At 41.3% G+C, this 104,693-nt stretch overlaps 2 protein-coding genes and 1 long non-coding RNA gene across 12 annotated transcripts; 1 reads left to right on the plus strand and 2 right to left on the minus strand.

Annotated features, from left to right (window-relative positions):
- Positions 1-459: 459 nt before the first annotated feature.
- LOC141952010 (uncharacterized) lies at positions 460-19,804 on the minus strand. The gene is made up of 4 exons (XR_012631527.1): positions 19,784-19,804; positions 14,363-14,524; positions 2,606-2,694; positions 460-840 (listed from the first exon to the last, which is right to left on the minus strand). It is a non-coding gene; the product is annotated as an uncharacterized LOC141952010 (long non-coding RNA).
- Positions 19,805-29,669: 9,865 nt separating this feature from the next.
- On the minus strand, positions 29,670-94,741 carry SPAG9 (sperm associated antigen 9). Of its 7 annotated transcripts, XM_074889510.1 has the most exons (31): positions 84,192-84,357; positions 82,951-83,133; positions 80,329-80,408; positions 76,437-76,507; positions 67,649-67,743; positions 62,732-62,885; positions 58,505-58,715; positions 57,997-58,096; positions 56,786-56,907; positions 53,587-53,644; positions 52,871-53,023; positions 52,734-52,785; positions 52,182-52,312; positions 50,881-50,937; positions 49,847-50,020; positions 49,018-49,147; positions 48,667-48,759; positions 48,218-48,385; positions 47,245-47,416; positions 45,900-46,127; positions 44,972-45,167; positions 44,017-44,139; positions 43,404-43,484; positions 42,827-42,894; positions 41,463-41,611; positions 40,098-40,269; positions 39,009-39,122; positions 37,215-37,253; positions 36,172-36,348; positions 35,236-35,373; positions 29,670-33,359 (listed from the first exon to the last, which is right to left on the minus strand). In XM_074889510.1, the coding sequence occupies exons 5-31, from the start codon at positions 67,741-67,743 to the stop codon at positions 33,244-33,246; spliced, it is 3,471 nt and encodes a 1,156-aa protein (XP_074745611.1). In that variant the 5' UTR covers positions 76,437-76,507; positions 80,329-80,408; positions 82,951-83,133; positions 84,192-84,357; the 3' UTR covers positions 29,670-33,243. The 7 variants fall into 7 exon arrangements, with proteins under 7 accessions (XP_074745611.1, XP_074745607.1, XP_074745612.1 ...); XM_074889506.1 differs by lacking the exons at positions 80,329-80,408; positions 82,951-83,133; positions 84,192-84,357 and adding exons at positions 87,806-87,926; positions 94,321-94,741; XM_074889511.1 differs by lacking the exon at positions 82,951-83,133.
- Positions 94,742-94,871: 130 nt separating this feature from the next.
- On the plus strand, positions 94,872-102,969 carry LOC141952192 (nucleoside diphosphate kinase-like). Of its 4 annotated transcripts, none has more exons than XM_074889368.1 (5): positions 94,872-94,918; positions 100,575-100,707; positions 101,245-101,346; positions 102,076-102,188; positions 102,489-102,969. In XM_074889368.1, exons 2-5 carry the CDS (start codon positions 100,579-100,581, stop codon positions 102,604-102,606), a joined length of 462 nt encoding a protein of 153 aa, XP_074745469.1. In that variant the 5' UTR covers positions 94,872-94,918; positions 100,575-100,578; the 3' UTR covers positions 102,607-102,969. The 4 variants fall into 4 exon arrangements, with proteins under 4 accessions (XP_074745469.1, XP_074745470.1, XP_074745467.1 ...); XM_074889369.1 differs by having other exon boundaries at positions 94,884-94,888; XM_074889366.1 differs by lacking the exon at positions 94,872-94,918 and adding an exon at positions 99,761-99,872.
- The last annotated feature ends 1,724 nt before the right edge of the window (positions 102,970-104,693 follow it).

Raw genomic sequence — 104,693 nt, forward strand, 5'->3', positions numbered from 1 at the left:
GTTAGCAGTGCCTTTTTGTTTTCCTGGATGGCATGGCAGGGAGGGAAGATGGAAAGGAAAGCTCCCCTTCTGCAGAAATAGAAGCTGAAGACACTGGTTGCAGGAGACGGGTGAGGCTTTTTCCACTTGTCCAGGTTGGACTCAGAGGTGTTTGCAGCCACAGCATCCATGAGATGAGGCCTTGGGGCTCACTGGCAGGACCATGCATCGACCATCCTGGAGGACCAAGCGTGGCATGAGTCTTGTTCTGAGATGTCAGGCTTGGAAATGAGTTCCCACGGTGCTTATGGAGACTGGAGACAGCCACAGACTGCCGGACTCAGTGTTTTAAACCAATAGTCAGGGGCCATCTCCCACAGGAACCTGTTATCAGATTTCTGAATATACTCATGGTTCCAGCTCCACTATAGAAACTTTAGTGACTTTCCAAAGAATCATCTCTCTTCCCAAAATAGCCATGTGAGATGCAAGTACATGTAATTCAACATGTAATGCTCAAAGCAGGAGAGGGATGGATAATTCACTGCATCAGACATGCGTGTTATGTTGCAGGGACATATTATTGCATTTAATACCTTGAATTTGATGCCAGGCTGTTTCATAATCTACAGTGCAAATTTCAGGTGGATGGCAGTGCCTGGTGAGCTGCTGGGCACACAAACCCTGTTTCTCCTGTGAACAAAGAGGCTCCTTCTTGGGAGAAAGGACTTGCAGGTCAGATACAAAGTGCAAAATTAAGTCAAAACAGGAGCGAGCTGTGTTGGTGTGGAGCACAGGACTGGAAGTCAGGAAGGCCAAACGATGTCCGGACTTGTCACAGATATCCTCTGTTAGTTTGCACTGTAATAGTTTATAGAAGCCCCAAAGTCAACCCCCAGCACTGTACTGCACAGAAAATCCCTGCTCGGAAGATTTTTGACTCTAAACATTTCACGGAGTTTGTTTCTCTGTGCCTCTGTAACTCAGAGAAGGGCTGAGGCTGCATAAATACTGCAGGAGCGCATAGACTCTACACGCAGAGGCCATTTGGGTGTCAAACTAATTACCCTAGCAATGTTTTATATATACTTTTGTTATCTGGCAAAGTCTGAGCCGGCTGCTCACCCCATCGTTCAGCGCAGTGGCTTTGCAAGGCAGAGGTACAGGGGCCCTTTAAAACTTGCATGAATGAGGCTCTCATAAATTCCATATTTGAGAAACTCCGGCTGTATCCTTTGGTCATAAAAAGAAATTAAAACTGCATATAACATTCAGTACCCTGTAATCCTGCTGCACAGCCTTGTGCCTGCATAAATCAGAGCCTCTCATGAATATTGCACTGTACCTGCAGCTGCCTGACCCACATGTTTAAAAAGGATAAATAAAAGGAAAACAAAGTGACAGTCACGTAAAGGCTTCACAAACAGCACCTGCTTTCTGAAAGCCTGAAAGGTCACCAAAAGCAACCTGAGAAGTACACAGATTTCAGGGACCTGATCAAAGCCTTAAAAGGAGGAAAAAGCTTTGGGTTTTTTCTTCTTTTCTTGCAAAGTGAGGAAAGCCCCGTAATACACAGCAAATCCTCTGGCAGGAATTTTGTGGTTATGGAGAGGGACAAGCTGCAGAACACCCCGAGGGTGGTGAGGAGCGAGGAAGAAAAGCTATTTTATAAGCCTGGGGGGGGGGAACAAGACCTGAGCTTCAACACTAAAGTGCTTTTTCACCAGTAATAATTCACAGAAGTTTAGGATTTCAAATTTTGTCTTGGTTAGAGATAAGGATCCACTCAATTTTTTTTTTTTAATCCCAAAATTTTAAAGAATAAAAATCTCGCTTCTTGTCCAGCACCAAAACAGAGCAACCAAAGCAAATAGCTGCTATTTGCAACTTCCCCCGAGACCTAGAAAACACATCGCTGTGCTCAGTGGGTAGTTTTTATTGCAGAATCTTTATTAACGGGCAAAAAAATTCAGCCAAGACATCCCTCCTCCATCCCCTCCACCTTCCCCATTTATTTGCTGCCCAGAAGGTCTCACTCCTTGTGCTGCATGGAAACAGCACAAAGGCAGAAAAGAGACAGTGAAAAGTGTAAATCCACCTTCTCAGATCAGAGCTCACAGACCAAGATTGTCACTCTCTGGCCATTTACTTGCTTTGCAACCTTTGCCACTTTAGTTTGCTTCTGCCTCAGTTTCCCTACTTGTGAGTAGTAAAGCTTTAGCCACTTCAAACTCCTTGGTGTCCACCAAGCATCCTAGAAAATACCTGAGCCTTGACCTGTACAATTTTATGTGGTGGTTTGTACAGACATGCTGCATGCTACCTTCCTACCTAATAGTGGATTTTTTTCTTTAACAACAACCACCCCCTTTCAGCTCCTCACATCACAGCTTCTCCTACATCAACCAGAAACACAACACAGCACTGTGTCCCCCATTTGCTATATTGCAAAATCCTGCACCTTAAAACATTAAGCAAAGGTTTGTATTGTAGCCAATGAATACTGTTAAAAGAGTATCGAATGCTTTTTCCATTGCCATTAATTGAGTGAAGAGAAAACAGACTCCACTGCTGTCATATCACATCAAAATAATTAGCTCAACTATAAATAGCTCAGCTTACTTACTTTTTTCTCTTCCTCCTTCTTTTTTTTTTTAAGGTTAAGGCTGAAGCTGAAAGGAGTAGCAGCACATCCCAGAAGAGCATCCCTCGTTTCTGCTTGGATTCAAACAAAACAGGGAGACAAGGCAGTGCATCTGTAATCAGTGATCCCAAGGCCACACAATTACATCATAATTAGAGAAATAATTAGTCCCATTTAGGTAAGAAGAGGGGGAAAAGAGTGTTAGCAAGCCCACATCTATGCAAATGTACATTAGCTTAATTAATGAGCATTTTCAAACCAATTTTAGCTAAACTGCCCTTGTTTTCGTTGGATGATGCTTCTGTACCAAGTTAGCTTATTCTTTAATCACTTCAAGTAGAGTTTCTACAGGAGTAAAATGAGTAGAACAAGCTGTGACACCAAAGCATTTTCTTCACCTTAATTAAGGGGTTTCAAACCCCAAGTGGGTGGGAGCCCTGCCCTTGCATTTGCTGCAGCTGACCCTTGTCCCCTCTTGTTAGAGGTTATATCCTGAATATCCAGGTACCTCTGGATGGCACCATGTCAAGATACTATAAAGAACAATCAGTATAAACAATTGTAGCAACATTGAGCACAGTGCAGGCTCTTATACTCTGCTCCTGGACATAAAATAGACACTGCTGTAGGAAAGCTGTTTATTGCTTGACCAAACAGCACCCACACGGTGTTCCCACACCTTTCCTGCTGTATTAGCTTTACCATTATTTCAGAATTGTCACCGTGTTGCAGCAATTAATATCATCAGTAGCCAGCAGATCAAATCCACACTAGATGCATGTAATTTATAGTTGCATTAATTAGAAGAGGCCCCTGAAGTTTCTGTAAGGTGCTCTAACAGAGCTGTTTGTGTGAGGCTATTGTTATCCCCTGGGAAGCCCTGATGCTTATGGCTGCACTTAGGTATTAAACTCCTTTTGAGTGATGTTTATTTTGTGCACTACGCAGTCTCAGTTCCAGACCAAGAGTTGCACAACAGCATATTAGGTCCATCTCTAGCCACTGTATGAAACCTGAAATACTCCTTTTCTTCCTTTGAAACTTCCCAACTCTTTGTAACACCATAAATCACAAAGGCTCCCCGTGCTTGCTCAGGACCTTACTGCAGCAGCGTGCAAGGGGGAACTCAAGTTTCTCTCCACTGTTCAAAGCAAAAGAAGATTTTCTGCGATCATTGAGTTTTCACAGGAGCCAGTGGGAGTTAAATATCCAGCTTGAAAAATATATTTGTGCTCAGGCAGGTCTGACAGGTCTTCAAGTGGATCCTGACCTGCTCACAGCTTTTTTTTCCTGCCTAGTCTCACATGCAACCATATTTTCCAGATACACTTATCTACCTGCCATATGCAATGATGTATAACCCCGAAGAAATCAAAGTAGGTGATTACCTTTCCCCAGTCAAGTGCAGTAGAAAGGTCAGATTTAATATGAAGCTGAGGGGCGATGAAACGACAGAAAACGTACAAAAATAGAGCGTAGCCACGCTGAAAGGCAAGCGTGTCTGCTCGTCCGGGTGAAACACCCAGCAGCACAAACACACCATTCATCTCCACAGAGGCTCTTTATTGCTCCCTGGTCTTAGCGTTAGGACATGGCTCCACTTCCACGGGAGATACGTTTGTAGGAAGATCCTGGTAATTAAGCAGGTGAATCATTTCCATCTGCGTGGCCTTCAGCCCCCACCCCCAAGCCCCCTCCTGCCAGCACCCCCCAGCCCTGCCGTCGGCTGCGCCGGACTCCGCGCACAGCCAGTGACATCCAGCGGCCACCCGGCTCCCTCGCCTTTCCCCAAAGGAGGGGACCTGGATTCCACTTGGATCGTGCCAGGCTTTTACGATGGAAAAGGTATTTTTCCTCAGTCCCACCCTTCCAATGGCTGGGGAGCTGCCACACATCATATATGCAGTCCTACAGTTATTTATTTTCATCTTGGTGGTGTCTTTGAGCATTGCTGGCCTCTTACAAAATAGGCAGATTGCTCATAAATGGAAATAAATGCACAATGCAGCAGCTCCCTGCGTTTGGAGGAATACAGTGGCAGTCCCTGTCCATGCCCTAAAAGCAATCGGACGTTTCACAACCTCTATATCTAAATTGGAGTTTGCTATGCACAATTTTTTCTCCAAGTCCCCCCTAAAGCCCGCAGCAGATTTCAAGGAGAAATTCTGACCACTCACTAGGGTTCGAGCCCCAGATCCGAAGCACTTATGTTAAAGATTCAAAATCAGCCACAGAACATAGGAGCGCCTTTTCAAATAATTTCACAGTTGAAAACTAGCTCCTGCTTTTACTCTCCTGCCTCATTTTTGAGCTCAGGATACAAAGTGCCTTTCCAAACTCAGCTCCAGGCAGACCTGCTTGGGTTGATAAATGCCTTGAAGGTTATGGGTAAGACATCAAACTTGGAAGTGGTTATTCTTAAAATTAAGAAAGGAAAGTTTCTGAAGGTATCTATGGTAGGTCGATAAGAAATAATGGAGAAATGTTTCTTTTAAATACAAAGAACAATTCAGTCACAGTATGACTCGTGATAGAGACATTATGAAAGTTATCAGATGAAAGTCCGCATGCTAAATCTTTTTAATACTGAAGGGAAATGTAACAATTTACTGTCCGTGCTAAAGCCTGGGCTTCCTGGAAGCGTACTCTGCCTTGCTTCTGCTGCTCCGTGTTCCCCATATCTGCCTCTGTCTTTTAAATGAGTGCCATGAATCACAGTCTAATAATAATTTTTTAAAGAATTACTTCTTTACTAGGAAGTCAGATCGATCCCAGTTAAAAGTGAACTCTGCAAATGTGCCAAATATTTAGAGAATAAATCTAAAACCCAATAGTGATCTGCTTCCTTTATCTACAGATATTGGGTGTGATCCAGATACCAGCACTCCCATCATCTCCTGTGAGCCCTCAGTGTGCAGTTTATCAGGGGAGTTTTCAAGGAAAAGGAAAAATTACATGCAGAACCAAAAACATATTCCAAAAAACCACTAACAGCTAATTCTGGCCAGCTAGAAAATCAGTATATGATCTAAAGCAGTCATCTAGACCTTCCCCATTGAAAGTGTGCGGGGCCCCTTTGTGCACACTCCCCCTTCATCTGAAATGTAGCACCACTAACCAGAGCTGGTTTCAAACCTCTTTAAGACCCATATGAAGAGTCTATGCCCTGCAGCGAGTTTGGCAGTCAGCACTTTAAAAAATAAACTCAGCTACAGAATGATGATTTGCATAGTGCATGGTGACTAAAATTAGCCTGCCTCGACTCCATCTCGAGAGGAAGTCTGACTTGCCACTGCAGTTTCAGGTTTCTTGGCTTTAAGAGAAATTCGTAGCATCCGAGGAACACAGACGTGTCTCCTGTGCATTCCTGCTCCTCTTGGCTGGCACTATTCTCCAACCCGAGGCAATGCCTACATCTCAAAGCTGTCCTACAGCACCAGCAAAAGCCTCATTCTTCCTAACACGGGAAACCAGAGTACACTGAAACCTGTGAAAGCCCTATTTTCAGTATGAAAATGTTTAGAAGATGATTTATTAAGGAGAGAACATGCTGCAGGTCACAAGATGGTCTGTCCTGAATGCAGGAAGGATAAAACCTCTCTGAGATTTAATCATCACATGAGACAGAGGTTTCTTAAAGCAGAGGCATGCTGAAAGGCACTCTGCAGAAGACATACACAATGTAAAGTTGTTTTAGGATCGGTAGGTTAAGCTTCATTAGCTGTTGGATTAATGTGAGATACCCCAATTTGATTCTCAGTCATTGCCCCACATCATCCCTGCGTAACAGGTCATGTTCCTCTGTCATAATTTAATATTGTGGTTTGGCTGGTCAAACAGCTCACGCGCTCACGCTGTCTCGTTTAATTCTGCAGAGGAATGGATGTTCATAGGAGATCATGCTAGTCCACCATGGATGTCTCTGACGAATTTAAATTATTCAAAAAGTCAGTCATCAGCTAAGTGCTAAGCTGGTTTTTGTGGTTTTTTTTTTTTTTTTTTTTTATTTCAGCTTGAGATGTGGCTATAGCTTCTCTCCCTGAGATGTATAAATAATTCATTTAGTTATGTAGTGGGATAACTCAGGACCTGTGCTGCAAAGTGCCACTCGCACAGATCCCCTTCTCACCTACTGCACAGACTCAGCTCAGCTCAACCATCTTTCATCCATCCTCCACAGCTGATGTTTGGCATCAGGGCCTGGGCCCTTGGATCATATTTCCCAGGGGTTTGGGTCCTCCATCCTCATGAGGTTCCAGATACCTTTGAATCTGAGATCATAGCTACCAGAGGTTCATAGTTTAATGCTTGTATTAAATTTGTGCAAAATAAACTTGCAGTAGGGGCGATGCAGTTAAGTATCAGGTTTTATATTTTATATGAACATAAGCCAGCATCTAATTTAATTTTCTGCTGTGTTGCAGAATTGAAAGGTAATCATTCACTCTTAAAAATACATTTAAAATTATTTAGTTACTGCTTTAACTACAATATATATCTTATGGAAGGAGCTCAGAGTAAAAGCTCACTGATGTGCAGAGTCCTGGCTGGTTGCAATTAGGAACAGAACAGCCCCATGACATGAAATCCGATGATACATTGAACTTCTGACCTATAGGAGAAATCTGATCGTCACAACCTAGCTTCTTCTTCATTTCAGCTCTGTTCAGGAAAACAAAAGTCTTCATTCAACATTCAATTTTCTCCACCCTTCACCACTGGAATTTATATGATCTGAATTAAATAAGCCAGACTTTGAAGGTACAAGTTATAAGTGGCTAAGCGAAATCCATGGTGTCTTTCTGTTTCTTTAGCTATTGTCATTAAGTCTTGTACTGATCTGATGAGGCCCTACAGGAAAATGAGGTACTACTGTGTCCAACTTCACTGTGGTTTAAGCAGAATAAAATACTGACTCTAGTATTACTGGATTTTTTTTTCTGGGCTCGAGGCAATCATTGCTTTTTGCCAACCTTAGCCACATTCTCTGCTTCTAAGTTTAAGAATTAATCCTGAAGTCCTTATTCAGGATTCCTAATATCCGAGGCAAAGTTTGAGCAGGGCACAGACTACCCAAAGTTTAATTACTATGCAGCAATGGTGAGTTGGGGTAGAAGTACCCCATAACCTGCAGTGTGTCACAGCCACAGAGCCGACACCTCTGCAGTGTTGTGTGAAGATAATTAGGTCTTAAAAGACATGCCACCGTGCTGGATGGACTCCAGTTCAGCAGTCCTCCTTATCTGAGTTTCTGCTCAATTTTATGCACATACACTCTTTGCTCATCAACAGCCAACCTCCATGGGAGCCAAGAGTGCGTAAGAGGACGACGGCTTTACCCACCCACACTTCTGATAAGCTAAAAACAGACTGAAGGTCTAAGTCAATTACACTTAGGCATGTGATAAAATTCTTTGCTAAACTGGGGCCTAAGTCAGTGTGATCTTAGGGTGGAACTCAAATAACTGATCTTGGAGGAGGAAGAACGGGCAGAAGAACCGAGTCAAAGGTTCTCCTGGGGTGACGGGCTGGGGTGAGCAGTAAGAGCCTGAGCAAATGGGAAAACAACGTGATCTGAGAGAAGGAAGGATTGTATGACTGGCTCTGTGACTATGGCTTGGGAGGAGGAATTTCCTCGTGGGAACGTTGCCAGGAGGGTGAGGAAATTGCTTGCTTTTCTAAGCAGAAGCAACTAATAAAGGAGGGGTGAGAACAAAGGTTCTTGCCTGTGTTGTAGGCAGTGTCACTAAGACAGTACTAGTGGCGCTTTGAGTTGTGTTGTCTAAAATAGCATGCTTGCTTTAGACTTTTAAAAGCAGGGTAAAGTAATAGAGTTCATCTCTGAAAATCTGTGGTCGCCATTCAGGAGGTCTATGGCAATGGCTTGGGTAGTCGAGAATAAAAATAGCCCAGGTCTAAGATATCAGTCCCAGATTTCTTCTTAAGTTCTGGAGACCAAGTGTTAGCTAAGTCCCTGGAGCTCCTCATCACACCAGACTGCTTCTGCTGGGCTGCCTGCTCCCTGTTCCCGCACTTACTTTGGGGCATTTGGGCCACCTCTCAGTTCCTTGTTCTAAAACATGCTAAAACTTCTTCATGAAATAAGGGGGAGTTTCCGTCCCTCTGAAAGAATTTGTGGGAAAGGTGTGGAAGGACTAGAAAAGATAATCAACACTTACATGTTTGAGGCTTTTGTCCCTTTTGAGAAACAAGTAAATTGCAGTCTGGATAGAGGGGACCTTATGTTCCCTAGAGAACATTTTAATACATCAGGAACTAGATGCTGAAATTGGTAGAGCTGTGTGTGCAAGAACCCAGCTCCACCACACACAAAGATAGAACCAAAAAATCTGTGAAAGACAGAACCAAACAACCTCCCAAATATTACCCACTCCCCCTAAGGGGGCTTTTGGACACAGTGCTGGCCAAAGAGAGGCTTGGAGCTGTGCAGAAAAGCTGTTTCTGGAGATATTCCTACTACATAGAGGGAAAGAACATTTCATGCCTGAAGGATCTCCGTGATTACATCTCCATTTCGTAGGCGCCATCTACAACTGGTTAGAACCTAAAAATGGTAACTACTTCTGCTCAGAAGAGACAGCAGCCTCTTTTCTCCTCTTATACCAGAAAAAATTGTTTTGAACTGACTCTTCTAGATAAATAGCACTTAGAAGTAAGTGTAGCGCTCATGATGAGTCTAGTGTAGGGGTTCACAGTCACTTTTCATGCCAAGGATCACAAATTAATTAAGAAAATCTTGTCGCTTGGAAACTCTTCTATTCACAGTCTCATCAAATCACTGTAGCAGTAACTTACATGGAAAAATAACATTAGGGATATTTTTATTTTTAGCTGTCTTAATGAAATATAGCAGATGGAAATAAAGAGGAGAAGCCCGTCCTATGTGACTAGCCATCTGTCTGGGGATCAGCAACAAGTATTTCATGGATCACAGCTAGAAAATTACTGGGTAATTAATGTCAGTCGTCAAGCTACCTTACAATTCTTCACTCTCATTATTCTGTTCTATGGAGTGGCTTTCAAATGTCACTCATGACTTACCTGGCCATGAGAGACATGCTCATAGCACCACCCTCAGCTTTAGCGTACTAAACCTTGGGTTGAGCACCGTCGGTTCCCTGCAGTCCCTCCCTCCCCACCTCCCTCCTGAACAGATCTGCAAAGCTGTCAGCGATCACGTAGCCATCTACTCACCGTGAACTAAACTGCCAGGATCCTAAGGACTATTCCAATTGATCTAAATTTGCCTTAAAGACATTCATATCCTGCCCTTGGTTCTGTAGCACACCAAGCACCGGGACACTGGGACTGGCACAGGACCATCCCCTGTACTAGGCATGTCATGGAAACCAGCTTACTAACTTGAACACGGAGTAAAGAGCTATTACCTGAAACAAATTGTTTGTGTCGGGTTCCTTACTGACATGTAGTTTTTCCAAGTTCGTTAACTAGCTAGTCTGGAATCTCACTCTTCAAAACCACTCCAATTACTTCTACACACTGTTCACTTGGAGGAAGCCCGTCTTGTTTAATGACATCCTAAACAGTCACACAATCCTGAACGCTGCTAAAGGTCACACAGCCCAAGCTTTTGGAGATGAAATACTTATTCAATGTTGTCATCGTTATACCCTCTCAGTGCTCACACATGCTGCATTACGGCTGCAGTTTGTTCTCTCTTTCCTTTTTGGGAAAATCAATGCCTTGTCACAAGAAAGTTTTTATATTTCACCATTACAGAGTATTGCTTATTCTTCTCCGGTAACAGGATATTGTTATCAGGCTGTTTTAACTTTGTTTATTACCTTCATTCTGCCAGCTCCTACAATTCACTTGATACTGTTTTGGTTATTTTTATGCTTTGATTTAAGAACAGTGTGCTCCAAGACTGCACTTTAAGAAGTGCCCCGAGGAGCAGAGCCATGGGAGTCATCATCTTATTTACTGAACTGTACTGAGCCCTAGATGATGCCTTAGGAAATAACCTCTCTTCCTGGAAATCCAGAGCTAGCTGGTAAAACTCTACTGTATGGCATAAACATAATGAATCTTCACAAAACCCTGGCAAACAATATCTGAACATGATGTAACAGGTGAAAATTGTGTTATTCCTCATACAAGGAAAGTGGCCCCACTGACAGAGCTTAAAGCTAGGGAATTCTATTTGTAGACCTACTAAGGTTTTGGCTACATCTTCTATTACTCTTGTGGCCCTTTTTTTTTTCCTTCTGAATGGGTAAGCAATCTCAGTGTGCTGACAAATACCAAATGTTTGCAAACATGTTTCAGTCTACCCTTTACAAGCTTGCAGGCACAGTTACAAGTCGTGGAAATGTCTCCTTGACTCCACAGCAACAACTCCACCGTCTCATCCCTCTTCCTTTCAGCCCACGTTAGGCCAGTCAAAGGCACCAGTGGTGGCTGTGCCCAGCAGCTGGTCCTTCTCAGCATCGCACCCGCCAAGGGCATTGGGCTGGGGTGGGATTGGGATGTCAGTTAGAGGGAGGCCATCAATCAGCCCCTCCCTTCCAGCTCACCTCTGAAAACGCCTGTAAGAAATTATTAAAATGCATCCCTGCTGATCCCCCCGGCCTCACGTAGCGAGGTGTAAATGAGAGGAGCAGATGTGTGAGTGAGGTGTGCGTCGCTTTCTCAGACGAGCCACCGCGCCTCCTCCTGCACCAGCGCCGCGGCCGCTGGACGGCCAGACTCAGCCTCACGTGCTCTCGGCGGGGGGCACACGTATGCGAGCGAGTGGTGGTTTGCTTTGATGGAATTTATCATCTGCCTGAAAAATGGGGATTGTGTCACTTACCTACTTCATCAAGAAATCGTAAAGATCATCTAATTAACACTCAGAAGGGTTGCTAGAGAAATGCCAAGCGCGAGCTTGTGAGACGTAAAATGCTGTTTGCTTTTTAATGATGAAAGGATGAAGAGATGTCCTCAAAACCAAACATGTATGCAGTGTCATGCGCCTTCTGCATATCCTTTGCCATAGCCCGGTTTCTGTTCCGGTTGCATGTGCACATCTGGGTGTGCACACACCAGCTGGAGGGGAGGGATCGAGCATCTTCTGCTTTTTGCTTCCTGGAGGCTGGACAGACATAAAAGCCGATGTGCAGAGATGCTCGCTGCCCAGAGAAGAGCGATCCCTGCTCTATTCCTTTGCTGCACCGTTGGCTGCACTTTGAGAAGACGTACAGCCAGAAGACTGACTTCCCTGATATTTTATACCCAAATTAAGGCAGTAAGATAGCAGGGTGGCTGCAGATCTCTCCCTCCTTTCCTCTCCTAAAATTTCAAGCAACCAGAAGGTTGCACAGAGAGCAAGATGCGGATAATTTCTACATAAGCTTTACTTAAGCCAAATCCCCCAACAGTTAACTCAAAAGTAGTTTTGGAAGAGCTGTTAGCTCTTCAGTGTGGTTTCTGTTTCAACCCCAGGAACAAGTCTGAGCCTTTTGCAATGCAGGCAGCACCCCGTTGCCCAGAGGGCTCTGACGGTGAGGCTGGTGAGGTCGCAGCAAGGCAGAGCTCAGCACAGGCTGCAAAACCTGACTGAGCACGAGGGGGTGGCTAACCCACCCACCCACACCAGGGCTGCTGGCTGAAATGGCGGGTTTGAAGCTCGTTTGGGGTTTTGGGCACACACTTGGGTCCCTGCAGTGTGCACATCCCCAGTTTGCCTCCCAAGGACCACAAGGATCCTTTGCCAGGTCTTACATTACCTTCTTTTTTCCACCCATCTCAGCCTGTACTCATAGCAGCAGTCAGACAGCACGGAGCTCTTTTCAAAATCCACCTCTGCTTTCGTGGCCAAATTAACCTGCCAGCTATCCAGGAACTGGTAACAAAACCTCATGGCTTCATGGGCTCGATGGTCTGTTAATGACGCACAACATAACTATCCTCCCTCTCTACGCTGCCATCCCACACAAAGAAATCCAAGCCTTTTTATGGTGTATTTAACCTGGAGCTCTACCTCCCTATAGGGATAGGGCTGGGATTTTTCAAATGAGACCACTGGGAATTTGTTGCTCAATTTCAATTGTGTTTCAGGGGATTTGGCAAATAACTCGCAGCCTCTTTTAAAAACTCACAGAATAGCAATGGAGATAATTTGCAGGTTATCCACAGAGGCAGACTGCTCAAGGTTCATTACCATACTGGTTAAATGTTATTTATCTCGTTCATTGTCTCATTCTAGTTACTCATTTCCCCTGGAAAGCCAAAGAGTTGGACACATGAATTGGCTGGACAAGGTTCTTCTTTCAACTGTCATTCTCCATTTAGAAATAATACCTAGAAATATCTTTTTCTACAGAGTCTTAAGCCGCCAGCCAGGGCAAACAACTGCTTATTACAGAAGCTCAGATCCAAAGTTTACCACCATTCATGGGGAGCTGGATCCAAGGTTTTGGTTTGGCTGATGATAAAGAGGCAAGCAAAGCCGAGTAAGCCCAGATCTGAACCCCTCCTGGTGTCAGTGGCCAGGGACTGGTCTGCTTCCAGCTTATCTTCACAAAAGCCCATGGCCCGAGCTGCAAAATCAGTTCTGAAGAAGCAGAACAGAAGTGTTTGGGTAAAAATGCATTGTTGTTTCTAACAGTAAAATAAATATATGAAGTAAGACCTGGTGTGGTAAAGAAAACTGCACCTGAGTGGTGATATCTCAAGCACTGAGCTGCACCCCAGGATTTGCACCCTGGGTTTGCCGGGTAGCTGCCATCCCGGGGAGGCAACTAGCACCCGTCCCAGGATTTTCTGAAAGCTGCAAGTGTTTCCTGGGCCATAATCCAGCCCAGAGGGCTTCGGTCACTGGTTTAGGTGACATACAGCACAGCTGCTCGAGACACTGCAGAGAGGCAAGAGAAATACGGACGGCGCGTATCATGCTATTTGATCCAAGGAATCACAGCTGACCCACCGGCAAGCCCTGACAGGCATCGGGCTGCTGTCTGTAAAAGGGCAGGGAAAGGCGCTTTGCAGCGGAGAAGATTACCCGGCGCATCGGCTGGATGCTACTCCAGTGACATAGCAGCCGACCTCCATCACAGACCAAATTCTCTCCCTGATCCCTCAATTCACTGCTCAGACACAAATACGAACTGGCCTTTGCAGCTGAAGGAAAAGGGCAACTGGGTTTCTTTTCTCCGTCAACCCCGTCCTGACCGTTCAGATGTTGTGAGTCAGAAATCCCCAGTATTTTTTGAAGCCTGAAGGCTACTGAAGTACAACAAGTTTCCTGCCATTGACCTTTTAATGTTAATGTTTGAGGACTGTTTTCATTACAGTAATGGTAAGAAACTATAAAAGAAAAAAAAAAACCCCAAACCCCAGATTTTCTTTTAGTCACACAATGCCAGGAGGCAGATACAGAAAAATGACTGCAAGCCTTCGCACAGATATAATTACATTGCAGAAAACTCCATCCTACTCTTCAGCACTTAAATTCCCTTTTCCAGTAAAACGTGCCTACCAAGCTGGGGTGTTTCCCAAATGAAAGCAAGTTTCTGGGCTGTGTTTTCAGATGCCATTCCAATGGGCATGTGCCTGAATGCTCTGCTGAACCTCCGTCTCCCAAAGTACCTCCCAGCTAAATACCTGGTAGCTGCTGGAGCTTAGAGCACTGAGGATCCTTATGGGACAGATCCTTCATAACCTACTTCAAAATCAAAATACAAGCAAGCCAGATCCTGCTGGTATTGGTTTTACCTGCCCTTGCCAAAATATCACCTTTGGTTTCCAAACTTGCTGCTGTCTTTCTTAGGACCAGGATGATATTTAGGCGCATTAGGCTAGAGGATTGGTGAGTCCAGGCTCTCATCTCTCTTCCCCAGTACTCGGGAATTTTACTCCATCTGTCTTAGCCACACCCTAAAATAAAAGGAGTAACACATGAAAAAGGCAATAGAAGCAATATCCATATCCAAATGCCCTGTGCCTAGTGAAGCATGAGGGCCCCAGTGTATGCACCACTATGCTGGCTATTGGGGAGTTTGGTTGCTGTTTCTCTGGAGATGGGTGCTACAGCGGGTCCCCTCGGTCACCGTCTCCATCCTAGGTGACAGGCTTATGCAGCAGAACCAGCTTCCTTTCAGGACATGTGCATTTTGATTTTACTCATTGACCAAAAATAGCCAACTTGCTTTATTTTCACATCCGCTTCAGTAGTGCAGGGTCAGGTGGGCTTTGTGTCCATTTCAGAGTGTTGGAGACCAGCCCAAGTCTGGAAGGTTTTATGAATGTTTTGTGCAATGGAAAAAGTCTGTGGGGTGAGAGGAGGAGGGACCAAGCCAGGAGAAACTTGCTGCTGTTCCAACCACAGCTCAGACGAGGCCCATCATGAACGTAACCCTTACCGAATGCTTTTCTCCTTATTTTTTTTTTTTCAGCTCATGAGCAAAAGTTGAAGTTGTGTTTCCAGTTTAGAAGAGCAACATTGAGTCAGTGCTCTCTGCAGCACAGTTCCAGGTTGTCTCACCTGCCTGTTTCAACATGGTTTTCTTACCCAGTATGTATATTCAGAGATACAGGGACATTCTTACTAGCAATCCTCATAGAGTGCCTTGCCCAGGGGGTCTGGTGAACCTCCTTGTACTAACTGAATACACATGGAAAGACCTTGCCACTGCCACCCAAATTAATGGGTGGGAAGACACAGTATGTGCATTAAATCATACTTAGCAGTCCAAAGGATTAATCACCCTGTTCACATAAGCGTTAGTGGAGAAAAAGAATATTTCAAAGGGCTTAAGTTTTGGCCCCATCACTTCACTGTGCATCTGGCCCTCCCACACCGTCTGGTTTGATGTAAATCTCTCACACAGGGACTCTGTGTGCTCAGAGCCCTCCTCTGCCACTCGCTATCCGCAGGCAGAGATGTGTGTGTGTAAGTGCTATACATCACCAGCCTGCGCTTTCCAACAAATTAGCAGAAATACCATGGTATTCCATTTGCTGTGATCTGCCTGTCAATCAGGGAGCTCCCATGGTCCTTTCTGATATTCAACCCAGGATCTCAGCCATCCGCTATTTGCTACTAAGACTTGAGTCTCTGTCCACGAAGACTGATGGAAGCACCCAGCTGGTAACGTCTCACACAGAAACCCTGGGCTTGGTCTCCCCCCTGCCTGGAGTGGCTGCGACAGCAGCCAGCAGCCAGCAGCAGGGGAGATAGATCATAAAAAGTGCACTAAATAAACCAAATCTTAGCACCAGGGTTGATACAAAAAGCCATAAAAAGCAGGGACAATAAAAAAGAAAAATGCATGGCAACAGCAAATCCTAGAAGCTGACATGGAGGAATTCCATTTGGAAAAGACTTGTCTAAAATTCCCTCTCCTGAAGGTGATCGGCATGTCCTGTCCTAGCAGGATTACTGCTTGCACATACATGCATACGTCAGCTTGTATTCATAGCCCTAAAATGTTCCTGTCAGTTATACACTCCACAAATACCAGCAAGATTTGAGATTCTGCTTCCCTCCCGCTCCAACCCACCCCTGTTGTTGTTGCATCTGCTTGTTTCATCTATCATTGGTCCCGTCCTCATCTTCGCCTGAGCATATGTTGCAGGAGGAGCAACATAATTAAGTTTGGAAAATTCATTTTGAGGCAACCAGATGTCTTGCACCACCTTGAATGTATCTCCCACACCTTAATTAGCAGAGGAAAAGTCAGTGCCTGTGGCAGAGCAGCCCTGACTGCAGCGGGGGCCGTGGGCAGCCCCTGCCTTGCCGCAGAGCAGGCAGGCTTCGCTCTCCAATGCGGGGAAGCATCCTCTCCAGGAACACGTCCTGCAAAGGCTGTTGGAGTGCTGTCATGGATTTGGAGAGGACTCAGTTTCTGGTGCTCACCACCTGTACACATCCTGATCACCTATATACATGCTTAAGCTGTGACTTCCCTTTGTTTTGCTTCAGGGCTGCATGCTTGATTTATTACAGTCAGACGAGTGTGGTTACGTGTTCGTACACTGAATCCACATCGTTAATTTGTGTAGTTACTTCTGGATGCTTGCTGGGTAACTTGGTGGTGGATGGGCAGTAATACATCTGTACTTGGGCAATGCAGTCACAGGAGCTGCAGGCACTAAATCAGAATTAGCTCTGTGCCTACAACACAGGCATCCACTGACAACCTGTGAAAATGGCATTTCTAGATTGCTGTTTTACGAGAAATGCCTTATTATTCTGTAAAATGTTGCAGGACACTCCAGCCTGCCCGTCAGGGCCACATATTTACAGACCAGCACTTTGCACGGAGCAGCAGCACTGGTTTAGCCCTCTGCAAAAACCTTTCATTCCTCTGCCAAAGCCTTAAATCCCTCTGATGGCCTTCAGATGAACTCCTGGCCTGCAGAGAGGGAAGGGGTAGTGCGGAGGGCATGGAGCCATGCTGGGAAGCCCGGAGATGGCAAGGAACAGCTGAGAGAAGTGGCCCTGCCGGGAGGAAGCCAGACACTGCCCAGATCGCCCTCCTGCTAGCCCAGAGGGATGCTCACTCAGGGGAGGGTTTTCCCGTCTATGTCCATGCTGTGTGCCCTCTCTCTAGGGAACTGGGCACGGGTTATTTCTGTACCCGCGTCAGCAGCCAGGAGCGACGGGGTATTCCTTTCCCAGCCCCACTCTTGCCCCCAGGGCCAGGTTTCCTCCTCCCATCCCATCCAGCTGGCTGGGTCTCTGCCAGAGGCCCCGGTGCCAAGAGAGGGGTGACGCAGCACTGGTCTCCCCGGCTGGAGTGGGGAGGGACTCAGAGCTCTTCTTCGACTTGTGCCCTTGTCACCTCCCTGCTCCCTCCTCTCTGCATGATCCCACGGCGTTCGAGCCAGGAGGACCACGCCGGTGTTGCATTTGCAGCAGGGATGCCCCTTCCCTTGCCGAGAGTTCGCCAAGCTCACACCTCAGCTGTGCAAACTGCAAAACAACATCCCAAAACTGACACAACACCCCATTTCTGTATCCTCAGTTGCATTTGAAAATGGCCAAGATGGACCCACCATGGTCTCGGTTCCCAGCAGGAGTGACCATGCCCGTGCCCGCGGTGGCTGTGGCAAAGCTGTGCCGGGGCAGCCGGAGGGGCATGGGTGCTGCCCTGGGACGGGGCTCTGATTTGAGGCTCAGCTGCCACACGCTGTCTGCAACCCCGGCAGAGTTCAGCTGCTGGCCAAGCAGAGTGGTGCCCGTCCCCCCACGCCCTTGGAGCCGTCTCATTGTGCTGCACAGAGACAAAAATACTTCCCCAGCTGCTGCCCACCTGGTTCCAGAGATGAGTTTAAGAAACAGCAATAAGAAACTGAAAATAAAAGGCCAAAAAGAGATAGATACAGGCATCACATCAGAAGTGAGAGAGCTAAAAATAGCAGCGATATGATCCAGCAGAGCTATATGTCATAATTAACCACTTGAGTGTCTCTGGGCATCGAGCAAGTGCCTCTCCAGCAACAGGAAACTCACACGGGTTTAACAGCCGAGACAGCCTGTCCTGGGCTCCTGGCATGCCACCACCAAAAATAGAAGACATATGGACAGTTCCCAGCCTGGCTGATGCTGGGCACTGGTGGGGCACTACCTCCCTTCACCCCGCACTGGGGACCACCACGATCCTTTCACCCCCCGCCACGGAGGCGCAGGGTTTTGTGGGGGATGACCCACTCCCTCTGCAGGGCTGTAAAGGCCAGGGAGGAGCGGGCAGGTGCCAGCCCGGCGGCACCGTCACCCCTTTGGGCACCAGCCCACTGCTGTATTCCCAGCAGCTCTCAGGAGCTCTGGGAGATGGGCGCATGGACAAGCTGCAGGAGCTGCTTGCAGGGAGCCTGCATAAACCTCAGGTGCACCAGCATTTGCCTCATGGTGGTTTGGAAACGAGAAGCCACAGCTCTGGGTCATCTTCGAACCTAGAGACAACGTGAACAGTCCTTTCTCAACTGCCCCATGCTGGGCAGCAGCACCTTCCGTGGAGACTTCCCAGTGCTCCTGCACAGCCGTCTGCCCCTTGCTGGGACCAGCACTGGGTGGTTGGTTTGGTTGCAATCCAAGCTTTTGTCCAAACCCTACTTGGTGCTCAAGTGATTGAAATGATCAAGGCAAGAGGCCTCGATGTGTCCTGTCTCCCCTCAGTGAAGCCCCTCAGCCTGTGCCCGGTCTCCAGGTCCAGCCCTCCCAACATGCCCACGTTGTGCAGAGCACAGCAAGGTCCCCCCAGCTGGGAGGGATCGCCCGTCCTCGGGGTGCCCCATTTCACCAGGGAAAAGTGTTTTTATACCAACAAGTTTCCCCAAGGGATGTGCGGCAGGAGCCTGTGAGAAGCGAGTGCGATAACACTGCTGCAGAGGGAGGGTTTGGTGCTCAGCCCCTCTGCTGTGCTCACCCCAAAGCCCTGGGGGTCCAGGGTTCAGCCGACTGCCCGTACCTGGTGACGTGTTGTAATAGTCACAGGGGTGGATCTGGCAGATCAGAATATCACGGTCAGTTAAAAGGCACCTCTCAAGCCAATTTATGCCTGATCTTTAGTTTCTGTAAATATAGGGTACTGTGCATGAGATCGAGTGGAAAGTTTCTTCTTTAATTCCTCTGGAAACAGAATTATTTAACTGAGCTGCTATTCTCTGGAAACATTTGACTCAAACATTACAGCATTGTGATAGAGGAGAAATTCAACACCACAACAACAGCTCTCGGCTAATCCATTTCCTTTCTGGGACCAGGAGAGCTCAGCCTGGGAGAAGGATATTTAAAACCAGTTCAGCTCTGAGTGGTAGTTAAAACCAGAATGAAATAGGTAAGGATTTTAAAAACAAATACATGACTTCATCAATCACGATCCTGAGAGAAGTTAAGCAGCTACAAACCATAAAGAATGTGGTGGGATTTGGCGTTTCCTATTACCTGTGAAGAATTCTGCTGTAAGCTGTGTGCTGGGAGCAGCCCTGCCCCGCACAGCTGAAGCTGAGCTGTATGGAAACAGCCGGAGATCCAGCTGTACCAGCACTGCCCGTGACCACTGAGGTCAGCAGGAGAGGCGAGCGCTGACATCTTTGCAAAAGCACATTTCAGCTCACTCGGGCACCCACAGACCCCCAGCTTCCACCCCCCCACCCCCACCTGCTTTAAATCCTGTGCAGAGCCTCCCTTACCTCACGCGTGGCTGGCCCAGCAGATGCACAGATCCCATACGTTCCTCGGGGTAACATTACATGGCAGAGACCAGACGTAGCCCGGTGCCTCGCGAGAAGGGCCGGCAGCAGGGGCGAGCCATGAGCCCGAAGGGAAGAGGGCGGACAGCTGGGCTCGGGCAGCTGTAGCTACGCAGGGCGCCGGGGGACGGATACACAACAGATTTATCCTGGGTGTGAACAACCCAACACTTTCTGATCAGTAAGTACTCATCTCGCTCTCACGACTCCTTCTCCCTGCCCCCAGGTCCCCGTGCTGCTTCTGGATGGTGTATCTAGGGTATACAGGCAGACTGAGGGGCATTGCAGCCATCTGGGGCTCAGATTTAGGAGAACTTTGGATTTCACGGCAGAGCCAGTGCAGTCCTGACCAGCACGAGCCCAGCACTGGGACTGGGAAGAGGAGACTGATGTGGGCTGCACGGCCATGGCTAAGGGTGCATCCCCCAAGGGTGCATCCCGCTGGGTGCCCTGTGGACCTGCTGCGGCTGCACAGCTAGACTGGTTTGAGTCAGAAGAGCCTGAAAGTCATAATTTTATTTTCTCTCATTCTCCCTATTTTTGGCTTCAGATTCTTGGATGTCTCCTGCCTACTCTCCAAATATGTGACAAGGAGTAGGTTTGAGATAGAAACAATATTAAAATGAGTCAAAGTGCAGCATGAGCTGAAAGTTAGCACAAATGCAAAATAAAACCTCTCAGCAAAAATAACAGCCAAGGAGCAGTCAGGCAGGCAGGAGATCCTCAGGAAAAGACCAGGGAGCAAGGGAGGATCGCAGGCTCAGCAGGGTCCCCTATGCTGCACAGCTCAGGAAACCTCGTGGGGACTGTCACAGGTTGGATGTGCTCTGCTCAGGCTGAACAACTGAGGAGGCAAAGTCTGGAGAGAGATGGAAATGATCAGAAAACATGGGCTGTGAGGAGAGAGAAAAGTGTCTGTAGGCTGTGGAAGACCAAGGGAGACACGGTAACAGTCTCCAGAAGTTGCTGCAAATACAAAGGGAATAAAACTGCTTTCCATATACACTGACTTGAAACGAGTGAGGCTGTCCTCACTGGCTTTGCGTGACCTCCTGGAAAGCCCCGGATGAAGGGATGCCTTGTCTGTGACATTTAAATCTACTCCCAAGTCAGTGGTGAGAAAAGGTGAACTGCCTCAGGCATAACACAGATCCCTCCAGAGCCTCTGTAGGTCCCTCTTCCAGCTTAATTCTCCTCCAGAAAAGACATGGAGGCCTTTCAGCCAGCTACTGCTGCTTTTAACGTGTCTTCTGGTACTCTGGTGAACTGACCCAAATAAAGCCCCGCTGTGGTACCCAGGGAGGGCAAGCCAGGACCTGATTTCTGGGGAGAGCAACCAGAGGAAGAAAGGAACCAACAAGCTGAGAAACATTCATTTGCTTCATGCTGATCCCTCAGCAGGAACGGGTTTGGGAAGGAGATGAACCATTTGCAGCTTCCAAATTAGTTATCTGTGTTAACAATCACAGTTATTCATTGTCTTCTTTAGGGCACAGAGCCTTAGCTATAGAAATATATGTTCATGCTGAGTGATCCGTTTAAAGGCTCCATTCTTGAGCCAGACATTTGAGCATGGAATACTGTAACTGGGTTTAATGGCAGGAGCTATGGGGCAGCACATGATACAGCACAGGCCTGGGGTAATACAAAAACTTCATGAACGAAGTGGGGAAGGTAGGAAATAAAAATGAGCCAAATGTTAGAGGGATTGACCAGCCCATCGAATAGGCTAAAATGAAGCAGCAGATGTCTCATGGTTTGTGCAGACACCAGTCAAATGGAGAAGATGGAAAACTGGGATTATAACAAAGTTGGCAGCAGAGACAGGAGAAAAATGGCTTAGAAACCTTGTGGACCACCTCGGCATTTGCCAAGAGGTGTATCATGCTGGGTAATGGCCCCTTGCTCCTGCGCAGGGCAGTGACCCAGCCCAGCATGATCAGACACAGTGAGAAAGAGCAAATCTAATGTTCATCTGCTGAGAAATGAGAAAGCACTGGCTTGTGAAGATGTTGTTTCACTGAGGAGGAGGAAAGAAAGACAAAGACATTTCGCCCATTTGCCAAAGTTCCTGAAGTCTAAAGTCATCATTGCCACCCTTGTCCTTCCTCCATGGTGATAAAGGAACTCATGGTATTGTTTGGACAAATCTGATTTCTCTCTTCCTTTCTCATGCCCTCGATTTAAGGCTTGCAGCATTCTTAATCCCACAAGAAGTGAAACGGATGCTTCCCGTGGGCACATGAATAGCCCCATTGAAGTCATGTGCTGCGACTTTACATGCATGCTTAGAAGTTTGCAGGATTGAAGCAGTCGAGCTTAGGGGTCATTTTTGGGAGGAGGGTCCCCGGTGCCTCAAGCACCCCACAGAGACCTTGGTTTCAAAGCCACTCACCTAGCAGGTATACTGAATTTGAAGCCCACTCCAGGAGGCTCAATGCACAGCCCAGTCTGGGTGTCCATCCTTGGGCCATCAGCTCAGCTCTTGGCTTTTTGCTCAGCTCCAGTGCTCTTCACAGTCCCGAACAGACCGGGACGATCCCTGAATTGCACTTACCAATAGAAAATGTTTAACATTCCCCAGGTGGGTGCGTTTGATTAAAACATTTAATTACTACACCTCCTAAAGCATCACAGAAAGCACAGTGCTGTCAGGCAAATAAAATCTCTAAACAACTCCAAGCTATTAAAAGCCAATAGGTTCTTGCACCCTCCACAGCCATAAAACCTGCAGAAATAGAGGTGCCGGATGCTGACGCTATTTAAAGGGAGGACACAACATTGTGTCACCATATGGTGATGTGGCGCTGGCCAAGTCCCTCGATTACAGCAGATATCTACAGGGCAGTGCCTCAGTTTTTGCTTGCATCCAGCTTTCCTCTAGGAGCATCCCCAGGCTTCCCACAGAGTGCACCCACCTGTTTGCAGGATGAGGAGCTTTTCCCAGCACACTATTTGTGTTAAGAGACGATCAGCTGGCTTATTCCAATCACATAGTATTTTTTATATTTTTAACCAGAAGCTATAAAATCCAGGAAATGTGGATTTATGGCCTATAAAAGGCTTAGAGCTATGACCTACCGGCTTATGTAACTTTATTTACTACTGGCCTTGGATAGGGCTCCTATTCCAGTGACCTGCTAAGCTCGTTTTGTAGCATTTCTTTATTTGGGCTCTGTTAAAGACGCAGTGATGTCAGGCAGTTGGAGGGTTCAGAGACGGGGACTTAGAGGGCGGGTGGGCGTCTGCTCTGAGATGCAGGAGAGCTGGGCAGAGCCAACGTTCAGCTTCTCACGAGGAGCATGGCTGCGCTGAGTGAAAAAAACACACCCCAGTCTTGGCCCTTGGTGTTTGCCCTGGATGCAAGGTGTTTGCCAGGAGGGAGAGTGAGAGTATTACTTTCTTAGTCCTCGTCCAGCCTTTTAGGTGACAGCAAGTCAAAATCTCTGAAGAGGTAAATTCTACAAGAGGGGCTGCATCTGCCTCTGCTTGCAGGAGGAGCTGGTCCTGGAGAGGAGGCGACCTTGGGCTTTGCAGCTTCTCTGCTGCCATGCTGGAGCTGTGGGGATGACCCCAGAGCATCTCTCCATCACAGGCTGCTGTGATGCCAACATCACCTTGGAGGCTTCCCTGCAGATTAGGTCCTTGTCCAGTGCCGACACGTCCTTCCATTAAGGAGCAACACCCCCTGATTACAGCCAGTGCTGGTGGCTTCAACCCGTGGGGTGTTGTTCTGCCTGTCTGGAATTTGCCCAGATTTACCCCCGTCCTTCCCCACCCTGTGCTGGAACTCCGAGCAGTACTGCGGAAGCAGGGCGTGCAGCCAGTTGGACTGTACCCACGATACAAATCAGTGCCCTCCTCTCAGGACTAGGCCATTATGCCCCAAATCTGCGAGGCCCAAGGTTTATTAATCCTCCAGGCTTGTTTGGCTCCAACTGCATCAGCACCCGCACCAGGACCCGGCTGCCTCCACACAGCAGCTCCCACCTCTGGGCCAAAGCAGCCCAAGTTTCAATAATCCCAAACTCCATCTGAGCCAGCTGCAGGCCAGGATGTCTTCATCTCAATTGCTTGGTGAGTAACTTCAGTACCCTTGAGAAAGTCGCTGCCATTGTGCAGGGTGATTCATGGCTGGAGGGGAAGGCAGGATTTGCTGCATCAGTGATTTATTTAGTTTTTGATGAGAAGTGACAAGAACTGCCCAAGTTCAGCACACTCAGGGTGTGAGATACTTAAAAAATGGAATTTGTACAAACAAGAGAGGAAACTGCGGCAGCTGCAGAGATTGACAAAAACACCCATGTCTATTGTCCAAACACCAAAGCTTCCCTGGAGGAAGGCATGCTGTGAACGGTGCCTTAAGGCCAATATTTGGGTATAGAGCAGCTGGAGGACCAGAAAGACCACCAGCACTGAAAAACCTCCGAACTGTGCCTGTCTGATCTGCAGTTTTTGTGAACCACGACCATTTCAACTAGCTCTTTAGCTCAGATTTTCCCTTTTGGGGATCAGCCTGAGAACAGACCTATAATTTATAGCATGTAGATACCAGCCTAAAGCAGCACCATCTGAGCAAGCAATAAGAATCAGGGTCCCACTTCAGATCATGCTCAAGGTGCAAGGAGCCCAGCGAAGTCTGCTTTAACCATGGGAGGAACAGGGAAACAAATTACTGTTTCATCAGCAGGGTAAGCCCAGCCAGTGGTGCTGGCCTTCCTTCTTCACAAGCTGAAAACACTCCTTAGGATCTACTCTGATTTACTTGTCCTTCCTTTGTCTCATTTAAGATCACACCTTAAAGTGCTTGCAAAACCCAGCTCACAAAATGGGAACACTTTCAATACCCAAGTGCTGCTGTCGGCCCGAAACACTGCTGCTGGCTCAGGGAAAGCTTTGTTAAAGTCTTTTCACTCCTCCATGAAAAAAAAAGAGTTTCCTCCATGGTTCCTTTTGCCCCGTTTCTGACCCATTTGTATGATTCCCAGGCTGAAGGACTGCGAGGGCACGTCCAGCGCGAGGCTGGCTGCCCCGATCGCCTCTGGGGACCCGGTACGGTGAGGAACCACCTCCCCTGCCCTCTCTGCTGCTGTCATGCGAGAGGGGCTCAGATGCCTCTGGCCTCTCCGATAAGCCCCACAGCAGTTACAACTACTCCTTTTCATGAGAATGGGCCAGCTGTAGGCATTTTGCCTTCCCAATACCAAATAAATGGCTTTTGACCATCAGAGCCCTGAGCGTCTTGCAAACCAGGACCGTAGCAGAGCCCGGACTGGCAGGGTCTGAGGAGCCGTAACTTCTCCCAGGAGGACCAGCCCCACAGGGCTCGTGGTACAAGCTCCACCTCGCCTTGCACCTGAGCTACACACCCACCTCTCTGTTCACAGCTCACTGTAGCAGTTCAACCATGGCTTTGGCCCAAAGTTGACATTTTGGGCTTTATTGCAGATGTGGGTTGCTACGGTGAAAGACCTTCCGAGAACCCTAAAAAGTTCAGCCATATGGCTGAGAAACAACTCTTAAAAACGCTTGCAAAAGCTGGTCATCTGACTTGCTGTGTAGGGCTGATGGTGATTTGGTTTAACAGCATGTCATCACCCAAAAGGCAGCAAAACTGTTTCCTTACCCCTGTTGCAAGAAATCTTTACTCTCCGTCCTGGTGTTTTATAGCGATGGTACTGCCGGTCAGACATTGCCAGGGATGTTCCCGGTGCCACCTCCCCCTCTTGAGATGTCCTTTCTGCTTTTCTCTTCCCACACATGGAAGACCACAGCCCCCTGCAGCAAGGCAAGGATGGGCACCTTGTGTCTGGTGCTTCAAGTTTGCAACGCTGCTGCTGGGGGCTGATCCTGCTCCCCCTGGCATCTCTGAGGCCTGGCTAAGGCACAGGGACCCTGGCTGCAGCATCCTTCCTTCCTTCCTTCCTTCCTTCCTTCCCAGGAGGAATGAGATACAGGCACATCTGCAAAGGGCAGAAGAGTTTTTTCTGCCAGTGAGCACCCACACAGTGTTTATTTGCAAGTGAGTCAACCGGACTCTAATGGTTTTGTGGATGCTGCACAATTCACCTCTCTCTTATCTCAGGCATTTTCATTACCTTTTGGGCAATTTTGACAAGAATTCAATTTTCTCTGCCCACACACATATCCTGCTGTTCTGTCACTGAACACATCAATTAGCAGCCAAAAAAGTCCTCAGCACCTTTTCTCTCCTGGATTCAGCCTCCCCCATCAGACTTTAACACCATTTCCCTGTGCAATTACCAACCCCAAACCATTGCCAGGTCTGGCCTGAAAGACTGAAACTCTTCACACCTGATCCACATGCTTCTCATCCCTGCAGACAGCTCTCTGCTGTCCCTGCGAGCAGAAACCAAATGCCCCAGGCGAGTAGGGACCGAGCCATGCCTGGCACTCACAACCCTGTAACAGCACCTACCAAGAGTGGCTGCGCAGCGGCTAAAGAAACAGAAACTGTAGAAGAAGTGTAAAGCTTTATCGCATTCTCAGTATTTACCTCATTCAGAGAAGTATCCAGCGCTATTCCAGCTGCCTTTGCGAACCAATGAACTCTCTGATTTCCTGCTTTTTATTCCTCCTGGGATGCAGACAGTTGCCCCATTTTCCATCAAGCCAGTTGTTTCCACAAGGTAGAAACTGAGACTCCAAGCCTGAAAGCGTAGCAAGCTTCGAGGTGACCTACGGGTCTGCCCCATTCTTGCTCTCTCCTCCAGGGATTCGCTTTCAGCCACCATCAGACAGGACACCAGGACATGTGGTCTGACCCACTGCAGCACCTATCAGCTTTTTTTTTTTTTCCTACTTAATCTCAAAGCAAACATCAGCCTGATTTTATATTAAAGGGACACCCCGAGAACCATATCTGCAAACCAGGCTATGAGGTAGTGTAACGATGACACCATCACGAAGCACTGCCACTGCCACCACACTGTCCAGACATGGGACCCAGCTGGCAGCAGCTCCGTCCCTGCCAGCGCAGAGCTGGGGCAGGGCCCCCCGGGCCACAGTGCTCCCCACGTCGGCCCCACACACCAAAAGGTGGAAGGGAAAAGCAAATGTGAAGTCTGGGAAGGTTTCCAGTATGGTTGGTTTTTTCCTTCCTTATTTAAGCTCCAGACATGAGCCTACAAAGCCGGAGCCCCTGGGCACAGTGACATTTTGTGCAGTGGTGGAAGCAGCAGCAGGTGATGGCAGCAACCCCCCCCGTCACTGCAGAAACCCCCTGCGTGTCCCCAAGCCCTTGGTCTCAGGGTGGGCAAGATGAGAAGAGCACCAGCCCCCTCACCTTTGCAGCCAGAGCTGCTACATGTGCGCAGCTTTCAAACGGTCATTCTACAGGCAGGGTCTGAATTAAGGGGGGGTCCTTAATGTCCCACCTGCCAACCAGAGCAGGACTTGCCTGAAGCTGAGGAAGGGGCAGGCAGGGGGATGCTGCAAAACCCCTGCTTGGCCCCAGTGCACACTGCAGGCAGCACCCACCCTGCCCAGCTCCTTCCCATGGGCTAGGCCACAGGGCCTGCTCAGCATGATCTTTTTTAAAGAAAGAAACCTTTTTCCTTTCATTTTTCTAAGCATTAGGTGCAATGGATTGAAGAGGTCCCAGCTTGGGAGCAGCTGCCTCCAAGCCGGCCTCAGGGCCGGGGCCGTACCTGTGGCAAACAAATCCCCACAACGCGACTTCACCACCACTGAGGTGAAGGCGAGGGAGAGGCATCGGCTGAACCTCCTGATGGTCAAGGACTGATTCTCCTTTCCTTTCTTTAACCCCTGACACATCTTCACCTTGAAGAGATGTTAGAGGAAACCTGAAACATGGATGCTGACAGGCAGGGAGAAGAGAATACTCCAGCGTGAGTTCTCCCTCGAGGTGTCCATGTTGTCACTGAACTGTAAGAGCACCATCTTGTGTTTAAACACAACAGACCACACCAGGCCTGGGGGTTTCCATCCTGTTTACACTCACAAGCAGACAATAGCAAGCAACAATCCACATCGCTTCTCATCAGGTCCCTTCCCACCACTTTACAGAGTGTTTTTGAAAAGCAGGAAGGCAATTTGCATACTTGGGTTTGTCATCTCGAAGTAGCTTTTTAAGAAGTTAACTATAACCATGCAAAATTGCAGCAAGTCCTGAGGGCCAGGCCATGAATCCGAGTATGGTGCAAGGCCAAAAGGCTCCCTCAGAGCTTGTTTTACAGTAGAATTAAGGGCACTTGAGCATCAGAGATCATCATAATGTTAAACAGACTGTATTGCTCAAATAGCTTTCAAATAGATTACAGGGTGCTGAAAAAGCGGGGTGATAGCAAAAAGCATCCCTCATTTTGGTTTGCTATACCAGTGTAGAAAAAGGGAAATTACCTCAATCTCACTAAGTTTCAGGCTTAGTTTCTTGCAAAAAAGTATTTTCCAATAAAGAACATTCACATTGACACATTTTCACTTCCTGTATTAACATTCTAGGTATTTTGATTTTAATACCTCTTTTTATAGGAGACTGATACAACTGGGATATCTTTTTAAAAATCTTCTACAGAAACCGTAAGTGCTTCTCCTATTATCACCATGTCCATTGCAGAAGGGCTTGGCTATTTATAATGGCTTAAAACTTCAGTCTCCAAATATCATTTGTAACACCTTAACCTAGTTCACAATTCTCTTCGCACTTCTCTCTCAATACAGGATCTGAAAACTTACCCACCGACCTGAGGGGCTGCCAAAAGAGCTTCAACATTTCCAGAGTAAAGATTTATGTTTCTTCCTATTTAATACACACACACAGTCTTAGCACAGCACAATGATGCGATGTGCATGTGAATGGACACAGCCCGAGAATAAACACTGTGAAGGAGAGGGAAGTTTTGTCAGTACATCTTGCAATGAAACTCCAGCAAATGAACAAAACGATATTTTTTTTAAGCACCAAGATGATAAAATTTAAAGTTGATGCAACACCGGTAACGGTCCACTTTGCATATTCTGAACCATGAATGATTCCCGTGTTTGCACGTGCGAGTATGAAGCATTTACATCCTGGAGGTATTCAAAGCAACAACTTTGTGGGCCCTTCACCCCAACCGGAGGGAAGCGAGAGTAACATGTGCTTGCACACTCACACAGACAAGGCGAGGGACTGCCCGCACGGAGCCCCAGGCACAGCAGGACCGAGTGTTTTCATTGCAGGAGGAGGGGGACACCTCAATCCATTATAACAAAGGTTAACCAAATATTTTCAGTGGCATGGCCACTTGTTACATACTAATCAAGATAAATTGTTGGGACAAATGTGGTTAGAAAGTGGCAGATGAGCCAGGAAAAAATGAAAACCTGGTTCTAGCCAAGTGTTCTGTCTCTGCAGTAGAAATGTATCTCTTGTTATGGAGTCCTTGTTCTTCTGCCTTATAAATACAGTATTTCCTCTGCTGTGCAGTGAGCAACCATCGTGTAGTTGAGCTTAGATGAATCTTGGATAAGGTGTGAAGAAAACTTGAAAAATAAATTCCAGTGCCAGCACCTACTTCATCTGAGCTGCAGTTAAGCGGGTCTCCTCTAGATTCTGAACCTATGAATCAGCGGGTTTGAGAGCCACCTAAGAGCCAAAGACAGCGTGGCATCATTTGGGAGCCAGTCAGGGAACAAAGTTTTCCTTCAGAGATTTTTGCTTAGGCCCAGTATGAGATAGAAGGATTACACAAGCTGTATTTATGATGGCAATATTTGGAAAACACCCAGTTACCATGCCTTCTAGTAGCATCAAAAACCTCCGAGCTTAACGTGAGACTACAAAGAACACACCAATCCGATGCATGTTTCATATACATATTTATATATATTTCATGTACAAAGTTACATTCTGAACCCCATGGATTCAATAATAGAAATAAATACTGAAATAACTACACTGCTATATGAGCTTTTCTGCTCACAGAAAAGAAGCCTCAAGTTTTAACAGACAGCAAGTTTAACGCTGTAGGATCCATCTCGGATTACAGAGGCAAGTAAAATTCAGCGTAAAGTGTCCAACAGACAAAACTTTCAAAAATTACAGACCATAAAATGTTTAAAATATATGCTTAAAAGATTGAGAAATGTGCATCAACAAAATTAATAAAGGAAACTTAATCTTGTTAGAGGGCAGGAGAGACATTTAGTGTATAGAAAAATGCTTTGAGGTGCAACATAGGTTGTTACAATATGGCATAACCCTGTTAGAAAAAACATTTAATTTCCCTAAAGAACCGTATTTGAGTTTACCGTGTCTTGTTTTACAGAGCAGGGCCTTCACAAGACCCTGTCTCAACAGGGCCACTTACAAGAGTGCTAAGTCGGGTTTAATCCTTTGGTAACTTTTATAATACTCACATGGAAATAAATATTCAGTTACACAGCATTTTAAAAGACACACGTTCTTTAGAACAGTTAGTATAATAAAACAGATTTAACATTTGTTTGTTACTAAGGCAGCCTATGATAAAGTGTCTACGCTCTGCCAGCTCTATCTGATCCAACGCAGGAAGACCTTTACAAGAAATGGACAATGCAGCAGCTTATACAACGCATTTCACCTTTACCATGCAAACACCCTTACCCAGGCAAGTAATGTGCTGCATATCTTGTGCTCGAAATGTTTCCAAACTATTAACAAGCTGTAGCTATCAAGAGATTAGCTCCTATTTATATGATGCTTTAATCACATGAGTGTATGCATGAACACATTCTTGAGACGGATTCGTAGGAGTGTATTGTCATCTCCATGCCTGGGGTTTCACGTGCTTTATTCACCATTCAAAGCGACCTTACGTAGAGTTTATAAAACCCAGTGTGCTGTGATGACAACAGGGACCTATTTAATCTACTGTACCTTAGGACAGGGGATAAAGTTTTTTAATGAGAAATACAGAGAAGTGCACATGCCTTTTATCTACACCCACAGTGGTACACAGTTAACCTACTGTTTTCCTTAAAACCCTTCCACTTTTGGACAGAAACAATCATTCTCTGAAAAATTTGCAAGAGTTGGCCCACTGAGGTGACTAAAATGGCACGGTGGACCAGATACATTTGGCAAAAGACCAGGTACACACTTGCCAGATTGAACTGCTCTATTTGATAGCAGTAAAGCCGTTCAGAGAAAACGGCTCATCACTAATTACAAATAAAATGCTATACAAGAACCAAGGAACAGAATTGTGCGCTTTTTTTCTGAGAACATGAGAATGTGACAATCAACCAGTGAGTAAAAGCTTTGGAGACTGTGTGTTCCAAAGAGAAAAAAAGAAAAATTAAGAAAATGACAGGAAAAGCAATGAAACTGCACCACTCACAGTGAAGATTCTGCACAACAGTAAAAGTTTAGACAGCATTTTTCGTAGACATCCAATTTCGTAATTCAGATGTGCCTCAGGTTCAGCATACATGTCTATGTAAGTTTTAAACAGGTCTTTCTAAGAGTGTTTACTCAGTTTACTTTCTGTATTTGTATAATTTTTAAAAAGCTCCCAGACTTTATATTTAAGCCAAAGTACTTTAAGAGTGACGTTAAAGATGAATTTGGAAAGCAAATTATGAACAACATGCTCTCATCACTTTTGGCATTCTGAAGAGAAAAATACTACCAAGATATTAGACATCTTTAATAAGGATTTTTACTACATAGTTCATGTCCTAAATACATATTTACGAGAGGAACAGCTGTGTACAAAATATGTTGCTTAAAAAGTATTTATACATATAAATCTAACCAATAGACCTGAATGGAGTTTTTCTGGTTTATCAGCTATGATATGCATTTGAAAAAGCTGCCTAAATATATATTTACACAATAGACCTCAGCTAAATGTGTTCATTTAAAAAATTAAGAAAATATATAAACACATGTTTGCCTGATAGACCAGAACTGCTCCTATTGCATAAAAATGTTTAGGCAGTTTTAAAAAAGTGTTTCTATATTTACTTCTCTGAAACTGTTCAGTTCTCTCACATAATCAAGTTACTAAATTTCTGTGCTAACCTGAACAGAACAGTCCCAGTCTTTTGGGGGCAAGTGCTGGATGTTTATTAAAACCCCTCAAAACTTTTACTTTCCAGACAAAATGAAAGAGCAAAATCTGGGTTTTAAAATATTCTGAAGTACAGAAATCATGAAGTGTTTAACTTAGGTCTGATACTAATGTAGGAAATTCAATGTAAAAGGAAGACAGTCTTCAACTCACACTTATGGTTAAAAAAATAGATGGTGAGTAGACAGAATGTCAGCCTAATATTAGAGTCTCCTGACTTTCATCAATTTACTCAATCTTAGTGTTACCTGCTAACATCGTTGCTCAACTTTTTTTTTTTTTTACTAAATTGGGGTATGCAACTACAAAAAAATACATTTTGTACCTAATTATCTGGCACTAAAGTTCCTTTACAATCTCACTTGGGCAGAATGCATTTTTCCTGTACACTCTCAGTCTTTTCTCATGCTCTAATCGAGGTCTCTAACCTTCACACATGTAGTGCCTCATGAGTTTGACCAGCTAGGCAGAGAAGATCATTCTAGTGCTTAGGACATAAGGAGTTAAGACAAGAAAAGAAAAAAAAACACATCCCCTGTTCAAGAATTTTACATCTATTTTCAAATTTAAATCATACTAAGAATACCCTTTGGAAACCGAGTTGTTCCATGTCAGGGAAATGGAAAAACACTATGCTCAAAATTGCTCATTATTGAGGGCAGCAGTTCTCAAACTTTAAGGTTCAATAGTGAAAACATGTGATTTTATTTAAATATTGTCATCTCAATTCCTATATAATCCCTTCTTCCCCCCAGAAATTCTGATGAATGTAACAAACCATATACACTACGTAAGCAAGATTTTCCAGGTTTGAAAATAAAAGCTGAAATTTACAGTTTGCTTTAGCCCTCACTGAATATTTGGATGAGTCTTAATAATCCATCTTATAGTTTGTCAATTTTTTAATACTCTGGGAATAACTTTGCTGTTTTACTCAATGCATTATGCAGTGAAATGAAGCTCAGTTGTAATAAAGCTGAACTCAAGTGAGACTACCAAAGAAGTGAACTACATTAGATTGCTGTGGTACAGTAAAACTAATGTCTCAGTTGCTTACTATGGTGTGCACACCAATTTTGAGAAAGATCTGATTTCATTATACTGTTCCATGTAACACGGGTGCAGTAAAACAGCACAAGCTAATTCCTGTATAGTTAAAGGTATGACAGATTTGCAATATAAAGTTAAACAGCAAAGAAATGCTTCAACATCATGTAGTGAAACAGGTTTCACAAAATAAAAAAAACATGCAGAAGCTTTTTTTTTTTGCCTTTTTTTTTTCTTTTTCTTTTTTAAGGTCTCCAGCTGCATCCTACAGGCTCACTCACTGCCACACATTACTTGCCACACTATCAAGTGACTCCTCTCAGCTTTGGCTACAGAAGGTTCAAGTTGTAGAGCTTCTCCAAGGAGTTCAGATTCTCCACCTTCATCACCTGAAAAACAGCAGCTTTGATTCAGGCAGACAATAAAAACCAGCATTAACACCAAAAGGATCAACACAAGTGACATCTAGGTTTACAAGGAAGACACCATAAAAGACAGTAGTTGCCATATGCTCTTATAAAAGCATATTCAAGATTGTGAATATATATTATAAACTGATAGTCTGTTGTGTAATTATTTCAGAGCCTAGTATTCTGATGGTCATGTTTTTCAGGTCCAGCCCCAAAAATTAACTGCAGTTTCATAAGTATCCATATTCTAGACATTACTTGTAACTCTTTAAGGCAGAGAAACAAGCACCTAATTTGCAAACTTGCAGTACCTCTCAGGCAGAAGTGGAGGTGGTTATGCTACAAGAAAGTGGGCTAGCATAAACACATAAACCATATAAAGTGCTCTGGAAATAAGAGCAGTAATTGAGCACAAGTGAAACAATGCAACATTCATGCCTGTGATAAACCTTCCTCCTCCTTTCCTCTTGTTCGAGTTGTCCTCGCTTGTCACAATTTGCACATGCTGGCACAAAACCACCTTAAGCCTGTTCTCCGTTGTTGCTCTTCAAAAGAGAAGAGCAGTTTTGTAACTGCGTCTAAACCCTTGGTGACATGAGCTGACTCGGATCAAAGGTGACAGACTAACCACTAACAAAACTGCACGTAGACAGTAATAAGCCTCAATACAGAGGCAGTCTTGTGGTACAGAAGAAGGTCAGTTTAATCAGAGGAAACGGGAACTGACCTACAGCTTCAGGAAGGTTTCAAGTCACAGTTTGGCTGGTTTTCAGGTTAGACTACTTTGGAGGTCCGAGGAATCTAAACTTGCTCTTGAGCCAGTTTGCCACACTAACGTGGTCATGGCTGAGCTAATGCAGGCACAGTACTGACACTTAAGTTCATGGCTTTGCATCATGCCACAAGGACAGCAAAATGCACATTCGGTATGTGGCTATACCAGCTTGCTTGGAACAAGTGCAGCATTTTTAGTACTCGCTGCAGTGTGGCACAGAATTGCCTCAAGTCCTGCCTCCCGCGTAACTCCACCGGCATTACCAGCAGGAACTTGTTTTTCATTGACGAGTGGGATGACAGAATTTGGGCTGGCCTTCATGGGGTTTTCTTTGTAGTGGTTTTTGTGGTTTTTTTGTTGTTTGTTTGTTTTTGAAAAACACTATAGATAGATTTAGGCAAAGGGTCAAAACCAGGTCTAGGAGTTGTGACTCCTTTTTAGGCACTTTTTGTCAAGGTCTCTAGCTGCAGATTTTAAGCACAGAACCACAACCACTCTCACTTTGTCGTATTTCTCCAACAACTTCAATTAAAAAAAAAAATCTTTACACAAGAAATCTTTTATGGACTAGATCATGCAAAAGCACTATTCAAAAAAAGCAGTGATCAAAGTAAGAAGGGCACACAAAGGTAACAGTGAACTACTTTTTCCCTTTTCACTCCAAAATGAGTAAATTTTAGTTTGAATGTTCTTCACATAATACATGACTTTTTCTGTAGTCAGTCTGCATATTTAAGTAACTAAGGACATATTTTCCAGCAGTTTGAGATAGAAGACTAACCTGTCAAAGTAAGACTGAAAGCATAAATGGTAAGGAGGTACATGACTCCAAAGGACAATTTCAAATAAACCTTTTTACACAGTCAACTCAGAGGTCGCCATTTACTGGGAAAAGAAGAGTAAGCTGAAGGTGTACGTTGGGGAGAACAGAGATACTTCTATCCTCGCACCTGCTCAGTGAAGACCACTCACTGACTGACCACACAAATGAACTCTACAATCACAATGGAAGTTATTACATGGTTCATGACCTTTCAGTATGAAGAGGTTACAACTGGTTTTAAGCTTAGTATTTCTTACCCATTCTGAAGTCAATATATCCTTCTCCACCACTTATCACCAACATCGATTTTAAGGGACTCTGGCTGAAGGACTCTTGGGCTGGTTTATCAGCTGTTAGCTCTGTTCCACCACTACTCTGTGGGCAAACAACCTGACCTGGATTAAAAACAGATACATTTTTATGTCACATCTCACAGAATAATACCACCTGTATTTGGTCATTGGACGACATACTTAATGCCTAATGATACACTTAACTTTGGATTCTAGTATCTCTTCAGCAAGGGACAGAAAGCTAGCTTTGCTCTGATTTCATCTCTCTAAAGAGACGAAGAAACTGTCCAGGTCAGTTCAATGGAAATCAGAGAACTAAATGCCTCTTGATAGATCGCACAGCATAGGCATGCAGATCTAGAGAATGACACTGAAACAGACCTGAAGACTTTCAGACACACAACTGAAATGATTCAGTGCATGTCAGCCCATTAAGCAAACTTCTGTCATTTACTTCCAACACACAAGGTGGATGGAAGCACTGAGACTGTATTCAACTGGCATTGCAGCTTCTGGGAAACTTCGTTTTTCCAAGTCAAGATTCTTTCCTTTGGGGGCTTCTCCCTTGCTAGCTCATCCTTCCTGCAGGATGTCAGACTCTTAAATTGGACCTTACATCAACTAGTAGTTGACTGCCTTGTTAATAGGCAAGTACTCACTCACCACAGTACCCTTCTCCCACATGGAAGCAAAGCACTTCTTTCTTTGTGACCAAACCCTTCTCCTCCCATTGAACAATACTGCACTTAGGAATCAGACTAGTCTTGTAAATAAAATATAATAAATTGTTTTTGAATGTATGATTTCATACACTTGCAGTCTTTGCCTAAACACTACGTTTAACTAAGCAAATGAGGGCAAAAAAGAAACTTTAGCTGAAGAATGGTAATAAAACCTCACCAGGTACTGCAACAAAGAATTTAACAGCATCACGGTGCCCATGGAAGCAAAGCTGTGCGTGTGCCATTGAACAATATGGTATGAATGTTCCTGGAGTCACTTTGTCACTGTTTTCATCACCATATACACGTATTACACTCCCCGGACGGTTTCCGGAGCCTGCTGCTGCTTTATTAGCTGTAAAAGAAGAGAATTGTTTTCTACTTGAAAACACAAATTACAGAAACGGTTATTTGTTAAGAAACCTTATGGTACCATCTAAAAGCTAAAGCCAACTTAGATAAAAATGAAACAGGAGGGCAGCAATGCCAATTCAAGACAGAGCTGGAAAGAAAAAAGATTGCATGCTTCGTTATTTTAAGTACATCAGAAAATGGAGCAGGATTCTTATTAGTCTAGCATAAACACCATATTTTAATATCCTACTTTTGGAAAAAATAATTTGTGAAAGGACTGTATCTTTCATAGAAAATAAGTACCTCTAATGTGTTTCAGTATGAGCAAATTCAATGTACTTAAACATATAATTAAAGACAGTTTCATTCCAACTAATCATAGGGTATCCCCTTGCCAGCAAAAATTCTCTAAAAATAGCCACCTGTGGGCATGAAGGAGCTACCCTATTATAATTCTACATCTAGTTTTTACTGAGAAGTTTTAAAATCCATTAAAACAGTGAAGTACTCATGCTAGACATACAAGCCATCTCCATTCCAAAGACTATCAAAGTAGTGAAAGAAACAGTGATTTGTAACAAGACAGTAAATGATGTGGATTAATGACAAAGTTATAAGATATGGTATCACACTGGCTGGAAGAAAAACAAAGTCTGTATGAAAGTTCAGCTGCAACACAGGATGATATACTAAACTGCTGAGCAGATTGGTGGCCATTTAGCAAACATAAAACTGCTGCAATGCAGTAACTGCAAGTGGAAAAACATTTAGGAACATACAAAGGGTAAATCTATAAGGAGTGGAAAACAGCCTCAAAGTGGCTATTAGAAGCCTGAAAATAGATTTTTGTTCAGGATCTGCACTTACCCCTCAGCCCCAGTAAACGTCCCTGGTGGAGGATTACAGCTAAAGTGAGAAAGGAGGAAAGGGGAAATGGATAGGTATGACAGTAGAGGAGAAGGATTAATGAGAACCCACCACTCTTATATTTTGGTTTTTGATAAGGTAGAGCTTTAAATTTTAGCTCCTAAAACCAGTAATTATCTAATTACAGAAGATTCAATAAAAAGTCATAAAGAACAGCATCTTGTTATAAAAGTTTCAGTACAAAATGGACAACAAAAGCACTGCCACTTTCACGTGCTTTATCGTTATAAAGTTTATTATTGATTAGCGACGTTTCCCCTTTCTCTCTTTCCTTGGCAGGAGGCTACCAAAATAATATATAACAACTCATGTTTTCAAGTGCCCTTTCAAAATATCATCTGCAGATCTGGAAGATGCCCTGTTACTGAGACCCTGGGAACTGAGATACACAATTGCTTATGCAAGGATGCAACTGTTTTTGAAAACCATGAATATTTGTAACAAGGGTTCTCAAACCCATTATTAGGCTACCCACAAACAGTTGTTCTGATTCATGAACAACTAACAAAACTGAAATTAAACTGAACAGCTTTAATAGGGTTTTTTTCACATTCACTTTTGTTTTAACACAAACTCCTCTGGAAACACTAAATTAAGCTTGATGCAAATTAAGAGCTATAATTTTTGTAAGCATGATTTAAACTATTTCAAAATTCATGATAGGAAGTCTGTCCTTCCTCAATACACTCATGCAATGCAAAAAAAGACATTTACTGAATGGATGGACAATGTAATGGAACAGTATGAGAAACGATGCATGTATGTGCTGTTCAACAAAGCAGATACAACATGAAGAGATTTTACTATTAAATGACCCTAAAATTTCACCTGTCAGACTGTACTACTTTGTATATAATAATGGTATAATTAGGACTATCAAAGTTCTGTATTTTATTTTCTGAAACTTCTGTCCACGTGTTTTAACATTAGTCTCAGGCACTGAGGTTTTTTAGTTTTAAATGCAAACAATTTACACATAGATTCTTCCCAAGCTTTATCTATTTAAGATTTGTTTTGCCCTTGAACTGGACTGTTGCCTTCTCCTGAGATTCAACTGCCCACGTCTGAATGCTTCCTCTCCCACCCTCAAGTAGTTTTAGCCTATGACAAGACTTTGGGTTCTGTTATTAAGCAGATACCTGGACTTACATTATTGGAATTTTACCTAGAAGTTAGTGCCCTATTTGTAGAACATGCTTACAACTCCTATAACGTTGAACATGTCCTTTAAAGCAGTCAAGTACTGCTGTTCCAGTCCTTTATACCAGCTTTGTGATGAATTCTCAAGAACTAAAGCAAATCAAATTGTATCAGCAATAATACCAACTTGCTCAAATCAAACAAAAATCTACTTTGGTGATCATATGGCAATCAAAAATAACATTAATTAGAAAACTAAAGCCATCTCTTACAAGCAATAAACTTCTATAAATGCTGCTAATGCTCATAACACCTCTAAGGCTTCAAAGTGTCTCTTTCATTCAAGCCACAGCAACTCTGCTCAAATTGAAGTGCAGGAGATTTTGGAGATGGGCTTTTTTGCTCAGAGTAATTGTAACCATGTACACAGATTAGGTGCTAAACATCACACAGGCCCAATCTGTTACAAACCTGAAAGATTCAGACCTGGCAGCAAAGCTTTCTATCCATTAGCAAGCATCTGAATGGCGTTTAATAATCTCTTTTTGTCTCTACAGCATATTGCACAGTGCTATTCATTTATATTTTACTTACTTTCTGTTAATGGAATGGAGATGATGACACCATTTCCTGTTCCTACCCATAAACGATTACAAGACACCATAAGAGCTGTGATTCTCACAAATGAGAATCCCAGTTTACCAGTACCTAAAAACAAAAGATGCTTTTCATCAAAAATTATGAGCAAGAATAATTTTAGTTCCATAACAGAGAATCTTAACTTCAACTCCCAAACCACGCTGACAAGTAATTCCCTCCCACTTCAAACAGAAACAAGGTAGAGGAGCACATTTAAGCTGTAAAGGTAACCTAAAAGGCTAAAACACTGTTAATTAAGTTGTGGACCTATACAGAAAGAGACTAACATTAACTGTAAGAAAGCATGAAAGGTATAAAGGCTATATAATGCTGCACAATAAAATCCTTTGGGGCTTACAGCACCAGAGCAGCTTTTCAAACAAAAAAGTGAGTTTACAGATGTAGGAGAATGGTTTCTCATCTATTAAAATTAATTTCTCATCCATTTGCACAATGGGGAAGTGGAGAAGGCTGACCAGCTAAGCACGATGGCACAGTAGTTACTTGTGAAGGATTTTCCATGGCCTGATTACTGGTATTTGTTGTGTTATGTAGGTGGTCAAACTGCTCTTATATAAACATTAATGAAAAAATCAGAAAGCTTATTAGCTTCAACAGCAATAAAAAACTGCTATTTTGCATTTGTGTTTTCTTGAAAAAGATGCAATTTTTTCCAGGCAAGTAATGGATTCTTCCCACTCTTAGATTTAAAAAAAAAAAAGCATCAGTACAGTAAAAAAGAGAAAGATTTCAGTGTCTTAATTGATGCCTGCCCAACCCAAGCACTATATTCCTCATTAGTTCTGAGTTTTTAGGGACACCTTAGACATCAGGTAGGATCAGACTGTATCAGCAGACCTATCATCCTCATCACGCTTTACAGACTGACTACTTCCAGATTCATGTTTTCATAAACAGGATTTGATAGCCTTCCACCCACCTTTCCCCCTAGTTTGTAATGAGAATTGCCTGATCCATAAGAGGAAAAGAAAGCTTCAGACAGCAAAAGGTGTAAGAATACACGAGTTCTTCTTATCAACTTACCTAGCATTTTGCTTACATAAGGTTCAATGTCCACATCTTGGAGATGCTGATACGTGTGCGCATGATAGAGACGCAGGGTGGAGTCCAAACGAATAGACACCCATACCCCATCACCCACCCAGGCCAGCTGTCTCACTTGGCTTTCTCTTCTTGGGTGTGCATCAAATGACTTCTGTGAGAGATTGGATTTTAAATTAGGTGTTGAAACAAAGGAAAGAGTAAGAAGGACTTCTCTTACTCTTACACTGTCAATACTGGCAATTTTCTTAAGTCATCTATGACCCTTCGATTTGCAAGATCACTTGCAGATACATCGTTTAGCTTAGTTACAACTACCATATGATGCTGATAAAGTAATAGTAAAAATGCCGATTCTCTTCTCTGGAGCATGATCTCAGAGCCATAGTTTCCTAACCTGTCTTCATTTACATACCATATCCCAGCCTACTCTGGCTTCCCTCTCCATTTAACCTGGAGCCTTTTTGGTATGAGGTCCTCCTGCCACAGCACAAGATAGATACCCCCAAAGTGTTTTTCCTCCTAGTTCTGTCAAGCCTTCCTCTTGCATACAAACCCACCCGTGCAAAATAGATGCTAGCCACCAGCAAAACTATTAATCTCACTGTTGTGTGAATTCCTTCATTTCATATATTCCTTCATATATATATATGGAAAAACTGAAATGAAGAATATATATATATATAGTCATCTTCACAAACCCAGATTATTATTAATTGCTTGATAGTTTCAGAAAAGCTGAGCAGTCACTCTCAAAAGGTCTGGCCCATGACTCAGGCCAATTAGCAGAAGCTGAAGTATTAATACTGCTAATGGCTTTCAGAAACCTTAGCCACTTGCTGTACTTGATATGCCCCTGGCATGTACATGTACCATGTACACATACAACACTGCAGAAACACCAGTTTACACACCTTATATAAACAAACTATTCTACAACTGGAGGGAGAGTACACTCAAGATTAACACTTACAAACCTCTAAAGTATGCAAAGACAGATTACAGAGAAGGTTACAGGTGGGTGGAGAACATACTGAGGCATGCACGTAGAGAAAAAGCTGGGAGCTAGCCTTACAAGCTCTGCACAAGCTAAAAGTGGAGAACTAAACCCCCAAAATATTGGTTTCAATAAATGAGAAGTGTCTCATCATGGCTTAAAATCTTCCAAAACAATGAAAACATTTTAAGAAAATGTAGTAGTATTTTCCAAGACAAGTTTGGTTGGTTGCTTGTTTCTGTACTGATGAATAAATAACCATTCTCTGGAGTTACTTTGGAGTTTGAGCTGTAGCATGAGATGGCATTAAAATATAACATTTAAATATTTTAAACACCATTTTAACTTGCCTCTATTTTCATGGCCTTTGGTTGAACAACATAGATTTTGTTCCTGTAGCCACACCAGACTTTGTCATGTACCACTGTCATGCATCTTATCGAATGATGCGGCCGGCCCAAGTCTAAGAGGTGATAGTTTGTCAAATCCCATTGACCATCTTTAAAAACAGAAGGAAAAGAAAAAAGTTCCTTTGAGTTTAAAAATAATCTCAAAGTACAGGCAAATATCTTAAGAGTCTAATTTTTTAAAAACACTGTAATAACCCGGATATGTCAATACAAACTTATGGCTAGGTTCCTCATTAAAAAAACCCAGCAACTACTTACATAAACTACTAATATCCCAAAAGCTTTGTTTATAATTTAATAAGATTATACAGTGACTCACGTTCAAAACACATAAAAGCATTTTTAAAGACAGCAAGTTACCTAGTGCTAAATGCTTTACTTGGATAGGCATCAGCACACATTACAAGCAACTACCCACACAGCGCTAGGCACTTGCTGCTTGACTGAACAGAAATGTTGGCCAGTGCATCAAGATTTTTTTTTTTTTTAAGTATGCTGCAAGATCTTAAGAAAGGCACCTGAAATCTACTAAAAGCATACTAAATTTGGTCATTCAACACCAAGTAAAATTCTTCCATAGACTGAGCTAAGCCACAGATCACTGACATTTACTCGAGATCCTTAAGGACTGTAAGCCAGTAGAGTTTGAATTTAAAAAAACCCACCAAAACACTAAAAACATAACTTCATCTCAGATGCATCTTTCCCAATATTTGCACTACTGCTGTGCAATTCTTCTAAATTCTGAGCACAGGGATTTAAATTCCACTAGGAAAAGAAAAAATTAACAGGGAATCCATGGAAACAAGCCAACAGAGAAGTTCCATTTACTCATAGTAAGACCTTCCTCTCCAGTTCTTTATTCTGGAGGCTGAAGAATGGAGCTTGTCCAGGAGTGGTTTGGGCAGAAATTCTGAAGGGACGCTTACAAAATTCTCACTGAAGGACTTGGTCACATACAATTATTAACACTAATATCAAAACAGAAGATGACATGGCTATTGAGCATGCTGAAAAAGCAGAAGAGATTATGATCAAAGCAGGCTTTATCAACTGCCTTTTTGCTATTTAGCTCAGATATATCCCATCCTCCTCCTCAGAGTAAGAAAAAAATTTTAGTAACACACCATGACAGTGCAAAAAGGGTACTTGAAACTGCAGCTGAAATCCTAGAAAGATTTCTCAAGACAACCTGTAAAAAAGCCACTGGGGAATACATTTTCAAAACACTACTTATAATGGCACATTTCTTTCCTAAATACTGTTGCAACTTCATTGGTTTCAAGATCTAATAGAACACTTACCAACTCCTCGGTGAAATATTGCTAGTGTTCCATCAGCTAGTGCAACTAATACTATTCCTTTTACATGTCTGGGGAAGAAAAAAAAAGGAGGCAGAAGAACACACATATTTAGACTGTATTTCGCAAACTGCAAGTTTAAAGTAAGGTATAAACATTTTATATTTCAGCATACTTTTTATATTCACGGTAGCCCTACTGTTTTGATTTCTACAATGTAGCTCAAGAGAAGGGACAGTAACAAGGCATCAAAATCCAGTTCAGAAAGCTTGAAATATATCTAGCTACAATGCCTGAAGAAAACATCGAGGATAACAAGCTATAACTGTTTTGTGCATACAGCTCCCAAGAATACCAAGTACACAGCTCCAGCTCATCATTTGAGCTACAGTATTTCCAACAGACACAAGAGTCCTTTTATTTTCCTTACTCCCCAAATGTTTTCCACTGCCCCTCAAAGCATATGCATGCATTTATGGCAACTGACATTCCCAATATCTGAGGAGGAAATATAAAACTACTATGCAAGTATTTTAACAAAAGTTCATTATGATTTACATGATATTCTTTCAGGACTTACACAATACTGAGAATAGAATCTTTAAGTTTAATGGCATGAACACATTTCCTCCACTGGGCCACTGACGAATGAACATACAGGCTGCAAAGACAAATCAGGAGGGATTAAAAGCACTGGGAAAGGTCTACCAGACAGGAAAAAAACCAAGCAAAACCCCTATAACTGAAATCCACAATCAAAGGGAAAATAAGTTTTCATCTTCCACTGAAAACTATGTATAGACTGTAAGAATTACATGAGCAGCAGAATGGTTTTTCAGAGGCCTAAAACACTACCAACTCCTTTGCAGATACAGCTGCAGTAGAAAGGGCAATATATTTTTCTAGCATAAACTATTGAAAGGTATGGAATTAGACCATAACAATTTCTTTCACTACAAAAAACCCAACCAAATCTGCAGATAAAAGCATTATCCACCAAAAAGAGCTTGCTAATCACCTACAATACTTTGAGTTTTCTAACACCTAAATGTAGAAAGCATACAAAGTTCAGGCTCTCTTGAGGTCTTCTTGCACTTAATCTTGGCTCGAGACAGTTGCCAGGCCTGTAGGCACAAGAAACAAATTTAAAATAATTTTTCCAAATAAATTTAACAAGATCAACATTTTCTTACCATCCATTCTGTGCTCCAAGCCACATTGTCGGTAGAAGGCTACTCATTTTCTGTGCTTCTTCTCTCACTAGATCTTGCTCATTTGGCAAAACTGCAACATCTTTATATAACTCTGACTCAGTACTAAAGAAAAAAACAGTTAAAATACATTGAATAAAGCTCACAGATTATTCAGATTATAGCCTAGGTATTTACCATTGCTGCTAGTTTCTACACTGGCTTTTGAAGTACATAAGGTATTAAAAAAACAGTAATTGTGCATGAAATACAACGATACGGATGAAAACCACAATAACAATTAATTTCTGCAAGTGGACATTTACTTATAGAAGGAAATTTAGGTTCCATTCAAGCCTGGCAGTACTGCTGATATCTCTGGGGAATGGCAGAAGAGAGTCACAACATTAGGGGCACATGTTAAAAGAAACACTTATAAAAAACCTGTATGATACTTTTGCACTTGTGTGTGGAGAATGAAGATTCCTGAAGATTTGAAATACTGATTACTTTCAAGCTTCTTCTCCACTCCTGTAACTACTCACAGATTGACTATTCTGAGAAAAGAAACATACATTTGAACAACCAGTTGACTGGAAGAAAGGAGTGTAATTCTTACTTATTTTGACATCAAAATGGAATTTAAACAGGTCTCTCTAGATCAGCGCCATTCACATTAAGTCTGGGAGAAGACTTAGTGACAAACTGATAGACACTCACTACTCCATTTGGGAGGTGTCTGTACTCAAGGGGTACCAGTGCACAGACAAAAGAGTCTTTGTACACAGGTGACCCTTTCATGCAAGCAAAACACAGAGTGTTGTACTAAGACTACTTATATAAACCTCAACACACTTAACAGGAAAAAATTAGTTGTTTTGTCCCCTTGTTGTGTTCCCACACATTGTATTTCCTTTTTAAATACATTTTAAGAGGTATGAGGATTGAGACTCTGTACCTAGGCTGGTACACTGGAGATGCCTCTGTTGTATTCTGCACTCCCAGAGGATCTGTAAAGACATGCTCTGTGTAGACTCCAGTTTGTGCAATATCAGCTGTATCTTCTCCTGTCCCTGCATTGACTTCTGTAGCTTCTGTTGCCTCCTCTGCTGTTGGAATGTTCTCATCTACTGAATTACTTTCAGTTGCAGTATCTATGGAACAAAAAATTTGAAAAAAACTTAACCGCGAGAGAATTCTCAATTACTTAAAACAGCCAGAGGTTGATCCTTAAGTGAACAGCTGTAATAACCAGCCACAATCCAGATTTTATATTTAATCTAAAACCAAAATCAGAGCAGAAACACCCAAACTTTAGTAGGTTGCACCGTATCAACAAGTGTCAAATGCACTTTAAGTATCAAGTCAGTGACTGATGGCACTGATTGTCCTTTAAGTGATTAACCAGAATAGCAGTGAACAAGTCCAACCACATATCCATAAACAATCATATCACCAAACAGCTCTGAAGGGCATATGACAGAAAATATTAAGCATGCCTATAAAATAAGCAGCTTCACTTAAACCTCTAGTAAGACTTTACAAGATTTGAGGCATATATCCACATTCTCTCCATTCGTTGGCAAGATCTACATTTCAGGTACTGAATAACTTAAAAGCTCTCTTCAGACCATGCACAAGATAGAGTTCTCTTAAAAGTATTTGAAAGAAGCAATTGTCTATACCCATTTAATATCACCTCCACAAAGTTTTCAGCTACAATTATACAGTGCAAGTATGTCAGACTTACAGGCCACTTCCCACAGAGTGCTCGTTTCATGTTATCACCGCTTACAGACAAGCTATTGCATTAAACACATCATTCATTTTTCAGCTACACCTCATGGTGTTTGGCCATCCCTGGCATACTTGTAAGATTTTCATACCTGACTGTTTATCTGTCATTGGTGAGCCACCGTTTGCATCATGAGCTACGGGTGCCCCTGTGATACCCTCCGCAGTGCAGCCAACCACTGTTATTCCCCCTAGCAAGCTGTCGGTCTCCGCAGAGCTGTTGCTAGTCATGCTTCCGCACAGAGAGGACTTGTCCACTTGACTGGGGTCTGCTTCTTGAGACCCTTCTTCTCCTGCAGGATAGTCTGTTTCCCTTGCCCCTGAAAGCAATTAAACTCACATGTTTCTTGTGGGGATAAAGGTGAATCACTTTTCCATCTAGTAACTAAGCTTCAAACTGAATGTACTCTTGAGATGTAAGCCAAAGCGTCCTGCTAACTGAGATTTAACATGCAGATACCTATCAACAAGCTTAACATGATCAGCAGACATTAAAGATGCTGTCACAGAGCATAAAAAGCAGAAGTATCTACACATGCTGCACATCTACGTGTCATATGCCATACTTCAATCTGCAGATTTTTCCAACTAGCTTATTTCTATTTCAAATAAATTTTACATTAAAATTCATAACAGTGCATATATGCAGGGATACCTATCTACATCTTTCTGAAGAATTTAATGGCAATAGATCCTTTGTTCTAGAAGAAAAGCTGGTTTTCTCTTGTATAACCCTCTCAAATATTTTTAAGACTTAAAATATTTTTCTTGATTTCTTGAATTTTTTATTGTAATTTACTATATTTTATGATGTTTTGATTTTACAAGTTGCAAAGTTTCAATGGAGCAAAACCTCAAACTTCACTGAGAAGAGATTTCTTCTGAGCTTATTAAACAAAACTGCTTCACTGGAACTAGTACTGCAGACTTCTAGAAGTGCAAGCCAAGAAACAAGAAATCCAAAAGCTCAATTAGTTTTGCTCCAGCATCATAATACCCTCGTATTAAACCTCCCTCAGTACACTCTCACCATAAACTCTCAAAGTAACAAGGATTCCCCCTACAGGAAGCTCCAAGACTTGCTACTTATATTCAAGAAGCTGAAGAGGTCTAAAAAGCCAACGCATTTTTCTTCTGTGATGTTCACAGTTCCATAAAACATTGGCACTATTGCAAAATTTCTAATACAGCAGACAAAATGCTTAGTCTTGGTTGCTGACATCTCTCTACCTTTGAGATAACTGAGGGCAGGAGCCAACTGAAGGGTGGAACAGTAGAGTAGAAATCCATAGTTTTCCCTACAACACTTTTTTTTTTTTGCTGTATTACAGTAACATTTTATCATGGTAATTAACAAATCTTTGGTTTTTCATTGCATAAGAGGATCTGAGTAAGATACAGTTAAAAAGCAGGAGCTAAGCCATGGCAAGTCCTTACCTGGTACACTAGCAATACAAAGCACATGAGAATTGCAAACAATGAAACTGTCCAGAATATTTCCTGGTTGATTAGCATCAATAATGATAACTTTTGTAGCAGAATGTGTGCTAGTACAGATCCAAACTAGACTGGATAATTCTTCCTGATGTTTCAGCTCCTTCTGCTGGTCCTGAAGGAGAATAAAGGCAGAACAGAAGTCAACAACAACAGGAAGGGGGACAAGAATAGAACTGTTACCTTTGACCTTGTATGTTCTTACATTATCAGCTACAGAAATATATGTAAGTATGTGATAAGTTAAATATCTTTAATGCTATTATAAAATTACATCTAGTTACTTGTTCTCTACGTATTTGGAATATAAAACCACCTCATATTCCATGCTTGTGTAGAAAACTATAAAATTACACTGAACAGTTAATATATATAGTTATATACTATACAGTTAGACAAGTATAAAGCTACGTAAGAACACTATTTACATGCCAGCTGCCATACTCAGTATCGCCACAGATTGATCTGATGTCCCAAGCACTTCAAAAATAAGCCTTTGTTTTTATGCCCTTAATATGAATTCCATTCATTCCTTCTTCATGAAAACATGAAGACAAACACATGTTTAAACAACGGCACAGACATCTAAAACCCTTTTTCTAAATGGCAGTCAGAACACGAACAATTCTGACACAAATGTTTTTTAAAGCAGGCAGCACTGGTATAAGCAGTGCATCATCTTGATGTAAAATTGATTTGTTCCTCAGATTTGCCAACAAGCTGGCATACAGGCAAGAACCACAATGTTTTTGTAGTTGGATTCAATAACCCAAATATCGTGGGTTGATGACTACCCAAGAAAAAAAATCTATTCGTTACCAATAAACCCGAGTACAAAACAATTTATTAATCTACAGATATATGGTAAAGATGTTTAACTTTATAAACTACTCAACATGCCTTACAGTGACCTTACCTTGAGCTCTTGGTCTAGTCTATCTAAGCTACTTTGAGATCCTGTTTGCTGCTTGTTGCCATCTGCATCCACACCAGTCACATCATTGTAGAATACACTAGCACCAACCACGGACCCACCATCTCGTGTTTTCCCTCCTGATAGGTTTACCCCTACAGCACACCACAGCTGGAAAGAAAAATAAATACTTCACTTAAATGTTAAACTAAAAAAAGACACACCTATTGTTAAATATGTTAAGTAATATCAAAATTATTATGTATCTGCAGTCCATTTTAAAGAATTCATTAAGATTAAAATCATGTACATTTCTGCTGAAGTTTAAATTCTGATTCACCTATACTTTAAAAAGAAACAACTTTATTTCAAAAAGAAAATACTTGAGTCTAAAATAAAAATATTTTAGCTATAGGTTGTCCAAGTCTCTATCATCACTGTAAATATCCTACCTTCATAGAGGTATCCTTCTCATCTAAAGGTCTCAGGTAAACAGGTACAGGTAAGTTCTTCATCTTATTCTCACCCTGGCCACCATTTGCCACCTAGGCAAAAATAAAAACCAACAGAAAAGCTTTCTCCTGTAAGAGAGGTTTACAGTCTTTGAAATCAGTTGATCAGACTTTGTTAAACATGATTAAGAGTTCTGTGTTGTGGTTTTCCTTAGAAAGACTCTTAACTGCTGAAGTTCAACAAAAAAAAAAGCTAGAATCACTCAAACACAAGCTGGGCAACTATACTCTGTTCAAATTTCACAAAACGTGAAGTTGTTACCACTACATTTGAAAACATAAGCATAATACCTGTTTGTACTTCTGAGGTAGACTCCAGCCAAATGCTTGCACTCTACCATCCTCTTTCTGAACATGTGCTTTCACTTGGCGATACTGCTCCCTTTTCTGCTCTCTGCGTGAGGCTAAACTGGCTTCAGTTCTAGGGAAGAATCATTATTAAAGAACCTGTTATTTATGCTCTTTAGAATTCTTTGTGTAATGGGAACTGCTATTAAATTGAATAGACAAGAACTCTGTGGATGCATCAGGTTACCCAAGAAATCACTAGTTTTTCCACACATCACCTACAGAATACCAGGTTTCCTGTTGGCTATTTCTAAGGGACCTGTGAAAAACAGGTAAAACCAGGAAGTCTGTTGTCAGTACCATTAAAGAAAATTAAGTTGGGTTCTATGTACCTCTGATAGAAGCTTTAAAAGTTGTAAACCAAAAGGATATATTGCCAGAAAGGAGCAAAAAAAAAATATAATTACAGATACTTTTAGCCTGACTCATGTTGTTCTATTTTTCCAATGAAATTAAAAGTGAAAGTATCTGTACAGTTACTGCTTAGCTGCAACACTTGCAAATAAAAGCATACCAAGTGCTGCCTCCTGTGCCTAAATGCACTTTTATGAAAGGCAGGGATATTTACCAAATACAATACTACTGCCAGGTACCCAGAGTACTCATCCACTGCTGTGCATTTCAGTCTGCATTGTGCTGATATTTTTATGTATCAACATTCACTTCAGGAGAACATTATACTTCACTTAGCAGCATGCTATTTATCCCAGAGGATTAAAAGAGTAAATACTTGATAGTGCATATCTAGTATTATAAAACCAAAATGTCTCACTCTTCACTGAGGAATTCAAAGGCTTTAGATTTGTCACTCGGTAATTGAGATAAGGTGCTGCTTCTTTTCTTGACTGATGGAGTAATATGCGAGGTTGGAGCATTATATTTAACATTGACAGGAGGTTCTGGTTTCTTAGCTGTATTGCTAGATGAACTGAAGAGCCTGCTAAAACTAGAAGAAAAAAAAAAAAGATGAGAGTTAAGATCTGTAAGATACATCCAAATTTGAATATGCAGGCAAACCACTGCATGTGCTAGTCTGCTCAAGCTAGTTAGACTAAGAAACTGGAGCCCAACAGCAGCCACCACACACTCAGCAACACTCCCAAAGCACAAAAACTCATGTCAGTAAGAAAAATTCTTAAAGAATTATCCCATTTATGAAATTTTATGGGATCTTTATCCTGAATGAACATCTACAGGGAACCAACAAAATTAGGATGTGAACATCACACCTGGAAGACAGCTTTATGAAGCATATTAGTTCATGCACAGAGCACCTGAAAACCCCCACCACTTCCTAGGCTAGAAGATAGAATAGTTATCAGCAAGCCACAATATCAAAAGGATTATTTGACAAATATCTTGTTGTGAATAACACTGTTTTAGATTTAAAGAGCTTGAAGTTAGAATGGAAAATTTAACAATCAGTAAGCTGTACTTCATACAGGAAAAGGAAGCTGAAATAAAAGCAATCCACACGAGCTATTCAGATTTCTATTTTTCATCATAAAAAAGAATCCAGAAAAATGTTCAGAACAAAAGTCCTGGTGCATATTCAGCTAGAAAAAAATTACAGCACTTTGGCATTTAACTTCACAAAGTGCACAGCCATTCACTACGTGATGCAGCTTACGATACATTTTGTCTTCAAGAACAGCCTTACCGAGCTGGCATGCTAGGTAACAAGAGGAGAACAGTTAAGACATCTTCATCTGCCAAAAGATAATTAGCTAACATACAAAAATGTGCCAGCTAATTGGTTAGGGTCTTTTATTTATTTGTGCCAGCAAGTTGTGTTTCAATACTTACAACTGCCAAATGCTTGATCTCTTCTTTTCTTGCATGGCTGGATTTTCTCTTGATGCTCTACAAGAAATGAATTCCAAGTTTACTGAGTAAGCATTAATTAAGAAAAGGAACAGAACAGTGTGTAACTCTTATTTAAAAAACCAGGATAACATATCGAAAGTATCAAAGACTGTTTCTTCGGATTGCCACTTCCTTTCTGATCAGAGCACAGTATTGACATTCTCACTAGATGAACTGAAGTTACATAATAAACATCATCCACATTTATCTGCATCACAAACACAACTGGTGAGTGCTTTTCAGACAGAAGAGACAAATCTGTGTAACACTTTGCAATGAAAACAGCTAGAACAAAGCAGCAAACTATTTTAAATTCTTCTGCCTCCTATTTTTTAATATTTTAACCATTTCTTTTTATTTTAAAACATGTTATTCTTCAACACATCAGTAAATAAATGATGAAGTGATTTTTCTTGAAGCCATAAATGCATTAACAGAGATAGGAGAGGATTGCTATAGGAGACAATAGCTGTAGGAAAGCAAGCCATGTCTGCTTAGCAATATGTATTTGTCCTCTCACAGGCTCAGAGTCACAATGGCTCACAGGGATTGAGGACAACAGAAAAAATTAAACGTCACTGTTATACCTGACCAGCAGGCGGCACTAAATGATGCTGTTACCTCTGGACATGCCAGGCTCAGGGATGTGACAATGAGCGGGGCTGAGGTCCAAGGCAGAAGACTTGTTTTTAAAATCACACCTTCCAGACAACTCAATATTCAGGATGCAAATTAGACCAGATCTCCATCTTTATTGCTTATATGTAACAAACCTCGCAGAGCTTTAAAACCACTTTCTCCTGAACAACCTCAGTCCTTACACATGGCCTGCACGCAATCTGAAGACAGCATGTTATTCTTGTTTTGACATCTCAGCTGACAGCTGGGCCCACTGCTTTAAGGTACGTGTGCACATACCCACAGGATTTTTTCCTGCCCACCAAATGAATGTTATTTACAATTACCAAGTTTTGTAACTGTTCCAGAACACACACAGTTTCAAGCAAAGCTTATTTCACATCATATGAAGTAACACATCTTCACTGAGGTCTCACTGAGAACCCATTTTGATAAAATAACTTATGTGTCCATAATTTAAAAACAAAGTTATTCATAGGCATGTAGCAAGACAAGCAGAAGGGCAATTAAAGCTTCATACCCTAACCTATTGACCAGATGCAGCTAAGAATCAAGCTTGTAAAATCCAAGGAGCTCTATCAGAGATTTTAAGAGCCTTTTACCTTATCATCTCAGTCCATCGAACAGCTTCCTGAAGCTCCATCAACCTCTCTTTATACTGATTTCTTTCCATCAGAACACGGGCCATTTCAACACGAGTAAAACGCTTCCGCTGAGCGGTGGGGACATCACTCTGAACAGACAAAAAAGCAAACATAGGACGAACAAAGGAGCACAGTAGGGCCTTGCAGAGTCAGCCTCTGCCTTCCGGTAAGAGTCAGTTTACGGCACAACTCCAGATTCCAAATCATTTGGGGCTTTGTAAACTAACTCAATTTTACCTTCCTTTCCTCCTATCCTTTGTACGCAGTATAATCTGAATAAAAAACAGTTCTTCAAAAACAACGTGACACACAATAATGGGCAGAGAGGAAAAAGAAAACTAGACATGGTCAGTTTAAGTTTACTTGTGCTCTTTAGATCTCTGATCTTTTCTATACACGGAGGAAGTTTACCACTACTTATTAAGCAGTGAAGTTTAGTAGAACTCACTAAACACACACGAACTTATGTGCCATTGGGAATTATACATACAAAAATACATATACACCTACATCATCATCCTCTTTAGCTTTCTGTCTCGCTTCCTCTGCTTCGGCACGAGCTCTAGATACAAAATAAAAAAGAGCCGCATTAGATACCACAGTGCCGGTTTTTTCTTTCTTTTTCACAACCATGGAATTAAACTTACTTTTTCAACTCTTCTTCCAGTTCCTTATTCTTCTCTTCAAGCTTTTGTTTTGCTTGTTTTACAGCCTCCAATTCGCCTTGTAGTACATCCTTCTCACAGGTCAATTCATCCACCTTTGCAATCAAATCGTTCTTCACTACATTCAGTGCATTTCTACACAAACATTTAAAATACACCATTACAAGGATGACTATGGTCTCATAGTTTAGCTTCAGCCTGATTTTATTCTTGAATTTGAAGACCTACAAATTTCTTACGCAGAGTTGCTGTAAGAAAATACAACTTTCTAAGACAGGTCAAACCCTCTTCCCCCAAATCTCAAATCCTCAAACACATTCACACCTCTATATTAGAAAAAAGTACTGATAACTCCAAACAGTTTGCTTAGAGGTTGAACTCCTCAGCAGTGCTCCAATGCAGCTACAGCTGTGCTTAACAGCAGGGAGCTGATCTCATTAGAACATAGCCCTCCATTTCTTGTAGCCTTACAAGGCTAAAAGCAGCTTTTGCTTCTTAACTCCTTAATTTCTAGAAGAATACCAACTAGACTATATATTTAGCCAAACATACCCACAAATTCAAAATACTTATACCACCACTACTCTTAGAACTGAAAGCATATTTGTATAATTTCAACTTTATGTGTATGAAGATATAGAAGATATAACAACACAACAGAGAAGGTCAGTATTTTTTACATACACATTTTCACTTACTTTGTCTCCAACAGCTGAGTGTTTTCCAAAATAAGGTTTTCAACCTCACGACCCATTCCTTTCCAAAGGAAACACACACATTAAATCAGCAGATAAAATGGATGTTTTCATAAAACCTATGTTTTGCCGTTGTCTAAAACCAGCTTTTAGAATTTTAAATATGACAAACTTGTCAGAAAAACTGTGACCTATCTGAAGTTTCAAGACTGACCTACCTTCTACAATTAGCTCTCCCCTCCACCTTCTCCCCAGTCCTGACTTCAATTAAAGCCTAAAGGCAACCCTGGCTAACCACAGACTAGTGGCTAGTGCTACCTCCACCTACTCTGTATATTTTGAAGAGATTACAGTACTACTAAGTCAAAAACAAATATAGCATTCCTGGGGAAGTATTAGTCCACAAAAAATTAGATATAAAATGCTCAACTGTCTTTTATACCATGTTAGATACAAAAGTATATCAGTTATAGACACAAGACATGCTGAATTATAAAGCTCAGATTGTGAAAGCCCTGCAGATTTCCCCAGAGCAGATGATACCTTACCAAAGAAATTATGGTCTTTAAAGGCCATGCATTCCATGTAGAGCAAAAACAAGAACAAGAAACATTTCATGTAAGGTGTAGTATGAGTGAAGAGCAATAAAAGATTTAGACTATGAAGTAAGAGTGAATTAAAACAAAGCCACCACCAAAGTGGAATGTGATGTGATTAGAAGCAGGATTTATACGTGAGACGGATGTTAAAAAGTAATGTTTGTCACAACCATTTTTATTGGTTACACCTCTTATAAAGATCAGTGACTTAATAAGAGTCTATCTCAACTTTCTGTGAAATAATTTAGAAGCACAGTACTTGGAAGAAATGCTAAGCCATTCAGTAAAAGCTCCAAATTAGTATAGCTAGTATGGAAAAAAGTGAACTTAAGTCTTCATAAAACTACAACAATATTATTTAAATTTCTGGAAATTAAATTCTCACCCTACTGCTGGCATGCCTAAAACAACATAATTTGCAGGATTTTAAAGAGATAAACTTTCAGGCAGAAAATAATTATTTTACATCTTGCACAGCAAAATAATTACCACACTGATAATAGCAGAAATTATGCTAATTCAAGATTAGCACAACAAATGAAAAAGGTATCTTAATGGAGGAGGCCTTTTAAAATGCTCTGTGAACACAGTCTTCTAAGCAACTTTGGTAACAGAAGACTTGGAGAGATATTTGAACAACAATAAAAAAGGTATCTAAAAATAGACATGCAAGTCAAAGTTCCCTCTTTTAGAATGTCTCTCTCTGGGTTTTGGATCAAAATAAATGACATTTAGTAGTGAAGGAACTTAGATCAGCTATTGTTACTTTATTCATATCTGGGGAAATCCCCTACGCTACAGTCATCATGGCGTTTTATTCAAGTGGCTATTGGTTTTTAAATATTTTCAGTATTCACAGATAAAAGTACCTAGGATCACACTTCCAACAGGTTTCAGGATCCTTTATAATGCAAGAACAAAAACTAGAAAGCCAGAGTGCAAAGGCAAAAAAAAGTTACCAAGCAGGGAAAAAATGCAGAGAATGTATTTTATGAGAACAGCAGCCAAGAACGCCTAACTGTAGAAGCAACAGATTTCAAAGAATTTTTTTTAAAAAAGAAGCATACACACCAGAATATTCCCCTGGGTATGCAGCCCAAGAGAAAACAGATTAGAGAATCCCAATTAACTACTTTTACAGAACTTCAAACTAAAGTTTAATGCTCACTTAGAACAGATCCAAATGCTTGAAACACACTGACTATCCTGGATGTAGATGTGGCTTTTAAGTAACACAGAGTAATCTGCACTATGGTTGTGCTCACAGTGAAATGATGACTATATATTAAAACTTTTAGACCAACACATTCTGCATAACAAACACAGTTGTAACAATGTGTTCATTTTGTACACACCAGTGTTTCTAGCTGTAGTTTTATGGTAAATGGTAATGAAGTCAATGAGAAACTTTTTACGTTATATTAAAAAATATATTATTTCTTGCCCATGGAAAACAAAGCATTTATTATCAGGAAGTCCTGACTGTAATTTGATTTCTTTAAACGATTTATCACATAGCTAAGGGATGGAAGATGCTATATGTCAATATTTCTTCTCTGGTATCTACATTTTCGCATGCAGAATGTGTCATTAGTGGTCCCTGTGAAAACTGAGTGCCCGAGTTTTGGATGAAGTATGTTCCAGCAAGGATGTGGCACTCCTCACTGCTCAGGACTCAAAGCAGCAGAGAGTGACAACAAAGAAAAACCATCTCTCAGACTGGAGATAGGCCCATTACTCCCAGTGAGTAATACTTTGCAGAAATGTCATCTACTTGATATAAAATAAGTTTCGGATGGAACACTGAACAACCAGAAATCCAGATTGCACAACAGTTCTAAATAATACTACTAACAACCTGTATTTCTGCCAGGTCAGATGAAAGAAGGAAACAAACTGATGATTTTCTATATACAGCACATTCCTAAAACACACAGGAGTTGCATCTGCATTTTATGCATTCCATAGTACCAGCTTTCATTATTTCAAAATGAGGCCTGAACACCGGATATGTCCAAAAATATCTTGTTACAATACAAGACATTTGTTTATAGAAAGATACTTCTTTTAATGACCTTTTTGCTCCTGATCAACTCATATTCCCAAAACCTACATTTTGTTCAGTCAGCACACAAGCAGCAGCAAGCTGCTTAGGGAGAAATGTGGGTTCCCCCTCCCCTTTCAATTAATGGTTTGATTCTCAAATTACCAGCATTGCATTCTGCTGCAATTCTCACTTACATATTAAATTCCACAGAGAGGTGATAAAGCCAGGCCATTACAGATTGGGCACCATCTGAATTAAACTGCCTAAAACTAGTTCAAGATAAAAAACTTTCCTCAAGATAAAAATCCTTCTGTCAGAGAACATACAGGGAAAACTGAAATAGAGAACAGTGTAAAAAGTGCCCCAAAAGATTAAGGCTAATATTGTTATATTGAAAGAAAAAACAAACACTTTCTCCTGGGTTTTGCATTCCAATAACCACCTTAGGATGATACTCAGAAGATTTTAATGCAAATGAATCCTAACAGTAAATCCAGCAAGGATAATTAAGCACTCCACTAATGAGCAAAATTCCTCTTTAAATAACCTTTCTTACCCAGTAAATCTGCACCTTCATCCACATCTCCAATTAGGCCAGAACCAGCAGATGACAGTTCTTCAAAGAGTGACTCTGTATTACGGTCAAATGCTTTGTTCTCTATGCCTTTGGTAGGAGTGCTATTCAAAGAATTAAGACAAAAAAGCAGAAAGAAAACATTCCCACATTGAAGAAAGTGTTCTCCGTGTTTTTACCAGTAGTTCGTTATTCCCCCAAAACCAGTAAAATTTTCAGCAACTTTCAGTTGATTTACAGTCCTAGATTCTATTTTCAGATACTACTCTGGCATCAACATCCCAGACTTGAGGTAGCTGATGATATTGAGCTGGTCAGGAATTTAATAAATTAAAGCTTCTCAAGTTTTGGCATATAAAAATTCAGCCCTGTCAGGACTTAGTCAGCCCAAATGCCTAAAGAACAGACAGGTCAGCCAAACTGGAAGTCATTTAATGTAACAAGAATACAAGAGAACCAAATGGTCAGAGATCAAAATATTCCTCTGGCCAGAAAAGGGGCTCCTTTCACACAAAGATCTTGTACCATTAACATTCATTATATAAGGTAATTTTTTCCATCTCATCACAAGAAAGAAACACGTAGACACATAACATATTTGAAGGACTTATGGCTAGACCCTGAATTGTTCAAGGCTTGCCTGAAGATCAGGCACTTCCCCTGCTACTAAAACAGCACTTATTTTTTTAATGGGGCTTTAGAGCGTTTGAAAGAAATGTTATCCTTCACAAAAGCCTACAAGGAAGCAGACTCAGGCAAAAGCATTCTGCCAACACTGGGATTCCACCATCAGATTCTGATAAATAAATGATGTAACACTTGCAAAGTCACTCATAAGTCCAGATTTTAAAGATATAAGTGAAAACACAAAAGTCTAGCTTGGAAAATGACAGTACCTTGAAACCCAGATCTAGGGAGAAAAGGCCTCTTGGTATAGATCTTTTGCTTGAAGTGTGGAAAGAGTATTTAAGCGTTAAGTCTGCTGTAATATGAAGTGCCCTGAAAATTCATCAGCAACTGCTGTTGCACTTAAAACCTGCTGAGGAATTTGGGCAAGTAAGGTCACAAAAGTAGGAGATTTATTATATACTGCATGATCTCAGTCTGGTAAAATTTCTAAACAAATTGTGAGTTCAAAACTGAAGTCTGGTACCTTCTAAATTGGTCCTCCTACTCAAACCACAACAATTTACCTGGAACCCTTATATCCACTGAGATCTTTATCCATATCCAACTCTGGAGTTGACTCAATGATTGCCTGAACTTCAGATTTTTCTTCATTTTCATTTCCACCTAAGGAAAAGCAAGTGGTCCATCTCCATAAACAAAATCACTGTGATATATGACATTACCTACATGTAGTTGTTATTACTCAATCAACTTAGCAGCTTAAGTGATCCAACAGTAGTTATTTCCCACTACTTCTACTTCGTCAAGTAGATGGTCTATCTCATCTTGTGACTCTGTGTCTAGATGAGTCCCATGTCTGTTTACAATGAAATGTCATAATTCATTCTGATTCTAGAAAAATAAGGACTAAAGCCACTTATAAATGACAGGCTTGTATCTCTTACCACTATTCTGTATTTCTAAAAATGAGTCAAAAGCATTTCTCATTTGTGGCACAACAATTAAAGAAATTTCCTAACATTAGGTATGAGGTCATATCTAAGCATATACTAAAAAGTTAAAGCAGCTCACCAGTAGACACATTTCTTGTCTCTTGAGCTACCTGTACTTCAATATTCTTGCTTACGTCCAGCTTCTCATTTGGCATTTCTGTGTCCTTTGCAAGCCCTTCAACATCTTCCTTTTGAGGAGTTTCAGCAGGCAGTACAGGTACATCTGAAGCAGCTGTGGATGCTGGCGTAGTAGATTTTGAGCCTGCTTGGCTAACATCAGAGAGCTCATCCTAAAATTGAACATTACCATTAAAAAACACAAATTAAAGTATTATTAGAAGAGTTAGGCATATAAACTCAAGAACAAACACGAAACCCACTGTATTTTACTGAAAAATATGCTAATCAGCAGGAACAGAAAGAATACATTAGGCCAGTACTGCCAAATTCATCTTTAGACTATAGCTATGGTTTCACTTCTGTTGAGGCTAGAAGCTAGATAAAATATCCTCTTATTTTTAATACTAATATTTGATCTCAGTTGATAGAGTCATACCTTTAAGATGTTTTTCTGTTAAGTCTTCAAAACAATAGGCAGCACTCCCACATTAATAATTCTTCTAGCTGCACAATGAATTGTTGAGTCTTTCCAAAGTTATTCAAAAATTTTTAATTGTTCAAAATGTGCATGATTGTCTTAAAAAAAACCCTCTTAAAAAGTAGACATTGAAGCACTGATGCAAAACATGGATTTAACTGGTATAAACCCATAGTATTTACAAGCACTTCACTCAGACTGTTTCTATGCACTTTCCAGTCTCAACTGTAAAACCCTGGAAGACCTTGGGAATGAGACACTGAACTGCAGTGACTACTTGTCTGCTTAGATTTCAGATCAACTACAGAACACCAGTAAGTGAGGCTGATTCCTAGCAACAGTTTACATTACAGCAACACTCTATCAAGAACCACAAGTACAGCTGTTAATCCAGCTGCTGGACTCAAGATTACACTCATTACTCAGACAAGGCTGCATCAAGCTCTGTATTCAAGTGCAGGCTAGACTGTGTTTGATGTAACTAGAGGCTACTACCTGATAATACTAATAGCCCTTTCCTAGACTTTATCTCCCTTCAATCCCATTTCACTCCTCATTCATTACCAGAGTCATACCAGCATCCAGATGTCTTAACTGACTTAAACAGCAACATAACAGTGAACAAGATCTCTCAGATTTGAAAACAAATTGGTCTGTGTAGGCCAATATTTTCTAGTATACAGTGTTGGAAAAAAAAAAAAATCAAGATGAAAGATTGAAGCTGGTATGTGTAAAATAAAGGCAGAATGATGAGTTTTGATTAAAAAAAAAATTTATTTTAGGCTTTTGTTTGGGAATCAGAGGTGAAAGCAAGTCTCCTAGACCAGTCTGTGACATTTAAAGGGAACACGTCTGTTAGCTCAGGAAACCAAAACTTGTCAAGAATAAAGCAAGTTTAGTTTTTGTGAAGCATCAGTTCATTGTACTGCTAGCAACCCTTTCTGAGAAGAAAGTGAAACTGAATTTTAAGGTTATTTAAAAAACAAAAACAAACCTGCATATAGACACACACCCTCTCACTTGTACTTAGTGTAAGACGAAGAACTGTAATTTCTCAATTTTTACTTCTGGAACTTCCTGACGAGATAAGATTAATTTGTGGGGTCAGGGAGGAAAACACACATTCTACTCTATTCTATTCTGTATATCAGCATGAATGAAAAGCTTGCATCTCACAGTTACATCCCCACATAGAATTTGCAAGCCTTAAAAACAAATTCAGCACTTTCAAGACCTGCCTATCAGTTACTTGCAGTTTTCATCCTTTTTTTAGTAAATTCCAAAATGACCAATTATTAGTATGTGATATTCTGACAAAATTTTTCAGAAATACAGTCAACTAACAGACACCTCTAGAGGAATAAAATATGTACACTTACCCCTAGTAATACGATTCAACAAACACGACATATTAAGGTGTTCTATGATGTACATTGTGTATACTCTTTTTAAAAAACGTAAAAGAAAAGAAAAAGCTACACAGTTCACCCAACTGCTTTTTCCATCGGTGAAGTTCAGCTGCTGGACAATGATTCATACTTCAGCAAGCAGATACAGAAGGGAGGAAATGGTAGCCCTTACCAAGGGAATCCGGAGTTCACACAAACAGGGAATAAAACCTCAACAGAGCCATTGGCTCTGTTCAAATATTTCTACATCTTTGTATTCCGAAAGCATCCCCTAACTGATGCAGCACAGGCTGATCACTGACTTTCACACACAAAGCTCAAGAAAAACAGCTTGATAGTGCAAGAGAAAACAGTGAACAGACCTTTTCTTAAAGGAATTTCAAATAATCCCATCTATTTTACATTTCCGATTTTATTATCTACTGTATTTTTTTAGCTAACTTTTGGAAACGATACTCATTAAACTACCATGAATGTTTGTTCTAGAACTAAATGAAAATTAAATGCAATTCCATTAAGTGACAATGAATTAATCAAAATATCAAAGCCTAAGCATTTGAAAGTCAATGCTGCATTGACTTTTTTGGCAATGTTGCCAAAAGACACTTCCTGGAAAAAAAATTTAGTTAAAAAATTAGATAATTAAATCTGAAGCAGTAGCTCATCTGCAATGCTCTGCAGAAAAAAAGCAGAAGACAATGAATGGTACATAATTTTATGTTGTCTTACAGTGATACCCAGCAATGTCACTACTGTACAAGCTACAGGATACCCAGCCTTTTTAGTCTGGGTTTCTCCTTGACACCTACTCTTTGTGATACTTTTAGAGGAAACACTGACTGTTAATGAAATGCTCATGCATGAGTGGAAAACAGATGCCTGAAAGCAGCCAAGTCTTGCTTGTGCCTTGCACTTGGTGTTAAAAGTATTCAGAGAAAATAAAAGTATTAAGAGAAAAAAGTTTCAAATGCTGGTTATGACTTCAACATATTGTTATTCAACAGGTTCACTTCAGAAGTACTTTACATTCACAGCTAAAAACCAAATATGCTGCTTTGGACCTAAGGAACTTATTCTGCCTAGGTTTGAAAAATTACAGTCTGTGCTGTTTCATAAATTCTCTTTCAGCAGAGAAGTCTATTTTACAATATACAGTAACCATTGTAATTTTCTGAGGGGACAGGATGGGATCAGAGACTTCCCTTCACACCTCATCTCCACCTACACTTAGTTATAACTAAGTTTTTTTTCAGTCAGCTCCCCTAAAGTCTGTCAATTTATTGATGTTAATTGGCATAGGACAATGTGAATAGGACAAATTTAGGACCAAAAATGGTCCTAGCCAAGAGTTTGTTAAGTGACAAAGTTTTGGATCCAAACTCCTGTTGTCACTTTGATATGTTTATAATTAACCATTACTTACACTTCCCATTATCTCCATATGACCTCTAGGCAAAAAAAAAAGTCTGGGTTCCAATTATTTCTGGACAGCTTTTTAATTCTTCACTGCTAGGTATTAAGTTCACTTAAGAGGAAATTCCCCTCAAGCTATATGCTTTTTCAGAAATAACAGTACATCCACAGTCTTCCAAAAAACCTCATCAACCTAAACACATAGAGAGGCTTTACACATTCTGGAGTTCTTCACCCTGCAGATCCCTCCTGCTGTGTTGTTGGTCACCCTAGTCCCAACTGCCAGATTCATCACACTCCACCACTCCCCCATTTTTCCATTTTTGCAGCTTGTTCTATGCCACCCTCTCACTGTTGGAACACAGAACAATTGTAGGAATTACAGCCAAGCTACACGTAAGGGAAATAATAATAACAGGCTAATTTAGGAAAGTTAGGTCATTCTCAACTCTGCGGTATACCTACACTCTACGCCTCATAGTAGGCAGAGGCTGCGTTAAGAGTACTGCCTGTGCAGTAATCAAAGCTTTCCTTCTAAAACAATATTAAACCAACAGACCCATTTACACTATGTAGTTACGTATCTCGTGCGTAAAGAACAAGTGACTGACCTTTGGAAAGGGTCCTTAAGTCAGAAAGAAAAAACCTCACTCCTGTAAGACGAGAACTAGCCGGTATTACTACTCATTTGGAAAATGCAACCCAAACTCCATTTCTTCCAGTAAGTTCCTTCAAAGCTCATTTGAGTAAGCAACATACTCGGCTTACACAAAGATGATTTAAGGTTTTCCCTCCTCTCCTTCAATTTGCTTTTCTCCCCACCAAGGATCTATAATCTGTTTACGGGTTTCTCCTAACACACAAGGCAGCCAAACCAAGTGCTCACCTTTAGGCTTGTGTGGGACCGTGGCTGGCTCAGCTCATGGAATTTCCAGTGCTCTGACCCAGGCGTCTCCCCCGCTTCTCTCTGAGCTTCAGGCGTAAGTAGTGCATCTCCTGGAGGTAACGGGAAGATGCCCAGGGATATCGGACGCTCCTTTCTGTTTGAAAGAGATGCAGGTTTCATCAGTCATTTTAGTTGTCACACAATTTATTTTCCTGTACATCTCTGAAATCAGCAGGGAAGTGGTAAAATTATAGGTTCAAACATCCATACACTATGGTCTATTAAATATACAATGTAGCATACACAGTTTGTATTAACAGCACCTAATATTCCTCATTTCACATTATTTGATCGCAAATAGTCTATTCCACAGCTTTAGATAGCAGTTATTGATTGCACTCCAGCTAATCTATAGTAAACAAAGGTTTTACAGAAATAGAACACAAACAGGAGTGCAAGATGAAAGTGTTTCCTTATTTCAGACTAAAGTAGTTTTCAGCAGCCACTCTTAAAAATACTGGTTTGTGCCTTTTTTTTTTTTCCGAGATATAGCACCACATAACTTCAACAGCCAACAGCTAAACCATTAACTGAAGCATCTGCAAAAGTTGTAAACAATCAGCATAAAGTCCAACACCTTTCAAAACGTATGGTATTTTTCTTTTGAAGATCACAGGAATTACATGGATTTGTATAACTGAAAAAAACTGGGTCAAGGAATTACTGATGTTAAAACTAGCCTAGCCAAAAATTGTGCAGTTCTACTTCACCCTAAAGCTGCACAAAAGCCTGTGCCAGTAAGGCAAATTACTTCATCCCAACTCTTTACCATCTCTGCTACCTTTATCACTTCCCTATGGCAAACAACGTTTGGACATTCCAAAGCTTTGTATAGTGACCCTCCAATAAAAAAATCCCCAAGTCAATCTTGCTGTCAGTAGTGTGATCAGTGAACAAAAAGATTAATTCTTCCTGCTAGCAAGAGACAAAAACATTGTGTAGAATGCAATTCATAGGATGCTACAGCCAGCCCTGAAAAGGAAAAATATCAGCCAGGCATAGAATGGAGATAAAGCAAAGTATTTGTTCAGTCAGAACAATGAAATACAGGAAAAAAAGGACAGAAATCACAGGTTTAAGTATACTAAAGACAGAAGATAAACGTGTGTGCAAGTGATGGCAGAAAATTATGCTTCTTGAGAGAAAGCACTGCCTGTAAGTACCCCTGCAGAGATAATCCAGACAAAATATTAAGATTTGAGAGATCTCATGTTTTAGCATTATAAAAAGTCAAATCACAACCACATATACTTTCTTTTGCAAGGCTTTTCAGAAGTTAAATATAACCTAAGCTGAATTCTCTGCAAAATTAGTAACAGCATATAAGTCATATGCAAAAATATGAAAGGGAATGTTGAAAAGCAAAAGGAAAAGCTAAGCATTTTCATACATTTTTTTTTTGGCTTTGTTTTGGGGTTGTTTACTTAGGAAAAAAAGACAGTGAAGAAAGGATTGTATTTAGCAATCAAGCAGTAAACTCCTTTTGGTAAATTTTACATCAACAAAAACCAATATTCAAATAGCAAACAATTTTAACTGGCATGAACCTTTCCAGTACGGTTGTACAAAGATGCTTCTTGTCACCAAAATCTTTGCAATGAATTCTCACATAAGCATGTATCTTGGCCTTTCATAAATGTTATTTCAAATTAGGTTGTTAATTCAGAAGTAGTTTATCAGAGCAAAGTAGGCAGCAAAGTAAAGCAAATCAGTCAGGGTTACTAAATAAAAAGCATCAGATACTGTTCCAGCATCTTCAAACTAACTGTGCTGAAAAGTCTTCACGAAAAATAGCCACAGAACTAAACAGAATTTGATCCCAACGATTCCCTCTATTGTAACAGGTTCTGCCTTTCTTTAGATTTCCCACAACTCTAATGTGTGTGGGGAACAAAAGACACACCACATAAGCTTAGATTATGTCAAAAGACAGACTGAAACCATTTCATTGGTTAAGAAGTCCAGCAACAAAAAAAGGAAAAAAACAGCCCTTCAGCGGAAAAGAAAGCCGGCGATAAAGCACGCATTGTGAGGGCCCTTCGCTTTGGGGGACGCCTCCTGCAGAAAGACAGATTTGCTTACTTGCAGGATATGCCACAAAGCTTATCATCTTTGCAGTCTTCAGAAGAAAGAATTTAAACAAAATGGGTAGCAAAAGAAGTTCACAACTGACATCTGCTTTTTTGCAGAACAGTTTTAAATAAATTCTATAATGAACATATTTTGATGGGCTAAAACACAGTTCAGGTGCACTGCAGGACTACACAGCAAATGAAGTTTGAAAAGGGGGTTTATTTTGTGTATGTCTGCATTAAAAGAAATTATCTGATTAGACTGAAGCAATTTCAACTTATTTCACTGGTTGTTGACCGGAAAGTAATAAACCCCTTCTACTCCTCCAATGTCCAAGAAATATCTGAAAATGTGACGGTGAGCAGAAGGCAGGCACATGTTTTAAAAGCCTAAACTAATATTCTGAAGTGATGTACTGAAGCATTTACAGGATACTTTAGGATAAGCAACCAGATGGTTCTAAAATCCGACTATTGTTAAAAAAATAGAAACAATTCTACCATTAAAGCCCTTCATCCTACATTTTTATCTCTTTTAAATTAATAAAAGACTAAGGAACTGAGTTCCAGTTCCTGTAATTCCTAGAACAAATTATTAGGGGGGGAAAAAGCATAGCCTCCCAAAACGCCTCAAATCCATTAAATATTCTCCAGGGGGAAAAAAGCACATTACAAAAAACCTATTTCTTAAACCATCTGACTGCTTAAATGTAAAATACCTAACAGAAGTTATTGAACATGAAGTTCAGTATTTTGCTTTGGGGTTTTTTTTGTTTGTTTTTATTCTATTTTTTTTAGAGTTGGAGATTATTTGTTTTGGGTTTGGTTCCCCCCTCCCCTTCCAAACAAGCACAGCTTTACAAACTAGATCAGTCTAGAGAGTTACACTTTAAATTTATTTTATTTCTTTGTATTTAAATATTCATGCACATTTATTATCAGTTATTAATAACTGGTATTACTTCTATCTATTGATTGGCTTTAAAGCTTTGGTCTGTTCTCAGAGACCCAAGTTAAAAGTGTACTACCACAGAAAAGTCTACATGCACCATGTATTAAGGAGAAAGAGTCACACAGCTCTTTCAGAGAACACTATTTTCCAGCATTCTTCCCTTTTTAAATAAAGTTTACTATTAAATTTACAAGCACAGTTAAAGTATGTCAAGTTTTCAGGTCAGAAAGCTACATTTTAAAACTTTTCCAGCTGTTTTCCATTTGTAATTACAGTACTAAAACTTGCCAAGCTTACTTTGGTCACAACATTCTAACACATCTCTGCTACTGGTCCAGGCAACTAGGACAAACAGAACATAACTTGAGGGGGGACAGACAGAGCTGGCAGCTTGCCATACAAGTACAGAAAAGGAGGAGAGGATAACATTTGGCTGAACAATAGTGAATAGGCTTTAAGAGCTCTAATGCTTAAATAATGAAAGATTTTTTTTCCCACCAACCAATAATCAGATTTTTTTTAAAATAACGTGATCAACTAATTAGTGTGTTTCTGAGATCACCAACTAACTGACCTTATATATTTCTTTTGATTAAAAAGGTGAAATTTAATAGTACAAGGCCTCAGACTGCATACATTTATGGCTACAGAAGATCAGCCAAGTACCTGATGGTACACTGAACGTGAGCTTTATCCGTGACATTATCATCACAGCTTTTTTTGCAGGTTACAATAAACCAACATAATAGCTTTCTAAAAAAAGAGATAGATAAACTGACCTTGTACTTGCTTAAAAGGCAGTGAAATTTGAGTGTATTTAAAAAATATATTGTCATATCTGAGTCCATAAATATTATGTTTACAAAACAATTTGAAATTTATACACTATTTAGATCTCTAATTTATCCTTGCTCTTTCCGTTTGAAAGGAAAAAAGAAAGCAGAGAAGAAAGAGCACATGAAGCCAAGGTTCAGTAGGTCAGAGTACCTGAGTATCCTTGGTAGGTTCTGCGTCAGAGCTGGCACACCAGTAGAAATAGAAAAGTGCACTAGCAGCAAAACAGAGAGAGATACCAGGATAGCCGAATTAATGACCACCGCCCCGCCAACGAAGCCAAACACAAATAGCAGCATGCATCCAGGATTCATGGCGCTGTGCTGGCATGGTGAAACGCCGGAACCAAGAAGGCTACACAGGGGCTGAGGGTGTATCTTTGTAGGCAAAGTCTGTCATTCAGCCGCTGCCACAAAAACAATGCCATCAGCAGCAGCTTTCCACTCTTCTGCAGCAGCTCCAGAGCAATGACATCACCGCTCTCCTCCCCCTCGCGCCGGGAGCCGCCGGGCTCCTCGCAGCATCTATGCAGCAACGCAGAGACACAGCCAGCCCTGGAGTTATTCTCCCCTCCTTCCACACAGAGTTCATAGGCTAGAAAGCTTCAAAATCTGCATAATATATTCACATCAAGCCCTTAGAACAAATGGGCACCACGATACACACCTTCATCAACCCATACACAAAGCCATGGCAAGATATCAATTATTTTGGGGCAGCTGCTGACATTTTCCCTGCCTACCTGAATGCAAACACTCAAAAAAGCTGAAATTGTTTAAGGCTAACATACAAAGTATATCTCAACATTTGGCAGTACAACAGCAAAAGCCTCTTTCTACTGATTTCTACACTATTCTCTTACTGCATTCTAATCATACAACAAATCTTTCCGATTCAGCCGAACTGTTGTTGTAGGATTAAAGAACAAAGTCTTGCAAACACAAATGAATGGATTTTTTTTTCTTTCATTTCAGGGTGAGAGCGTAATAAATAGCTTACCTAATTCTACTGTGTGTTGTGGATTCTAGCTGATCACCCCCTGTTAGCTGATGAAGTTTGGTTCTTTCCAAGTGCTCCATATAATTGTGAATCATCTGTTTAAAATGACAGAGAAACAGCAAGAAATATTTAACAACATTTACTTTTACTACAACCACATAATCCTTGGCCAATACAATATAATCTTCCCCTGTAATGCTAAAAATACTAAAAGCATTCAGAAACATTAAAGAAATAGATAAAGAAAGAAGAAAAATTATACAGTGTGTAAAACCACAAACCAGAAGATAAGCCCATAATAAATAAAAATTGGAGACCTTACTTGTGCATTCGTGCACAGGAAACATCCTAAGGGCACACAAAGTGCCTGTGATACCACAAACAAGAATTTTGAACAGAAGTACCATGCTCAAATTCATTTTGGAGGCTGTTTAAGACCTCTATGTCCAGCAGATATTAAAATTTATTATGTGACAATGCATTTCACTATAGCTTAATTGCAAAGGTCAGACAATAGGCACCTGAAATATTAAACATAATGACTTCACAAACTAAAAATCAGATTATTTCTGTAGGCAGAAATATGGAGTCAGCATCTCCTTTTTTTCTTCTAACATTCAAATAAATTTAAGCTTTCTGTATTTTCTAGAAGTGAAGTTTGGTTTTACATTATATAGAGTGACATCTCATAAAAAGGACCAAGTGCCTGTGGATTTTTAGCACTCAAGAGAACCTTTGCTTTCTTGCTTATTTCTTTTAAGAGAGACAACCACAGGCCAACATGCTGACACCTGCAGTCATGACTTATTTAATGAACCCCAATTCCAATCAGCCAAAGGATGATGCTGCTCAGCATGTAACTGATCTGGGACAGGCACGGGGAGAAGTAACAGGTATCGCTGCACCACTCCGGGAGGTTAATTTGAACATGTCTTTGAAATGAAAACTGGGAAAGCCTGAAGAGAAGCCTACATGACATTTGATATTTTTAACATTTCTGTGCTCACATTCACAGATGAATAGGGCTCTCGGAACAAAAAAAGAAGAAAGAAAGAAGTCATAGGTGTACTGCAGAAGAATTTAGTGTACTTTTTTCCTGAGGCATATTCAGGTCATATCTCAAAGGCTTCCTCTAGAAAAAAAAAAACCTGTTCTGTAAAACTGTAATTTTTTCTGCTCTTCTAGAAAGGTTATACACACACTTTTAGAATAATGTTATGAGCAGGCATTTGTACAACCAATATTACATAACCTTTTATTTTGTGGGCAGTTGCACACACTGGGACTGAATTCAGCAGGACCCAGAAACCTACATCTACGTGTTACTTTCAAGTCAGGGTTGATGTGTCCAAGGCCAGTAAGCTTGCCCTTTGGATGCTACTAACCTCAGGTAGTATCGGCTTCTCCATAAGCACTGCTTGCCAGCATTAGCTATATTTGAATATATGTTCTTAGTCTCAGATTTTTCTGGTAGAGTGAAGTGGCTTAAGATATCCTGACTGATGGATGTTCTACATGTCAGTAACTTATATGGTAAGTACTGGTTACGTACAGACCCTGGTCTTCCTAGCATTCACCTGAACTAATTAATATAATTCAGACCAGAAAAACCCCCCAACCTTGCTATTTTTAGAGAAACATTATATAATATACTTTAACTGCTGTCAAAAGCTTACAAAATTTATCCTCCAACAAAATGACATAAACACAACATTTTACTAGGACCATCTTATTTTCTTTCTGAATTTTTTTCATGTTTGCTCATACAAAGAAGCAATTGGAAGAACTGAAAGCTCCACCTTCAACTCTCCACATTTCTTAGTTTTTCTGTTTCCACCAAGCAACCAAAATTAGGTGTTCCAATGGCTCCTGTGCATAGTTTTACACAACGAGTTTACTATAATCCAAATTAATTTAGAAATTCCAGGAAAAAAAAAAAAAACAGGACATAATTTTGAAATGCACATTAGACCATTCTGTATCCTGTTCATGTAGCCCCCTCATCATGGGATATTAGTGAACAGAAGCTGACCTACCTGCAGACACTTCAATTTGCAGCACACCAATTGGTTTCTCAAAGTAAAATTTTAAACAGAACATCTGTGATTTTTAGCTAGTGAACAGAAGCTGAGTACCTAGTACCTAGTACTAGTAACAATTAACACATGAGGGGAAAAAAAAAAAGAGTAGGGTCAGTAAAACCCACACAACTTTCATGTTTTGCAAAGTACATGGTTTAACCTACTTTCTTCCCTCCTCTCAGTCAATTTTATTTAATGAAATGTCTCATCATATTTATTACCCACATACAGAGGCTAGAGGGCAGGTCAATTTAAAGGACTATTTAGTTTAGTATTGCTCTGCAGATGAAAATGATGTTGATGGTAAAATAAGCAAATCTGTAGGTCACATTCAGCATGAAGCACATAAGCTATAGGAACACAAAAATAAGATGAAAAATCAAATATATGCACGTGTGCATGTGCAGCGCAGCATGGCAATTTAGAATCATAGAATCATATGATTCTATGATTTTATGTGCATGTGCAGTGCAGCATGGCAATTTCTGCACAGATCCAGGCTATACATGCCTGTGGCATCCCAAAAATCAGAAGAACAGTGGTGCCACCATGTAAAGTCCACACACTGCCTCAATCCGGGGTCCCAAGGATAAAAGTTGACAATACTGGAACACTGTCCACAAGAAGCACAGTTCCTCACCCTCCCTCCCTACCCATGGGACACTGGGACTACACAGCTGGTGCTGTACAGTCATGAGACACAGTACATGGATTCTAGAAATCAGTTAATCGAAAGGTTGAACTAATAAATTAAATACTGTAGCTTATTGGGAAGCTAGCTCACTGTAACTGCTCATCTACAATAACATTTTGAAGACTCCCCCCAAAACCACTGGGATTTGAACCAGATGACCTCCAGAGATCTCTTCAATCTAAATTACTCCAAGTCACAGCATATCCTTCAAGTGCCATCCTGATCGAAAACAAAAAGTCTAATGAATTAACGCACTAGAATTCTCAGTGCTCAAAATCTGATCAGAAGTTTTGTTGTGTTTTGAGATTACTCAGCTATCCAAAGAAGAAAATTTTAATATTATTGACAATTTAAAAATAGACTTTAATGGATTTAATTGTTCTCTACTCAGCCCAATTCTTACCATGTATCTACTACCCTTCTCTTCCATACAAGTTACAGTCAATATTTAATCGTCCATAACCTTTTACTACCAACAGCTCACCCTGCTGCCCCTGAAGTCCACAAGTATTTTGAACATGATCAATTGTTCCAATTAAATACATTGCTCAGTTACCATTATCTGAGGGGATTAAAGATAAACTCAGAACTTGGAAGAATTACTTAAAATGTTAACAGCATTTCACAGTTGATGTGTTAGCAAATTTTAGGGCACAACATGTACAAACTGACTACAATGAACTTTTGAAGACATTACAGCATGAATATGAAAGTCATTCCCTTCAAATGCTAGTGACAACCATGCAGTGTCTTTCCATCTCAAAAAAAATACTTGGATTGGTTTCCTCATATGGCACGTGACAAGTTCTACCACTGTAGAAAGTGTTACAGGCTTTTCTAAATCTTAAACTTCAGCATTCAGTGAAAGACATTTAACACTCTGTCACTAGTTTCTGTTCCTACCCTTACAAATATGACCACTCCCAATGTACACACACCTGACACTTTCTTTGTCACAAACAAATGTGTATATACCATGTTGTGGTTATTGTTACCTGCACCTTTTCCTTAACCAGGTTGAGAGCATCTCCTTTATAACTTCCTTTCTCTTTCACTCCTCCTTCTTTTTTGTGTCAACGCTTTAACTCCCCCAGGACAGGTTTTAGTAATTCTTTCACTGTCAGACCAGGCTCAGTGCTACAGCCCTCACTGTTCATCCTGCAGATCCAATCAGGTTTGGCACAAGCGGCTCCTCCCTTTGGGAATGTGCCACCAACTGTGTATATATAGATCTTTGTGTCCCACATAATCTAGATTTAATAAATTAGTAGACATTTCTAGAATCTCCTTGATTCAGTACAAAAGTCCTAAACATACTTTCATGTAATTACCTTTTACCTTTAAGGATTTGTGGTGAGCTTGTCACCAAAGTAAAAGCATCATTCCCACTGGTGAGCTCAATGCATCTTTATCCATATATAAGATGATACTGCTGGCAGGTACAACAGTACGTAAAGGTATTAAATCCAGGCTTTATACATCAAGCTGTTAATGCTTAGCATAAGGCTTTAGAAAAACTATTTGCTTGAACAGATAATCTAAAATCTAATCTCAAAACCACTATGACTGGTACCCATGCTTAGCCACAATTGTAACTAGACATCTCCACTTAGCCTTCTCTTCCTGTTTCCCCTATACAGGGGCTTGTTGGGGCTATCTGTTTATCCAAATGAACCTGACAAAGTACATTCCCAATGCCAGAGACAGGCTCACTGTTCTGTCACATTGTATCAGCGCAGAACACTGAGAAACTTCCATGGCCCAATTATGCTTCATTAAACTAAGCCCATATTCTGTGTGTCAGGGAAAGAGATATTGAACCATCTTAGCCTTGCGTTTTCCAAACAATAAAAAGAATCACTTCCTTAAATAGAATAAAAAGTTGTATTTTGGAAATCTGTGCAGATAAGTGCCACAGGTGTTAGTCAACTCTCAAGTAGATGCTGAAGTATATTGCTTTCCCTCAGTTTCCCATCTGAATAATAAATGTAAAACAGCCTTCAGCTAAGCCTTTAAAAAGCCAGTGCCACAGTTACAAAGTGTGCCCCTTTAACTATGCAGAAAAAGCAAGTAAGATACTTTACTTCCTACTCGGGGGCTTTGCTCTGAAAGAGTCACTAGCAGCTGTGCACCATCTCTTTGCAACAAAGGCAAATGAGCACCAACAGGTATATATAGAAAACAGGACTTTTATACAGACAATATAACAAGCTGATTTGCTATTAAACAGATAAAAGCTATAACTGAGTAACAAAATTCCTTTCCAAGCCTATAGAGCAAAGGTCCAAAGATTTTTGGATTAGACCACTGTCAATCATTCAACTTTCTAGCATACTGCCCTTGGGGCTGTGCGATTACTTCCTGCATCTGGTCCTTTAGAGCCAGAGAAAGATGGAAACAAGACTTTGCATAGGTAGATTTCAGAAGTTCAAGTTCAGGAACTCCAGCATACTGCTTTATTGCTCATCTGCTCTGAGCATTGGAGCAGAGGAAGATCAGAGCAAGGTCAAAATACACTAGAAGCACAGGAAAGACAAGGGACCAGAGCACGTCAACTAAGCAGGGATCATGACATGGATGTAAGAACGTGTTCAGGCTGCATTCACACATTCTGTTCTGACTAAACAGTTTATCCTCTTCACTACCTGCTACAAATACCCAGCTACAATCCACCTTCCACTCTGTCAACTCAACTGCTCAGGTTATCATACCCTAATCCATTTAAAAATCAAGCCAGTTAGCTCAAGCACAGACTTACCAGGGGATGAAGCTTAAGGGGATATATTCCACTCACACCCATTAGCTCATCTCCCATTCTACAGAGAGCAGCAAGATAGATAGAGGCTAATTTAACAGAAGGGTGAAGAAGCCTAAAGCCTCTTCCCAGAGCTTTAACAAGTCGAGGCAGCCCTGCTGGCTCTGCAGCTGCAAAGACACCTTGTTGCTAGGGCAGGCTGGTGCCCTCGCACTGCAATGCAGAGTCCTGTCTCTGGCAGGCTCAGCTCCAAGGAGCCTTCCCAGCACTCATCACAAGCCACACCATGGGTGAGGGATTCAGTTCTCTGGTTCGCATCACTGGTGTAACTTCCCATGACTTAGTTTAAGTAGGTCTTGGTCCATTTTGACTGAAACTGTTTAGGTGGAATTCCTGTGAGCTGCTGAGACAGTGAGCTTGCTGGGCAGTGATCTCCAGCAACGAGGCAGCAACAGGCAGGTAGGGTTAGTGCTGAAAGAGGACATGGTTACAGAGCCTCAGTGAAGTCAAGAGTTGGAAGAGAAAGACATCCAAGACTGAAATACTAAGCTGTGAATTAAAGAATAAGGGGGGAGAAACAGAGGGAAGTAAATACCGAAGACAGGCAGAATAGAGAAAAATTGCTAGAATTAAGATTGCAGAAAATGCAGTCAAGCTGCATCTTTAACATGACATCTGTCAAAGTAATCACTGCCAACATCTTAGAGCTGAAAAAAAAAAAAAATCTTTCTTTCTAATGCCCTGTTCATTATTTGGTCAATTGAAAGAAAAACAATTGCCATTTCAGTAAGTACCAACGATGGATCACTTGCAAAGACAATGGTGAAGCTGATCCAGAAGGAAGAAAGTATTCCTTCCTATAGAAAAACATGACAGTAAGAAAGATTTCAGAAACAAGTATTGTGATACAAGTATTTAAGCCAATAAACTTGACAGCTAAATGCTTAAAGTAGGTTGGATATTTGCCCAAATACCTTGCATTAAAAGAAAGAAGTTACTACACAGACCTAAAACACTGGAATTTGTTGTGCAAAAGGGAAGCAGGAAATCACAAAGGGAATGGGGGAAGACAGTCCTTTCCAGTCCCCAAGGATTTCAGTCTCTGAGTCTTAAAGACACACCAGATACCAGCATTAAAATGCTGACCTCCTGATACAGTTTATGACTAAAGCGAGGTACATCAGGAAGTTTATAATTCCCGAGATTCACATGGTTTCTCTAATTGTGCTCAAAAATGTCTTTGCATGTGAAGATAAGGAGTATTTAGTTAACTTCCTGAGGTTAGTCACACAGTTGTTAAAAAGGCTCCCAACCTTTTATAAACAATCACACTCCTAGTAACTATTCTTTGCCCTTAGTCCCAGCCCAGAGCTAAGCCTTTTCAACCCACAAACCCATGACCCATCAACCCTCCATATCCTATCTTGAATATACTGTTGTATTTCAGCAGCTGCCAGCTGGTGGTCTGAGAATTTTGGGTACCTCTAGTATGCGTACACACACTTGTCGCCTAAAGACAGAGGCCAAAATCTTCACAGACAAAACCAGAAATAACTTAAGGTAAAGGTTTTTGGGTTTAGAAGCCATGTTACAAAGTGAGCACAGTGAAACATTCAAAAGGAAAAAAAATGCTGAGACTGGGAAACAAAGAAGGAAGGAAGTAAACATGCTGAAAGGAAGGGGCACAGGAAACATAAGACCTGATTTTAAGAGCACAGAGGTAAGAATATACCATGTTGCACTAGAATTATTTTTTTTTTTTAATGAAGAAAGGACATAGTCACCTCAGTAATAATAAAGCCCAAGGAAACACCTCTCCCTACACCAAAGAAAGTGAATTTAAGATGTAAAGGCATTTAATAAATTAGAATCAAACCAGAGGCTGTTGTCCATTTTGGAGCAAAACCTACGTAAAAAGATATTCAGAACATTTCGTTAGCATTTCATTGAATTAATGATGCCCAATACATTTAGTTATCTTGAACTCTGCAGAACAGGATTCAATAAAAACCCATACCATTTCTATTGTGATAGTACCCACGGGTTCTAACTAAAATAAACCAAAACTTCACAAACACACAGTACTCTGAAGTACTTTCAGTTCAGAAGGACGTAGAGCTTAAGTGGGCAGCATTAAGCTTTGTTACTTCTCTTTAAATCTCCAGTTTTCAAGATATGCAACATTGTAAAGCAACTATTTAGTAACAAATGTGATCTTAAATACATTAGGATTTCAGTAATTATATGAATATTTTCATTTAAGAGCTGCAGAAGTCTCGTCACGCAATACTCAAGAGCTACATGCTGGTTGGGGTTCCAAGTCACTTTCAGTTATTGTCAGTATAGCACACTCATCTTAAGATTGCTAAAGAAAAATTAAAGGTAACCAAATCCAACATCTGTATGTGGTTTCCCTTTCCCCACATGTGTGGTCTTTCGAACTAAGCACAGCCTAGCTTTGCATTGCATTCCCCTCTTTGTTAGTGATGATCTAAAACCAGCTATCTGACCTTTCAAAGGCAATCAGAGTAAGAACTGTGCTCAATAGTGGGACTTCAGATTAACCAGAATTATTCACGGAACCTAGTGATTTCCTCACTAAAATAAATATACTAGTTAGGCAGTAAGCATCCCTGCATGGGAAAGACGACCTACGAGTAAAAATCAAAGCATTACAAGTCCCTTTATGCTCTAGAACCAACTTAAAAAGTGTGACTCTTATTTAATTTAACAAAGTCAAACTTGTCCCATCTTCCTGAGCAAATACTGTTTTAAATAGCTATCAATAAGTATGGCAGGGACTCTTTTAACCACGAATCTCAGTAGGCAACCAGTTTTTGAAGGTATTTGTTCCTTCAATAGTATAAGTAAAACCAGCACAGAAAACTGCTGGAAAGAGTACCAAGATTGCAATTTCATTTCTGTTTCTTTTAAGTTTGTTAGTGTGCTTTGAAGAATTGCCTTTGAAATATGAAAAAGCAAATTCCTGGGTTTTAAAACTTCTGAATATCTGAAAAAGCTATAAAATTGCAAACATGTAATCAAACTAAGATGAGCAAATACACACTTAGATGTAAATGAGAAAAACTACACAGCCAAATGAAGCCTGGTTACAACTGACATTAGCAATACAAACACCCAAGCACCAGTGAATAACCCAAAACATCCAATAATTTTCCCAACTGCTCACAACACAAAATTTTCCATAGATCTACATTTTTACAGATATTGTGAATTCATCTTGGCATAACGACCTACCTCTGTATGTCTTGAATGAAGTGCATTGTATTCTTTCTTGAGTTCTGCCTCCCTCTCTTCAAGTCTGCTAACTGGAAGAAGAAAAATTTTTAAAAATAATTAAAATTAAATTCAGAGTTCTAGCAAATGAGACTGACTTTCCTAGGACTAGGCAACCAGATCAGAGATGAGAGGACTCTTCATTGTGAATAGCAAAGAGCAGGATAAAATGTGTGTCAGTTCCTGTGTTTTTAAAACTCTCATCACTTCAGCTTCCCAAGTACACCAACAGCATTACAATCTTACAATTTGCAGTCCTTGTAAAAAGCCTAAGTAATATTTTCCCCAGCTGATTGCTAGCCCAGATGAGAGGCGATTTTTATGTTCAAAGACAGCAGTTACTGCTTGCACCAATTCAGATTGTTTCACACATGCACATGGAAACCGTAGGAAGAGGCAGAAGCCACGTCACATAGCTAGACTCAAGCCTCAGATGAGAGCTGTGAGCTCCAGTTAAGGCTCTACATAGGTTTCCTGTAACGTAACCACACAATCTCCTGAGATGTTCAACTAGGACAAACAAACAAGGTATTTTTAAAATAGCTTCAAGTCATATGTTGTGGTACAGAAATGAAAACTTCAGCTGGCATTCACTCTAGATTCCGCTGAGTATTAAGATAATAGATTCAGGGAAAGAAAACATTTGAATATTTCTGTAGGCATTCCAAGAAATTGAAAATATGTCTAGCAGATTTAGTAGAATTTTAGACAGTAAGTTCATATTAGGAGGAGATGAGCTGGAACAAACTGTGTTATCCCTATGCAATTAATTTGCAGAAAAACTAACAGAACTCAGAACTTCCTTTACACAACTAATTCTTTCAATTCAAACATAAAACTTTTTTATTGCTGCTTAAATGTGAATTCCATCTTTTTCTTAAGTATTTTTGGACACGATATTTATGTGATATAAGCATGTGTTTCAAGTTCTGTAACCAACCTTCTCGTATGCCACTTGCCATGTTTAAATACCCCTGGGAAACTTTATTATAGTTGGCCATCTCCAGACACTCATGGTCAAACACACGTTACCTGAAGACAAACATCAGCATCTTCTCTGCCATTTACACATTTTCATATTGCCAACTAGGTTTCTGAAAATTAATTCTGAAGATACCATTTCTTTTTGCTCTATATATCTGTATTTTGGCATGGTACTTTATCATAAGTACTCTTTGCCAGAGTCAAATGCTGAAAACCAAAACACATAACTGTCCAGTCACTCAAATCTGTGTAAACATTCTTACCTTGACACAACTCTTTGCACTCCACCTACGAATATCTGACCAAAAGTATTAAATCAAATTTTATTTATACTAACACAAGGTTGAACACTTTCATTTCTGCACCGTTACCAGGCTGAACAAGAGCTCTTTGGGTCAAATCGCAGTAAGTGGTGTACAAGTGTTTACAACATATATAAGAATATACTTTACAGCACAATACATATATAAATATTTTTGAAAGGCAATGCAGGACAAAAATGGTATCTAATGAAGAATTTAATTTATTATTTTTATTTCAGGCAACAGATGTTTTAAGACTCCTCATACATTTCAAGGGAGGTTATATGGAAGCCTCTCATACCTACAGAAACAAGTGTCAGAATTTATAGTTACAAAACTGTGACATGACAAACCGAATTTTATCCACTATCTTAGACTGATGGATATTCTAGTCAGAAGTAATTACATTTTACAACAGCTGCTCATCAGAGACATCCTAGCAGTAACCTCTCAGTAGCTACTAAGCAGAGCTGAGCAGCTTTAGCTGCCCATGCCCTGTCCAGCCATGGCTGTGCTCACTTGTGAATCCACCATCTCCGAGCTTTGAATTCCAGTTCCCAGCATCTCTCCCTTCCCCACAGACCGAGGGCCTGGTAACCTTTCCGCTGTGCTAGACCTGCTTTAGGACAGGCAAATACCCTGGAAATCAGAAAGTGCAAACTGCATGACTAATTGGCTTCGTGTTTTGTGAAACTCGCTCCCTCCCCTGGAAACAGTGTCCAAGCACCCGGCGAGAGGCCGGCAGCCCTGCCGCAGCTCCGCACCCACAGCGCCTCCTCGCAAAATGGCACTGCTTCACGCTGGATGAAGTCGTGGTTCAAAACGGCCTCACCAGGAACTTGCAAAGAAACCACGGTGATACACCCCAACGTTGTTTGGTATGCTCATGTCTAGACAGTGCAGCCAACATGTGCTCCTAGAGATTAATTTTATCCAGTGATTTCTGGGAAAAGTACTTGACAGTGCATTTAATGAAGATTAACACTACATTAGGTGTTACAAACATCATTCTTCATAGCTGTCTGTAGCTTAACTTCATGAAATCCACAAAAGTGTTTCCACTGTTATGGATATAACAAACACTTTTATGACGAGGTTCCATAACGAAGCACACCATCTTCTTCTATGGCCTAATTTTAAGTAGTTCCTTAAATCAAGTCATAGAAGACAAATGTACATAGATATAGGTACTGCATAGTCAAGGAGGGTATCTCCACTAAATCTGGTAACTATTTTTGTTACATACCAAGGTTAAAAATGTGAAGACCCTAGAAAATGATGTAATTGACATTCAGCATTTCTGGAAGTCACTTCCAGCTGCGTAACACATTACAGTCCTACAGCTGGAAGTTTCAGTCATAAGCAAATGTACACCAAGGTTGCATACTCTCAAACACCACGTTAACAGTCCTCAGCACAGACTTTTCCAATACCAGCAGGACAATACACACCACCAGAAATGTATTCTACCCAAACCACGCCTCCCATCGCAGATAAAATCTTGACAAACCAACCAACAGAACACACTTTCCAATTAAACACTGTGGGAGAGGTCAGATATTCCCCAATTATCAGAGATCACCATGGACTGGAACACAGAAGGTACCTGAACTTAGTGAAGAACAGCCAGAAGGATTTTGAGGAAGACCACCAGATTCTGGCCTAAAAACCTTGGAGAAACTTAAATCACTATTAAAGGTACATTCCCAGCAGGAGTAACAGGAAAGTAACAGCAATGAAAAGGAGAAAAAAATGCCCTCCACTGGCACCCAGAAGTACATTTAAAACTAAGTTGTTACCAGTTCCATTTGACTCCACCAGCACACAAAAGAGTGGAAGTCTGGCACCACCCTGATAACATGCCCCCAAGAGGAACGGAGCTGGGCGCTGGCACTGCCTGACACACACTGGGTCTGCAAAGTGGCAACCACAGTTCCCATCAACTTGACTTTTAAGTAACAATACAAAAAGCTCCTCTGGTATTTCAGTCTGAGACTTCTTTTTCCACTAAGATGTCAGATTCTTCATGGGTAGATGATGATACACATCTTAAAAGCAAAACACCCGTTGTCTCTGTTGTAATATCTTTATAAAGCCATTATATCCTTGTTACATGATTGAAGGTATTACAGTGCAAGATTATATTGTGTAAGACATTACATGTGCAAAATATAATACACATGAAAAAAGTTTCACTATTCATGGTTGCAAGTCTACACGGAAAAATCTTACAGGTCTTCCAGCATCATAAGTATGAGCATAAAATGCAAATATTCTAGTATTTTTAGGCTGATGAGAAAGCATCCCACAGGAACACCACCACAAATTCATGCTCAAGGTCTGCCTGCAACCTTCTCCAGCACTGTCAATATCCAAACACATTCAATGACCTGAAGTACCAATCCTAATCAAAGTTCCCTCAAATCAAACCAACCAAGCCTAAAACTGGGAGATTAAATATTACAGCAAACTGGAGAGAAGCCTCTGGAGTTTCTGCCTCCTGACAGCATTATGAAGAATTAGGCAGCAAAGCTGCCCACCCTTCCTGTTCAAAAATCAGAGCTTACCTCCCAAGTCTGATGGCTTTTACCAAGTTTGGAACACCCTCCATCTGTATGTTGTCCTCTGCCTCAAAATGCTGATAAGCCTGAGGGGGAGAAAGAGAAACAGACCTGCTAGAACGCCAAATCCAACCAGTATGATTCCTTCAAGAGGAATTACAAGTTCCTGCTGCACAAGCCAGGACAGAGATCCAGCTCACTAGTGAGCCTTTCCTAGCACTAAGACTATCTGAAGACTCTCCCTGGATAGCTTCCATCCAGCTCAGTTCTCAGAAGCAGGTCCCATACCAAAGTTAAGCTAGAGATCAAGCATAATCAAGCCTATGATCCAGTAGGACCTTATGACCTATTAAGTAGTTCCTGAAGAGCACACACATCAACCATGGATTGAAACAGGGACTGAAGCTATCAAACGAGTATTTAACTTGAAAGTGTTAAGACCTGGAAATAAGCAGCATAGAAAACTGATTTGTAAAACAAGTGATAAATTCGACTTCTTGGCAAGACCAACATCTTCAAATAGCTCTTACCACCGTGAACTACAGGTGTAGTTCTCAGTTTTAAAAGTAGGGCACTTTCAATTATGAAGATAATTTAGCTGTCAAGAATGCTGTTGATAGCAAATATCCACACATACAGCTGCATGCTCTTATCCCTGACACTTCTGGACTGTTCAGGTATCCACTATGTCCGAGACCCACAAAATCACAGTAATTTATCACCCAAAACCTGACAAAACTTAAAATCTCCTTAGACATTCTGCTACAACCATTTAATATGAAGACAACCATATACCAGGAGATCCCTCACAAAGGTTGAAATTCAAATGAACAAGGAGATATACAAGTCAACTTCTACCCAAAATCAAATCAAAAAATCATTTGACCTAGTACCAACTGTTCACCTAGTCTCTAGCCAAAATAGTCTTTCACTGAGGAAAGTTTTGATTGATTGACTGTTTTGAAAACAGTGGGATACTTCATTTATGTATTTGGCTATTGAGTAACTTTGGGAAAATCCAACATGAAGCCAGCATGAACACAGAAGCTAAAGCAAACTGGATTATGCTTTTAAAGCCAGATAACCAGTGATAACTCAGGAATGCAAGATTCTATAAGACATTTAAAGACATCTTCTTCATTACTGCAACATTTACAGCAATTATTGTGACAATCAAACTCCAGCACCTAAACCACTAGCACAATACTCCCTGAATTTGAAAAAGTACACGAGCAGTTAATTATATGCCAGTGGATTTCAACCTCCTCTCAGCACTTTTGTTCAGGAATATTAACAGAGGAGTTTAAAGCAGGCCAATCACTGCTCTATTTTCCTACTCCATTTTCTTTTAGCCTCCAGCCTTGCAGCCTGCAGGACTCGGTGCAGTCTCGGGAGCTGACTGCACCCTCTGCTCCATCTAGTGGACTGTGGATTCCCACACCACCGACCAGAAACAGCAGGGACTCTTGTAACTTCACAATTTAAGGCAGCCGGGAAAGTAACCGAGAAATGCTTTAGTCAGAAACAAAGCCTTCCTTTCTGCTACACTTCGATGCTCACACTTCTTCGTATTGAAAGATTCTTCAAGTGTAGTAAATGATACCTGAGGCACAGTGGGAGAATCTGCCTTGTAAACAAACCACTGTAGATGAGAAACAGCTGCACTGAGAAAAGTGGCAAACTATAAGCTCCAAATTTGTTAATCAATAAATACTAGAAGTCAAGTTGTTCTGTTCATTCTCTGTTGGAAATCAGATTAGTTCTGCTGTTCTCAGTCTTTGAAAAATATGTAGGAACAATCCAGACCCCCACTGAACAAAACTTCCTGACATCTTTCAAGGATCTATTGAAAAAAAACTTTCTTGTATTCCCTAAACACTACACTTGAGCCATACCTAGAAATAGCATTACTGACAGATGTATTTTATACCAGTTTAATTATTCACATCATCATGTGCGTAGACATGCAACTCAAGTCAAAACTCAAAACCAAGGTTCGCAGCAGAAAGTTCCTATTAGAGTCTCCCTGTCAAGTAGACAGGTCTGCGTTAAAGCGCTGCTGCAGCTCTCTGCAGGTATATCGCAGGGTAGTGGATGCCTTCAGATTATATACATCAAGAGGTTGTCTACCTGGATGCACATTACAGTAATGCTGGTATCTGGAGAGCTGACGAAAATTAAAAATACCAAATAACTTCACATCTGCAAAAAATTCACAACAGAACCTGGTCTTGCATTTTCTCTTTAAGCCAGTGAAAGCAATAGTTCTATTTAGCTTCTGAGGAAATCAAATCTCAATGTTTTTAGGTCAGCTGCCAAAACATTTGTCTCATATCCCAAATAAAACCTACATCAAGCAGTAGCAACTGCTGCACTGTGTCACCTGATGTGGGAAATACAATCAGCCCAACAGTTACATCACAACATTTGCAGCTCTGAAGACCAAGAACTGTTTCTTGGTTTGTTTTTTGGTGGGTTTTTTGTTTGGGTTTTGGGGGGGTTTTTTTTACATATATAGTTTTCCTGACATATAATCTAACAAGCATAAATTACAAAGCTAAGGTTTGATAAACTGAGGTATGGGAACATATCTGTGCCTTGTTTATCCTGTCAAATGCAGTATGTTACCTTGATTGCACTTTAGCACTAGGCAGATCCAGAAAAGGAACCAACTCTTTCAACTCCCACAGCCTACCACCTCCATCAGGAAGCACTTCAACCATGCAGACATCGTGTTTTTCAGATTCTCTTGTAAATAAGTTACTCAAAAAATGATTCCTCCAGAAAGCATACTCCAAAGCTGTTCCATTCCTGTAGTAAGTCAAAACACGCTACAATCATATTTTGCTCTAAATAATTTAACTTACAGCCTGTAATACACAAACAGAACTGACGTTCCCAAAAAGGAAGGGAAATTAATTAAACCTCCGTAGCCCCCACGGAAGTCAGTGGCACATCACATGAGCACTGAAAGGCACTTATCCCTTTTGGTAACTGGAGACCAAGCAGTGTCCAAACAATATCATGTGCCCTCGTGGAGCGCTGCTGGACAAGTGAGCTGCATATTGCTATTACAAGTTTTTAACAGTTCTAACTGCTTAGTTTTCCAGATGCAAGGCTGAAATTTGAAACATTCTAATGCTGTAAACTACAAGCAGAGCGCCAGGGGTCTCACCACAGCAAAGACTTGAAATAATGTGAAAGTCATATATTCAAGCTCTTGTAAAAAATGTTTAAGATTATATCAGAGACTGGTATCTGCCTCAGACACATCATCGAAGTGGAAGGGAAGGAGAAGAGAAGACTTGAAATGTTAAATTTTTTTTTTTTTTTTAAACCTGGCACTTCCATGCTTAGTGTACCTCCACAATATTCAGAGGTGCCCTCTGCTGTTGAGAAAAAAAAATAATCCATGAAAGTCTAGTCAAGTAATAAAACCAAAAAAAAGATACTTGCTCACACTCAGTACTAGTTTGCTAAAGACCAACAGCAAGAGCTGCTAAAAACTGCCTGTGCCAACATTTTCCCTACACAAGTCTCCAGGAACTTTGTGATATTTAATTTGCTTTAACATCCACAAGCCACGGGCCCTTGAAAGCACAGGCGCTGTCTTTCCTCCATTCCCTGCACAGGTAACGCTGACAGCCAACGCACACCGACACGAGGGCAGAGGCACACCGTGGAAAGTTACAGGGAAGAGCAGCAGCAGAGACTGCTAAATGAGACGAGGAGATAGATCACAGGCGAAAGAGCCACACCACTGCAGCACATTCCTGCACTCAAATAGAAGTTGCAAATCCTTACGCCTCTGCTCTCCATTAAGCAGTTGTAAGGTTTACCAAAATATCCCAGGATGCAACAGGTCACACCGTTTTGGTAGCAAACTTGACTTAAGCAACCACCACAACCCACAAAATACCAGGACCCAGCGCTCTACATCATGCAAGAATGGTAACTCCATGTGCATCTGCCTCCACCATTCAGGATTTCATCATGTGGCTCAATCCTCCCAGCAGTGCCACCAGGTCACGCTGTCACCTCTCCCTCTTGCCATTTCCTCCTACAAAATAGCAGAGTAGGGTAGTTCACTCATCTAAGATGTAGCTGACAGTAAGTGTTTAAATTTGTAACGTAGGAAAAAAAAAAAAAGTCAGTGAACCACAGAAACTTTGTAACTGGTTGACACAAAATAAGCTTCTTGCTTCACTTCTGCAATTTCAAACGGCAGATTTAATCCAACCTAGGTAGTTGAATATGTGGCTATGAGCGTAATCCCACGTGATAAATTTAAGTGCAAAGAAATACCTATTTTTTTCTTTAGTGTGATGATCACTAAGACTGAGAAAACAAGCACTTATAATTCAGAACATAACAAAACTATGGCTTCTTGAGCAATTTTAACTGACATGCACGTTTAAGCACATACAATCACGCTGAACCCTACAATGTAACTTAAGAGCTGCCCTCTCTCCAGGCTAACTTATAGAATATCAGTCTTCATCAAATGCTCAGAATGGACAGCGTTCAAGAGAACGGGTCAAAACTTTTAATGGATAAAACATGTTCTCAGGGGCCTTGCTTATTTGAGGAAAAACATACAGCACAAGTAGTCCACAAAAAGCAAAAGGTCTTATAGTTAAAGTACTACAGGGGACCACACGTCTTACCTGTTTTCTGTTCTAAACTACTAATCATGTCATAAACTGACATAACTATCTCAGACTCTGACACAAAAAAAGCAAAGCCAGGTTTTATTTGCCTACTTGCTCTGTGCCAGGCATTTGCAATTCCCATTATCAATGATAACACTACCACTATTTTGAATGTTGATGTGGTAACAGTTGGCAATACCACAGACTAATTTAGATGCACAGGCAGTAGTATAGGAAGTACAAGAGAAAAAGAAATATAGCTAGAAGACTTGTAGCTGTATCCAGTGAATTAAAGCGATACATTGGGTGTCTTTGGTATTGTAGGACATACAAATGGCCTTGCCTATAAAACAGAAAACAAGGTAATGCAGTAGAGTTTAGATTACTTCCAGGATATGTACACTAGTATACTTTTCATAACCTAGAAATTTAGAGCACTAAGAAAAAAACAGTTCACTTGCATAATATTCATTAGCCATTCAACAATTGTGCTTAGGTTCCCTTTGATCTGCTCTGCATCAGCAGCATGTCACCTCTTCATAACAGTCTTTCATGTGCTCCCAGACAACTTATCAACCCAAATCATAAGCAAAACTCAACGTTCAACACAGCCCTACTGTTTCTCCAAAGCTGCATTTTTGCCATCACAAAAGGTTTTTCTCCAATAAAAAGCTTTTGGAACTGTTTAAAAGTCAACACTCTAACACCAGAACTTTATGTTATGATAACTGTTTTCAACAACACTATTTCTTACAAAAAGTAGTTCTAGCCAACACCGAGTGGTTTTACTGCAACAATTGAGTTTCTCACGCAAATATTTTCATTATTACAATCTATACCAAAACGAGGACACACACATATATACACACAATGTAATTAAGAGTTTAAAAACATACATATATTTGAAGGCTTAATATTCAAGGCAAAAAAAAAAAGTTACATGAACAGATTCACAGAACAATATATAACAGTGTTATATACATCAGTACATGGGGTAAGTGCAGCTTCTATGAGAGGAACTCCAGGTATGCTGCCACATATATTGCCAGGAATCCAAATCACTTGTCTTTTTTGTGCAACTAATTTATACTTTTTATTTTATTAACAGAAAAAGTAATGGCAGATATGACATGATGCAATCTTGAATCCATAATCCTGTTGTCAGAGTACAGGGTCTCCCATTAACAAGTTGTTTGGGCTGTGGGCTTAGAGCACAGGCGTTCTGGAAACAGTGTCCTTTGTTACCAAAACAGACCACTCAACTCTTGTTCCAATGTTTTCTTTTCCCCTCTTCTGCTGCTTTTAAACACACACACATTTCCATTCACAAGAATCATGGCATTTCTGATACAAGTCTCTACAATATGCTTTACAGTTATCCACTTGAGTTTGACTTGATCTATAAAGATACACTCCTGGAAATCAACCATCCTGGTTTTCACTGTCTGTAGAAAATCCAAGAATATTTTAACTGCAATGGGTCTGAAGAAGTACATGCCTCTAAGATTTGCCAACAGCATTCTAAACCATTTAAATTTCAGAAAGATCCAGCTCTGCGTGCCACCTACATTAATCTTAACACTAGTGCAATAATAATACAACCCTGCTATAGACCCACTCATGCCACTGAAAATTAAACTTTACAGGAAGATTATTACACCTTTTATTGAAAAAGAGAACTATAACTTCTTGCATTATGGCTGAGTAGAAATAAAGGAAGAAAGAATAGTGAAAAGGGGCTACAGCTGGCACTCTGCTTTTAGAAACTGATCTTATCTCAACCTTATCAGGCTTGATACAGTCTAACTTTACATTTCTGCATGGCCCAGCAATAAAAGCTGTATAGTAATTGATGGTCATGCTAGTCTTATGTCAATACAAGTTAGCTTAGAAGCTTGACAAAATGTTTACATTAATTCATATTGATCATTATTTCTACACTGTGCTAAAAAGCTTAAATGAAAGCAAAACTTATACCCTTCATTCCATGTTTAACAGACTCACAGCAAAAAAAAATAATCCATCATTAGAAGCACAGGTCTTTCAATTTAAGACTGCAGGGTGGGGGAGATGAAATGACAAGAGAAGGTTTCTCTGGGTTTGAGTATTCTTTTTCCTCTACCTTTTACTCAGCTAGAAACAGAAAAACTGGTGATTGGGCTTCATTCAATGACTATGTACCTGGATAAGAAGCAGTCCAGCAGAATGCTTAAGCTACAATACATTCACATTGAAACTTTCAGTATTTCAGGAAAACTGATGGTTGTTCTCTTTTTCCAGAACTTACACAAGTTTTCATTAAGTTACACAGAACATCTCCAAAAGTGGAAGTGTTCTTCCTTAACTCTCTTCCTGCAAAAACTAAATGCCTCATAGAAATAAATCAGGAAAAATCATACAAAAGCTAATGAGAATCAGCATCAATAGTATTCTCATCCCAGCAGCAGTACCAAACCCAAAGATCACAATTATTTTTAGTACAGACAACAGTTTAATGGGAAGAAAATTAGCTTATTTTATCATCACTAACAAGGGAATAAGTTCTAAATATCTCCTGAAAAAGTTGCTAAACATGAAAATAGCATGGTCTAAAAGGAAAACGGAACAACAAGTAGGATACCAGAAGAATTGGATTACAAGTCACAAGCATATACCTAATTTGATTATGTTAATTCTAAGGAAAACAAACTTGCACAAGAGTTAAACCTAGTTATCTGTCAAAATACAGGAATCAGATAACACAGAAATTTAGCGTATGTATTATTGTTTTACAGAATGAAATTTAAAATGCACTAATATCACTTAAGGAGAGTGCAATATATTTTACTTACTTTGATCAGCATAATTTTTTGCTTTTAGTTCAAGCTGACGAGTTTGTGATTCTAATGCTTCCACTCTGGTCTGTAAGTCCTTTTTCTCTTGTTCTTGAGAATCTTCAAACTCGATGAATTTCTAAACAAAAAAAGTAAAGTTATACTCAACAATTACAGATTTTTTTTAAAAAAAAGCCTGAGCAAAGTTCTTTCTCCAAAGAGAAAGAGCAGATATATCATTCCTAGATTTGTTTTTAAGATGACTTTCACTTCAAGCAGCATGTAGGAAACAACACAGCAGCCCTTCACAGCAAGGAAGGGTGCAAGCAGGTTTTCAAAACAACAGATCGACACTCCACATTTAAACATGAAGGACACTATTTTAGCCCAGTCAAGCATCCCACCTAGGTTGCTCTGTGTAATCACCATCAACTAAACGCCAGCTACTTCAGAGAAGCCTGCTTTGGACTAACAAACATGAGTTATTTCATTCTTTCCTAACTTCAGACGCTTGCCTGCCAACGCTGCATGTGAATAGTGTCTCAGTATCCTTCGATCCGACCGAACATCGGTGAAGCCAATGGTGAGCCATGAAGGTACAGACAGTGCAGTAGGGACAGGCCAGCAACAGTGCCAACCAAAATTACATGGTGTTTTTTCATTCCTACCCAATTTCTGTTATCATTTGATAGGTTATAAAATGCTCATTCTTCATCAAATACTTAATAACCATCTCCTACAATCTGTGCGCTGCATAGGAAACTATTTACAGGCACTCTGAAACTGTGCTGATTACCATCACCTTCTGCTACCTTGGTTTACAACTTCGTGTCTCACAATATTCTGGAGTTCACTGATGCATATATCAGTGTTAACATTTTATAACATTAAAGCTACCAATTCAACACTACAGCAGTTTTAAAAACATATCTTTTGCTATTTATCTTAGCTAAAAACTTAAGAATGCAGCACGTACTGGTAGCACAAAGAATACTTCTAATAGCCAAAGACATCTTGGGTCATGTAGTACACTCTATTCTGCATTGCAAGGAGAAGGCAAGGCCACAAACACAAGTTACACAGAAGTACAGGAAGGAAAAGTGTACCAGAAGCCTTTTCAGAAGAAAAACCCCAAACATCCAGGACAGCTAAAGGGTCAGAAAGCAAGCTGCAGCTGGGTACCACATGGAAGCAAAGACACAGAGGAGGCAGCAAGTTAAAAATAGTAATGTTGTGGGTGATTTGAATATCATTTTTTCATATGTATTGCTAGGAAAACTTAGTGGGAAAAATACTTCAAATACACCAACTTTTAATAAGCTACTACTAAGTTTTAGCCAATGTGCTTTATAGCTTTTATAAAAGGAGCAACTCATAACCCTATGAAAAGAGCTTCAGTTTAGCAGGGTCATCAGAAGAAGTTTTGCTTAAGAATTACTTCAGATGGAGAAATGCATCAAGATCTATCAAGTGGAACAAGAGTTCCTTTCAGACAAGCTCTCCACAGCTATCACAGGACTAGGCATGGTGTTCATATGACTGTGCTTCAAGCTAAATCATGAAACAATTGAGAAACAGCTGACAGTAGCCCAGGTAGCACTGCTTTGGGTTCTGCAATCTAAAATGAGTTCTCCAGCTTCAAAAAGACAGATGTCTTTCTACCCCGCCAATATAAAGTTTGGGAATATTAATTTGTCAATGTAATACTGGAAAACATGTTTCATGTCTCCTTTGCAGTAAATGATACAAGAGTTTTGCCCCTTCTGTATTCAAGTCATGTCTGGCTTATTCTTTGCAGACTCCTTTTTTTAAAAAAGGCTTCAAAGTTTGTCACGAATTTGGCACTGGGGCTAAAAACCAACATGGTTTGTTACATTAAACATGGGAAAACATGAAAGAAGAATTATAAAACTGTAACATCTTTGTCTAGTTGCTTCTCTGATGATTTCCCAAAGTCAGATGTGTCTCAACTTGCAGAAGGCCAGTGACAATTACACTTTTGAATAAACAGCCATTCAAAGCCATCAATGTCATTGTTACTCATGAAACTATAGATATCATTTTGTACTTCCTCTCAAGTTCTTCAACTGCAAGTATTAAAACTGTTTTCATATTAAACGGTTTTGTTACCTTCCACTAGTTTACCTTCATTTTGTTAAAGTTAGAATTTAAATTATATCTCTTCAAAGCATTTTTATAATCAGAGCTGGATTTTTTTTTTCCCTCTGCTGAAAACTATACCTGATCAAATCATCAGCTGAGTACTTTAGACTTTGGATGTTCTTATTTAGTTTCATCTCTCCTTCCAGTGACAGTATTAACACAGGCAAAGCCCCAGGAGATTGATCATCTCATCCTGACTAAGCCTGTATGACTATGCTGGAAGGACTAGTCAGATAAACCACCACAGCAGCCAAGGATAGGCTGAGCACCCATATTAAAAGACTTTTTTTTTTTTTAATTTACGTTGACAACACACTCAAATATTGCACATCTTCTGCATTGTTTAACGTAAATGCAGCAGCATATGGAGGAACATGTTAGCCACTCAATATATGGATACTAGACATGCTCTTATTTCAGCCTGAGCTATTGGTTGCACAAAACGCCAAGGCAGACAAAAATCTAGCTTTCCTCATTTTAAGTGACATCCTGTCTAGGCCGCAAAGCCATATCTTACAATTCCAACAAGAACTAAGATTTTTTTTTGTCTTTTTTTTTTTTTTAAAAGAACAAGCTGAAGGACATCAACACATCTTTAAAACAAGCAAATATCACAAGATGACAGAAGATACAGCTAGAACGGTCCTTAAAAGGTCATCTTGTTTCAAGGCTCTGATGCTCAGTGCTAGTGTCTCCGGATCCTAATTTTGATTAGGATATAATGAGGTATAAGCACAGGATATGATGCATGCCTCCTTCTGCATGTGCCTACTGCTGAAATCCAAGCCTGTGATACCTTCATAAACTATGTTTGGCAACTCCCATTTAATCCTTCCCATGTTTTCCAGGCGGTATCAACTATGTCATTTCAGACAGGCATTGGTCTAACCTGTTCTTAAAGGCCTCCAATAAAAAGTATGGAAAAGTACTTCACAAATAAGATTCAGAAGTCTTTATGTAATCAATTTTAAATCCTGTTAAAAGTTTACAGCAGTAATCATTGCAATAAACATAAACTCAGACTACACAATGGAACAGCACAGCATACACGTGTGGAGCCCTCTCTCACACATATAACCATTTAATCACTTCATAACACACTACTAGCTGAATGAAACATTTTTTCCAATATTTATGTCATCTTCTGTTTCTTTATATTTTAACTTGTTTTCCCATCACACGACCCAGGTGCAATACTAAGCATGTCTGACGTCAGGGTTCCACCTACTTGGCAGTCTTTATCACCCTATGATGTGTCCTTCAGTAACTTTTATTGCAATGATGCCAGCTTTTCAGCCAATGGCATGTTCTTCCTGGAGTAGGTAGAGAAAATTAACTACAAAGCCAGTTTAGCTGGACTCAGGAAGGAGAAAAATACATGTAACTGAAAACAACTTAGTAACGTCTACTATTTTAGCAAGCTTTCTGTAGTCAATTTTGTTCTCTCATAAATTAAAAATACTTAAAACTCTTACTGCAGAGTGTTTACTTAATGTACAACCCTAAGAAAGAAAGTTAACTTTGGGAATAGTAAGAAAAGACAGCCATCAAGTTCACACTATTACTTAAACTAATTTTCATGGTGGTAAATTCTTTTTCACGGTTGCAAAAGTAGCAAATGTACTGAACATCAGATTTCAAGAACAGCTTAATCCCACCAACAGCATTAAAGCTAAAAGATATATTAGACATCTTGACATGGCTAAAAGGAATAGATTTTATCCTGCTTTCAAGCCCACACAAAACACCTTCTGCTAGCCACACACACCCAGGTATGGAGCAGTTTACTTCCACAGAAGGAAAACTTATTAGGGTATAAAATAGCAGAACCCCAAATTTTTCTTCCTCTCCCACTTCTTTGTGGCAGGGCACGCTGCCTAACATTCACTAAGTGGGAAGATAAATTATGCAGAACTGTAAGCAGAACAGCAGAATAACTGGTTCCTCTATTTCTTTAGTTATAATCACGTTAAAAGTCAGACAAGTGACTTCACAGCAACTAAAAAGATGACTGTTAGAAGTAGACCCAGAATTTCTTGGGGTTTTTTTTAAGTCACCTTAACAGAAATCCACAGGCAACAACTTTCAAGATGTTTCTTCAGCAACACTTTTTAAGTACAGGAAATAAAGGAGGCAAATTAGGACAATGGTGTAAGGAGATTCGTAAACTATTATTAATCATCAAGATACTACTGCAAATAAAAATTCCTAACTACAACAAGCAGAAAGTAAAAGAAGATACGTTAATTCTTCAGGACGGTCAGAACAGATGATACAGGATATCAAACTTACTAGCTCAAAAGTCTTCATTTTGCTATCAGATTACACAAAACCTCCACAATTAAAGGAAAGAGACACTCTAAAGCAGTAACTTGTTGTCCATGAGAAATAGTGCTACATTCGTGTTCCCTCCTTTCGTTTCAACCACACTGCACCCATCAGATGACCTCAGCATTCAAAAAAAATAGTTGCAACAATCAAGTCTGGTTAAAACACATACCTCTCATGAACATACCATGCTTTAACTATGACAGACTTTTTCACATATGTAGAGCATAACTCGCCTCAGCACTTCACAAAAAGATGACCTTTGCACTTAGAACTGAAAATTTGGTCTAATTGCACTTTGGCAAGCATCACTAAGATGTCTTACAGCACGAGTACTAGTTTTTAGACTGAATAATGCTGCCCCCTCAAGTTAATTTATCATGACACAAAGAAATGGAGATGGCAGTGAAGTACACTACCAACAGAGGTATGTACAGCTCCTGAAGAGCCGCAACAACACAATTAACACTGTATTCTATTTCATCATATTGTGATAGTTCCTGTTCTGTGCCCAAGGCCTGCTTTTTTCAGTCTGGCAAATGCTGCCTGTGTTTCAAGCCTGATTGATTTTCTTATGAATTAGTTCAGGAAATATTTATCAGCCCCTTCTCTTACTCTCTTAATAAAAATAAAATCTTTTCTAAAAAAGCCTTTTACATGCAGCTTGTGCCAGAACTAGTGATTATGTCTTTATAGCAATAGTCCTCAGACTGAAGTCCATAAGGCATCGTAAAACAACTACATGTTTGGCAAGAAGGATGAATGGTCTATTCATCAAAGAGCTGGGGGGACATCATTCACACCACGTTACTTCATAACAAACTAACAAAGTCCTGGGACAATTTGCAGCCAACATTTTGCACTCACTTATAACCATGATGTATACAAATATTTGTACGGGGCTAATGCTTTTCAAAATAAGTTATCACTGTCAATATTGTCTTCCCCTTCAGTATTGTTCTTTCTGATTTTTGGAAAATTTAGAAGGTAAGCACAAGTACGGAGGTAAGTGCAGGACATGAAGTCTGGAAATAGGCTTGTAAGATGGCTTGTCCTATAACAGATAATGCTGTCAATCCAATTTCCTACAGGAGTTTGGCAAGACAATGAGCTGGAGGAAGTTCCCGCACAGCCACTTTCTATTGTATTGTTTTACAATCTCGCAGAAAATTGTGCTTCACAAGCTTATTTATACGGAAGTAATTCTTAGATATTTTTATTTCAGTTTTTGAAGTAACATCTTTGGAGTTTATGTCATTGAACAGCGCACCACCTGTTGCTGACAGCAGCTTTTATGTACCAAGTCTCAAGAACTTCAGTCTAGACAGCACATATTTCCACATTTTTTGCAATGCATTCTCACTGTTTTTGGTATATACCCGCTACAACTGATCTGAAACGGACAATCCACCTCCTGCCACGGAGAAAATCCAGAGGGAAAGTGAAAGAGCAGAGCAGTCAGTACATGGTTCCATGTCTGCTCTGCAAAGCAGTGCTGCTTTTCTCCTATGGACCCGGTGACTGCAGGACCAGCGCTTCCGAGCGCTCTCAAAGAGCTATTTAAGAGCCTCCAGGCAGAGCCACGCCGAGCAGAGAACTCGTGGACACCCGCGACATTTCTCTGCCATCAGCCGCGTCCAGCGACCACCCGACGCTGCCCAGAGCAGCACGTACCCGCTCCTCCGAGGCGCTGGAAGCCAAACCAGCGGAGCAGGCAGCGACGGGGCGCTCCCCGCCTTCCCTCCTCCCAGAAACACGTCGCGACCTGAACTCGTCAGCCGGTGGCTCCCGGCCCCTCAGACAAGAGCCGCCCCCCCCCCGCGCCCTCCCTGCGTGGGAGCCGGCAGGAGCCACCGCCGGGCCGCGGGGCACCCCGGGCCCAGGTGCCGCAAGCACCCGCCCGCCCGCCCGCCGCCGAGGGCAGGAAGCCCCCCCCGCTTCCACGGAGGAAGCCCGGAGCCGCCGCCCGCCTCGGGAACGGGCCCCCGCCCTCCACCGGCTCGGCTCCCGCCTCAGCCCCTGGGCCCGGCGCCCGCCCTCACCTCCTCGGCCTGCTTGCGCAGCGCCTTCTCCCGCTCGTACTGCGTGAGGAGCTGCTCGTTGTCGTCCCGCAGCAGCTCCAGCTCCACGCTGGTCTCCTGGCTGTGGGCGCACACCGAGTCCAGGTTCTCCAGGACGGCCACCACCAGCGGCATCAGCTCGGCCACCACCTCCTCGTCATAGCGCCCGATGAGCCGCTCGAACTCGCGGTAGATGGAGCCCGCCAGCCCCGACACCCGCTCCGACATCATGGCGGGGCCGGGGCCGCCGGGGTCCTCCTGGTACACCACGCCGTCCGCCAGCTCCATGGCTGCCGGCAAGCGCCTTCCCTCTCGGGGCCCGGCGGGGCGGCGGCAGCTCCGGGCGCTCCCGGCGCCTCCTCCCTCTGCGGCGGGGCCTCGCCTGCAGCCGGGCGAGCGGACGGCGAGGGGGGGGGGGGGGGGCGGGCAGAACGGCCCTGGCGCACGGCACTGACCTCACCCGCCGCGCGGGGGCGGGGCCGCGCGTCACGCGGGAGGGGCGGGGCGGGGCCGCGGGGCGGTGCCTGGCGGGGATGGCGGCGCCCGGCGGGTAATGGCGGCGCCCGCCTGCTGCCCTGGGGTCGGTCCTCGCGTCCCGCAGCGGCGGGGCGGCGGCGGCCGTCGGGGGCTCTGCGGGACGTTACGGGTCACCGGGGCGCCCGGCGCTGGGGGCGGAGGGCTGGCGGGGAGAGGTGTGGGCCGGGGAGGGGGGACATCGGGGCAGGTGGGCGGCCGGTGGGGTGGCGGGGCTGGGCTGCGGAAGAAGCGCTGGGGGCCGCGGGCCGAGACCCGTGGGGAGCCAGGCACCCGTGGGGAGCCAGGCACCCGTTGGGAGCCAGGCACCCGTTGGGAGCCAGACACCCGTGGGGAGCCAGGCACCCGTGGGGAGCCAGGCACCCGTGGGGCCGGGGCGGTGGGCCACGAGCCCGAGGGATTGCACCATCAATCTTCATCTCCTGCGCTAGAAAGTCGGAGGAAATGCTATCAGACTGTTCACGTGAAAGCGTTCGTGTTTATTTACTGCACCCACAGAGGCAGAAATAGAGCGAGTGATTCATGTAGGGATGACTGATAGAGCTAAAACTAGATCTGAGGACTTTGCAGCTCCCAAACCATACCTGGGTCACTGTGTTGGCTAATCTCCGCCAGCAGAAAGACCTTTTATTTCTAACAAGGTCTCCAGATACATGAATATCTAAAATCCTGTTTTATTAGCAATAACGCAACTTAGAAGGCATCTTGCACCTGCTAAGAGAGGGTGGTTTTGGTAAGATTTGGAACAGTGAATTCCATTCTGGACAATGTGTTTTGTCATGGGAATACTGTGAGCTATTCTAGACACTTACTGTAAATCTGAAAACATCATTGAAAAATTTCAGAGTTGCCCCACATCCCTCATATTTATCATGCAATTCATATTTGGGGAAATCACTATTTTTCATTATGAAAAAGTATTTCATGTACAAGGGAGCTAAGGATCCCGGTGGCCCAGTGGCAGTGCAGGAGCAAACATGTGCGTTTTAAAAAATGCAAAAGCTTGAAAAGTGGTGGAATTTTAGCTTTGATGACTGCGTTAATTTCCACTGGAGAGCAGTAGAGGTTTGCACTGTATTTTCTCTCATTTGGACTGATTCTAAGACAGTAACTGAGTTTTAAATACATATGCTGCATTGTCTTTTTATGTACTAAGCTAGTGGGTCTGTGAAGGAATGACAGAGAAAAGACTTCAGCCCTGTATATTGTATTTCTTGCAAGTTCTGTTTAGACATCATCCTGCTAAGCTAATATTTAACATAGTGTGGCAAGGGCATAGACAGTTAAAGTACAAATTCTTTATAAACATGGCAAAAGGAAAGAAAAGCTTTTTGACCAAATTGACTAATTATGACCCAAAAAAATGACATCATTTTAGCTAGAAAAAATTTTAAAAAGACACTGTGTACTTTTCTACTCACATCTCAAGTGAAATTTTTGTTTAAATTACTGGAAATAATCCCTATGAAAAGACTGTTTTTTTCATATTTCTCTTTAGCAGTTGTCCACTGAGAAAAACTGCGACTTTTCTGTGTTTGCCTGCTGTCTACCACAGCTTGAAATCTTTACTTGATGCAGGAGTGTTGAGGGAAGCTGTCTCAGAATTTCTCTCTCCCTTTAGGTCATACATAGTTTCCCACTTACCTCAGTTGTTTGTATTGCGGAAGACACAGAGAGCCTTTGGGCTGGGGGTTATTGACTTGTGGGTTTTTTTACTGAGCCTGAATAAATCTTGTAGGAAGACTGCAAACAGCCAAAGCTGAGAGGTGACTCCAGTCTGCTCTCAGGACAAGGCTGGCAGGCCATAGCGGATTGCAGCGGACTTTTAACCTGGACCTCACCTCGTTACTCATGCGTAATACTGCATGATGTGAGGACAGCTCTAAACAGATTCTTGAGAGGATAAAAATACCCATCGTCTGGGATTGTAGCACAGATCCTTTTCTCTATGTAGAGTTTTATGGTTATTGCCATCATACTTGGCAAACTGCATAAATACATTAGCTCAAAAGACACACGTTCTGACAGACAGCAAAACTGGGTCAAGGTGTCTGCTGACAGCCTTTGAGGGAAGGGGTCTCTGAGGATATGCTATTTTTATCCTGTTTCTATTAGCAAAAGGGATAGATGCCGTTTTCTTTCACAGCTGGAGCGAGCCCATCACTGAACTGTGGCTGTTGCCACTAGAGTTGCGGTCAGACTGACAAGTACAGGTAGAAGAGAGCCACATGTACTTGTGTTTTATTTCTAGTCACATGGCGGTTTGCTAACATGGATAAATGAAGTAATTAAAAAGACAAACAATAGAAAAATTACCTGGGAGCCAAGTTTAAGTGGTGCAAAAATGTATCTTATTGACAATTTTACCGCTGTGATCACGCTTTATGATGTGCACCTCGCAGTCAGTGTGAGATCAGAAACTTGGGGATGGATTAAAAATAGAACAAATTATGGAATTTATCCTAGTTGCTTGCCAGGAGATTAAGGGACCTTGATGACCTGTCAATTTAGTAAACTAATCAAGCATGTGAAACAGCACAAAGAAACCTGATAGTATTGTCTTTGTAGCTTGAAAGCAGGGGCTGTCTGTGGTAACTACTAGAGTAAAATGCAATTCACACTCCTGGGGAGAGAACTGGCTGAAAGAGAAATTAGTTTTCTGGCTAATAAGAAAAATTATATTCCCTATGCCTAGAAATAAGTTTATTTGAAAGTAAATTGATTTACAGTTTACCAGAGAAGACGATTAGCCCTTACATCGGTATGGGGTGAGAAGAGCTTAACTGGGACTTTACCCAGGAGAAGGCATTTTTGTAAAAGCTTAATTTGATGATGCTTTTTGTCTTAAAGCGCCACAGAAATCAAGCTTAAAAACAGATGAATGATAGCAATACTTAGCTAAATGAAGAGTAGTATAGCCACAAGCAACAAAACACGTCAGACTTAGACTTACGAGTGTGGTTGTAAGGAGCAAGAGGTGCACAGCACAAAATGTGAGTCCCGATGAGAGTGGTACAGATCAGGCTGTTAGCTGAGATCATTATGAAGGTGGGGCCAAAACAGCAAAGATAGGAGTTGTGTTTAAATTCTCCTGAAGTCTGGAGACATTCACAGTTAGTCTTTTGCCTCAGGCCTGTTTTAAAAATCTCTACGGGTTTTAAGTAATGTGTATATGGCTTGAGCTCAGTAATTATACTTAGTTCAGTCACTGAAGACTTTGAAGGTCTTTACTTTCTCATCCCATGATCAGTCTGTTTTTAGGAAATTATTTGTCTAGACTGTCTACTTCCTCACATTTTAGCTAAACATGTAATTTTCAATGTTATTCCGTAATTTTGGTAGAATTCTCAACCAGCAAAAAAGCTGCTCGTTTATATAGTGCAAGTAGCAAGGAAGCATACTTCTGTGGTGTTTCATGTTCTGTAATGCACAACATGCTCTGCTAATCATGGATTAATCTCAAAAGTGACAAAGATGACCCTTATTTAATGAGGTTGAAAGACTTGGCAAAGATCGCAGAGCAGAGCTATGGTAAAGCTGCAAATAGCGCTTGCCCACCCTATGGCAAGTCCTAAACTTTCATCGTTCAATGACAGTTTTAATAAGGCTGTAAATAGATGTCCTATTGCTGCTTTTAGGTGAGTATTTTTCTAAACATCCTGTTTCCAGGGATCTTTTTTCTACTTTTAAATATTACTTTGCTGTAAGTGAGGACTACAGCATTAGAGTTTTAGTAGTATGGAACATCTTAAATAAATGTGGATTGAAACAACAGCATATAGTGGATTGATGTTATCAGGAGAATACTCAGAGATTCTAAGTCCAAAATAACTTGAAGTGGGACTTGCTATAATGTACAAAGCTGGGTTTTTTAAAACATCTTTTATTAAATCAGAGACCTTGGAAAAATTAGTACATCACGGTATGATCATACTTGGAACAAAAGATGCCTGAATACTAGTAAACAGGTTTTTTCAATAGATGCTTATGTTGGATCTAGATTCTCCCACCAGAACTAAACATAAGACGTGGCCGTGTGACGGACTGCGGTGAAGACAAGGGATCCCCAGCAGGGAAATCCAGGCTATCAAAAAGCAGAATTTATCCCTGTTCGGCAGCAGCCAAGTCCTGCCCAGAGGGAAGTGAAATCCACATTATTTTGTTTTCAAGAAGAGTGGGGGAGTAGAGCCCGGGAAGTTCATCCCAGTTGGAGAAACAAGAACAGGACAAACAGGGATTTCCTCTCAGCAGGACACGCCGAGGACGAAGGAACTTGGGCGTCCAGATGTTTTATGCTCAGATCTCTCAAAGGGAATAAAAAAGCTCAAGGCAAAGCGGTAAATGGTTGAAGGGTGTTTTGACTTGGAAATATAAAATAGTATAACCAGCAAAAAAACATTGCCATCTTTAGAGGAAACATAAAGGAGACAACAGTATGATAATTATTTTTATTTAAATAGTTTTGTGTGCCTTTTGTTAAATAAAAAATGAGATGCAGCAGTTAAGGCCTAAATGCTTAAAATAGGCATTTCCCGAGCATCCCCACGTTAAATAACTTGGAAAAGAGAAAATGGGCAACGCTGGCACAGCCCGAGAGCGAGCGGGCGGGCGGAGCGCGGCGCGGCTGCCGGCGGCGGCGGAAGGTGCAACGGGGCGGCGGGAGCGCATCCCGTCAGCGCGGCGGGAGCAGGGGCCGGGCCGGCGCCGACCGAGCGCGGCGGGAGGGGCAGCGCGGCGGGGCGGGCGCGGAGGGCGGCGGGAGAGCCGCGGAGGCGGCTAGAGCGGCGCCACCCAGAGCGGCGCCACCCGCGGGGCCTCCCGCAGGTCCCGGACAGCGCCCCCTGCAGGCGGGAGGCCGCGCCGTCGCCATGGCAACCGGCCGCCCGGGCCTGCGGCGGCCCCGAGGTGGCGGCCCCCGGGGGCGGCTTAGGGCTAAGCCGCGGCTTGGCCGGCACCTGCCGCTGCGACGGGCCGCCAGACCCAGCCGGGGCCGCCAGACGGTGAGACGGGGCGGCGCGGGGTGGTGCTGGGGAGAAAAGGGGCGGCGGGGGCGGGGGGGTGTCGTCCGGCCCGGGCCCCCCCCGGTTCCGCGGGGCTGAGGGGCGGCGGGAAGGGCCCTCACGGCGGGCGGGGGCTAAAGCCGGCCCCTTTCAGCGCTTTTCTACAATAAAGAAAGTCCCACCGTGCGCCCAGGGATCCCCTCCCTCCCCTGCAGCGTCCCCTGCACGTCTGCGGGTGTCTGTAGGTTCCCTGCATACGTGTGCACGGGCACATACATACGCCCTTGCTGCAAAACGGTGTTCAAACCCAACCACCCGATAACACCGCTTTACTGGTGAAAATGATGCGCATGGCTTTATTTAACCTACTTTGCCCTAAATTGCAGACAGCAGCCTCCCACGCAGCACTCAGAGGTGTATCTGTGGCAGTCTTCACCTTCCTGCCACTTAGAGCTTTTCTGAGTTTCGTGTTTGCTAATTGATGCTTTCTGTATTTGGCACAGTTATTGTTTTAAACTTACTTTACCAGCACTTGTGAAAACCTGTGTACAGTGATTGATTTATCAAATCGGTGCAGATCATGGATTAATTACCTTCAGATGCTTTAATTATAACAATAGCTGATATTACACGTGATACAGGGCTGTGATTGCTCTGACCTGCTGGTCCTGGACTAACGACTTTTATTCCCTTCCTGCTTAGAACGATGGCTTCTATCTCCGAGCGCACGTTCATCGCCATCAAGCCTGACGGAGTCCAGCGGGGACTGGTCGGAGAAATCATCAAGCGGTTTGAACAGAAAGGATTCAAACTGGTGGCCATGAAATTAATACACGTAAGCTTTCCTTCATTTGTGTGTCTTCTTTGTCATATAAACTGCAGCCTTAAAATAGAGCAGCATGCTATAATGACAAATGTAGTCTTCAGAACAGCTACACCTGAAATTTTGAGAAGTCTCGGAATATTTTGGGTATTTTTGGAAAAGTTCCAATTCCCAGATTTGGCTAAATGCTTTAGACATGCTAAGCACGCTCATTTTAGTAACTTGATGTCCTTAGTCTGAAGAGAATATTCTTTTAGGTACATTCTATACCAAATAAATATCTCTGAACATCTTCGACAAATACTAGGTCACGTGAACTGTCTATATTGGCAAAAGATGCTTTTCTAAGTTCAGCTGTGGTTAAATCAAACAGTTCGAATTCATATCAACCAAAAGTACTTGTAGGAAGATGCTAGAAATGCTGAATTTTCGAGTGCGTGCGAGTTTTAGGATTAATAGTGCTCTTTGGTTAATCTGTGCGATTTCAGCATGCGATTCAGTATTAAGTTCTTACAGTAAGCTTTTTTGGTTGGTTGGTTTTTAATGCAGGCCTCGGAAGACCTTCTGAGAGAACACTACATTGACCTAAAAGACCGGCCGTTCTATGATGGTCTGGTGCAGTATATGCACTCTGGACCTGTTGTAGCTATGGTGAGTGTTAAAAATGAAGCTCAGCTAAGAAAAAGATACTGTTTAGGTGTCTTACCTGCAATATATTGTGTTACCTATTGAAGCCAGTTTACTTCTAAAAGGACTTAAAAACCTGGAGTCAAATACTGTAATTAGGAAGATGTGCTGTTAATGCCTTTTTCTTTAATCTTTTTCCATAATCTTTCTTTCTTTTGAGTCAGTATATCGAGGAAGAGGGCAGGGGTACAGGGGGAACCAAAGCTGGGTACTTGAGAAACAGTAAACCTGGACAAAAAACCCACCATGAAATGCCAATGTATTAAGCAAGCTGAAAAATGTTGGTGGAATATTTTTACTCTACTCCTAAGCTATAGTAACTTTGATAATATTTTTCAGTTTAACTTCATTAGAAGGGATTTTCTCTTTTACCCCTTGATACTGTGTTTGTAAAATGGTTGAGCTGGAGGTCTAGATCTACAATGAGCAGACAGCTTTGTAAGGCTCTTTACCATCCTGAGATTTAAAATTCTCTTCCCATCCTTGGTGAGGAGAGGTATTGTGCGGAAGGGGAGAACTTCAGCAGATCTGACAGAAAAATTGGAGGTAAAATATGTGTTGCTATTACAAATATTCAGATGGTGATTTGTGCCATGATGGACAGCGTTGTGTAATTATGGAAAGTATGATTAACTCTTGCTGCTTTATCTACTGCTAAGACTTAATAATCTCAATAGATTTTTTTTTTTTAAGGTGTGGGAAGGTCTTAATGCGGTTAAGACAGGAAGAGTGATGCTGGGAGAAACTAATCCGTTCGATTCAAAGCCTGGCACTATTCGTGGTGACCTCTGCCTTCAAGTTGGAAGGTATATTTTGAAACTCTTGACATCATCTACAGACATTAAATGCCCAGTGTTATGTCATGATATCTTATAGACGGAGCTGCCGTTCCCTGTGCCCATGTCATGTTACGATCTAAAGATGGAAACCGAGTTGTGATCTCCACTGACAAAAATGATGAGCAAAGCTGGGCCTGCATACTCTGTGGTCACTTTACAGTTAGTTAAAACTTCTCTCCAGAATAGACACCACTTCAAAGAAAGGAGCTAGCTTTGCTTTGAGTTTGAGGATTATATTACTTTTATATCCACCTTTTCTTTTCCTAGGAACATCATTCATGGAAGTGATTCTGTAGAAAGTGCTGAGACAGAGATCAGTTTATGGTTCACTCCTGAAGAACTGGTTGACTACAGAAGCTGCGCTCATGACTGGATCTATGAGTAAAACTGAGCCTAAACCTTCTGGTATCCTTACTGTCAGTAAACAGCTGCTAGCCTCTCACTGTTTCAAAGCCCTTCATATAAACTGGTAGAAAACTGTCTCAGAAACCTGTGAGATTGCTGTGTTGTGAATATTAAATATAGTCAGTGTTGGCTGCTGTTTGGGTTAAAAAGCTGTCAAGTTATAGATGGAATTGTACTTTTAAAAAAGCTGCTTCTGGGGTGAGAGATATGAGATTAAAACACAGAGCATATAATGCATATATTTTTCTGAAACACTGTGCAGCCAGAAGGTATTTGGGTAAATAGAAAAAAAATTGGTAAAAATTTATTTGGTAAATAAATATGCAAATGGCTGAGTGTCAAAGGGTCACTTTGTTAAAGTGTTAGGGGACAACCGGTGGTATGTAAATATATCGAAAGTGTGCCCAAATGTTGAGGATTGAACTTGATATCGAGTCAAGTGAACCCCCATGACAACATGGCTGCAGAAAAAAGCTGATTTATTTCTCTCTCCGGGATGCGCTGTGCCCGCACGCAGAGCGGAGCTCTGATTAAAATGGGAACTTTCCTCTGGATTGACACTGTTTCAACTTGCCTTTTTTTTTTTTTTTTTCCCCACATGGGATTTATTTACTGTTTTAAGGAAGTATTAATAGGCCAGGCTTTCAGAAATACCCTTTTATGTGAAAAGATTAATGTGAGGCTGGGTGAGGGAGATCTGCCTTCAGCCACTTCCCTGGTGCAGTCCTCTGACGCTGCTCAGAGCAACAACAGAGTGATGTTTGCTTTCCTGACCAAACAGCTGATAGTTTAGCTATGTTCTCCTTTGTGTTCCTTCCTTAATAGCTGGAACTACAAAGCAAGCTGTTCTTGGATAAGGTATTTCAGAACTGACTTCAGCATTTTTAAAATTTATTTATTTAATCATGTAAAGAAATTCAGTCATAATCATGCAAATACAGTCATAATAATGCTAAATCTATTTCAGTAGAGACGTCTGCTTCTGTCACAGAAAATGATGAGCCTCTTGCAGAACTTTTAACCACAAATATCCACCAGCTGTACTGGATGAGGAACAATGAACGTGTCAGGGTCAGTATTATGTGTTTATTTACCTGCAACACTGTATTCATTAAAAGCAAGAGTTTCATGAAGCTAGTTGTTTAAACTCCTAGACTTTTTTCCTACAGTAAATTCTCATTTCAAATACTAAACTGTGCAATGAATGTTGAATTCAATGCTTACGATACTTTATGAAAGTATCTAACTCCTAAAAAGAGATGGTACAAAATAAAACGTTTGCTGTTTCTTAAGTGAAATCAAAGGAAATTTTCATTATATTGTCTTAGATCTGATTAACGAGTATAAGGACAGGGAACAAATTCCGTAACAATCTGTAGGTGAGGTTGTTAGCTTCTCTTCTGAAAATATTCAGTGTTACAGAAGATAAATAATGAAGTTAAAGGTTGTTAGAGAAAAGGGAACATGTGGTAAGCCTGTGCATGAGGTGAGTCGTCTCCAGCTCCATTTCTGCTTGAAGGATTACTTGAGACTTCTTTTTCTTGATTTGCTTACTACAAATTAGGGAACTTGGGGTTATCTGGAGATGTGGGCGTTGTCAGAAAGCTACTGATTAACGCGTTGAGATGGAGAGGAGGTGGAGGTCAGCCATCTCTCAGGGACGTGCGACGCTCCTGCACATCCGAGAAGCCCGAGCAGGTCCAGTTTCACTAAGGGGAAGGGGCCCGTCAGTAAGAGCCGGTGTCTCTGCTGCAGAAGGTGTTTCGTTAACGCTGTAACTGCAGGGACCGTACACGGTTATCACTAGCTCAAGGAGAGAAAAAGTGTTCTGTAAATTAGTAAAGGGCCAAGTAGTAAACATCATTAAAAGTAACACCACTTCCTAAGTCTTGTTAGGACATGGGTGCAGGGACTGTGAAGTTTCACACCTGCGTTTTGACACGTTGCAGCTTCATCTCCCGGGATCCCGACAAGATGACGGCCGAGTTCCCTGGGTTACGGATCCCACGTCCCTTTTCTGCGAGAAACATCATTTCAAGCAGCTCCAAGGCGTGCTGCTTCGGTTAA

This window comes from Strix uralensis, chromosome 19 (genome assembly GCF_047716275.1).
Source record: "Strix uralensis isolate ZFMK-TIS-50842 chromosome 19, bStrUra1, whole genome shotgun sequence".
In the NCBI taxonomy this organism is placed as follows: domain Eukaryota; kingdom Metazoa; phylum Chordata; class Aves; order Strigiformes; family Strigidae; genus Strix; species Strix uralensis.

Bases quoted from the DNA above. Each gene is read 5' to 3' on its own strand.
- SPAG9 (XM_074889506.1), bottom strand. From the start codon at position 94,626: ATGGAGCTGGCGGACGGCGTGGTGTACCAGGAGGACCCCGGCGGCCCC. The intron at 52,313-52,733 runs GTAGGTGTATAT...TTGTCTGTTCAG, and splicing joins AAGCTAAAGAGGATGATGAT to AGTGATGTCCCCACCGCTCA. The intron at 47,417-48,217 runs GTAAGGTCACTG...ATTCTCCTTCAG, and splicing joins GACTAGACCAAGAGCTCAAG to GACCAGCAGAAGGAGCTGAA.
- LOC141952192 (XM_074889368.1), top strand. From the start codon at position 100,579: ATGGCTTCTATCTCCGAGCGCACGTTCATCGCCATCAAGCCTGACGGA. The intron at 101,347-102,075 runs GTGAGTGTTAAA...TTTTTTTTTAAG, and splicing joins CTGGACCTGTTGTAGCTATG to GTGTGGGAAGGTCTTAATGC. The intron at 102,189-102,488 runs GTATATTTTGAA...TTCTTTTCCTAG, and splicing joins CTCTGCCTTCAAGTTGGAAG to GAACATCATTCATGGAAGTG.